At 51.6% G+C, this 134,744-nt stretch overlaps 1 protein-coding gene and 1 long non-coding RNA gene across 12 annotated transcripts; one reads left to right on the top strand and one right to left on the bottom strand.

Moving 5' to 3' along the window:
• Window positions 1-26,525: 26,525 nt before the first annotated feature.
• Window positions 26,526-61,510, bottom strand: FOXP4 (forkhead box P4). 11 transcript variants are annotated; one of them, XM_063666198.1, is made up of 17 exons: window positions 61,307-61,510; window positions 49,089-49,184; window positions 42,291-42,413; window positions 41,665-41,751; window positions 40,013-40,160; window positions 39,657-39,891; window positions 39,258-39,362; window positions 38,425-38,512; window positions 37,303-37,386; window positions 36,987-37,194; window positions 36,810-36,886; window positions 35,840-35,941; window positions 32,148-32,269; window positions 29,915-29,981; window positions 29,204-29,373; window positions 28,700-28,915; window positions 26,526-28,370 (listed from the first exon to the last, which is right to left on the bottom strand). In XM_063666198.1, exons 1-17 carry the CDS (start codon window positions 61,508-61,510, stop codon window positions 28,223-28,225), a joined length of 2,280 nt encoding a protein of 759 aa, XP_063522268.1. In that variant the 3' UTR covers window positions 26,526-28,222. The 11 variants fall into 11 exon arrangements, with proteins under 11 accessions (XP_063522268.1, XP_063522271.1, XP_063522269.1 ...); XM_063666201.1 differs by having other exon boundaries at window positions 36,987-37,158; XM_063666199.1 differs by having other exon boundaries at window positions 39,657-39,870.
• A 19,464-nt stretch (window positions 61,511-80,974) lies between these two features.
• LOC129038644 (uncharacterized) lies at window positions 80,975-103,369 on the top strand. Its single transcript, XR_010126706.1, has 2 exons — window positions 80,975-81,281; window positions 103,039-103,369. It is a non-coding gene; the product is annotated as an uncharacterized LOC129038644 (long non-coding RNA).
• Window positions 103,370-134,744: the final 31,375 nt, after the last annotated feature.

The following is a 134,744-nucleotide window of genomic DNA, read 5'->3' as shown; positions in this document are numbered from 1 at the left end:
GGCATAGTGATAGCATCTTTTTTTATTTTTGAGCCGGAGTGTCTCTCTGTTGCCTGGGCTGGAGTGCAATGGCGTGATCTCGGCTCACTGCAACCTCCGCCTCCTGGGCTCAAGCGATTCTCCTGCCTCAACCTCCTGAGTAGCTGGGATTACAGGCGTGCGCCACCACGCCTGGCTAATTTTTGTATTTTTAGTAGAGATGGGGTTTCACCATGTTGGTCAGGCTGGTCTTGAACTCCTGACCTTGTGATCCGTCCACTTCGGCCTCCCAAAGTGCTGGGATTACAGGCGTGAGCCACCCTGCCCAGCCGATAGCATCTGTTTTTAGAATTTTATTACATTTAAAACTTTTTGTAACAAACTTTATTTTTTAGGACACTTTTAGATTTACAGAAAAATTAAGAAGTACAGAGAGTTCCCATCTATGTCACTGCCAGTTTTCCCAATTATTGACATTTGTTGCAATTAATGAACCAATATTGATACATTATTAGTATTGTTTTAAAGCCCCTAGTTAATTCATATTTCCTTAGTTTTTACTTGATGTTCTTTTTCTGTGTCAGGCTCCCATTCAGGACATCACATCATATTTAGTTGTCATGTCTCCTTACGCTGCTGTTGGCTGTGACAGCTTCTTAGACTTTTCTTACTTTTGATGACCTTGAGAGCTTTGAGGAGCACTGGGCAAGTATACTTCAGGATGTCCTTCTGTTGGAATTTGCCTGATGCGTTTCTCATGATTAGACTGGGCTTATGGGTTTCTGGGAGGAAGACCACAGAGGTAAAGTGCAATAGTCATGGGCCAGGCACGGTGACTCACACCTGTAATCCCAGCACTTTGGGAGGCCGAGGCGGGCGGATCACGAGGTCAGGAGTTCGAGACCGGCCTGAACAACACAGCCGGGTGTGGTGGCATGGACCTGTAGTCCCAGCTACTTAGGAGGCTGAAGCGGGAGAATCGCTTGAACCGGGAGGCAGAGGTTGCAGTGAGCTGAGATTGCGCTACTGCACTCTAGCCTGGGTGACAGAGTGAGACTCTGTCTCAAAAACAGCAACAGAAAAGAATATTCATCAATAGCGCATCCTACGAACATTACTTATAACCACTGATGTTAACCTTGGTCAGTTGGCTGAGATTGTGTTTACCAGGTTTCTCCACAGTCAAGTTACCCCCTCCCCTCCAAACTGTACTCTTTGGAAGGAAGTCACTATGTGTAGCCTATGCTTAAGGAGTGGGGAGCTCAGAGGGTTTTGGGGCATGTTGAATAAGGTTAGAAATGTAAAGTCCTTAGGGCAGTGCCTGGCATGTGGCAAGCCCTATATAATGATTTACTGTTAGTGTGAGGATGCCGAGACAGTCTGGAGGGGAGATCAGTGTCCACATAGAAAACCTGCTTAGGACAACTTGATAGATAGTGGACTGCGTTAGGCCGAACAAGGGTCCCCCCAAAGCTGCCCCAGGAGTTTATGAGTCTGTTACCATATAGGGCAAGAGGGACTTTGTAGATGTGATGAAGGGCGTGGAACCTTGAAACGGGAAGATTAGCCTGGATTATCCAGGTAGGCCAATCTCATCACATAAATCTTTAAAAGTGGAGAGCCTTGCTGGGCATGGTGGCTCACGCCTGTAATCCCAGCACTTTGGGAGGCTGAAGCGGGCGGATCACGAGGTTAGGAGATCGAGACCATCCTGGCTAACATGGTGAAACCCCGTCTCTACCAAAAAATAGAAAAAATTAGCCAGGTGTGGTGGCGGGTGCCTGTAGTCCCAGCTACTCGGGAGGCTGAGGCAGGAGAATGGCGTGAACCCAGGAGGTGGAGCTTGCAGTGAGCCGAGATTGCTCCACTGAACTCCAGCCTGGGAGACAGAGCGAGACTCCATCTCAAAAAAGAAAAAAAAAAGTGGAGAGAGTTTTCTGGCAGAGATCAGAGAGAGTATGACAGCCTAGCAGAGGGCAGAGGCAGGCAGCAAGTGGGGGACTGTACCCCTCTTGGCCACCTTAGAGGGTGGAGAGAGGGAACCAGGCCCCAGAAAGGCAGGCACCCTGCCAACACTTCAGCGTAGCCCCATGAAACGTGTGATGGGCCTCTGACCTGCAGAACTGCGGTAAGACAGGAAACTCACATTGTTTAAAACCGCTGATGGAATGACGGCAGCGATAGGAAACGAATTCTTGTACTGACAAGCACAAGGCTGGAAGTGGAACCATAGTCCTAAAGCAAAAATGACTACTTACCAACTACGAATGAATCAGCCCTCCATCCCTGCAAGCTCAGTTCTTCCTAACAATAACAACCCCCCCAAAAAATCAATGAGTCTACCATCTCTTGAGGGACAACTTCAGGCTAAGTGCTCCGCTAGGCCTTTTAAAATGTTGTGTCATTTGTTCTTCACACCATGTAATACGGTTTCTATATTAATAGTGTAGACAGAGGGAGAGACTTCTTGTCCTTCCTTCTTCTCTCCCAGGTTAGCTCCTTGCTGATAATTAACTCTCAACAAGTCAAAATAAGCTCTTCAGTAAGCCAAAGTCCCTTTAAATCCAAAGAATTAGTTAGAGAGGTGTTTTTACTATCTTAGAGGCGTCAGTTCAAGAGTATCTAAAAGACAGTCTCGTAGGTTTGACAGAAACATCACTAGAATATCTGGAATACCCTGGAACCATTCATTCATTCAATATGCATCTGTTGAGCACCGACTCTTGAGCCCCTGCCCTCAAGAAGCTCAGACTCTGTGGGGACTGTGAGGTGTGGACAGGCATAACCACAGCCTGGAGCAGTGTGGGTTGTAGCCGCCTTCAGGAAGCATACCATGATTGTTTAACTGGGGAGGAGGCATAAGGCTGTGGCAATCTGGGAAGGCTTCAAGGACGTGGTGCATTTAACTTGGGCCTTTAAGAACAGGTAGGCTTCACTAAGCAGAGATAGTGCCAGAGGCATTCCAGGTAGGACAAGCAAAGGCACAGAGGCAGGGGAAGAGAGGCCTATGGATCTTCTGTGTCTCATCCTTATTGAGTAGGTACCAGTATTATCCCCATTTTGCGGAAGAATAAACTGAGGCACAGAGCAGTTGAATGACCTGCCCTAGAGAACATTCAGCTGATAAATGGCGAGCTGGGTTTACAGCTGCAGTCTGACTACAGAACTCCCACTCTTAATCTTTTCTTCACATCTGCTGGGGAAATGCAAGTTTAGCAGGGTGAATTCAGATCATGGGTGCAAATAAGTGAAATGCATTTAACCATTCCCTTCGTCATTCAATAAATATTGATCACATACCCATTGGGTGCTAGCTCTGTGCTAGGGGACTTACCAGTGCCCCTCCACCAGGAGCTCCCATCTGGAGGAGGAAGGAGATGTGTGGATGGAGACCTGCCTCACTATTCAGTGAGTGCCCCAAGAGAGGGGGACAGAGGAAGGAAATTGTGGATATGAAAAGCTGGCTCTGGAGGAATCCTTTTTTAGGAAGATACGCGAGGGAGCCAAGTCAGTGGAGTCAGGGAAAAGCAGTCCAAGAGCCAGAAGGCAAGCCAAGAGGGCAGAACCACGCCCATCTCTAACATCTGCAGGACCCAGGAAACCCCACGAACCACCCCTGGCTCACAGCTAGCCTCTTTCTGTTCACACTCCTGGCTTGTCTTGCAGAGTGAGGAGCATCATGTGAATGAGCATGCGAGTGCCAGCATTGCCTTCAAGCTCTGGCCTATAAACAGCTCCACCTATAAACAGCTGCCCCTGGTTACTCCCCAGGCCAGGGGACATGTACCAGAATCACACTTCAGCCTCATAAGGACAAAGTGAGGAAAAGGAGGAAAATAAAACAAAACCAAAAACAAAGGGGCATGAAGAAGCTTTTGGAGGTAATGGCTGTGTTTATTACCTTGATTGCAGTGATGTTTTCACAGGGTATATGCATATGTCCAAATGCATCAAATTGTATATAGGAGATGGGTGCAGTTTTTTGTATATCAACAACAAAGAAGAAAAAGGAGGAGCAAGAGGAGGAAGAAAAAAAGAAAACAGACATATAAAAAGAAAATAGATGACGGGGCTGGGGGAGGGGAGGAAGGGGAAGTGATGCTAATGGGTGCAGGATTTCTTTTTGGGGAGATGAAAAGGATCTAAACTTGACTGTGGGGATGGTTCACAATGCTGAATAAATGAAAAACCGTTGAGTAGTATTTAAATGGGTGAACTGTATGATACATAAATTACATCTCAATAAAGCTGTTACAAAAAATAGCTATATGCTGGGGCACATGGAAGCTTCAATAAGCTTCAAGGAATTGAGATAATTTTTTAGAAAATAAAAAGAATAATAGGCTAGGCACGGTGGCTCACGCCTGTAATCCCAGTACTTTGGGAGGCCGAAGTGGGTGGATTGCGAGGTCAAGAGATCGAGACCTTCCTGTCCAACATGGTGAAACCCCGACTCTACCAAAAATACAAAAATCAGCTGGGTGTGGTGGCGCCTACCTGTAGTCCCAGCTACTCGGGAGGCTGCGGGGGAATCGCTTGAACCTGGGAGGTGGAGGTTGCAGTGAGCCGAGATCACGCCACTGCACTCCAGCCTGGTGACAGAGCAAGACTCTGTCTCAAAAAAAAAAAAGAATAATAGGGCAGGCCAGGTTCAGTGGCTCACGCCTATAATCCCACACTTTGGGAGGCTGAGGCAGGTGGATCACTTGAGGTCAGGAGTTCGAGACCAGCCTGGCCAACATGGTGAAATCCTGTCTCTACTAAAAATACAAAAAATTAGCTGGGTGTGGTGGCACGTGCCTGTGGTCCCAGCGACTCAGGAGGCTGAGGCAGGAGAATCACTTGAGCCCAGGAGGCGGAGGTTGCAGCAGTGAGCCAAGATCGTACCACTGCACTCCAGCCTGGGTGACAGAGCAAGACTCCATCTCAAAAAAAAAAAAAAAAAAAGAAGAAGAATAGGACAAACTGAGGGAAGAAGCCCTTGCAGGCTCTAGAAGAGAGCCTAGGGCTATTGGGGCAAATAATGTCCAAACATTGGTTACCTGGCCCATGGCCCAGCAACAAGTTACACTTTCCAGGGAGGTGCGTTTCTTTGACCCTGTGAGCTCCCTGCTCTATCAGGGACCCTGGTTGTCCAGGTCTAAAGGCCATTTTGGATAGAATCATGGAAGCCCTAAGAACAGGTTTCAGCCTTTCTCCCTCTTCTCCAGGGAGGCTGAGTGGAGCAAGGATAAATAAGAGGCCACTGACTGGACGCGGTGGCTCACGCCTGTAATCCCATCACTTTGGGAGGCCAAGGCGGGTGGATCACCTGAGGTCAGGAATTCGAAACCAGCCTGACCAACATGGTGAAACACAGTCTCTACTAAAAATAGAAAATTAGCCGGGCGTGGTGGCGCATGCCTGTAATCCCAGCTACTAGGGAGGCTGAGGCAGGAGAATCGTTTGAACCCGGGAGGTGGAGGTTGTGGTTAGCTGAGATCATGCCACTGCACTCCAGCCTAGGCAACAAGACTGAAACTCTGTCTCAAAAAAAAAAAAAAAAAAAGAGAGAGAGAGAGGCCACAAGGTGCCCGGGGCTTGGTGAGAGAGCAGTGTCTGTGTTGCAGGGGCTTGTGGAGACGTCCCAGGGCATTAGGTGGGGAGTGGAAGGTGGAAGGCACAGAGCACTCTTTCAAGAAATTTGGCAGTGAGAGGAAATAAAGCAAGAGGAAAAGAGCTGTAGAGGGAGGGAGGACAGAGGGAATGTTTTTGTTTGTTTGCATTTAGAGGGCAGTAGACAGGAGTATGTTTTCGTCTGAGGGAAAAGGAGTGTGGAGAGAGAGAGGGATTGAAAAATCAGAGGTAGAGGGAAGGGAATGAAAAGGAAATATGACCAAAAAGGATCTTTTTTTTTTTTTTGAGATGGAGTTTCGCTCTTGTTGCCCAGGCTGGAGTGCAATGGTGCGTTCTCGCCTTACCGCAACCTCCGCTTCCCAGGTTCAAGCAATTCTCCTGCCTCAGCTGGGATTACAGGCATGCGCCACCACGCCCGGCTAATTTTGTATTTTTAGTAGAGACTGTGTTTCACCATGTTGGTCAGGCTAGTTTCTAACTCCTGACCTCAGGTGATCTGCCTGCCTTAGCCTCCCAAAGTGCTGGGATTACAGGTGTGAGCCACCCTGCCCGGCCCCCCAAAAGTATCTTTTTACCTCATCAGCCAGGGGATTTGACAGCCTTATGAAAAAAGCAGGACTTCTCTTTCTCTGAGGGAAGGTAGGGGGTAGATTGCGGGAGCCCCAGCCAGGCGGTCTTGATTGTCCCTGAAATAATTACACGTATTGAACATTCACTCACTGTGTGCCAGGCACTGTTTTAGGTGTTAAGCATGTCATATCTTGCTCATTTCTCACAACCACCCTCAAGGTCAATACAATCATTGTTCACTTCATTTGACAGTAGGGAAAACTCCGGCACAGAGAGGACTGGTAACTGGCCCAGAGTAATGCACTGAGTTAGCAATGCTCTTAGACATAGGCAGAGAGGCCTCTGACCTGAGGTCTGAATGTTTGAAGGCTCTGCACGTTATAGTCACCCAGAAAATAAACTTATTAACAAAGCAAGACTTCAGCTACTGGCCATAGTGAAGTTACAGAGACGAGATTTACTGTCCTGCCTTAAAAAACTAGGGCTCCAGATAAAGTAGATGAAACAATGATTTTTCAGACTTTGAACAAAGGCAACTCAGGACTATGATCTCCGAGAAAAGGGAAACAAAAATGGTGAGCCCTGTAATTACCTCCAGCTCACGGCCTGAGGCAGTTTGCAGGCTTCAGTACAGGGACAGGGAATCCAAACAGAGTTGGGAGTCTTGCTGATTGAGAAAACAGAGTTCAAGAGGCCAACGGGCTAGAATTTGCAGGGCAGAACACCAGAGAGGAGGGAGCTGAGCATATATCCAAAGATCTGCAGAGATGTCTTCTTAAATCTTTGGCTGAGTACTGATTTGCACATGCATGAAAGGAAAGGCCTGGGAAAGAACCACAGAAGGCAGAGCAGTGCCTGGAGCTCACACAGGGTTGGGATTAGTTTCTGTTCCCAAAAGGCAGGACGAAAAGACCTTGTAATACATGGGATATCAGATACAATTCTCAAATGGGTATTGCCTTAGTAGAGGTCTAAATTAACCTTAGACTAACAGCTCCTCTGTATCTGTCCTAACAAATCTTAAAAGTAAGCATCAGAAGTAAAAATATGATTCCAAATGTGTTAAGTGTGTGGCCAGAACCAAGTCTGACACTACTTAAAGGAATGCAACAAAATACAGCCCCAAACAATGTAAAGTTCACAATGTTCAGAGTCCTGTCAAACTACAGATCAATTACCTTATAAACATAAATGCAAAAATTCTAAACAAAATTTTAGCAAATCAAGTCCAACAACATACAAAAAGTATAATACATCATGGCTAAGTGGGGTTTATCTCAGGAACACAAAGTTGGTTTAATGTTTGAAAATCAATCAAATTTAATTCACTATATTAACAAACTAAAAATGAAAACCATGTGATCATTACAATATATGCAGAAAAAACATTTAGTAAATCCAATATTTATTCCTGATAAACACTCTCAGAAAACTAGGAATAGAAAGAAATTTCCTCAATCTGATAAAGAGCATCTAAAAACAAACAAAGAAACAAACAAACACAACAAAAGGCATACAAAGAAATAGAAAGTGTGACCCACAACCAATGGAAAAATCAATCAGTAGAAACAGACCCTGAAATGAAGAGATGAAGAAATTAGCAGAAAAGGACATTGAAAGAGATTACATAAATATGACTCATATATTCAAGAAGGTAGAGAAAATCATGAATATAGTAATGAAAATGTGATTTCCAGGAACAAAAATACAGCATCTCAAATAAATAAAAAAATACAGTATATTAAATAAAAAATACACTAGAGTGGATAAAAAGCAGGTTAGATACTATAAAATAAATTATTTTGAAGATATAGCAATAAAAAATCTAAATAAAATGCAGAGAGAAAATGAGAGCGGGGGGAATAAACAGAGCATCAGTAACATTTGAGGTAATATCAGACAATCTAACACATGTGTAACTGGAGACCCAGATAGGGTGAGGAGATAAAAAATTATATTTGAAGAAATAATGGTTAAAATTTTTCTAAATTTGCCGGACACAGTGGCTCATACCCATAATCCCAGCGCTTTGGAAGGCAGAGGTGGGCAGATCTCTTGAGGCCAGGAGTTCGAGGCCAGGCTGGCCAACATGGCAAAACTCTGTCTCCACTAAAAATACAAAAATTAGCTGGGTGTGGTGGCATGCGCCTATATTCCCAGCTACTTGGGAGGCTGAGGCAGGAGGATTGCTTGAACCTGGGAGGCAGAGGTTGCAGTGAGCCAAGATTTTGCCACTGCACTCTAGCCTGGGTGACAGAGTGAAACCCTGTCCTCCCACTGCCACCCCCCAAAAAGTCCAAATTTGACGGAAACTAAAAACAGCAGATTCAAGAGGCTCATGAACCCAGGCAGAAGAAACATGAAGAAAGCCACACAAAGACAAAGATACATCATAATCAAGTTGCTGAAAACCTGGCTGGGCACAGTGGCCTGTAATTCCAGCACTTTGGGAGGCCAAGGTGGGCGGATCGCTTGAGCTCAGGAGTTCTAGAGCAGCCTGGGCTACAAAGAAAAAAAATTCATCTCTGCAAAGAAAAAAAATTCTGAAAACCAGTGTATTTGGTATTGAATTGTATTTGGAAAACCTCTGTATTTCAACTTGCATAAGGAGCCAAAGAGAAAAGAAGCATTTCACACAGAGAAACAAAGAAAAAGAATGACAATATATTTCTCACAAGAAACTATGCAAGACATAGGACGATGGGAAGATATCTTTAAAGTACCAAAAGAAAAAATAAATTCTCAAGCTATACTCAGTGAAAACACCTTTCAAAAATGGGCTGGGCACGGTTGCTGATGCTAATCCCAGCACTTTGGAAGGTGGAGGTGGGAGGATCACTTGAACCCAGGACTTTGAAATAAAGCAACATAGTGAGGCCCTGTTTCTATTAAATATATATATAGGAGGACTAATACTAACTGATTTCAGGACTTACCATAAAATTACAGTGTGGTATTCATGTACAGACAAATAATTAACTGGTATTCACCAATTATAATTTGTATTTTTTCCTTTTTAATTGTAATAGATAATGTTGAATATTTCAAAATAAAAAATTTAAATTTTAAAGTAAATGATTTTAATTTTTGATTTTATTACATTTACTTTAAATGCATTCATAATAATACATTTAAATGTATATTTTGAACACAATTATTTTATTTTTAATCTTTATATTATTACTATTAATAAATTACATGAAAATCTCGATTATAAAAACATACCTGATTTTATTGAAATGAGAGCATGAAAAAGAAATGTTACAGAATACAATATTATACCCCGTGAATTATAGATGTTTTATTGATTTTTCATCCAAACATTGCCAGCCCATCAAGAGGACCCACAGACATGCAGTATTAATTAAATTCAGTGATTTTAGGCTAGGAACAGTGGCTTATACCTGTAATCCCAGCACTTTGGGAGACCAAGGCGGGCAGATCACTTGAGGCCAGGAGTTTGAGACCAGCCTGGCCAACATGATAAAACCCCATCTCTGTTAAAAATACAAAAATTAGCTGGGTGTGGGGGCACATGCCTGTAGTCCCAGCTACTTGGGAGGCTGAGGCACGAGAATTGCTTGAATCAAGGAGGCAGAGGTTGCAGTGAGCTGAGATCACACCACTGTACTCCAGCCTGGCACAACAGAGTGAGACCCTGTCTCAATAAATAAACAAATAAATAAATACATTCAATTACTGTTATATTTTGCTATCTTTTATCATATAAAAACCTAGCTCTGCAGGTGCATGTGAACACACACACGTATTTTTTGGTTACTAGGAAGATATGTTTGCCAGCTAGGAAACTGGGACATAGTTTATGTAATGGGTGGACAGCTTTATTTGTAACCCTTAACTATCAAGACACCTCCTTTGGGAGGCTCCTTTGCACTCTTGCCCTGGGCTGCAAATGTGAGGGGTGGGGTGTGTCTGGCAGGTGATAGACCCAGGACTTTACCCAGGTGATCTGGCCCCAGGACCCACTGCACCATCCTCCATGGGAAGAGAGAGTGGGGAGAGTGTTTGGGAAGAGTACAGCATGGAGAAGTTTCTGGAAGAGGCTTGCAAATATGCCACAAAAGCTCTGTGGGGCTGGAATTTAATATTGAGGAGGAAATGTTTGATGGGTGAGGGTGGTAAAGAGGACAGATTAAGGGTGTGAGGTCTGTGGGTATTGACTATTTCTCTGGGGACAAAGGGGTGTTATCAGAAGACAGCTTGTAGCCTGAAGCTGAGCAGCCCCTGGGCTCTGATGCCTGTGTTGAAATGGCTCTCTTTATTTAGCCAACTCCCTATTGCCTTCAGGAATGGAAAGCCAGTGTCACTTGGCAATCTCAAAAATACATGCTGGGGAAACAAAGCAAGGTGCTACATTTTAATACTGTTGCTGCCAGATGCTGCTAAATTCTGACCCAGCGATTCACTGGTGCTTGAGAGCCGTTGCAGACAGGTTGCACTAAGCTGAGATGATTCTCTTTGATGGTGTCAGAAGAACTGAAAGAGAATTCAAAATGCAAATTTGCTGCTTCCCAAGGTCCACCAAATCATCTTCAGGACCCCAGTGATACAGTCACCGTGGTCTGGGGAAGTCTGGGAGAGGGTGCCAGTCCAGTTGGGCAAGCCAGACTGCCACTTGTCCAAACTTACGTGCCAGGTACACTGTTTTCAAAGACAGCCACAATTTCTCCTATCCCTAGGTCGTGTCACTCCTCCTACCAGGAGGTAGAGGCTGTTTCCCCTCCCCTTGATTCTGGACTGGCCTTGGAATTGGCTTTGACCAACAGAATGCACCAGAAGTGTTGCAGTGTCAGTTCCAGCCTGGGCTTTAAGAGGCCTGGCTGCTTCTGCTGGCATTCTCTTGGAGCCTTGGGCCACCATACAAGAAGTCAGTCCACCCTGCTCAAGAAAGAAGATCAGCCAGCCTCCACCCCTTCCAGCCACCCCAGCTGAACGGCCAGCTGAATGCAAACAAATGAGCAATGCCAGCCAAAACATAATGGGTAGCTGCTGTTTTTTTTGTTTTTGTTTTTGTTTTTAGATGGATCTCCCTCTGTCATCCAGGCTGGAGTGCAGTGGCGCTATCTCAGCTTACTGCAGCCTCCGCCTCCCGGGTTCAAGGGATTCTCCTGCTTCAGCCTACTGAGTAGCTGGGATTACAGGCGCCCGCCACCACGCCCGGCTAATTTTTGTATTTTTAGTAGAGATGGGATTTCACCATGTTGGCCAGGCTGGTCTCAAACTCCTGGCCTCAGGTGATCCTCTCAACTCGTCCTCCCAAAGTGCTGGGATTACAAGCGTGAGCCACCACGCCGAGCCTAGCTGCTGTTTTAAGTCACCACATTTGAAAGTGATTTTTGCACTGTGTAGAGCTTTCCATGTGTCATTTTTTTTACAACACAGTGTTCCCCACAACATTCCTATGAGAGTGTTATCTTTTTTTAATATGAAAATTTTATAATAAAATTATTTTAAGCATCCCCCACCCCAGCAATTTGCTAAATTAAATCCATTGCCTCATTCCGCTCTAAAAATAAGGGAGACTGTTTGATATGATCATATAAAATTGGTCATGTTCTTGTTTGAAGTTTGAGGAGTTTTTGGCATAGAAACTGCACAAATAAACATTTCTTTGTTGTAGTTTTTTAATTTTAGTTTACGTGTAATAATTGTACATATTTACTGGATACAGAGTGATATTTTGATACATGCATATGATGTGTAGTGATCAAATCAGAATAATTAGCATATCCATCATCTCAATCATTTATCATTTCTTTGTGTTATGAGAGTGTTATCTCCAGCTCCACTTTACAGATGAGAAAACCAAGGCTCAGAAGGGTAACCGCTGGATTCCATGAGCTGAGGGATCACGTCAGATTCCCTTTGGGGAGAGCGTCATCTGCTTCCTTTCTCTTGAACTCTCGGCTCTCCTCAGCCTTATCCGTCTCAGACTCAGGCATCCTGCCCAACATTCTTCTCGGGTCACCAAGCTAACCCTGAAATCCCTCCTCCCTCTGGATTAGCTGGACGCTCTCTCTGGTGGGTGAGAGGGGAGGGATAAGTTTGACTGTGCAGCATGCTAATATGTCCCCAGGCAAGTCAAGCAGGGTGTCCTCGCTCAGCCACACTGGGACTCGAGTTGAGCTATATGCAGAACTGGTTGACTAGGGGCCCCTCTGGGCATCTTTTTGCATGAGTTTACCAATGTGCTGGCGGGCATTCTTTGGAGGCCTCAGAAGAAAAGGGAAGTTTCTGGAGCAGTTGCCTGGGACAGAGGTTCAGATGGAAGGGAAGGCATGAATACAACAGAGGGTGCGGTAGAATCTGAAGTGTCATTCAATCTCTGGTCCATACTTCCTTGGAAATGTTGGAACGCTGAAAGCAGCATTGTTCAAAACTTCCTTTCCATAAGGATTTAGGTGGAAACTAGTTTCCACCTAATGTCATACCTTTGGTGGTGTTTTGAAGGCAGAAGCGAGGCGGAGGCCACTTTCCTTGCCCCTTTGGCGGCTTTTTGTTCCCAGGTGAGGTGGTGGAGATGTGAAGTGTTTCTGCAACAACATTCCAGGATCCATTCTGGAGTTTGCTGGGTGCCAACAGGAGGGTTTGGGAGAGCAGTAGCAGCTTCCTGAGCCCTGGATTGCAGCCATGGGGTGTGTTCTTAAACTTTTAGCTCCAGTGGGGCCTCAGAGGGAGGAGTTCCCTGGTGGGCCCCAGGTGGCTACCTCCTCTTCCGTGGAATGCTGTTCTCTTGAGAGGCTTGGGCGATGTTACACAATTCCGCTAGGAGCCACCTGAGCCTCTCTAATACTTCCTCCTTCTGGATGGCTTTGTCTTCCCTCCTCTTGTTCCCTCGTTCTCTCTCTTTAAGTCCTCTCCCCAAGAGAGCTGCTTGCCTAACTCACCACCTGAGCATTGGGGAACATGTCATTTCTACTCTGTGGCCTCAGTTTTCTAACCTGTAAAATGATAGGGTTGCAATGAAAGTTCTCTTCTAGCTTGAACCTGCAATGATTCATTCCACAAATGTGTAATTGCAGTCTGCCAGGTTCTGGGCTAGGTGGTGGGCCACAGGATGAAGGGGTCTGGTCCCTGTCCTAGTGGCTCTCACCTTCTGGAGGACACACAGATGAGTAAGCATGGAGTGACAAGACAGAGGGCTCCGGACCGGGGTTGAGAGTATCAGTTGGTTCCACTGGGCTTGCTAAGAAAGGCAGGAGTCTCCTGACTGCCCCTGCCTCTCCTGCCTGCTCCTTAGACACAGCCACTTTCAGTTCTTCTGGAGGATTCTTTTGATTTTCAGCATCATGTGAGTCGAAAAGAGACTTGCATTGCTACTTTTTGATTTTTCAGTTTCAGGTACTCATTAAGCCCACACTTTATGAGATGTGGATTCAATCCCTTTCACCCGCTCACCCCCTTGTAACCTTCCTCCAGCAATCCCTGCCTGTCTCCCCTTCTCCCAATATGGTTACACCATCCTTTTGGTTAGATTAGGATTCTGCGTTTTCATTATTAAGACTAACTGTCATGTACAGCTAAACCACGTAGTATGTTATTATTACTTTTCTTTCAACATTTTGCTTAGTTCTCTTTATTATCATATTAGGGGTTCAACCCCAAATCGTCCCCCATAGTACACTAGATCTCACCAGTGTGTTCACATGTCAGGCATTCTGTGAGTTTCATCTTCTGCGGGAACTCCCTTCCAGAGCCTTTGCCTTCTTTGATCTGGTCTGGTAGCTCTTTCCTCCCGGGATGTGGTCCTCTAACCTCTTCCTTATGCCTACCCTCTGCTTCTCTTTTCTTGTTTTTGGTGGAACACATCCTTCACCCTCCTATTGTGAGAAGTGGTGAGTGGAGCTGCATTTTGGGAATCTGCATGTCTTGACATGTTTTTATCCTGCACTTAATTAATAGTTTGGCAGAGCATGGCATTTTAGTTTGGAAACAGTTTTCTCTTAGAGCTTCAAAGGCAATGTTCCATTATTTTCTATGACAGTGTTGTACATTCCAATACTGTTTTTAATGTGCTCCAGGTGTTTGTAGGATCTTCTCTTGTCTGCCATGTTCTGAAATTCCGTGATGATGTGCTTTGGTGAAGGCACATTTTTACACACACTTTGACCCATTCAATTAGACATGATAGAAACTCATGTCGATCAATTCTGGGGCATGCTTTTAAGTTACTTACAAGTTTTCTCTTCCCTGATTCTCTCTTTCTAGGCCTCCTGTTATTTAGATGTTGGACCTCCTGAACTGGTCCTCTAATTTTATTTTTTCTCTTCTGTTTCCCTTTGCTGCTGTTTTATTTGCTATACTTTGTGGAAAATCTCTTTGACTTCCAGCCTTCCTGATGTAGTTTTCATTTCTGCTATCATATTTTTAATTTCTAAGACCCATTTTGTTCTTGGAATGTACATTTTTGTAACATCTTAATCTTATTTCATGAATGCAATATCACATCTCCTTGAGAATAAATGATTTTTAAGTTTTCCTCTATCTGCCTAGTAATATCCTCTGTGTTGCTTTTTGTCTGTTTTGATTTCTGTTTTTCATATTAGGTGTTCTACTCATATCTCTGTTGGTCCTTGCATTTTTACTGAAAAATAGGATTCTAAAAGCTCTGTGTCTGTGAGTGGGCCTTGCTGACCTGACCTTTGGGAACCCTTGATGTCTATGGCTCTCAATCCCCCTGGAGTGTCCCTGCTTCAACCACATCAGTGTCTCCCAGCCCAAAGACCCTCTATCCCTCCAGAAAATTCATCTCCCATCATCTGCCATGGTATGGGGAGGAGAAGAGGGCTGCCCATACAGAGTGGCAGAGTGGGGTAGGGGATCTGGAGGACTCACTACTCCCTAAACTGACTTTCAACCAGTTTGCCTGATTTTTCTTTTTTTCTTTAAAAAAATTGGCTTGTCAGGGCACGGTGGCTCATGCTTGTAATCCCAGCACTTTGGGAGGCTGAGGCAGGTGGATCACCTGAGGTCAGGAGTTTGAGACCAGCCTGACCAACATGGTGAAACCCCGTCTCTACTAAAAATACAAAAATCAGCCGGGCGTGGTGGTGCGTGACTGTAATCCCAGCTACTTGGGAGGCTGAGGCAGGAGAATCGCTTGAGCCCAGGAAGCGGAGGTTGCAGTGAGCCGAGATCGCGCCACTGTACTCCAGCCTGGGTGACAGAGTGAGATTCTGTCTCAAAAAAAAAAAAAAAAAAAAAAAAAGACTTTTTTTTTTTTTTTTTTTAAGAGCAGTTTTAGGTTCACAGCAAAATTGAGTGGAAAGTACAGAGAATTCCCATACACTCTCTACCCCACACATGCACAGCCTCTTCCATGATTAATGTCCCCACTGGAGTGGTACGTTTGTTACAATCTATCGGCCTACACTGACCATTGTTGTCACCCAAAGTCCACAGCGGTTCATTCTTGGTGTACATTCGGTGGGTGTGGACAAATGCATAATGGCAGGTACCCACCATTATAGTATCACCCAGGGTAGTTTCCCTGTCCTATAATCCTCTGTGCTCTGCCCATTCATCCCTCCCTCCCCTCCAGTCCCTGGCAACCACTTGTCATTTACTTGGTTACAGATTTGCCATTACTCCCACTTCTTTTCCTTTTTTTTCTTTTTGAGACAGAGTCTTGCTCTGTCACCCAGGCTGGAGTGCAGTGGCACGATTTTGGCTCACTGCAACCTCCACCTCTTGGGTTCAAGCGATTCTCTTGCCTCAGCCTCCCAAGTAGCTGGGACTATAGGCGTGCACCACCACACCCAACTAATGTTTGTAATTTTAGTAGAGATGGGGGTCTCACCATGTTGGACAGGCTGGTCTTGAACTCCTGACCTTAAGTGATCTGCCCGCCTTGGCCTCCCAAAGTGCTGGGATTACAGGTGTGAGCCACTGTGCCTGGCCATTACCTCCACTTCTAGAAGTACCCAGTGCTAGCCAACAGTCCCTGAGCCTTGGTGGGGAGGTCCACATGCAGGGTGGGCTGCCTCTCAGCTCTTCTCATGCTGCCTTAGGACTCAGCTGTCTCTGCCCATCCTCTCCAAGGGCTCTAAAACGTGTTGCTATTGTCTCCTGTCTGGTTCTATTTGTCTCTTTGAGGCTATTCCTTAAAAGAAAAATCCATCTACTGTAGTTCAGCAGGGCTCCAGGAGGGCATGAAGGAAAGTGCATGAGCTCAATCCGCCATGTTTATTAGAGGCTGCTCCCATTGGGTTTTCTGATGTCACCTCAAATTCAACTTGACCCAGACCAATCCTCTCATCATGTACTACAAATCGAGCTCCTGCTCCATATATCCTGACTTCCGCCAGTGGCTTCTGCCACTCTGTTACCTAAGACTGAAAGCCATAGGGTCCCCGTATGTGTTTGCTTTTTTTGCCTCCCACTTGTGGAACCAGTCTCACCTCTTCTCTTCCTTTGTGGGTGGGGCGTCCCTTCCATTTCCCTTCCTCTCTGTTCACAGCCACCACCCCCATCCAGCTTCTCACACCCAGGTCTGAATGAATGGCCTGTTGATTTTCAAGCTTGTCTCCCTCATATCTAATCTACAAGTGCCTGTTATAAAAAAAAAAAATGCCATGATTATATCATTCCTCCACTCAAAAATATAGTTTTTATTTTTATTTATTTATTTATTTATTTTTTGAGACGGAGTCTTGCTCTGTCGCCCAGGCTGGAGTACAGTGGCGTGATCTCAGTTCACTGCAAACTCTGTCTCCTGGGTTCAAGCGATTCTCCTACCTCAGCCTACCGAGTAACTAGGATTACAGGCACCCGCCACCATGCCCGGCTAGTTTTTGCATTTTTAGTAGAGACGGGGCTTTACCACGTTGGCCAGGCCAGTCTCGAACTCCTGACCTCGGGCAATCCACCCACCTTGATCCCTCAAAGTGTTGGGATTACAGGCGTGAGCCACCGTGCCCTGCCAAATATTGTATTTTGTCTAGAGTAAAAAGTCCAAAGTTCTGAGTCAGGCCAGTGATTTTCCATAATCTGACTCCAATCTACGTCTCCGGGCCTAATTCTCCTACCATGACTGCTGGGCACACTCTGAACAGATCAGCTCCTTTCAGACGCTGTGCCCTTCACGTGCTGTCCTCGCTGCTCAGGCACCTCTCAACACCCAGCTCAAGTGCTTCCCTGGTGTGAAGTTTCCCAGGTTACCCCAGGGAAGTTGCACATATCCTTTTCTGGGTTCCCAGCCCCAAACTGAATGTTGTATTGTCATTCTTCTGCTTATATATCTGTCTATATCTATAAGCTTCATATATATACGTCATTCTTCTGCTTATATACGTATCTGTTTGGAATTCTTTGAGGAGACAGACTGTGTCTTATTCATCTTGTACTTTCAGAGCTCAGCTTGATGCCTTGTACGCAGAAAGTTCTCAATAAATTTTGAATGTATGAATGATTAACCTCAGAGTTATACTTCATAATTTGTTGCTTTCTATTCTTTTCTGTGCAGCTGCCTTCTCTGTCACCATATTAATAACAATTTTTATAGGAAGGCCTTTTGTAAAATTAAACTCCTTGGAAGTGCCGTAAGAAGACCCTTTGCTATATGAGGAGTGCTTACAGCAGAAGGGAGTTGAGCATATTCTTTTGCCTGGGGCCTTATCTTGACTTATTTTACTTCTTTGCATATCGGTGTTATTTTCTTTCTTTCTTTCTTTTTTTAGTTTTTTAGACGGAGTCTTGCTCTGTCGGCCAGGCGATTCTCCTGCCTCAGCCTCCCCAGTAGCTGGGATTACAGGTGTATGCCACAACATCTAATTTTTTAAATTTTTTTTTTTTGTAGAGATAGGGTTTGGTCATGTTGGTCAGGCTGGTTTTGAACTCCTGACTTCAAGTGATCCGCCCGCCTCGGCCTCCCAGTGTGCTAGGATTACATGTGTGAGCCACTGCGCCTGGCCAACGTATCAGTGTTCTTTTTCCAGCTGCTCTGGGAGCCCCTCAGGGTAGGGCCTGTGCCTACTCATTGCTTTCCGTATTCCCTGTAATACCCAGCCCCGGGCTGGGTGTAGAATCGATGCTCAGTAAAGGTTTGTGGATTGACTGGGTGCGCTCTGGGATAAGGAAAGATACACACGTCAGTTTGGGGTGATTCTCCAATGCGGAAGCAAAGTCAGGAAGCTGGGGGTGGGTCATGGCAAAGGTGTGACAGCTGAGGACCAGAGCGGGTTGTGGGAGAGGGCACCTGGGAACAGCCAGTGACAGCTGAGCATTCTCTGCAAAGCAGGAGGCAAGAGAAGGATGAGGAAGGAATTCCACGGAAGAAGTAGGAGAGAAACTTGTGTGAATGGTGTAGTGGTTGGGTGGGGGTGGCGACTGCAATAGAGGAGGGGTGCAGGGAGGTGAGAAGGCTCCCGGGGTGAAGGCCTTAGCAGGTCTAACAGGCAGGCCCGCCCTGTCTTCCCTGCCACCTCCCTTGCCTCCTGTTCACACAGGTGCTCCACACTGCAGCCCATCTGCCAGAGCCGCCTTTGTCTTAACTATTGAGGAGCCCCTGAACCGCCCCACACCCTCCTTCAGTGTCATCAGGCCCAGGCCTCTGCTTGGGGATGGGATTCCCACCCGCTCTTGACTTCCCACTGCCAGCTGTGAGTCCCATGACTGTTTCTAGGCTGCCCTTCCCAGAAGGGGTCCCCACCCCTGTTCCTGAGTTCTCGGGGAGATAACAAGGAAGGAGACATGAGAACCAGGGGCACTGCTGAGTCTGCTGGAGAAGGGCCGGCTCATGTATGCACTCATAAAGAGGTATACAATCTGAGCCCATTCTGCCTTTTCCCTTGCTCCGTTTTTTTTTTTTTTTTTTTTTTAATTGAGACAGAGTCTCCCTCTGTCTGCAACCTATGCTGCCTGAGTTCAAGTTATTCTCATGCCTCAGCCTCCCGAGTAGCTGGGACTAGAGGCGCATGCCACCATGCCAGGCTTTTTTTTTTGTATTTTTAGTAGAGACAGGGTTTCGCCATGTTGGCCAGGCTGGTCTTGAACTCCTCAAGTGATCCACCCGCCTCAGCCTCCCAAAGTGCTGGGATTACAGGCATGAGCCATCATACCCGGCCCCATGCTCCTTAAAAATACACTGAGGCACATATAACCATCACTGCTGAGAAAATTAATAATAAAACATTTTCTTGACATTCCTTGGCTATGTCCCACCTCCTCTCAACCTCTGGGGGTCTCCTCTCTCTCTCCCTTTGCTACTTACTAAACTCATTGAAAGAGAGACCTACACCTGTGCCTCTACTTCCTCTCCACATACAGACTCCCTAACCCAGGGGTCCCCAACCCCCAGGCCGTGGACCTGGTCCGTGGCCTGTTAGGAACCGGGCTGCACAGCAGGAGAGGAGCTGCTGACAAGGGAGCATAACCACCCGAGCTCCGCCTCTGTCAGCTCAGCGGTGGCACTAGATTCTCACAGGAGTGTGAAATCTATTGTGACCTGTGCATGCAAGGCATCTAGATTGTGTGCTCCTTATGAGAATCTAATGGCTGATGATCCGAAGTGGAACAGTTTCATCCCGAAACTATCCCTCCACCCCCACCCTGGTCCATGGAAAAATTGTCTTCCACGAAACCAGTCCCTGGTGCCAAAAAGGTTGGGGACCGCCGCCCTAACCCACCATTCTGCCCTCACTTTTCTTAGAAACTATTCTGTTCTAGGGCATCAGAAGCTTCCAGTTGCCAAGTCCATGGAAGCAGCTCCCAGGCCTCCAATTTTGGGAACCCTTTGGCCTCTGTCACAGTGAACTCTCAGGACTGCCCTCTCTTGTGGTTCTCCTTCCTTGCCATCCCCAGACTATCCCCACCTTCCTTTGTGGCCACATCTCCTGCCCCACGACCAGATGTGGGCCCAGATGTGCTTTGCCAATTTCCATCTGTCCAGTCCTGGGCATGGGAACCACTTGATGTCCTGCCACCCCTGCAAACCCCTTTAACATTTTATCTTTTCCCTTGCTTGTGTTGCGCCCACAGGGGCTGAAAAGATAAGAATTCTTCCTGTGGCATGGACCCCAAACCTTGGAGCCATTCTTCTTTTATTTATTGATTTATTTATTAAATCCCCCCTTTATTTATTTATTTATTTATTTATTTATTTATTTAAAGGCAGGGTCTCACTCTGTTGCCCAGGCTGGAGTGCAGTAGTGGCACAATCTCAGCTCACTGGAGCCTCCGCCTCCCAGGTTCAAGCAATTCTCCCACCTCAGCCTCCCGAGTAGCTGGGATTACAGGTGCGCCCGGCTAATTTTTGCATTTTTAGTAGAGATGGGTTTCACCACGTTAGGCTGGGCAGTCTCGAACTCCTGACCTCAGGTGATCTGCCCGCCTCAGCCTCCCAAAGTGCTGGGATTACAGGCATGAGCCACTGCACCTGGCCCATTCTTTTTTTATTTTTAAGTGAAATATTCCAGCCACAAAAAGGTACAGAGAGGAACAGATTTAACCTCTGTGTTCCTACCACCCAGCTCCAATACTAACCATTACCAACAGACTTGAAGCCCCTTGAATACTCCTCCCCATTGTATCCCCCTCCCCAGAGTGACAGCCACCATCTTGAATTTGTTATCATTTCTACAAATTATTTAAATGTTTGCTACATGTATGTGTGCCCATACATGATATATAGAATTATTACACGTTTTCAAACATTATACAAATGAGAACAGTCTCTATGTATCTTTCTTCAACTTACTTTTTTTTTTGCTCAAATTTACCCTGCTGATGGGAGCTCTTTATTTACTCTCTTTGCAGTATAATATTCTATTGTCAAATGTGCCACACTTGATTTCCCTCTCTCCTGTGAATAGAGATTTAGGAAGACCCTGTTGAGCTCATTCCTGACCTCCTTTCTCTCAGGTAGCCAACAGCCCCTCTTTTACTGTTGTTTTGCAAAAAGCCTCCTGACACTATTTTCCAAAGCAACCCCCCACCCTACTTAGGCCTTCGTCATCTGTCACCTGGACAATCCCAAGAGTCACCTAATTGGCTCCTGTCACCCTATATGGTTCCACCTGGCCTACTCCCCAAATCTCAGATCAATCCTGTTACTTCTCTGCTCTAAATGCCCCTGTGGGCACAGCTCCCCCAAGCCCCAGCTTGGTCCCCAGCTTGACCTGCGGGGCCCTCCCCTGTCTGGTGCCTGCCTTTCCACTATCACCTCCCAGTAACCCAGTCTCCCTGTCCGGCCTTCCTGGCTGTCCCCAGGTGTCCCGCCCAGTCCACCTGTGTGTTTTCAGCTATCCCCTGCCTTGCAAAGTTTTCTGCTAAGTCGAATCTGTATGGCTCTGCTCTGCACACCTCTGAAGGTCACAGCACCACTCACTGGTCCCTGCCACGCCTGTGAAGTACCCATTTAAGTCCAACGCAGTCCCTCTGTGGATGGAAACTCCCCAGTGGCATCAACAGCAGCAGCAGCAGCATCGCCACTTACTGGCGTCAGCAGGTGTGGGCATGCTCATGCCACCAAGCCGGGTAATTCTCCCCTTAACCTTCTGAGTAGTCAGGGAGTCTTAGAGCCACTTTATAGGAAACCACACCCCAATTCACCCGCCCAAAGCCCAGGGCCAGTCAGTTGATAATGACAGGGATGGGGCCAGGTTCCTTTTTTTTTTTTTAGATGGAGTCTCTCTCTGTCGCCCAGGCTGGAGTGCAGTGGCACGATCTCGGCTCACTGCAAGCTCTGCCTCCCCGGTTCATGCCATTCGCCTGCCTCAGCCTCTGAGTAGCTGGGACTACAGGTGCCCGCCACCATGCCCGGCTAATTTTTTGTATTTTTAGTAGAGACGGGGGTTTCACCGTATTAGCCAGGATGGTCTCGATCTCCTGACCTCGTGATCCGCCCCCCTCGGCCTCCCAAAGTGCTCGGATTACAGGCGTGAGCCACTGCGCCTGGCCCCGGGGCCAGGTTTCTAAGACCGTGTTGGCCTCCCTGCCTCGGCCTCTGTCTCTGCTGCCTCCATTTAATTTTTTGTTTTCTTCCACATTAACCTTCCCTAAGCTCCATCTCAGTTCCCCTGCAGGCCTAGAATGTTCTCTCTTCTCCCTTCTTTCTACCCAAATTTCCCCTCCTCAGCTCCAGAACTCTTCCAGGGAGTCTTCCAGAATACACTGGTCCCCAGTGAGCACTTGGGTTCCCCTGAGCCCCTATGGTGACTGGCACCCAGGACTCCATTTTATTAACAGCCATTATGTATTGAGGGCATATTATGCACCAGACATCTTTTCATATATCATTAGTCTTCTCAACAAGCCAGTGATGTAGAGATTATTACCCCACTCCATTCTACAAATGAGAACTCTGAGGCCCAGAGAGGTCCAGTGGCTTTCCCAACGCCACAGAGCTGGCAAGCAGCAGAGCCAGGATTCGAACCCTTGTGTTTACTCCCTCACAGCACATGACACTCGGCTGATCTCCATCTGTTTCCCAGCCAGAGAAGCAGCTCTCAGAGAACAGAGACCCACCCTATGTTTCTCTGGTGACCACCCACCCTTACCCCCTGCACCTGGCCCACTGCTGGAGCCCAAGCATGGTGGCCTTGTATAGACAGGCCTGCATTCCAGGTCCCAGAACAGGAGAGGCCCTCGTGGGAGGGCCAGGGCCAGAAGCCCAGAGTGCCGGCTTGGTTACCCAGCCCACCACTGCACTGTCCCTGTTAATTCAGCCAGTCTTCTGAAGGTTGCCAGCCCCCACGCCCTGTCCCTGGCCCCTCCTGGCTAGGACAGAGGGCCTTTCAGCCTGGGCTGCCACCATGACCGCCTTCTCAGGAGGGGCTGTTTTTCTAAACTTTTGATCCTGAGGCGGATGCAGACTGCAGGCCAGTGAGGTGTTGGGGGTTCTGTGTGGTGGGATGTCCCACCCTGGGGGTCCGTGGCTGGTCACCTAGAGATGACTGCAGATGGAAGGGACCTCTGGTGTCAGCATATTGGGTAGTAGCATGTGCATGTTTGTGTGAAGGTGTGTGCTGTGCGTGAGGGGTGTCATTTTAAACTCCCCACCACAGACAAGGGGATCTTTGTCTGCACTGCTCTGCCTCGCCGTCCCATCAGAAGGGCCCCTGTCTGATTATTTTTATAGGGTAATTCAGACTTCTTTCTCTGCTTCACTCTGTCCTTCAGTGACTGCTACAAGATCAATTTACCTTATTCTGCTTAGAGGAGAATGGCAGCTGGGGAACTCAGAAGCCAGGGCCTAATTCCCAGCTTCGAGGTGCTCAGAGCCTCATTTCCCCACTCAGAGCCTCCAGAGAAGCAGGGAAGCAGCAAACACCAAAGTAAATCGTGTCACTAGAAAGCAGGGGCAAACCACAGGGTCTCCCTCTTCTCTTTCCCCACCGTCAGCCACAGGTTCATTTTTTTTTTTTTTAAACCCAGAACCCGGATTGCTCATCTGCAAAGATTCTTTATTCTTAATGCTTTATCTGCTCATCTCTTTGACTCTGCCTCAGTTTCTTCATCTATAAAATGGGGATAATAATACCTAACTCAGAGTTGTTTTGGGGATGAAATGAAATACAAAGCTTCTAGGATAGTGCCTGGCACATAATGAGGGCTCATTAAATGTTAATAATTATTTCTATTAAAAACAGGTACTGAGCCCTCCGCTGTGCGGTGGCTGGCATTCTCAGGGAAGTTGTTCTGTGCCCCCGAGACAGGCAAGTTTGTCCAGAGGAGCCGGTCCGCTTTGTTTAAAGCGCCCTCTGCTGACCATCAGCAAGAAGGCCTTGGGCAAGGTGGTGAGTTCTTGGTGGGGGAGCCAAGTGCTGAGTGCCAAGGGGAAGGGGGACTTCTGTCGGATACAGAGCACAGAGCGCTACTTATCCCACCCCTAAAATGTCCGGCTTGGAGTATTTCTCTCTTTTTTTTTCCCCAGCCTGAAAACAGGTTCCAAAGATAGTTTCCCCAACAGGGCTCAGCAATGCTAAGACCAGGACAGGGTGCCAGCCGCAGCTAACAACAGCCTGCTCCCTGTCTGTGAGTTAACAGTAGGAAGGAGAGAAGCTACATACCCAGCATGCAGGGCTTCCTGACGGCAAAGCGTGATGGGGGTTGCGGGGGTGGACGTGTTAGTTCTTACTTCGAATAAGGTAATAATTGTGGGAGGGCTGCCCCATGTAGGATGTCAGATCAGGAAGAAAATAAATTATTGTCTATAAGCCCAATGCACCCGGAAGGTGGTGGTTCATAACAGCTCTTGTTTCTTATATTGCAAGACCCTCTCCTGTACCAGTGTCCAAAACAGATCATCACCCCACCTGCAAATGCACTGACCATTCGCTATATCCCTGTGAGAGCAATAAAAAGAGGACTCTAGTTGAAGCAGGAGAAACTGAAGTTAGACTGCGGGAAGGATGGTCCTGAGAATAAAGCTAGGTGCAGTCTTGTCCCTCCAGAGTCTGGCATAGGAAGAATGCCCCCGGGGCTGGTCCACAGAACTGACCCTCTTCTTCAAGAGGGCAGAGTAAGGGGGCTGGGAGACTGGCAGCCAACACCTAAGGATTCTCTGGGGCATTCTGGTAGGTCCCGGCTGGGATGGGAAGAAGGGGAAGGGGGAAGCGGCCGCAGCAAAATCATGGGTAATCGTTTTTATTGCATTGTAGAGAATGCCATTGTCCACAGATTACATGCAGCTAGGTTTACCGTACAAGGCCCTGGCAACCTCCACGGAGGGCTGGGAGGGGCAGATTACAATACACATCAGTGCTACTTCTTTAAACAGTGTCCGGTAGGGAGACTCTGAGACCAAGCTGAGCTCCCCAGCCTCTCTCGAGGTACCATGGGGGACAGGGAATTCACCCCAGGCCCTACACAAGCATCCAGAGGATTAGGGCTGTGGTGGAGCAGGCCTGCAGAGTGGATGAAGGTGAGACAGAGAAAGCGGGGTGAGTGAGCGACAGACAGAAATAGATGGAGGAAAAGGACAAAAGACATGCCTGAGAGTAGAGAGAGGTCAGCAAAGACTCACCCTCCAGGTCCTTCTCCCAGCATTTGGCTGGAGAGTTCCAGCAGTTTGGTGATTTGTGGGAAGGGTGATTGACTCCAGTTCAGCTTTCTCAACACCCTCCCCTCCCCTGCTCCCCAAATACACTCTTCCCTTGGCCTTGTCCCTAGGGACAGGCCTGGGACTCCTTTCTGCCCTCAAGGAGGGAGTGTCCAGAAGGTGGCCTAAGACCAATGGGGGCCAGGTGCAGTGGCTCACGCCTGTAGTCCCAGCACTTTGGGAGGCCGAGGCTGGCGGATCACCTGAGGTCGGGAGTTCGAGATCAGCCTGACCAACATGGAGAAACCCCATCACTACTAAAAATACAAAAAAAAAACAGCCCGGCGTGGTGGTGCATGCCTGTAATCCCAGCTACTTGGGAGGCTGAGGCAGGAGAATCGCTTGAATCTGGGAGGCAAAGGTTGCAGTGAGCCGATATAGCATCACTGCATTCCAGTCTGGGCAACAAGAGTGAAACTCCATCTTAAAAAAAAAATAATAATAAAGACGACCAATGAGACGGCTGAGGCCCTGGGGATGTGCACGGGGGTCTGAGGTGGCGGGAGGGGCTCTGTGTTGAGGAGGGGCAGCAGGTGGGGAACCAGGACTTAACACGGGATAAGAGGTGCAGGCTGGTGTGCTGGGGCTGGGGGAGGTGTTAGGGGCCATCTTTGGCTTAGCAGCATGGCCCTTGGCCTCTTTCCTTGCGGTCTATCCAGGGACCCCTTTGTACAGGTTGAATGATCCCGTTTCCGCCATGAGCCCACTATGACTATGATGACTATGGTCACCGCACAGTGTGCCACGTGGGTGTGCATGCACACTAATGGTCCTACTGCTTCAGGATGCCACCACACCTGGGCACGACTACACACACACGCCTATCCAGGCAGCCCCCTCGAAGACGTGGAAAATGGGCCCAGAAGGACACCTGGGCATGGGGGCGGACGTCTCCAGAGCTGGTGGCACAGGTAAAGGAACCCTGAGGCAGTGGTCCTCTCCATCCCTGCAGCAAATCAGCTGCCTTGCTCCAACACTCTGGCAAGAACTTGGATTTCAAACTAGTGAAAGAACTAGGGCAAAGGATTGGGACTCTGGAAGAAAACAGGAAAATGACAGAGAACCCTGTTTAACCGTGGAAGGGACAGGAGGCACAGGGGAACTGGAGGTGGGTGGGCCCTGTCCACAGTGAGGGCACATGCCCAGCGCCCCTGCAGGGCTGCTCATTCCATCCACTCACAGAAACCACCACCACCACAGCGACCCTCACGTTGCTGCTGCTCTGCCCAGGCTCCCTGAGCAGAGCGATCTTTCAGCTTTAATGCTCCTCCCCTCCCAAACCTCGGTGACACACACAGGGCCCGGTGAATAGAGGACGTTTAATATTTCAGCGCTGGTCAAACGGAACACAAGTGGGGAATACATAGGAAGGGGGCGGAGGGCCCCCTGCCTCTCAGGAGGGGTGGCTTGTGAGGGGTGTATGTGGGGGGTTCTTGGGAAATATCCAAGGAGTCTTCTCAGTAAAGGGGCCAGGCCAGGGGTGTTATGAGCATCCGATACGCCCAGTCCTTGGCCTTGAGTTGGGGTCCCCCATAGGGGGTCTGTGGAGAGTCTCACTTTTTTCCAGCTCTTTTGCTAGAATCCACACTCCCAGCATGACGGGTGACTTGGTCCTAGAGAGGGGTCTGGAGAGCCCCCAGGAAGCAGCCCAGGGTCGGGGAGGAGGGCTCCCCTGCCCACTCCTGAGGGGGTGAGAGCCCACTTCCTTCCCTCCTTTCTCCTTCCCCCAGGCTGGGCAGGAGCGGAGGGGAGGGGGGCAGGGCCCTGCCTCCACTGAGCCCCAGGGTCCTCGGGGTGGATGGAGGAGGGGTGGAGAGAGAGGGTCTTGGCCACCAACAGACACTGTAAACTTTGGTTTAAAACAATAACTTAAGTGGAGGGAGGGCTTCCAGCCTGGGGCCGGGGTGGGACACTGGGAGGGCAGGTGCTGGGGAGGCGACAAAGGAAAAAGCCAACAAAAAGTTTTGGTTTTTGCTTCCGGCATAAGAAAGGTCTTTGGTCATCCGTTTAACTGGGGGGGCGGCGGGGGGGAGAGGCGGGCAAGGAAGGGGAGCTGAGGGTGACTGCAGAGGAAGGGGAGCTGAGAGAGGGTGAGGACTGCAGAGAGGCCTGCAGGCTGGATGTGGGTGTGGAGCTGGGGTCCAGCCTGGCCTTCCCCTGGGCTCCCGGCCCAGGCCCCGCCTCTGGCCTCATGGGGAGCTTGGCTCCACCTGCAGAAGTGCACCTGGCACAGACCTCTGTGGGTGAGGCGGTACCAGGCCTCTTCCCATGGGGGCGGCTGGAGGAGCCCCCAGCAAACGGGGGTGGGGGTGGAGGTGGAGGCCTGGCTCAGCCTGGTTCTGTCTCAGGTTGGGGGCGGGGCTGGAGCCAGGTGGGCCTGCTCACATGGACCCCCACAGGGCACACAGACAGTCCCACCCCAGCAGCAGAGGGGGCTGTTTCTTCTGGGGATGGAGGAACAGTTCCTCCACCCAGGCCAGGGCAGGGTGGGAGCTGGGGGTGGAGAGTTCTTTCTTCACAGTACGGAAAAGAAGGCAGAAGGGAGCACGAGTTAGGAAAGTGGGGGCCTCTGGCCAGAAAACATGGCCAGAGCCAGGTGCCAGGGGGCCCTGGGTTTGAGAGGGGTGGCTAAGCCCCGCCTGCGGGTCTCCATGGTGCTGAGGGGCCCTGTGGGGAGAGCTGGTGGGGGAGGAGGGCCCTGCTGCTGCTGGTGGTTGAGGGGAGGCGGTTTCAGATGTGGGGAGGGTCTGAGGAGGGGTCTGAACCCTCCGTGTCCTCTACTGGTCCAAGACCAGGGGTTGTATCCCTGGGGGTGGGGACCGTCCCTGCCCCTACGTGTTTTTGTCAGGTCACACTGGGAGCTGCTGGCCCGGGCCTCCCCCGTCTGAGTCCTGGACTTGCCTTGAGGCTCGGGAGGGGCTGTGGAGTAGGGGAAGATGGGGCCTGGATTCTGGAAGGGAGGGGTCTCACCCCAGCCCTGCCGGTCCCTACAGGCCCTTAGGACAGTTCTTCTCCCGGCAGCTCCTCCTCCAGGTCCCTGTCTTCCGGAGGCCCCGAGGCGCTGGGGTTAGGGGTGCCCAGGGGAGGCCCGGGCTGCCTGTCTTCCTCCGCCTCTGCTGGCTCCTCCTTCACCTGCACCTGGTGGCTGAGGCAAAAGTATGGCATGGGAACCAGGCGGCTGTCGTCCGATGCCCTCTGCCCCTGCCCCACAAACTCACCCAGAACTCTGGGGCACAGTGGGGAGCCCACAGCCCCCTCCCCAGGAACCCCTCAGACCTGAGGGCTGATCTCCCCTAGGGCTCTCTTTTAAGAAAAGCTGGTGCTGGGGCAGAGACTGCTCTGGGTTGGGGAGAAGAGGGGAGCAGAGGGGAGATGAGCTAACGGAGGAAGGAGAAGAAAGAGAGAAGAGAGGCCAGGTGAGGTGGCTCACACATGTAATCCCAGCATTTTGGGAGGGAGAGGCCAGTGGATCACCTGAAATCAGGAGTTCGAGACCAGCCTGGCCAGCATGGTAAAACCCCATTCTCTACTAAATACAAAATAATTAGTCGGGCGTGGTGGCAGGCGCCTGTAATTCCAGCTACTTGGGAGGCTGAGGCAGGAGAATCACGTGAACCCAGGAGGCAGAGGTTGCAGTGAGCCAAGATCTTGCCATTACACTCCAGCCTGGGTAATAGAGCGAGACTCCGTCTTAAGAAAAAAAAAAAAAAAAAAAAGAAGAGAGGAGGAGGAAAAGTAAGAAAGGGGGAAAAGGGGAAAGAGAAGGTAGGGAGGTGGGGAGGGGTTGTAAGAAGAACAGGCAAGTGGGACAAGGGAGGGCTGAGAGGGCTGATGAAGGAAGGAAGAGAGAAGCCACTCGTCCTGGGGAGAGGTGTGGTGGGGGTGGGATGGGGAACCCCACCCAGGGTGGGGGATGACGCCTCCTCCCTGGTGGTTGAGGGGCACTGGGGTGGGTGGGGGTCCGTGTTATGTGCTCACCTGTACTGGGGTGGGGAGAGGCGAGGAGGGCTGCTGCTGCCGTTGCTGGGCAGCGGCTCTACGGGGGCACCCACGTCATCGTGGCTGAGGGGCAGCAGGCTGCTGGCGGAGCCAGGGTTCAGCATGCCAGGGCTGTTGAGGAGGGGGAAGCTGCTCTCGGCCAGGGCGGCCTGGAGGGGCACAGGGTTGGGCCTCGTCAGTGGCTCCACAGGACGGGGCACACTCAGTCAAGTGCTGGGCCTTCCCCACCCACTAGAGAGCCGCCTGTGTGTCTGCCTACTGGCCCCACGGGCGGATCTGTCTGGGCAACCCCCAAGCCCCAACTCAGCCTTTGAATGTATCACCCCTCCCCCATGGCTGGAACTCTGACTCCCTGACCTCCTCCTACCTCCCAGCTTTCCTGGAACCTGGGCCTGGCTTATCCCCTCTCCCAGGGAACAGAGAACCCCCAGACTGACAAACCAGGAAAGGGGATGCTATAGGTATGCCATCCTCCCAGCTGCCTGCCTTGTCTGAACCCAGCCTTGAAAGCAGAGGTGGAGGCTGGCCCCGAGTTGGGGTGGGGCAGAGAGGTGGGGTCTTGGAGAGTTTGGGTCTTCACCCTCCTTCCCTCCTCTGGTGAGTCCTCTGCAGGGGAGGATGGGGGTCTCTTGTATGAGAAAGCAAGGGAGCGGGAGGTAGAGGTGAGTGGGTGGGCTCTGGGCCAGTCACCTGGTAGCTGGCATTAAGTGCTCCATAGCTGAGGCCCGAGATCATGTTCTTCACCAGGGTGGGGCTCCTGGAGGACAGAGAAGGCCATCTTTGGCTCACTCATTCACTTAGCTCTTCATTCGCATCTCTTTACTAAGTAAGGGTCTGTGCTGGGAATGGGGCCCATTCCCTATTCCAGGAGGCCAGGGCGGATCAGCCACTGTCTTGGAGCAGCTGTGTGTGTACTTGGTCTGATTCGGTCTTCACACTCAACTGGCCCTGCAGGAGCAGCCCCTTCACAGGTGGGTGCAAGGGGCTTGGTTCAGGGACCTGTCCAGGTCTCGGAGCTGGGAAGTAGGAACTGGCATCCCCCCAGTGTCTGCCTTCACAGCATGCTGCCCCCCCCCACCCGTTTTCTCTCTCTGGTCTAGATTTTCCAGTGATTGGCAAGGTCCAATCTATAGTCTCAGTAGTTACACACCTGGTCTGCCCACACTGTCTTGCCATCCTAGATTCTGGAACATGTCAGGCATATGCCCAGCCTGTCCCACATGCTCCATACAGAAGGCTTCTCTGCACGGGAAGGTGTTCGGGAGTTGGGACAGGAAAAGCAGTGGCTGGGGGCTGTCCCTCTTCCAGTGATGACACCATCACAGAGCTCTCACAGAGCTTAAGGAAACGGCCAAAGGTCACCAAACTGGTGAGAAGCAGAGGTGCAAGCGCAGCCAGGCCTGGAGACTGGCCCCTGGGCATTCACCGGGGATGGCTTCCTTCCATTCTCCAGGCTCCCACACTGCCTGGGGTGCAAAGGCTCCTGCCTGGACAGCAGGCATCTTTGAGGGGAGCAGACACCCCACACCTCAGAGACATCCATCTAACTTGCTCTCCTCTCCTTACCCAGGGGCTCTGGCCCAAGGGGCACAGCAAGCAGGTGGCTGGGGTGGGGGTGTTTGAGGTGGGGTGAAGGCCACTGCTGCTACGTGGAAGCCAAAGGGAGGTCCTGACCCTGTCCCAGGCTCCTCAGTTTCTGTTTAAACTGCCAGGTGGAGGCCAGGTGCGGTAGCTCACGCCTGTAATCCCAGCATCTTGGGAGGCTGATGCGGGCAGATCACCTGAGGTCAGGAGTTCGAGATCAGCCTGGTCAACAGGGTGAAACCCCGTCTCTACCAAAAGTAAAATAATTAGCTGGGTATGGTGGCGGGTGCCTGTAATTCCAGCTTCTCAGGAGGCTGAGGCGGGAGAATCGCTTGAACCCAGGAGGTGGAGGTTGCAGTAAGCCAAAATCGTGCCACTGCACTCCAGCCTGGGCAACAGAGCAAGACTCCATCTCAAAAAAATAATAGGCCGGCTGCGCTGGTGCACGCCTGTAATCCTAGCACTTTGGGAGGCCAAGGCAGGTGGATAACCTTAAGTTGGGAATTCGAGACCAGCCTGACCAATGTGGTGAAACCACATTTCTACTAAATACAAAAAAAATTAGCGGGGCGTGGTGGTGGGCACCTGTAATTCTAGTTACTCGAAAGGTTAGGGCAGGAGAATTGCTTGAACCCAGGAGGTGGAGGTTCCAGTTAGCTGAGATCGTGCCATTGCACTCTAGCCTGGGCAACAAGAATGAAACTCCTTCTCAAAAAATAAATAAATAAATAAATAAAATAATAAAATTTAAAAAATAATAAATAAATCAGTAAATAAATAAAATGCCAGGTGGTGAAGCTAAGCACAAAAGACCAGGAGGGCAGAGACCTGGTCCTGGAACCAGCTCTGCCACAAATCTGCTCTGGGGCCTCCTGCCAGCCCCTAGCCCTCACTGGCTCTCCTCTGCCGTAAGATGAATTGGTGGGGTCCCGGGACCTCAGAGGTCTAGTCATCCTGATAAGTTGAGAGAGCGGGTGCTCTGGGGGTGGCAGCCCCTCACCCATGGCCCGTTGGCCGGCATCTGCCTGTGTGCCAGCTCTGGCCAGAGCTACTTGGGGCCCCTGTTTCTCTTTGCTACCAGGCCTCCTGCTTGGCCCCTTCCCTCAGTCAGAGTGAGGACAGAAGAGGACATAAATGTCTGCCTTCTGATTATCCATCACTTCCAGATTCCAGCCCCCTGTCCCCAAGCACTATCTCCTCTACTCCTTTCTCCCCACACCCCTTCCCCCAGCCAGGAAGGATCTGGTGCACATGTGTACCCTGGAGAGGTAGGGGGTGGCGGTGCGTTGGCTCCTGCCCCCTGGACAGGTACACCCCATCCAGCTCTGGACCCACATACCCTGTCATCTTTGGCGGTCTCCGCTTCTGATACTCCCGCTCGTCCACAGTCCACACGGCACCCTTGACGTTCTCCACGCGGACGAAGCACTTGTGCAGGCTGAGGTTGTGGCGCACGGCGTTCTGTGGGTGCAGTGAAGAGGAGCTCAGAGGCAGCTTGTTTGGCCAAGCACAAACATGATAGTCGTCATCCCATCCCACGTCCCATGCAGCAGCGGCCCACCTTCCCCAGCTCAGGGATGAGCAGGGGAGGGGGATGGGCTGGGAGGAGACCTAGCCTAAAGGGAAGGCGGGCCCCTACCCTTTCCTTAGAGCCAGGGGCTCCCAGCCTCTTCACCATGGATGACCCATTTTATTAGCTGCCTCCTCTCTCCCTGCCACATCTTGGAAAGTTCCATCTACTAACTAAATGCTAACTAGTTAGTAATAATCTGTTTCATCATCTTTGTTAATCAAAGACACATGTAATTGTTACTCAGGGCTTTGGATCAGCAGCAGATCACATTCCGGCCCCGGCATCTCTGCAAGCCCAGGATGCTTCATCTCAGGTGCATGCAGAATTTCCACTAAGCTTTTACAAGTTTGGGAAAGAGCTCATAAACCCTCACTGCCACCTCCACTGACCCACAGGAGCCTGGGAGCCATGCTTTGGGCTGTGGCTCAGAACAGGCAGCTTATATTTTGAGAGCACAAGGTATACAGTAAAGGCCTCATACATACTTGTTGAAATAAACAGGGAGAGAGGAGAGTGTGGGTTGACAGCTGAGAGGCAGAAAGAGGAGAGAAAGAAGATAAGTCACCTTGTCTGTCCCACCTCCTCTTGGCACGATAACTTCAATAATTGAGGTCATCTGGTTTGTAGGACGCTTGGGTGAGGGCGGGGTGCTTGGCCCAATTCCCCCCCTCACTACCATGGGAGCCCGGACTAGGGCCCTAGTCTGCCCCACCTCATCGTGTCCCTCAGTCCTGTCCCTGCACCCTCCTCTCTCAGCTGTGCTGCCCCCACGGCCAGCTCCCAGGTATCACCATCCCTGCCTGCATCCCTGTCCCTGTTACCTGTCCTCCCTTAGCCTCCCCCGCCTCGTCCCCATCCTTGTCTCCTCTTTACATTTCTAAACGGGGAAGAAAGCGGGTAGGGCAGGCAGCCCGTGCCCCTGGAGATCCCTCTCCCTCTCTCCCTTCCAACTCTTGCCACTTGCAACTGGCCCGATTTCATTACCAATTTTAATTTGCCTCTAATTAAATCCTGTGTATTTTTCCGACTCGCTTGCTAATCCACGAGGGAGGCGGGCGGCTGGAGTGGAATCTCTTGGAGCGATAATTACAAAGGGCCTAATCACGCCGGGGCTCCTGCCTTGGAATAAATTTGCCCGCATTACGGGGCTCCGATCCTCCGCTTTGCAAATGAGAATGACCCCAATTTCCGAGGATGGCCTCACCGGGGCTTTTTTCCCTCATTTCGAAGCCTGATTCGTGATGAGAGACTAATTCGTTACGCTGAAACATTAACGGCAATTTAAGGGGTCTGGCGGGGGCTTCGTAAACAAAAGGACGGGCCCACAACACCGGCATTGGGAGGGGATGGACATGGGGAGGGCCAGCAAGGACCATCAGCTTGGCAGATGGCAGCTCTGTCCCCGGATGAACGGCAGCTGGCTGGGCCCACACCATGCCTGCTCCCAATCCTTCTGCCCTGGTCTGAGGTGGAAAGTATCTCAGGGTGGGAGCCAGCAAAGGTGAAGAAGGCAAAGAAGGAAGCACAAATAATTCGGGAGAGGAGCAGAGATGACCTGAGGGGCTGAGAAATGAGTGGAAAGTAGAGGTGGAAGGGAAGCAGAGTTAGGTGTAGACGGCATATTTCCCAAGTAACATGAATGGACTTGGCTGAAAAAAACCAGAAGGTCAAAGTGGACCTCAAGCTGGATGGATTCTGCTGTGCCACCATGAGGAAGGCTCAGGCAGTGGCCTCAGGCACAGAGGCAGCAGCAGAGCACTGCTAACTGGGAAAGTCACCCACTTAGTCGTTCACCTTCCCCAGCCCAGATGCTTCTTACTGGACCCTAGACTAGGTGAGGGGAGATGGGGGTGAAGAACTAGGAGGAACACACCACAGAGATGTCAAAGGCTGGGCTGGGCTGGGCAAGGGCGGCAGGGTTAGAATATCAGGGGGGTGGCTTCAGGATGGTCACTGAGTAGTTTAAGAAGTCACCTAAACCAGGTCACCTAACCTGACCTCAAGAGAAGAGAGAATTAGAAAACTGCAGCAAGGCATAACAGGTAAGAGAGAAGGAAGGAAGGAAGGTAGGTGGCTTAGCAGTACTTTGCCCCTAAAGAGGAGGCTGTCTTATGGAAAGGAAGCTCTATATTGCTACCCCTAAAGGCAAAGGATTAATATGCATTATTAAACATCAGGTAATAATTATAATCATCCCTTACGTTTGTAGGACTCTATCATTTATAAAAACCTGGTATCTGAACTGACTTGGAAGCTGGAGACTGGACCAGGTGGTCCCAAGCAAGCCCTGCTGGCTCAGAAAGAGGGCAGGAATGTGGTTGGCAGAAAATGACATCACTCACAGCCAATTAGAGCAGCTGTCCCAACAGCCTCCCAGCTTCTCTCCCAAGCTTTGGGAATTGGGTATGGGGATATGAAAGTCATGATGCAGTCCCTTCTGCTGCACTTAGCATAATCCCAGGGCAAAGGGTAGGCAGGCACTGTGCAGACCCCACCAAGTCCTGGGCGCCGGTGGGGAGGAGGGGCTCAGTAACACTTGTTGAAACCTAGTAGGATTGGGGGAGGTAGCCCGTTTAACTGCAGTTTCTTCAGTGGCCAGCAGGGGGACTCAAGAGCCAGGGATCCAATTAAGGTTCTGAGAGGGTGTCCTTCCCTGCGTCTAACCTTCCCTGCAGGGGCCAACACTCTCTCCTTCTTCCCCCCGCCCCGCCCACTCTCCCAATTTAGATATCGCCTTCCCACCTTGAGACAGACAGACAGACAGACACACACACACACACACCCCTTTTGGCTATAGAAAAATAAATGGCCTAGTGCCCCAGCATCTCTGTGTCCCATTTTTCTAGAGTCCCCCCTCTTGCCTGCTTCTGCTCTCCCAGGAAAACTTACGGCTGAAGGTGTTGAAATGACTAATTGGATGGAGACAATTATCTTCCTGCCAGGGATGGCAGAGCTGGGGAGGGCTGTGAGTGCCGTCAGTGCCCCAGTGTGTGGTCCATGGCTCTTGGTCCATCCGTGTGTCTACACCTGCACTTTCCTAGCCTCACCTCAGGCTTCAGAACATGTACCTTAAGCCAAGGTATCCAGACCCTTAGGGTCTCTGTGAAATTCGGCCCAGGCCTCTGTACCAAGCTTGGGCATTAGCAATTCCTAGGGGCCCTACCTCATGGGGCTGATGTCTTTGGGGCCCTTGGGGGTGTACCCTAGAGAAGAGAAGGATTGCTTCCCAGAAAGGAGGCAGCACCAGGCTGGAGGGAAGGGATCATTAAAAGGTTATGGAACAATCCACAGCTCCTGCTGAGGTGGGCGTGGGCACGCAGCCCTGGCTGGGCCCTTGGGTGGCTGTTTCTGCAGGACTAATGGTTTAGGGAACTAATTGTTAGGCAGCCTTGGTCTCCAAGGGATATGGCAGGTCCAAGGGTGACTGGGGCCCAGAAGGTGGAAGGGGCCTGCTTCACCTTCCAGGTGGCAGTGTTTCTGCGGAAATAGGCGAACATCCTGGTGAACCAGTTATAGATCTCATTCAGGGTCAGCTGCCTGTCAGGGGTTTCCAGGATGGCCTGCAGGGAAGGAACAAGCAAAGGGATCGTCAGCCTGGGCCTCGAAGGGTCACAGCCCTGGGTTCCCTCCCCCAGTATCTCTCTCTTCTGCCTAGCCCCGAGCTCACCTTGTGAGAAGACCTGCTCAGAAATGTGTGGATAACAAGATGGGTGGTGGCTGGTGGGTCCCCTCAGAGGGACAGGCTGGTTACAGCCCGGCCAAAGATAAAGAGGGCAGGAGCCTCCAAGGGCTATGTATTTGTACAAGGATTGGAGCTGCTTCTGGAGAGAAAATGCCTTTAGTACCGGCCCTGGACCGAGGGTGAAAGCAGTCAGTCCTGTCTTTCTTGGAAGAGATGTCCACGGGGTGGAGGCTGTTTGGAATTTATCCTGATTTTGGCAAAAGGCACCCTAAGCACAGTGTGTGTGTGACAGAAAACATGTGTGTGAGGGTGTACATGCCTGTGTGGGTATCAGGGAGGACATATGTGTCCATCTAAGTTCATGCTTGAGTGTGAATACTATGTGAACACTGGTGACATGAAGATCATGGGCTCAAGGGAAGAAAGAGGAAGGAGACAGACGAAGAGTGACCCTGAGTCTATTATGGGGGGCTGTGTATGTGGAAATGAGCACATGAATGCCACGCTGGTGTCAGTAGGAAGAGCAGTGTGTGCACCTCCAGAGACACATAACCCTATGCAGCAGGCTGACAGGGCCCAGCCTGCAGGAGAGCCCCGCACAGCAGAGAGGGAAGACTGCCATGTGAGAGGGAGCGGGACAGCTCCACTGCTTGGCCCCAGGACCTTCCTGGAGGCAGGGGTGTGGCGGGGGCTGAGGGAGCAGCCTGTGTGCCATTCCCCACCCTCCTCCTACCTGCCCTGCTCACCTGGCGGATGAGGGAGGCGTAGGTGAAGGGGGGCCGGACGTCGGCGTTCTTGTAGAACTCATGATTCTGGGCCAGCTCTGGGGAGACAGGCAGAGGATGAGGTAGCCAGATATGGGGCTCAGATGGGAAAAACAGCCTCACGCTGCTGTCGCCCTGCAGCCCCCAGCCCACCCTCACCTGAGGAGATGGGGGAGCAGAACTTGTCGCTGCTTCTCCGACGGGCTGGGCCCCCACCATGCAGGGAGGCAGAGCCCAGGCCAGGGGGCCGTAGGGGGGTGACAGGGGCTGCGGCCGAGGTCGGGGGGTGCACGAGACCATCTGGGAACGAGTCTGCTGCAGAGACGGTCACCTTGGAGAATGAGGAGGAGCCGGGGACCGGGTTCAGCTGTGAGCAACGGGGAGGGTACTGAGACCAGTGCCCGAGGGTGGGGGTCCCGAGGCTCCAGGGTCTGTGGAAGGCTCTGGGAGGGGCGGGGAGGGGAGCAGCACTCACTGGCTGGCTGAAGGGCTTGGGTTCCGAGGGCCGCATGTGCAGGTGGGCCATCATGGCCTGCAGCCGCTCGCTCTCCTTGGCGAGCTGTGGAGGGTGGCAAAGCAGGAGGTGAGTGGGAGGCTGAACCCTGGAGGCAGTATTGTCCCACCCCTCCACTGCCAGGCCCTTCAGAAGGCCGCAGATTCCCACCCCCATTCGCCTCCTTGCCTCAGCATCCACGCTCCCTCTGTGACCAGCTCCAGGGAGGCCTCAGCAATGCTCTACCCCTCAGGGGCTGCCAGCTCCACGAAGCCTCTCCCTTTCTCCCCCGGACAGTGACCATTTGAGCCCCCCCAGTCCGTCCTGGCTGGAGCTTCTCTCTGCCTCTACATGTTGGGGGGCTTCTTCCTACCCACCCACGGGGGGCGGCCACTGTGCCTTGCGCAGTGACACTTGTGTGTGAGGGCCTCGCATACTGAATGCAGATGCAGGAACGGATGAATGGCTCAGACACCCCGTTCATAAACTCAATGGGTCTCTCATGACCACCCTCTCACGGCAGGACGCTCTGCTAGGTGCTGGAGGGAGATGGGTAAGCACAGAGGAGCTGCCCTGAGTCACTTCCTGGGAACCCTGTGCTGCCGAGTGTCCCCTCTCAAGTAGCTGGGATACTCCCTTGGGAAAGCCAGGCTGCCTGGGTTCTAATCCCAGCTCTGCTGCTCACAGGTAAGTTACTTTAGCTCTGTGTGCCTGTTTTCTCTATCTGGAAAATGGGGAGAATAATGGTACCCACCACATAAGGTTGTTGAGAGGATTCCTTGAGCTATATAAAGTATTTAGTACAGCACAAAGTAAGTGCTCCATATGTTAGCTGCTAATGATTATTTTTGATGTTTCTATGTAGCATGAGTCTCTTCTGGACCTCCCAGCAGAGACGCCCCCAACCTTGGTTTACCCCTCAGAATCCAGCTGTCCTCACCTCACAACCATGGTCATTAGGACCTAGAAAGCATAAGATGGTGGCTTTGACCATAGGACCCTTCCATGAGACCCTCCCAACAGAGCCCACCTAGCAAGTCCCTGCTGTGGGTAGGCAGGGGCTGGAGCCCGCCATGTCCCTTCCCAGCATCTTCCGGGCCACACCTGGATCTCCAGCTGCTGCACCACCTGCATCTGTACCCGGCACTGGGCTGTACTCCGGTCATCCAGGGCGTGCTCTGTGTTGAGGTGTCTTCAAGGGGAAGAGAGGAGGAGAGAAAGTTGGCTCTGGTTTCCCTGCTGCCACCATCCTCCCATCCTATCCTCTAATCCCACCCATGGCCTGAAAAGCAGACAGACCAAGAGATACAAAGAAGAGAAAGAGGTGGAAAAACGGGGCAATGAAGGAAGGCTTCTCCCTTCTCGTCAGCCTCCTTTGATGTCTTTGCTAAAATCCCAGCTACAGAGAGATCTAATTGCAAATGAACTAATTAAGTAAACCTCTGACGAAGCGTGAAAACAATTTGTTTGACCCTGATGCTGCAAGGGTCTGGGAGACAGCGGAGTTAATCAGTCAGTGACAGAGCCTGGCACGGCTGTGGCAGCTGGCCGCCTGCTGCCAGCCGCCTGTCCACCTCCCGCCCTGCCTGTCTGCGGCCCTCAGCCTGTCACTCGCCATCACTCCCCGGGGCTGAGGCTGGAGGGGAGCTGGGTATGGTGGGGGGAGGAGAATGCTTATGTTTGTCCTCTCCTTCTCCTACTCGCACCCTGTGCTGGGGATGGAGTCGGGGGAATGCAGGCCCAGAAATATAGACAGGGTAGGGAGTGGGTGATCAGGGAGTCCGTGGGGGGCAGAGAAAGAACTAGAACCCTCTGGAGTGAGGACAGTAGTACAGCTAGTGAGGAGGGCTCCCAGAAGGGGCAAGCTAGTGGGCAGGGTTGGGGGAGGGGCCCTGTGGGGAAAGGCTGCTGGGGGAGGGGCTGGGGGTGACACCTACTTGATAAACTGGCCCAGGTCTTCACACAGGGTCTCACAGCCTGGCCACTTGCACTCTCCATGTCCGTACAGGGGGTGGGAGCTGGGGGTCTCCTCGTGGGAAGAGCTGGGAGGACAGCAGGGAGGTGGCCGATCAGGGACCCTGAAGACCCCAGCGGCCCTGTAGTCAGCTGAGCACCAGCTCCCCTGCTGGTGACATTTCTGCCCCAATACAGGTTTCCCAGCGGCCAAGCACCATCTGTACACCCCGGGAGAGGGAGTGGAGAGGGAGTGAACCTCCGGTCCCTGGGCTCCACCCCCTCCCTCACAGTCCCCATCACAGGGCCAGCCCTCGGGGGTGGGGGGCCAGGTCTACCCCCAGGCAGGCCTTTGATGCCCCTCCCAGCCTGGACCCCTGTACCTGTCTCTCCGAGATGTGAGCACAGTGGGCTGTCCGTTGGGCAGGGTATGGTGGGAGAGGGGGGGTGAGACCTTGGGGGGAACGGCGAACGAGGTAGCGGTGGCGGCCGTGCCAGTGAGGTCCAGCCCCTCCTGCTTGACGCTGTCCTCGGCAGGCTGCCCGGGGGCACCCTCGCCCTTCCACAGCTGGGGCAGGTCTGTTGGGCAAACAGCTGCTGTGGGAGAGACAGGGGAGGCTGGCAGGGCCCCACGAACACTCGGCTTTCTACCTGGCCCCAAGAACAGGGGCTGCCAGCTCTTGCGTACAGGCAGGGCTGTGGGGTTGGGGCTGGGAGGGGAGGAGTGGCGAGTGCTCACCTTGCGGAAGGGTCTGGAGGGGCCCCGAGGCTTGGTTGGGCTGCAGGCTGACCAGCCCCTGCCTCTGCAGGTTGAGCAGGTGCTGCTGCTGCAACTGTTGCATTTGCAGGAGCTGCTGCTGGAAGGCCAGCTGCTTGTTCCCCAGTGCCTGGTGAGGGGCCCGAGGGGGCGGGCAGAGAGGGGTGCCATCAGCTTCAGGCATGCCATCTGGCCCCCACCCTGCAGCCACCCCCTCCCAGGGCCTGTCAGCCCCTGGAGCTGTCGTTGTGGCGTCTGCAGCTGCAGTGTCTCTGCTCCCGGCCCAGCTTCCATAAGGCTGCATGCCTCCTCGCAGTAAACACACGCATGCACGCACGCACGCACGCGCGCAAACACACACAGCCAGACCTAGACACGCAGCACGACACCCTCCCTCCTCCCGCCTCCCTCCTTCCGCTGCTTCAGCTCCCTGCACCGCAGCTGTGCACGCCTGGGGGGGCCTCATCACAATGATCGATGAGCCTGTCAGTTTCTGGGGGCCACTCCTGCCTGGAGGGCACCCTTCCCACATGCCCGGGGTGCCCCCCTTCTGCTCTGGGGAGGGAGTTTTCTCTCCCCCAGCTCCTTTCCTCTCTTGCTTTTTAGATACAGAGAATCAAGGAGTCTGACGGGACTCACTGGGACTCAGGCTCGGAAAACAGTCACATCACCACTGCCCAGGCGCCCTGTACTCGCTGTACTCGCCCTGTACTCGCCACTCTACCTACCCCCACCCATTCAGTTCTTCACACAGGCACTGACAAGTCAGGCTGTCAGCAAGTCTCTTTTGAGCCCCAGGAGCCAAGCATGTCCTGGGTGGGTTGAGAGGCAGAGATGTCTCTGCCTGCCTCCTGGGGGTGGGAAGCATGGGGTAGGGTGGGGGCTGGCTATTCAATACAGAGACACAGGATAAACTTAGCCTAGAGATTTACCTGCCGATAACACAGCAATTACAAGACTGCTGAGGGGGAGACTGGGGGTGCTGGAGAATTCCTGGGTGTCAGGGCAGCCTTCTGGGAAGAGGAAACTTAAGAGCTTGGGGCTGCGGTTGGGCAGCAGGAGAGATGCACAGGTCTGGGACTCAGGGGAGAAGGGCCTCCAGGGCCTGGTATAGAAGCTCCGATGGGGTAGGGGATGTAGGCTGGGGAGCTCTGAGAGGAGACCAAGGGGTGGCTGGGCAAGTCATGACAAGAAGGGGAAGAAGCTGGGGGCAGGCTGAGGTAAGGGGAGGTGGTTTGCTGAGGGACTCAGAGGTCTCAGGACAAGGAGGGGAGGGCTGAGGTGCTGGGTCACAAAGAGACAAGGGGGCAGGAAGATGGCACGACCACAAGGCACATGAGCATGGCCTGGCAGACACCACACACGGGGGTGACACGTACACGCCTGTCTACACCCATGTGCACAGAAACAACAACACGAGGCAAGGAGAGAAAGAATGAATGAGGATGAGGGGAGATGGAGACACGTAAGAACCACCATCCCCATTTCCCCCACACTGATCCTTGGTCCCCTTCCTCAACCTTTTCTAGATTTTTCTACTATTCCTACAAGGCAATTCCCTCATGACCAGCTCTGGACACCCAGCCTCTGGGCAGGGGGTGAGGGTGGTGGTGGGCCCTGCTACGGCCCCTTACCTCTTTGGGCTGCGGCTTCCCAGCCTGCTGCTGGGTGAGGAGCTGCAGGTGGAGCTGCTCCTGCTGCTTCTTGTAGTACTCCTGCAGCTGGAGGAGTGGGGGAGGGTTACCACTGACAGGGTATTGCTATCCCCACAACCCCAGCCCTGTCCCATCTGGGCTCCTGGGGGCAGGAGAAGGGAGTTTCCCTAAAACATGGCCTGGCTTTCCCCAGTCAGCCTGGAGGGGCCCTGAGCAGGGTCTGGGTGGGGAGGGAGGGGGCAAGGGATGGAGGAGGTTCATTCCCACAGCTCTGAACCCTCCCTGCTTTTGGTGGATCTCCTGAACAGGTCACAGGGGACAAGGTGCCAGGATGTTCCAGTACTTTGCCCTTCCCTGTTCAGGAGATAGAAGTGGGGCCAGCATGCAGGGAGGGAGGACCGGGGAGTACTGTGGGGGCAGGGCCGCCATGAGAGACGCCTGACCTTTGACCTCTCCCCACTACCCTGGAGGAATGCAGATCAGTCTGGCCTGAGCAGTCTCTCTGGTTTCTGGGACAGCTTGGGCCCTTGGTGAGGTGTAAACAGGGTGGGAGGAGCCAGGCCAGGCAGAGGAGGAGGGACCAGCTGCCCTGGGGCCAGACTCACCTGCTGGAGCATGAGGGCTTGCTGCTGCTGGAGCAAGGCCTGCAGCTGCGGGGGCGACAGGATCTGCTGCATCTGTTGCGGGGTAAGCATCTGCGGCGACATCATGGCCACCGATACAGGCACCTGCAGGATTCGGCCCGTTAGCCCTGTCCCCTGGACCCCACCCCAGGAGGAGGCACCACCCAGGGCCCCACTCAATGTGGCAGAGTGGCTCCCAGGGAGGCTGTCTGGGTTCTAATTCTGGCTCTGCTGCCTGCTGGCTTTTCTCTCTCTTTGGACAGTGACTTACCTCCCTGTTGTCTGTTTTCTTTATCTCTAAAATGAAAACAGTGATAGTACCTACCTATTAAGGTCACCATGAGGACTAATCAGTGAATACTTAAAACAAGGCCTGGCACACAGCAAGTGCACATAAGGGTTGGCTATTATCATAGGACGTGCTGTCCTTAGAGCAGGAAGATTAGGCTCTAGTGACACTGGTCAGTAGAACCCATGCTTTGGCTGGTTCCCCCCAGTAATGGGGAGGGGCAGCACACCAGGCCACCCATAGTCTCACGCAGTCTATTTTGAGACCACTTCCTGCAAGGTGGGCCTGGCTGGGAGGGCAGTCTACAGCATGGGAAGGATTCAAAACGTGGCCCACCTTGCACAAGGACCTGCACTTTGTCTCCTCTCACACACCCCGGCACACCTGCCTGGATGGCACACACAGTGGCTAGAGGTGAAGCCCACGGAGCGCTCTTGGCGCCATCCTGGTCCTAATGTGTGTGCATGTGGTAGCTATGTCTAGGGTGGGGTGGGAAGAATGTCAGGCAGGGAGTTAGCAGGGCAGGCTTCTGCTCCTAGCTCTGCACTGAGCTGGCTGTGTGACTCTAGCAAGTCACTTGCCCTGTCTTATGTTTCGGTTTCCTCAAACACAAAACATAAGAGACTGGGCTGTCAGAGATGATTCCTTCTAGGCTGGAACTTTCAGGATTCTCAAAGTAGAACAGCTTTCTACCCCCTGCCCTGGGTCAGGCCTCTATAGAAGGCCCAAAGCATCCAGCTACAGGGAAAAGATTCAGAGAAAAGCAATGACATCATTCTCTTCCCAGCCTCACCTCCCCTGAACCCCCCAGGCTTGTGCAGTCATGGACAGGCAGGTCTCAGTTGCTATTTTGTCTTGTTCCTGTATTAGCAGGACAGGTGCTCTGATGGGGCTGTCTGCTGCCCCTCCACTCTGTGCCCCATGCATACAGGACTCCTCTCTAATTTCCTCTCTCACTCCCAAGCTGTGGCAGAGTGCCTGGCACACAGTAGGTACTCACTAAGTGTTAGCCCCCCTGAGCTGAAATGCCTTCCCTGGCACCTCAGAGGCCCCTCTGCCAGCCCGGGAGCAGGAAGGGAAGGTTACAGGGCTAGCCCAGTCAGAGAGGAGTGCTGTGCAGGGACTTGTCCTAGGCTGTGACAGGCTAGGTCCTCAGGGGACCCTCCCCCAAGCCTCAGCCTCACCTGTGGGGTAGGGGAGGAGGAGTTGGATCTCTTTTCAATGCCTGGCAGAGGCAGGACTCAGCCTTGAACCACCCCTTAAGCCATGGATTAGGAAATCCCCAGGCAGAGAAGCAACCAGGGAGGTACAGTGAATCCAAGGACATCGGGGAATCCCGTGGCTCCCAACACCTCTCGCTCACCCCATCATTGGCGGCTGTCCCTGCCCCTGGGCTTTACTCCCCTATCCCAGCCCATCTCTATCCACATGGGCCTGGGAGGGGTAACACCTAGCTCTTTAGTCATGGGCATACCATGTGAATGAAGGCTCCAAGGGACCTCCTAAGCCAGTGGGGGATGTGCCCTTAGGAGTGTTTTTTGTTCTTTTTTGTTGTTGTTGTTTTTTAACCTCATTTTTACCAATGAGGAGACCAGGAAAGTCTGGTGGCCTTAAGTGGCAGGGTTGGGATTTAAGCCCAGGTCTGCATACTCCATAGCTCCCAGGGTTTTCACATCCTATGCTGCCTGCCCCACCCCAGGGCAGGTCTTGGGAAGGGCTAGGGAGAGAATGTGGAGGTGGGACGTCCGGAGGCTGAGGGGGCTGATGAGGCTGAGATCCTAAAGGCTAACTTCCTACTCTACGGTTGTATCCCAGAAGGACTCTCTGAAAGCCAGGCTGCAGGGGTGGATGTGGGGGCCTGGGGTTCGAGGCAGACAACGGCATAGACCCAACTCCAGAGCCAGCCCCTAAGTCTGTTGTTGGGTGTTCCATAGGCAGCTGGGGAGGCTGCTCAAAGAAGGTGGGTTTTGCCATCCAAAGACATGGAACAAGTACCACTGTCCTTTCTTTCCTCCTCCCAAGGGGGTGCCCAACAAAGAGAGGCATCTTGGTGCGGGTGAGCTCAGAGCCCTAGATTTCTGGGTCAGGTGACCTTGGTTTTTGTCCCTGATATTTACTAGTCTTGAAATCACCAAGCCTCACTTTCCCTGTCGGCTAACTGGGATTTGGGGCACCTGCCCTCCCTTCATCATTAGCAGATGTTGCTGACTGCTTACTATGTGCCAGGCACGGCACTTGGCTAAGCCCTTTACACGTATATCTCATGGAATCTTCACGGCAACCCTGTGAGGATGGTGCCATCATCATTATCTCACAGATGAGATGGGAAAACTGAGGCCCAGAGAGGTTAAATAACCTGCCCTGAACCTGACCCGCAAGGGACAGTGGCAGCAGGGGTGAAAGTGACTTGTACGCCATTAAATTCTACGTAAATGTGAAGAAAATCACTTTTTAAAACATTCTGGATTTTCCCTTTCCCCTCCTTCTCTGTCTCCTCCCCTGGTGTGCCTTAGGGTGCTGCCTGACAAAGGTCACTGAGGACCAAGGCACTAGGCCACTCATTCTCACTGCTGTAAGAGCTGAACTAGAGACGAACGTGGCCCGCAACAGGAAAGACTGAGACCAGACACTCAGAAGATCTTTCCAGGCACCAGGACTGTGAGTCACTGACAGGAGCACGCGAAAAAAGGATGTGGCCTTTCCTTCCTCGGGCCTTTCTTACTTGGAAGCAGGGGAATGGACGAAATGACCTTGGAAGGCCTCCTTGGCACTTGCTTTTCCTGCCACTTGGCTGAGCAGCTGCCTGTGAAGGCTGCTACAGAGATCTGGATGGATTACATGGTGTGCACTCGTCTCGAGGTGGCCCACTGGGGTCACAAAGGTTCTGGGAAGTGGCTGCCGCATGCTGATCTCCTGAGTTGGTTGACCTCATCCACCTCTCCCTGTGCCCCTTGGGGGTCTGAGAACTGAGCTCCTCTGGTGTCCCGGCTGGCCCCTCGCCAGGCTCAGATGCCTCAGGATGGGCGCTCTGCAGCTAGCAGGCTCAACAGGGCCCATGAGTCACCATCTGGAGAGTAGCTGGGCAGCTAAGTGCTAACTTAAGCCCTGGCAGTGTGAGCCCTGGGCCAAACGCCGGCAGCTGCCTCCAGCCCCTCCCTCAGGGACCCTGCACCCACCCATGAATACAGTGTGCTCGGCTGGACGGTCTGACTGGAAGGAACAGGGACAGTGCGTGACACACAGGAAGCTTATTTGAGGGCTGAGAGTGGGAATGAATGCAATTTGGTGCCAGGGTCAAGGACCCAAATTGTCTCTTAAGTATGGGGTCCCTGTGAGTGGGGGGCAATGTGGGGAGATCAGGCCAGAGTTTGGTTTGGCTTAAACTCTCCTGCAAATGACCAGAAGTCCTCAAACTAATTCTGGGCTGTAGCTGCAGCAAGGAAAGATAGCAGTGAGATATAAAGAGGAACTTCTGGAAATGCCAGATGGGGATGGACAAAGCCAAGGCCCCAGCCACCTTTGCCCCCATCATGTCCTCAACTCTCGGCCACCTGTGCCGCCTTCTATGATAGGCCTCTTCCTGGTGGGGTCCAGGCCTGGAAGGAGGGCCCCTCACTAGGCTAGAGCTGGAGACCTGATAACACTTTTGGAAACTCTTCTGAAGCTGGCTCTGGAGGAGAGGGGTGGTGAACATGGCTGGGAGGTGCGTGGGCAGAAAATCCTGATGGGGAGCAGAGCAGTGTTCTGTGGGGAGCCCTGGGAAAGGAGCTGCCCTTGATCTCCCTTCATTATCCACTGCACTCAGGCTCAAGATGCACTCTTCTGCTCGGATGGGGAGCCCAGTCCTTGCTCTCCCCTATCCCCTCACCAGTCTTGAGCTCACAGAAGAGCATTTCAAGGCCATGGGCCCTACTTCAGGACAAGGATCTGACCTCCTTGGAGATAATAAACTTAGGAATAGGGGCAGAAGGCAAGGAAGGTATTCAGGGTTGGAGAAGAAATAGAGGGATCAATATAGGTGGGGAATCCAGGCTCCTGGGGAAGCATGGCTCCATGGCCCCAAGAACACCCATCTCCCTGAGACTCTGAGAACCATCTGGCCTAGGCTTCTACACCTGGGAAATATTGGCATTATTACCATGCCAAGCACAAGGGATGGTCACAATGCAGAGATTAAAAGTGTGAGTTCTACTGGCCGGGCACGATGGCTCACGCCTGTAATCCCAGCACTTTGGGAGGCAGAGGCACGCAAGACCACCTGAGGTTGGGGGTTTGAGACCAGCCTGACCAACATGGAGAAACCCTAAAAATACAACGCTACTAAAACCCACTAAAAATACAACCCTACTAAAAATACAAAATTAGCTGGCCGTGGTGGCGCATGCCCGTAATCCCAGCTACTCGGGAGACTGAGGCAGGAAAATTGCTTGAACCCGGGAGGCGGAGGTTGTGGTGAGCTGAAATTGCGGCTTTGCACTCCAGCCTGGGCAACAAGAGTGAGACTCCATCTCAAAAAAAAAAAAAAAAAAAAAAGTGTGAGTTCTGGAGCTATTGGGTTCAAATCCTCACTCTGTCTTTTATTTGTTGTATAACTTTGGACAAGTTTCTTAACCTCTCTGGGCCTCAGTTTCCTCATCTGCAAGATGGGGCTAGAATAGCACCTCTCCCATAGGACTGTGAGGATAAATGAGATAGCTGTAAAGTGCTTAGTATTTACCCTTCATGGTAAGCACTCTGTATATGTCAGTTGTTAGTTTGGGATGTACTCAGTAAGTATTTGTTGAATGAATGAATGAATCAATCAATGAATTTTTGGAAGTAATGAGACAAGGAGAGAGAAGGCCTGAGAAAAAGATCATTTTATCTGTCTGACTCTGAAACCTCTAGGTCTCTATTTTGGAGGGAGGGAGTTTCCTAAGGAAGATTCCATAGTCTCCCTTCAGCTCTCAATTATTTCAGATCTGTGACCCTTAATCCCCAGCCGAGCAGTCCTTCTGGATGTCTTACCCCAGTCCCTCCCACTACCATCAAGCTCCTACCCTCCTACTCCTGGGTCAGCAGCCCCTTTCTGGTTTGGGGGAATGTTTGCTGTTGTCCAGCCTACTCCTTCCTGTTCTAAGCTGGGTCCAGGGCGGGCAGGATTCAGAGTGGAAGCCCAAGGACCACTTCAAACCCTGGGATTGTATGTGGGGATCATTAATTTAAAGAGACCCAATCCTGACCAGCATGGGTATGAGAACCTTTTAGATCTCATTCTGATGAGATCTTTCTCTTCCTCTCTTTATTGACTTTCCAGATTGTGTCTTCCCCTCCTCCACCCCAGGCCACGCCCTGATCTTTGCCCAGCTCCTCCCCTTGGAGGGTTGTCTCCTTAGGGTCAAGAATTTTAAAAGAGGGTCACTGTTAAGGCTGCACATCTGTTGGGCACCTTGAACTTTTTCCAAACATAAACTTGTTTTACGTAAAACTCAGACTTTGTCAGAGCACTGGAATCTCCACCCAGGACAAAGCCTGGTCCTGGGTCCTTCTCTGAGCACCCTGCACCCACCCCACCCTCCTCTTCACTTCCCTCAGCACCCAGCCCCAGACTCCAGAGCACCTCCAGCTCAGAACCAACCATACTCACCCTTCTACCCTTAGATAAACTTCCTTTCAAAGCCCGGCTTAATCCCTTCCCCAATTCTGAGCCTCCCTCTGCTAGGGGAGGGGTGGGGGGAGCATGGATCCCCGGCTGCTGGGCAGAGGGGGAGGGGAGCGGCTGCCCGAGTAGTGACCCAACCCGGACTCAGACTGCAATTCTCCCAAATTCTTTGTGACACAAAAGGTAAACAGAAGGCCTGGCTCCCCCACCCCCCGCCCACCCCCCACAGATCTCCCCTCCCCCAGCCAGCCAGATGGGCTGGCAAGCTGGGGGGAAGGGAGAAGGGGAAAAAAGGGCAGATTGTGCAAAGGAAAACAAAAGAGACAGAGAGACATCAAGAGACAGGAAGCATGGAGAGACTGCGAGAGAGCTGGTGGATGAGGGATAAGGGGGGAGGATAAGGGAAGGGGGGGACTTGGTGACGTGACTGCAGCAACAGAGATGGCCTGGGAGGGGCTGAGACCCAGACACAGGAACAGAGAGGGACAGAGGGAGTGACCCACAGGGACGCAGAAACATGAGAAGTGACCGAGAGAGACCCTGAAGGGAAGAGGCAGGGGAGAAGAAACAGTGAGAGAGGTACAAAGAGACAGGGAGAGCTGCAGACAAACTCTGAGTGACAGGGACAAAGAGGCTAAGCTAGCGGAAGGTCTGGCTGATCAGGTGGAGACGAGAGAAAGTGGAAGCCTTTTTGCCCCACCCCTGCAGTGACTGTATTTCCTTTGAAAAGTTGCCCACTTTTTGGTGTTGGAACTGGCAAGAGCAGTTCTCCAACGGGTCTTTGCCCTCCCTCTGTGCCAGGCCCACACTCCAGCCCAACCCAGAGCCAGCGGGGTGCTCTCTTCCTCACCTGCACAGCAGAGGCAGACTGTTTGCTGTCATTGTTCCCTGGGGAGCTCAGGCCTGAGGCCTGCTGCAGCAGGAACTGCCGGGCCACTTGGAGAGCCTGCAAGACAGGGGCTGAGTCAGCAATGGCCTGGGAGGCTGGGTGGGATCCAGGGATTAGGGAGTGTTTGGGGCAGTAAGGAGAAGGAGCTCAGAGTAAGGTGGAAGGTCTTGGGGGTGAGAGGGTCATGGGTCCATAAGGGCTTGGGGTAAGGGCAGTAGGAGTCACTGAGAAGAGCTGTTGGGGTTCAGGAATCAGAGCCTCTACAGACTCAGCCTGGGACCCAGTGAAGTTTTGTTAGGACTCAATGGGGACAGCAAATGGAAGGGCCCATGGTCAAAAAGGGACTCTTAGAGGAAAATAAAGGGAGTTGACTCAGGGCATTAGTAAATCAGTACTATTTGTTGAGCATCTACTATGGGTCAGGCACTGTACAGGCAAGAGCTTATTTAATCTTCCTCCGTAAGGCTGTGAGATAGGGATTATTGCCCCATTTTGCAGATAAGAAAACGGAGTCTCCAAGAGGTTAAGTAACTTACCCAAGATCATACAGGTAGACGGCATCAGAGCCAAGATTTGAGCCCAGGAAGCCTGGCTCCAAGGCCAACTGCCTTACTGGGTGGTCAGTCTAGGGGCTAAAAAGTAGCATTCACTGTGGAGCCAGAACACACAGTTGGGAGGATGAGGGAAGAGCTCTGGGATCAGTGGCACAAGGTCTGAGTACCATGTGACTTTCTGAGTTCAAGGATTATACATGCATGCTGCTGGAGGAATTAGATCAAGTTCTGAAAGGTATACTATCAGCAGAGATGCATGGACCATCGTGCTGTGGGCTTGGTGGCCACAGTGGCTTAGACTGAACTGAGCCAGAGGGGACATAGGAGTGGGAGGCATATGGAGATTGCTGGAGGAATCACTCTAGTGGGTCAGTGTGACAGTCAAGGAGTAGGAGGGGCCCGGAAGGTAAACTGATGGGCAGTGAGACGTCTGGTAGGAGTGAGGGGTCAGGAGGGCCCAGGAAATTATCTATGAGGCCAGTCAAGCCCTCTATGTCCTCACTCTGCTTCAGTGGGAGGTTTGAAGGCAAGTTCTGAATCCACATTTCAGGAGCACAAAACTTATCTGCTTCCAGATTGCCCCAGACCCCCTTGGGAGCCAGCGCAGGTGTGTCTAAGCCCTTGACACATGGCTCCAACCTTAGGCAGTCCTGGGTTTGAATCCCAGCTGTGCGGCCTGCCAGCTACGACCTTGGGCAAGTTATTCCAGTTCTCTGCACTTCAGTCTCCTTATCTGCAAAACTGGGAAACTACCCATCTCCAAATTACTAGGGGGATTAAAGGACCAATGTTTGGCATCCAGTTGGCATTCGGGAAGTAGTCACTCCCTTCAACTCTCATTAATCTCTCAACAATTCTCCACTTCACCACCTCCAGCCTCTCCCCAAGATAGCCTCGTGCCCTGAGCACTTATTAGACGAAACGCGCCCGCTTGTGGCTCACTCTCACATCTGTCCACACACGCACTTGTTTTTTCCGTATGGGCCCCTATTCTCCTACCCCACCATAAGCACCTTCAAGGCAAAACCTTTTAAGGTGGGATATGGCTGCAACACCCATCGCTCAACAAGCAAAGAGAGTGACCACTGTATACCAAACATATACACACAACCACCTTCGTGTCCGTTCATCATCAGTACAAACAGCTGAGCCTCCCGAGGCTTTAAATCTAGTTTGCCCTAGGATGGCAACTAAATATGCACTGGCCTATTGACGGGAAGGTGTCCTGCAGCAAACCTGGAGCTCAGATTGGTGTGCTCCTCACAGGCCACCCCCACCCCACCTCCTTCCCTGGATGTCACACCCAGAGAAGTGCCCTGGGCTTCCAGAGGGGGACAGGATGTTTCTCCTCTTCCAGATTCACTTCAGAAAGCAGAAATCTGACCTTTCTAAGTCAAAAGCTCTGCGGAAAGAGGAGGAAGGGTGGCGGGGTTGTGGGTGAGGAAGGGCAGGGAGTCAGGTGGTCATTAGGAAGGAGCCGCTGCCTCTACTACCTTGCTTTTACAAACTCCTCCAGGTCTACTGACAAGTGCTCTTTGTCCTCCAAAGGTGGAGGTAGAGTAGGGTTGAGGGGGTACAGGGGTCAGAGGCCAGGGGGACAAGGGTAGGGGAAGAAGATGGCTCAGAGAGGCTGGCCAGCTCAGGCGACTCAAAAGGGACACTGGTTGGGGTGGGGAGATGACGCACTCCAGATCCCCGGGAGACAGGAGGGAACAGCAGGGAGGGGCTTCTGGGGGAAGTTGGGGGCAGAGCCCTGCTCAGTCTCCTGGGGTGGGGTGGGGGGTGGCCAGGGGAGTTGAATTCACTCCCCACTGACTCTCTTACTTTGTGGTCCCCTGGAGCATGAAATTACACGATTTACAGGAAAAAAATGGCAAGGCCTTGCAGTCTCATTCCTGAGACCTCCCCCTCCCTGTGACAGGCCCTTCCTCCCCCCACACCCCCTACCCACAACCCCCTTCCTTCTTCCCGCCAAGGCCAGGCCAGATGAGAGCCAGGTAAGACCTTAGGTCTGGCAAAGGCTCCCCTCCCTCAGCTTCCCACCATTCCTTCTCATACATAGGTCCTCACTCACCACTCCTCTCACATCTATGAAGTACCTGCTGCGCGCCAGGGACCAGGCTAGGGGCTGGGGATACAGAGAAACAGAACGTGGCCTCTGCCCTACCAGGGCTCACAGCTCAGGTTCTGTGATGATAGCCTCTAATATAAAGAATGATAGGCCGGGCGCAGTGGCTCATGCCTGTAATCTCAGCACTTTGGGAAGCCAAGGCAGGTGGATCATGAGGTCAGGAGAACAAGACAATCCTGGCTAACACGGTGAAACCCCATCTCTACTAAAAATACAAAAAATTAGCCAGGCGTGGTGGCGGGAGCCCGCAGTCCCAGCTACTCCGGAGGCTGAGGCAGAATGATGGCGTGAACCCGGGAGGCGGAGCTTGCAGTGAGCCGAGGTGGCACCACTGCACTCCAGCCTGGGCAACAGAGCAAGACTCCATCTCAAAAAACAAAACAAAACAAAACAAAACAAAACACGAATGATAAGAAACTAGTCAGCCTGAAGTGGGGGTGAGTGCCAGGGCTCAGAGAAGGCTTTCTACCTGGGGAAGTCTGGGAAGGCTTCCCAGAGGTGGTGGCAGCACTAACTGGAGTCTCGCCATCTGAAGGGCGAGTTAACATGGTGAACGAGGAGGGTCACATCTACCACGCTGCTGCACCAGATGTGTTCACACTGCCTGCCGGCACTGCGGCCTGGAGATCACTAGACTGCCCACCTCAGAGAGACGTGGGAAATAATGGGTCCTAACTCCAGCAGATCCCCAGCCCCACTTTCTTTGCATATGCCAGCCAGATTGGGGCCTCCTTGAAAGCATAGATGTTGTCAACTGTAGCTGTGAACCCCCATCTCCAACCACCAGCACACAGCAGACATGCGATACCCACTCACAAAACTCATTTTAGTCTAGGCTGAATATGGGAGGCTGGCACAGGCTGACACTAAGCTTAACAGCTAACATTTGCCTTGCAGTTTTCAAAGCACTTTTTCAAACATTTAATTGAAGCTTCACAACACTGAGCTAGGTGGAGCAGGTACTGATGTCCCTATTTTACAGACAAGGAAACTGAGGCCTGAGGTTCCACAGCTAGGAAGTGGGAGAGTCCAAACACCTCTGACTGCTCAGGGCTTACCCCACTGAGAGGTCTCCATGATCCCATGCAGTCCAGTGAGGCCTTCAAATCTGCCTTCCCCCAATCTGCATGTGTTCAGCCCTCCAGTGAGAAGGGGAAGTGAAAATGGTGGAGGTGGAGGAAGAAGACCAAGAAAGGAAACTCCAGGGGAAAAGTGGGCTCAGTTTCCCTTCCCTAAGGACAAGAGATACCCAAACACAGCCCTGGGTGAGAAAGGTGTTCAGATACCCACATCAGGAAGAAGCCATTATGGAAAACCTAGGGAAGGAGGAAGAGGGGGCTTAGGCAGAGTGGAAAACTGGAAGCCATTTGGCCTCTCAAACCTCATTTTTTTCCTCCTCCTAACCCTTGGACTGAAAACCAAATGCCCAGCTCTGTGGTTTGGGGATGATGTCCAGTTTTCCTCTAAGGGAGGTGTACTGTCCATTCATGCATGGACTTCAAGAGAGATCTGGATCCAAGTTCTGGCTCCACCATATACTGGGTAACCTTGAGCAAGTCACCATCTTTTTGAGCCTCCGTTTCTTCCTCTGCAAAACTGGAACAACCCCATACTTTCTTCATGGGGTTCCTGGGCACAGCACGTGGGACTGTGCACATGGAGTACTTAGCACACTGCCAGGCACCCAGTAGGTCCTGGATGAACACTATTATGATGATTGATCTTTCACCAGCAGCTCCTGGTCATTTGCCTGGTGCCACCCAGAAGGCCTTGCTAACCAAACCCTCTTCCAGTCCAGCCCCCATTCCCCCTCAAGCTTAAGCACTCAGTCTCGCTAATGAAGCTGAACTCTCCTCCCCCCATCCCCCATTCAGAAGTCATTAGCAGGATCTCCGCAATTAGGAACAAATGGCTTATAACGGATGGCATCCAGGGAGGGCGGTTGGGATGGTGGAGAATGAAGCTGTAGCTTTGAGGACAACAGGGAGCTGCTATGAATAGAAAAACAAGTCTTGGTGCTGTGGGGTCTCTCTCCCCTCCAGGATAGGACCACACTCCCATTTCTGGTTCTGGGAATTCGGGGTTGGTGGAGTGGGGGGTGGGAGAGGGGTCATTCTCTCTCAGGAAGCCAGGTGCGGGGCTATTTACCAGTCCTTTCAGCAGGCTGGAGGATCCCAGATCTGTGTTGGGGTGCCAGCCTTATTCTGTGTGTGTGCAGGAGGGCAGGGACATGATAATCAGGGAGACAAGCTTGAAGGGCTGTTGAAAATGAGAAGTTGAAGAGCTTGGGCCACAGCCCCTGGAGAGCTGCAAGTGTTAGAGGGTATCTAGTCCAGTATTTTTCAAATTGCTGCTCATGGCCCAGTAGTGGGTCATAATATCAATTTAGTGGGTCAAAAAATAGGTATGTTCTAGTTCACTGATAGATGGAGAAACAGAGATCCAGAGATGGGCAATGATTTGCCCAACGGGACACAGTGGCAAAAGCAGAACCTGAATGTACCAGACCTGAAACTGGGCTCTGCACAGGGAAGAGAAACCAAGCGCTGGCTGGGCAGGATGGAGGAGGTACTAGCAAATTCTGGTTTAATTTGGATTGTGGTGAGGGGCAGCCAAAACAAACAAACTCCAAACTTCCTTTGTCTGCCTCTGGCTGGTTTTGGCAACATTGGGATTCAGTCTTATCTAAATTGTCTCCATAATTAATTTTCACTGGGAACTGGCTGGATTTAGGAAAAGAAGGGACTAGAAGGGTATTTGAGGGTGCTGGCCCACCTCGCCCCATTCTGAGCCAGAAAAGCATCCCCAGGAAAGCCTATACCTTTACCTCCAGAACCACAGCATGACTATTAATTTAACAATTTAATGAGTGGTTATTAAGCCCCACAGGGCACTCACAGTATCCTCAGTAGTGGGGACTCAGTGTCTTTAACGGGGCTCACGTTCTAACGGGCCGAGACAGACACTACACAAAGAGACATGCAAACTCTGAGCTGGTGGCGAGTGTCCCACAGAGGCTGGCTGGGTGGCTGGCTGCCTTTAGGGTGTGTGGCCAGGGAAGGCCTCTCTGAGGAGACACAACATCAGGAGGAGGCAACTCTTCCAAGGGAGAGTATCTGAGGTGGAGGGAACAGATGGTGCAAGGCCCTGCCGTGGGAAAAGCTGGGTGCATTATGAATTGAAAAGCCAGTGTGGCCAAGAGAAGAGTGGCCTGAGAAGAAGTCCCAGAGGTGTGCATGGGCCAGATTACACAGGGACAATGATTTTTTATTTCATTATACGCTTGAAAAATCGCTGAAGGATTTTGAGTAGGAAGTGATACAGTCTTTCAGGGTAGATACTTACTGCTGGTAAACAATGGATGCCTAATAAGCACTCACTGGTTCAAAGTAAAGAAGGAATATCGCTTCATCTACCCCTCAAAATGCAACTCCTCAGGGACCAGAGGGTGGAAGAAAGGGGTACAAGAAGGAGGAGTTAGAGATTAGTGGTCCTGACCACTGAGGGAACTGACCTGGGGAGAGGAAAGTTCTCGACCAGCCAGGCTTTGTCCTCCAGCAAAGAGACATAAAAATGAAATTACACAGAGAAGGGGGACAAGGAAGGTGGGGAGAGGAGACCATAAAACCCTTGAAGTTATTCTGCACCTTTTTCCCTTGGAAAAAAAAAGCTTTTTGGAAAAGGCTGTAAATTTTTTTTACACCAACCTCGTAAAAATGACATTGGCGCATTCTCAAATTAGAACCATTAAAATGAAAACCAGCAATGCACAGACAGAGACAGGCCCACGTGGGTGGGAGACTACTCACATCCTGGGTGTACAGCCCCGGTTTCAGGACCCCTTCCCTACCAAGTGCCTTGAAAATGCCTCCTCTCTACAAGGAACTAGTCTCTGGCCTCAGAGATGAGAATTTACAGCTGAACTCAACAGTGTGGATGAGGAACTGCGATCCTTCAAAAGGCTCCTTCATTCTCTTCATTCCCCGCACCACCGCTCTCAAACTCAGGCAGGCTTCGCACCAGCAGTGCTCGGCCTCTGCCTGCTTCTAGCAATGATGCAGCCCCGGGCTCATCCAGCTTCGGCAGCCAAAACCAGCTCTGCAGGGTGTCATGAAGGGGAGAGTCTTCAGTGCCTGGAAGGAACTCTCTGACCTCCAGCAAGGAGGTGAAATCACCAAGGTGGTGGTGGGTGGCCGAGTGGCAGTGATGCAGAAGTTCCCGTGATCATTTTCTTCATTCTTGGTGGCATTTGGAGGTGGCTACCAGACATACATCCCTCCCACCAGTATCTGTGGAGTTCTCTGGAAGTGGGTCTGTGCTGGGGTCTGGGTTCTGAGCTGCTTCACTCTAGCCACCTCTGCAGGGTAGGGTTGGAGTGGGGGCAATGGTGGTGGGGGATACAGTTCTCGTCCTGAAGATTCCTACTGGGCCTTCTCAGAATAAAGGTGCTCCCCCAGGGGAAAGGCCAGCTCTCCCACTGAGGGTTCCAGGCCAAGTTCTGCCCTGATGAGGTGACCCTAGGATGCAGCCTTCCCCACTTCAGTCCTCAAGATAAACCCTTTCTCAGAAGGAACATTCATCTCCCTTCCCCAAATTCTCCTCTGTATCCCCAGTTCTAATCAGCAGGAACAAGAATTCTGCCATGAAGGGGAGGTGAGGGAGGGAAGAAGAGGGATTTCAGAATTCCATATTAGGAGGGAAGCTGGGGGCTCTCCTGCTGGTAGAGTGGGCTGGCTCCTTTTAGTCCCAAGAAAGCAGGGGTCTGCAGATCCCTCCTCCAGGCTCCAGCCCCACCCTCTGCCCTCCTAGCACTACTCCCTCCTAGGGGAATTTTCCAACATAGGAAACAGGGCGGTCTTTGGCTCTCAGGGACCTAGGAGGGGTACAACAAGGGGGATGGTTAAGGCCCTCTCCCAGCCACAGCACTCCCCAGCTCCTCCCACCTCCCACCTGCCCTTCTCTCACTGTGTCCAGGCCAAGGAGGAAAGGGCAGTTTCTGAGCATTCCCCAGCAGCTGGTATGAACTGGTGTGATGTCCCTAAGCCTCCCCTCTGGAAAGTGCAGGCCCCAACTCTCCCTCCATGCCATGGCTCCTCCACAGGAGGGACTCATTCTCCAGAAGAAAAAGGAGAATGCAGAAGGTGTGGGACCAGACAGGAAACAGCAGAATCTGGGGCACACAGCCAGCAGTCCTGAAGAGAAATGGGCCCCGGACCTGCAGACCAAAGACAACCGTTGACTGCGTGTGTGTGTGTGTGTGTGTGTGTGTGTGTGTGTGTGTGTGTGTGTGTGTGTGTGTGTGTGTGTGTGTGTGTGTGTGTGTGTGTGTGTGTGTGTGTGTGTGTGTGTGTGTGTGTGTGTGTGTGTGTGTGTGTGTGTGTGTGTCGGGGGGTGGTGGGGGGCAAATTCACCCTCTGAATCCTCCCCTTCCCCCGCTGTCATCCCTCTAAGTAGTTTGGGCAGAGGAGGGCCAGATGGGGGAGGAAAAGGCAAGGAAAGTCTCTCCCATTCTTCTTCTCCCTTCCCCCAACTGCCTGACATCCCCCCATCTCTTTGAAGGGGGGTGAGTTAAAAGCCCATTAATGTGCAGAGCCCCCCAACCCTTTTGAATCTCCTCACAGGATGTGAACGGGGTGGGATTTGGCCCAGTTGCCACGGCAACTGCAGTGGGAGTTCCCAGACGCTAGGCAACCCTCCCGTGACCCTCGCTGACCTGTCACCCCTGCAACCCATGAACAATGGGAGTGCGCGCTCCAGAGGCCCAGGACGCCTTTCAGCACGGCCTCAGCACTGCCGCCAGTGGCTCTGCCTGCCCCCACCCCACCAGCTTGGCCCTCCTGGCCCCAACTTGGCCAGCGCACCCAGACCAGCCCCCAAGACCTCCCCTCCCAAAATCTGGCACACACTTCTCCTAGGCTCCATGGCCCCTATCAGAGAGAGTCCTAAGGGTATTTGTGGGGTCCCTGAGAAAATCCCCACACTGGGAACATTTTCATACAAGTGAAATCAGATTAGGATAAAACACAAGGGCAACTTTCAAAGAAAAGAGCCATCCCATAGGGTAAAAATGCAGGGAAGGGCAATGGGGTAGAAGCATTTGCCTTGGCGAGGGAGGGGACGGATGGGCCGCGGGTGTGTCTACAGTCTAGGGTATTCTTTAACAGCAGCTGGGGATCACCAATGCCAGCTGGCCGGCACGGTGCCCAGTGCAAAATAAGACTGAAGGTGTGTTTGCAGCTTGACTGACTGCTCCAGAGACTACTGTACTTCCTGCACCTTCTCCTCAGGGTAGACAGGTTCCCCATAGGGCATAAGACTGCAGACTTGGTGAAAGCCCCAAAGACAGCGTGGAGGTGGTATGGCTCTGTCACTCACCAATGACCAGGCTGGGATGAAGGAGGTGGAAGCTGGGGCCTTGAGGGCTGAAATGGGGCAGCCAGCCAAGGACCCTCTCCCTCTAGTCAGACCTGGCCTGGCAGCCAAGCCAGGTCACCCCCCAGCCTCTGTTTAAACAAGCTCCCAGCCTGCTCGTTGCATGGAAACAAGCGCCTGCTCTTGTTCCAAAGTGACGTGGCCAACCTCTTCAGCACTGTTTGTTTCAGCCTAAAGTCCTGTCACAGGTCTGACTTCTGACTCGCCCTGTTTATCTCTCTCCTCTTTGTCAACTCATTACTCCCAAAGGCCAAGATTGCATTTCCAGGGCTTGTTTACTGAGAGCAGAGGGACAAGGACCAACAGACGGACAAAGGCAGAGGAGCCTGGAGGGCCACAGAGGGTACGAGGAGAATGGGACCAGCGTGTGGTCCACAGACCCTCTCCTACCCCACCTCCTATCGAGTTTGGAGATGGCACTAGAGTGGCTACTTAGGGCCAGCAAGCAGCGTTGCTTTTCTATCACAGAACGCTTTCAGGTTGGAAATGAAATGCTCTCATTTACTCATCAACAGACATTTCCTTAGCACCCACTATGCTCGAGGCCTCGCTGCCTCCACTTCCCACAGTGACTGAGTGATGGAGAAGCAGCAAAGGGGCAGGTGTGCTAAGCCCTGAACTAGGAACTGGGAGAATGAGGTCTATGCAGACTTTACTGTGCCATCTTGACAAGTCAGTGCCTACCTCTGGCTGTCTCATCTGTGAAACTGGAATAATAATATCCACCTTGCAGGGATGGTGAGATAACGACATAGCATACGTGACGACCCCAAAGCACCAAAGAGACGAAAGGCATTGGTTTGTCCTCTAAGTCCTTTCAGGTTGGGGTTGAGAAGCAGCAGGAACCCAAATGGCCAGACTCTCTTTCTCATACTTGTTTATCCTACAAGTAGGAACATTTGTTGTTGGGGACGAGAAAATGTTACCCTTGAAGCTCCCCCAAAAGCCTCGTTCACACATTCAGGGTAGAGGAATAGCCCATGGACTATTTCATTTTAACTGGAAATCTTGTAATTTCAATTTTGCAAGGTTCTTTTCATAGTTTGGAGCCAACAAAACCTTTTTTAAGTCTCAAATATGTTCCTTGGCCCTGGGCACTCTGCCCATAGTGAGCCCAAATGGATAAAACAGCCCTCTGCCTGCCTCCAACTCCCCACCCCAGTTTATTTGTGAAACAGATATAGGATTTTCCAGGACTGTGGGATATTCCCCAAAACAAACAGGAATAACTGGAATGTGGAATATAGATGGGAAAACATGGCTCATGTGCAACGCAGAACCAAGAAACCTGATCAGTACAGGCAGTTCTGTCTTTCCCCACCCTAAACATTTCCCCAGTTATCCAGAGAACTGTGTTCGTTCTTCACTTTCAGAAACTTTTTATAAGAAACCTTCCAGTTTCAGTACTCCCCAACCCCTACCACATTTAAAATTCTTCATAACTCTGTCTGCACAGTCACAGAGATGGAAGAGCTGGCCATACAAAATGGGTGGCCTTGGAGATTTCTGCTGTGATGTGTCTTGCTATTACGTTGGTAAAGGGTAGGATACTGCCTTTTAACCTTCTGTCCCCAGCAAACGGCACAGACTCTGTGGGTCTCTTCCCCAGAGAATGTGCTTAGGAAGGCTTGGGAGATGCCAGCAAACTCCTGAAGAATATCTCCCTAGGGAAGGGAGTCAGGCCCTGCTCCAGTCTCCACTGCTGGCAAGAGAAAGTGATTTTTGAAGTCCTCCGTTCCGCTCACATCCACATCGACAAGTGAGCTGCATGTGCTGCACACCAAATTGCACCTGATCCTAACACCGCTGTACTTTAGGTGCCAAGGAGGCCAGGGCTCAGGCAGGCTCATGACTTGGTCAAGGTGATGCCACTGGTTAAGGGGCTGGCTGGGACTTCAACCAGGTTTCTTCAATTCCTGCTTTAGCGCTGGCTGACCAGCTCTGTGCAGGGGAGTCAGGCTTCTGATGGTGTTGCTTCCAGTCTGACTTCTGGCTCCAAGGAATATGATGGGAAAAGGCCCCTTAAGGGTTATGAAGTTGGGCTGTGGGAGAAGGAGTGCAGAGTCCCAGGGTGAACTTGGGAGAGACAGCAGGGCCATGGAGGAGCACATGAGGGCACTGTGGTACATACATGTGTGCACGCATGAGGCAGGAGTGGGGTACTGAGCAGGGAGGTACACGCAGAGCCCTGCTTCTCCATGTTCCTAGCATACCCCCCCGCCCCACCCAAGGGCCGGCATCACCAGGAGTGATTCCAGGAGCAGAGTCAAATCAGAGAAAGAGAATCCCAAGGCCAGGGCTGTTGGCTGGGCAGGTTCTCCTCAACTTGTTGAGCATGACTCTCCCTTTTTCCCCAGGTGGGACCAGGACATGAGGCCCCTGCTGTCATCACCCAACCAGATCTAGACCCATCCTAGTGCCTCTGGATCCTCAGAGAGGCTGGTCTTAAACTCCCGAACTCTGCACTTTAGGGTGGAAGAGGAAATAGAAGACACAGACGGGGGTTCCCAGTTTGAGCCCTAAAAAGGGAGGCCTGTCTTTGCCTACTTCTCTTGGCCTTTACCCAGCTGCCTGGGCCTCTCTTCACTGCTTGAAATGGAGGCCCAGGCTGACTCGGAGGCAGACAATGTTTTGCAACAGAAATAATGTGAAGATCCCCCTGTGTGCACAGCACCCTCTTAACCCTGTTCATTTAGCCAGTTTCCTAGCCAGTGTGCAGGTGAAGAGTGGAGTCCCCACCAATCCAACATGCCAATCTCAAGCCTGCTGCCCAGGTGTGTGTCTGTCTCCTCTTATTGGCATTTCTGGGACAGTTTCAAGCTTCACGATCTCAGACCTCCGAGTCCCACTTCTCTCTCTTGAAAATGCTGTGGTAGCCCAGGCTCAAGGTAGCCACCAGAATAGGTGGGTGGACAGGGAGTCCTTGGAGGCTGGAGTGTCTTAAGAATGGTAAAGTGAGGCTGCCTGGCAAAGAGTGGTGCTCCAGCAGCCAGGATGAAGTAGAATGCGGCCTAGTGTCCCCTCTCCCGCTCCCAGATACTCCGAGGCGCACCAGTTCCTACCTGTTGCTGCTGGAAGTGCAGCAGCTCCGCGGGGCTCATCTCACCATTGCTGTCTGCACCCGTGGTCACTTCCCTGCCCGTGCCACTTGCAGTTGTCCCTGTGGCCCCACCGCTGCTGCCATCGGCTTGCCCAGAGAGGCTGCCCACGCCATTCTGACCAGATGGAGCCGACCTGATTGTCTCCGAGGCAGATTCCACCATCATGTCGCTCTAGCGGTACCTGGAGGAGGAAGAGAGACACGGGGGAGAGGCTGAGGCTGAAGGCTGAAAGGGCAGTGACTGCTGACCCCCAAAAACATAACCATCGCCACAGGAGTAGTTGGGCATCTACTCCTCCTTGACTTCCCAGAGGCTGCTCCTGGGATGCCTGATGGAGTGTGGCTCCTCCCGATGTCCCCCCAGGTGAGGGGTGGCTCCACACCCCCAACCATGTTTTCTTGACTTCTAGGAGACCTCGTGCTGGGGTGGGGAAGGGAGGAGACAAAGCCCTTGCATTGCCCCTCTAGGTGAGGATTTTTTGCCCCAGTTGAGGTTTCGCACTATTTATAATAATGACATGAAGAAGGGCTTTTTTAGGTTTTTTTGTTTGTTTGTTTGTTTTTGAGACAGAGTCTCGCTCTATTGCCCAGGCTGGAGTGCAGTGGTGCGATCTCGGCTCACTGAAGCCTCCGCCTCCCGAGTTTGAGCGATTCTTCTACCTCAGCCTCCTGAGTAGCTAGGATTACAGGCGCCTGCCACCACGACCAGCTAAATTTGTGTGTGTGTATTTTTAGTAGAGAAGGGGTTTCACCATGTCGGCCAGGCTGGTCTCGAACTCCTGACCTCAGGTGATCTACCTGCCTCAGCCTCCCAAAATGCTGCAATTACAGGCATGAGTCACAGTGCCCAGCCCCCGTCTGGGTCTTAAACCTACACCAACAAAGCAAAGACAAAAGTTATTCACTAGGAACTTGCCATATTACTGCCTTCCTACCCCCATCTGAAATGGACTTTGTGTTTGCTCCCATCCCAGGGCAAACGACCTTCCCCAGGCCACAGAAAGTCCAAAGCAACAATTATTCTTCTATAAAAAAGGCTGCCACTTGCCCAGCACCTACTGGGAGCCAGACACTGGGCTTCGGCATGGCGGTGTGCAGTGAAGGAAGCCCTGGTTCCACTTTCCATCTTCCATTTTAAAGCCCTCAGCCTAGCACCTGGTCAAAAGTAGACACTCAGGTTAACTCACTCTCCATAGGAACCATGATTTCTCCTCATGAGAACTGTGGGAGAGAGTTATCATGCCAATTTTACAGATGGAAAAACCGAAGGTCCAGAGAGTTAGGTTACATACCCAAGGCAAAGAGTCAAGGTCTGGATCCCCTGACCCCGGAAATGCCTCTCAAGGAGTGGCTGAAACATACCCCCAGAAAGAGAGGGTATGTGTTTGGGATGGTCAGGGCAGTAAGGAGGAGGTGGAGGCCTGAGCTTCTTCTTATAACTCATAGAGGTTCCAATAGCTTTTAAAATTTAATTAATTAATTTATTCATTTTATTTTATTTTTTTGAGACAAGAGTCTCGCTCTGTCACCCAGGCCGGAGTGCAGTGGCACGATCTCGGCTCCCTGCAACCTCCGTCTCCCGGGTTCAAGCGATTATCCTGCCTCAGCCTCCCAAGTAGCTGGTACTATAGGCACGCAACACCATGCCTGGCTAATTTTAGTAGAGATATTAGCCAGGCTGGTCTCCAACTCCTGGCCTCAACTGATCCACTTGCCTCGGCCTCCGAAAGTGCTGGGATTATAGGCATGAACCACTGCACCTGACAAGGTTCCAACATCTTTAGTATGAAAAGCTGTTCTCAAATTCTGGGGGCTCCCCAACTACCCCCGAGTCACAGTCCCTTGAGAGGAACATGGATTTCAGTCAAACAGGTCAGATCATGGTTGGTATCCACTACTGATTTTTGATCCATCTCAAATTCCCCAACCCTCAGATTCCTTGTCTGTGGTAGGACAATGTTTCTTGGCACCTATGGGGGATTCGTTCCAGGATCCCTGTGGATACCGTAATTTCCAGATGCTCAAGCCTCCCAGTTTGTCCTGCAGGACCTGTGGATACAAAAGTTGGCCCTCCCTATCTGTGGGTCCTGCACACTGCAAATACTGTACGGTATTTTCCATCTGTGGTGGATTGAATCCACGGATGTGGAACCTGCGGATAAAGAGAGCCAAGTATATTTCATCCCAGCCTCCAAGTCTTTTGAGGAGAAAATAAACATGCACATGGCACCTGACAGAGCAAGCCCCCAATATTGATCAGTGCCTTCTCCACCCACTACAATTGTAAGGGTGAGGACATTGAGACCCAAAGAGGTCAAGGACTTGGCCCAGATGGCACAGAGATCATCGAGGGATAGAAGCCACATAAGCATTTAGCAAGGCCCATGGAAGCCAGCCAGTTTCTTTCCTCCCGATTCGATCTCTTTTGGCCTAGGCAGACCCTATAACCACATGGTCTCCCTGACCCAACTGACAGATGAGGGCCTTGTAGGTAACAATGAGAAATTGCAGAAAGAGACTGGACTGTGATTTCTCTAGTTCCTTCCCCAAGGCAGCAGCTCCCCAGAGCATTTCCCTCCCACTCCCAAATTCTCTCCTTTCACTCCAGAAGAACTCTTCTCCCTCACTCTACCAAGCCATTTGCTCAGCTTTCATCCTGGCTGGAAGCAGAGTGGGGAGGACACAGAGAACTGCAAGGGGTCCCCAGAAGCCACATCCCTGTTCCTGTGGCTCTTCATCTGTGACTCTCGGTGTCACTGTCCCAGTAAGTCTGAGTGGCCTCCTGGGTGCCCTGTATTTGTGAATTTCTCTGTATGCTCCCAAGGGCTTGCTCTTCCTCCAACCCAGCTGCTGCTCCACTCCTAAGTTCTGAGAGGAGCTGGGCTGGAATAAGGGCAGGATGGGAGTGATGTTTCAGAAGAGATTGAGCACTCGGTCTCAGGCCTTAATGGCCATGTCAGCCTGAGGGCTAGTGGCGGTGAAATGATGGATGGGGTGGGCACCATCCTCCCCTTGCCACAGCACAGGGCTCCATCACCCTTCCCTGAAACCACCCAGCCAGCAGCACCTTCCCCCACTTGGGCCTGGGCCTCAGTTAAATGAGGGGGATGGGGAGACAGGAGGGAGGGGGGCCTCTCCCCCAACCCTGGCTCTGCTGGTGGTGGAAAGCAGCTGCCTGCTCTGATTCCAAGTCTAGCTTCTCTGAGATCTGAGAACTCCTGGGCCCCAGGGGACAAAGACCAGAGCCTCAGGGGTGTATGCATGCAAAGGAGAAAGGAAAGAGAATCTGGCAGTTACTTCCCTGGGGTTAGGGAGAGTGGCTCCCTTCCAACACTCAAGGAGTATCATAAAGTTGCAGATCAGACAGTAAGTTTGGAAAATGAGAAAAAAGGAAGGAGGAGGATGCAGACAGAGGTGCTCCTTTCTTTTCTTTTTATGGCGGGGGGGGGGGGGGCATACAGAGCAACACCCAGTGAACAACATAATTGCTGCAATGTGGTGTATAATAATAGCTATTCAGGGGCCGATCATTCATATTAAACAGGGTGAAGCAAGCCTCTCATTTGCATGCTTGAGATTATATGCATTTGAAAAGTCATTTCCGCAGGGTGTGTGAATAGCATTAATTCCCATGTGGCATGCTCTGCCCCCTCCAGGGTCTTTACCCCACTGACACACACCCATACACCTCCTTCCATGCTCCTGCCCACCTACCAACATACCCCCCAAACCTGCATGACAGGCACTCCCAAGTGCTTTCCGAATTCTCACCTCTGCCCTGGGATACCTGCCTGCCAAGGATGAGCACACCAGCAGCCTCATGTCTCCTGCCCACCTCTCCACAGGGCACCGAGACAGCACCGGGGTGCTCCTTGCACTGTGGGTGAGCAGGCTCTGGGTACCTGGGACCCAGTCAGCTAGAGACAGGATGGGGAAGGGTGCTGGTGGGAGGCCTTGAATATCAGTCCCCTGTAACTACAAGGGTGTGGAGTATGGAGAAGTCAGTCAGTGTCCACAGGAGCCTGAGCCCTGGCTAGGGGAGTAGGCAGGGGCCTGGGCTCAGCCACACACCATTGTGAATCCTCTGCCTTCCCTTTTCTCTGAGCCTCTATTTCCCCGTCTCTATACGAATAGGTGGTCCTGAAGGTCTCTTCTCACTCTCAGTCTGGTATGTGGACATGAAACCACAGTATTTCAGTGAATACTGGTAGGCGCTGACGGTCGGTCTGCTGGAGTCACAGCCGGGTCCCTTTCACAGTGGACTCCACCCAGTGTAGATCTGAGCTGCTTCCTCTGGTAATGAGGGGCAAGCTCCGAGAGGTCCTCCTTTCTTCTCCACACACCCCTATCTTCCCAATCCATGCTCCTCCCCCAGCCACCAAGGTCCTCAGCAAGCAGCAGCTGAACACCGGCGGAACAGGAAGGCAGAAGCTCTGAGAATTAGACCATCTGGTTTCTAGGCTCAGCTGTGTGACCTTGGGCAAGTCACTGGGGTGCTCTTTCTGCCTCCATACAATAAGGTAGGGGTTAGCCAGGGGTCTAAGGTTCGCTAATACTGGGCTTTTATCCCCCACCCCAGACTTTCCATATCCCTCTCCTACCACATGTTGGGGGCAAATGGAGATAGCACCGGAGGCCGAGTTATTTTGGCAGGTCCAGGATTTGTCTGAGGCTCAGGTCCTGCACTTAGGCAGGACCTAGTGGCCCAACCCTCAGCGTTCCCCGTGGGGGAGCCACGGCACCTCGGAGCCTATGTCAGGCCTAAAGGCTCCTGCAGATGCCGTCGGAAGGAAGCTGGGTCAAAGCCGCGGCTGCCTCTTCCGCTCTGAGGCAGTCTGCGGGCCGCTGGGGGCTCCCACTTCCCCGGAGGCTCCTGGCTCTTCAAAGAACCTGGGCGGGCGAGTGCGCAACGAGGGACGCCCTTGGAACTCGCAGGAGACCGCCCCGTCCCCTCCCTGGCCGGAAGTGACGAGTTCCACCTACCTTGGGGCCAAAGGGGGGGACCCACGGGCTGGGGTGCTTTCGGGGAAGGAGAAAAGAGACGGGGAGCCCCACATGCGGAGAAACCTTTTGTGCCTTTTCGCGGGCCCATATGGCGTAGCGAGTATTAATTACCGTCACTTTTTAATTAACAATCGCTTAATCTGAGCCGTAACATTTGCCATGACACCCTGCGCCTCGCCGCGAACCCGCACCGCCCGCCCTGCCAACTCATCAATTAATTTTTATTGACGTTTTCTTCCCCCAAACAGGCACAATACCAGGGTTTTCCAATTAACACCTCTGCGATCTCTAATTAGTGCAATTAACAGACTGATGGATGCCCGTTTACCCGCGGGGGAGGGAGAGAGGGGCGGGGCAGCCCCCAGCGCGCTCCTGGGCGCGCGTCCTGCCGGGAGCACACGTGCACGCGCAGCTGGAGTGGAGATGAGGCTACAGATCTTAAGGAAGACACAGGTGGGGAATGACCACAGGTAGCCCGTACCCAGAGCAATGGTGGCGGTTGGAATTTAAATAAGATATCGTTTCCAGTTCTCCAGAAACCTATAATATGGTCTGGGAGATAGCAGGACGTGGCCCAGCTGACAGCCTGACCCTGTAAGTTGGTGTCTAGCCCCAGCGCTAACACCAATTTACTACTGAATGACTTGTTTTTTTCAGAGTGGTGGTGGTGGTGTGTGTTTGTGGGGGGTCTCACTTTGTTGCCCAGGCTGGTCTCCAACTCCTGGGCTCAAGTGATCCTCCCTCCTCAGTCTCCCAAAGTGCTGGGATTAATGGCCTGAACCACCGCACCTGGCCTACTAAAGCGACTTGGAGCAAGTTGATTCTCCTCTTTACTTCTCTGTATAATGGGGAGAACTGGACTAGATGTAGCCATCTATTTTATAATTTATAATTCCAACAAAGATTAGGAAGCAGATTGCAATAAGAGGTAAGATTTCTTAAAATACAATAGCATGGAGTAGAAGATGAGAATGATGGACCACAACGTTAAATCGGGGGTTGCAGACCTGAGTGTATCAGAGTCACCTTGGAGAGCTTGTTAAAACACAGATTACTGGGCCCCAACAGAAGCTGCTAACCCAATAGGTCTGGAGTGGGCCTGGGAATCTGTGTTTCTAAGAAGTTCCTAGGTGATGCTGATGGTGGCTGTCCCAGGCAATGGGGCTCCAATGATGAACACTAACTTTAGTTATGAGTTTCCTGCTGGGCAAAACTAGGTGATATATCTGCAAAAGCCATTCAATCATTCAACATGTATTTAGGGCCCCATTAAGCTAAGCACTGGGGATCTACCTGAAGGAAAATGAAATGTGGACCCTACTGAACAAGGCAGTGCAGCAATGTCCTTAGATGCTCTGAGAGCTGCAGGTAAAGGACTCAGCAAGGGCAACTGGTAATAACGGAGGTCCTGGCCCCTTCTCTTTTTTTCTAGATAAACCTGGCACTTGTTTTTCCTCAAAACAAGTTTCCTAAAAACCAGTGGGGCTTTAGCCATGAACAAAGTCATGCTTCTCTCTCCTCCAGTGGTTGGCCAGAAGCATGTTTCACCAGCAATGACCCTTCATCCATTCATTGGTGCGACCAATGTTTAAGTACCTACAGTGTGCCAGGCTCTGTGTATGCAGACTCCAGCAGAGCAGGACACAGGCCTTGCTCTTGCAGAGCTTACGTTCCCATGAAGAGGATACAAATGTTAACTAAAGACACAAGTAAATGGAGAAGCCCAAGTCAGATACATTCTATCAAGTGTCAGCACAGGAAATAAATGGGCAGCTAAGGTAAGTGGAGAGGGGCAGGGAAAGCCTCCCTTTTCCAGGAAAGGGCATTTATGCTTAGATATGAAGGCTGAGTAGGTATTGGCCAGGCAAACTATACAATGAATGCAGGGCAAACAACATATGCAAAGGCCTTTATTTTACAAAAGAAGGGTCGTCAGTTTCAGACTTTTCCAGAATTAAAAATCTTTGAAATACATACATTTCTAGATTATATAAAAAGTTACACATGTGGATACCAGAGCACAAGGATGTCTTCTAGTTCCTTCTTTCTCTGTTTCTTTCTAGCTATCCTGCTATATCTTACTTGTGTCAAGAGATATAAAACAGAGGCCTTTTCAGAGCAATGAGCCCCGGCCCTACAAGTAACTGCAGGACGCTTCCCCAATCCAAAGTCCCAGGGACCAGCCTCCCCCATTCAGCCCTGGCCCCAGAGGCCCACTGGCTTCTGGCTTTAGGCTCCAGGTAAGGGGAGGGCTCCAGAGCAGTGGCCACTTTGGGCCTCTGGCTTACTTAGCCAGCCACTCATTTGCCAGATGACCTGCTAACCCTTCCTGGCCTCTTATTACCTTTGTGACATTGAGGAATGAGGTCACCAATCTGAGCCTTGATTTCCTTATCTGTAATGCAGGGCTAATGCCAATACACCTTCCTTCCAGGGTTGCAGTGGTATCAAATAAGACACACTGCATGAGGAAGACGTTTAGAGAAGGGTAGTTACTATAATTACAGGAGTCCAGAAAGTCCTGCTACAACCCACCTGAGTGGGCTATGGTTTAAAAATTGATCCCACCCCCCTCTCCCAGCCCTTGGTTCAGCACTTGAAGAAAGTAAGTCAAGACCCATGGGTTAGAATGTGGCTATAGCTCCAAAATAGGTCCTGAAGCCAGAGCTGGGTGATGTGAGTCACGCACTGCTTGGCTCCCTGATCATGCCAGCAGTTTCTCTCCCCAAGCACATGGGGCTCTGTGAGTTCCAGAGTAGGCTTAATCCCTCTCCAAGCCCCTGCCCTCCTTGGGCACTCCTCATTGTGTGGGTCAGAGGCTGGCACACTGGACTTCCCTCTGTACCCCCACCTCTGCCTGAGTTCCTGCCCTGGGAGTCTCCTTAAATGACTGTGACATCCTAGAAGCTACCGACCCCAACTCTAGGGACCATTCAAAAGGCCTCTTAGCACAACACTTTGGTGCTCGGAGGAGCTCAGTACAAGTGGCAGGGCAAAGACATTCCTATCTGAAAGGCTCCAACAAAGCCTTCGATTTGTAAGGTGAATCTGCCATCCTGTGCTGTCTGTTCCAGGTCCTCTCCCAAGTTCCAAATAACTTTATTTCTGAATCCTGAAAGTAAGAGACATCCTGGTAGAAAATTTTGAAAAAAGGAAAAAAAAAAAAAAATAGAGTACTCACAATCCTACCCTGCAGAGATCTAGCCCTTTGGGATATATAGCCTTTCTGGTCAATCCATTCTCACTCTCTCTTGGCATATAAACATTTAAAAAGTGAAATTTGGGTCATAATCCATACATGGTTTGAATTTTCCTCTTTTTCCACTCACCACTTACTATCATAAGCATTTCCACATGCTATCAAATATTTTAAGCAACAGTTTCTAATGGTCACACAGTTGCTTGAATGGGCCGCATGTTCCAGAATGCGTTGAGCCAATCCCTTAAAGTTGGACATCTAGGCCGTTAGCTATGTTATACTGTGACTCTGCAGTAAACACCTTTATGGGAACAGGATACTCTACATTTTTGACTAGTTGTATAGGATACATGTTTAGAAGGTGGAACTGCATATTTTTAAGGTTCTTGATATATGCATTCCCAAACTGATGCCCATAAAATTCATACCAATTTTGCCCAGTTCTTCTTTAGCAAGGCAGTCACATCTCATAAGACTCTCGGGCCCTAACCTCTTTAGTGATTTCCCTCAATTCTCCTCAGCTCCTTCTCCAGGAGATTCTCAGAGCCTGAATAAGGCATTTGCAACTCAACACTACAGGCCCTGTCAAATCTGGGTGAGTTCCCTAAGGTCCGAGTGGGGCAGGGAGCCTTCACCTGCAGCTGATACTGAGCACAGTGGGCACTGGGGTTGGGGCAAAGGAAGGTGAGCAAAACGCAATCCTTGCTTTTGCCGTGCTTGAAATGGAGAGAGGAGAAAGACTAATGGGCAGGTAAGTTTTCCTTCTAAACACTGGAATCATCTGGGGAGCTTTAAAAAAACAAACAAACAAACCCATACCTACGGCCCACCCTAAGTCAATTAAATTGCACTCTTCAGGGAATTGGACCCAGGCGTGGATATTTTTAAAAGCTTTCCAAGCATTCTAAATTCCCAGTGTAGCCAGGATTGAGAACTTCTGTCTTACACAACACACACAGCTTTACAAATGTTATGTTAGACACTGGGGACCATGGAGCCTGGAGGGAGTAAGGGGTGCTCTGGAAAGGTTTTCTGTAGGAGGTGGCTTCTGAGCTGAGCCATGATGCAGCAACGCTTCAGCACACAATTTGTGAATAGATTTTATTGTTAAAAACCATTTGCTTGCCGGGCGCGGTGGCTCACACCTGTAATCCCAGCACTTTGGGAGGCCAAGGCGGGCAGATCACAAGGTCAGGAGATCGAGACCATCCTGGCTAACATGGTGAAACCCCATCTCTACTAAAAATACAAAAAATTAGCCGGGCGTGTTGGCGGGTGCCTGTAGTCCCAGCTACTCAGGAGGCTGAGGCAGGAGAATGGTGTGAACCCGGGAGGTGGAGCTTGCAGTGAGCCGAGATCGCGCCACTGCACTCCAGCCTGGGCAACAGAGCGAGACTCCATTTCAAAAAAAAAAAAAAAAAAATTCACAGAGTCCCCAAGAGTGCTTTCCTATAGCCTCTCCCTTCTCTCTCCCCCATGCAATTTTGCGCTCATTTTGACAGAGGATGGAACCACACTTCAAAGATGCCAAAGACTTGACAAGGTTACTTGACTGCTAAATGGCTGAGCCAAACTGAAACCAGGTGGCTCTTCTGACTCCTAAACCAGTGCTCCTCCCCACGTCCTAACTCCCCAAGTCACTCCGGAATCCAAGCCTTCCCTTACCCCTACCACCACCCTCCACCTTACCTTTTACTGGCTCCATCCCTGAAACGCTCCCACAGGCCCTGGCAAGGTGGCCTCCCTCAATACCCTTTCCTACTACACAGACCAAAAAAAAGAATTAACAATACAGGGGGAAAAAAAAGAAAGAGAACCAAAGATCCCACTCCATCTCATTAAGAAAGTAAACATAAGAGCCATCTAAGTGTCTAATTAAGCTTCTAATTAGTCCCTGCTTGTTACTAATGCAAATTAGATTACTCCGCTTAACTACAGCATGTCCACAACACCCTTGTTAATTGCGGCCTTTTGAAATTAAATTACTCCCTAATTAGCATATCAAAGCCATTGATTCGGAGCTGGGAAAGATGAGGGCAAGAGGAGCCGAATGCCAAGTTTGGTTAATCAGAGACGGCTAATTAAATAGTGACGTCTTATGTGGGGGGCCTGCTGGTTAAGGGGTAGGGGCAACTCGCCCAGGGCCTGAATGGCCATCTGGAGCCTGGTTCTGGTAGTGCCTTTGGCACCAGGGTTTCCTTTGGGCACAGGAGGGGCTCTAGCGGGCCTGGGACAAACCACTGAGTATGGCCATTTCTGGGCCCCTGGCTGTTCTGCCCAGCCTGCCCCTGACTTGCCTTGGCCCCTCCCTTCATTTCCCCAGATGTAGGGGGCAAGTGATGACTTTATCATAGAGGGGCTCACCCTGGCAGGGATGGGCTGATTTCATCTTGAAACAGGCCCCCGGAGACACAAGGCCTTATGGTACAAAGACCTAACCTCTATGGTAGAAAGAAGGGAAAAAGAATCACCCACCACCATCAGTTCTTTTTTTTTGAGACAGGGTCTCACTCTGTGTCACTCAGACTGGAGTGCAGTGGCGCGATCTCGGCTCACTCACTGCAACCTTGCCTCCTTGGCTTAAGTGATCCTCTGGTCTCAGCCTCCCGAGTAGCTGGGACTACAGTCACATGCCACCACACCCTAATTTTTGTATTTTTTGTAGAGAGGGGGTTTCACCATATTGCCCACGCTGGTCTCAAACTCCTGAGCTCAACTGATCCTCCCACTTTGGCCTCCCAAGTGCTGGGATTACAGGCATGAGCCACTGTGCCCATCCCACCATCAGTTATTAAGTAGCTGTGCAGGAATTAGATTTGGGTCAGGGTGTCCTTATAGGTCCTCTCTCTGAGATCTTCTTGTACAGACCCTGCAGTCTTTTTTTTTTTTTTTTTTTTGGAGACAGTCTCATTCTGTCGCCCAGGCTAGAGTGCAGTGGCACAATCTCGGCTCACTGCAACCTCCGCCTCCCGGGTTCAAGCAATTCTCCTGCCTCAGCCTCCTGAGTAGCTGGGACTACAGGTGCCTGCCACCATGCCCGGCTAACTTTTGTATTTTTAGTAGAGATGGGGTTTCGCCATGTTGGCCAGGATGGTCTTGAACCACTGACCTCAGGTGATTCACCTGCCTTGGCCTCCCAAAGTGCTGGGATTACAGGCGTGAGCCACCGTGCCTGGCCAGACCCTTCAGAGTCTTTCAGGCACTGTCCCACACTAGATTTTCTTTGAGGAATACTGGGGACAGGTGAATCTCCATGTCAAAGCTGCTAACCAAAATGCCCTCAGGGGCTAGGCCGGTCACTTAGGAGGCCAGGTGAGGAGGGCACAAGGAGGCAGCTGCCACTCAATCCCAGTCCATCCTTTCCACACAGAAATGCAGGCTCAGTGTTGACAGGGCTTGGGTTTTTCAAAAGGAGCAGAAATGGGGATATTTATGTGAAATTTACCATTGTAATGAACTGTGTGTGGGTCAACAAAACTCAGCAGGGATGAAGTTAGTCCACTTGTGACCTCAGCCCTTATGGCCAGCATTTCAGAAAAGCAAGTTCCAGTTAACTGTGACTCGGGGCAAGTCAGGTAACCTCTCTGGGACTGGGTACTTCACCTATCAAATGAGAGTGATAATTACCACTGCCTGGAGAATCTTTCAGGGTTGTTGTGGGGATAAGAACAAGGAGGTATGTGAAACTGCAAAGCACAGTTCCTCAGTCAGGGCCTGGTGACTACCTAGCTCTACCTGCCACAACAACCTCCCAGGTTTCCTAACAGGATGTCCTATTAGAACTTTCTTCCCCCACCTTCCATGCAGGGGGCAGAGCAAGGGCTTCCAAGTGTCCTTGAAAATGCTGAGGGCTTGTTCCTGCAGATATCTGACCTGACTGTTGGGAGGCTTGGAGGTACCACACACCTATGCCCTCTGCCCTGCATTTAATGGATCAGCTCTGGCAGGGGCAGCAGCTTCCGAATGACAAAATCCTGAGGGTTAAAAGGTCCCTAGCTTGGTCCTTCTATACCTCCCCTGTCCCCAACTAGGGTGGAGTCTGTTCCCAGCTCTTCCTCCCTCCCCTAGTCCTCTTAAGTTTCTCACCAGTAGCCCCTGGAGCACACAGGATCACGGCCAAATTCCCAAAGGGCGAGATTCTGTTTACTTAAGGAGAGATCAGACAGGGTCCAGGGGAGGGGAAGTCCTCCGGCCCCCACCTCAGAAAGGGCAAATCCCAGCCAGTACCCAGTCCATGGGTATCCATCCAAGCCAAACTGGGCAAAGGGGCACAGAGCAGTGGTTTTATTTCAGAAAATAAGTGCAATTAAAAGAAAGGCAGAAAAAAAGGAATGGAGGAGGGGAAGGCTGCCCTGGTGTGAGGGGGAGGGGGGACGGCAGCGCACAAGGGCCAAGCTGAAGCTCGCCTCGCCTCGCGGAGCTCTCTCCCAACGAGATTCAATTAATTGATAACATGAGGCATCAAATTAATTTCTGGAGAATGTGAGATTCTGATGAAGGGAAATCTCGTCGATGGGGATCGGGTGGGAGGGGGCAGGCAGCACCCCTTTTAATCAGGCTCCACTGCCTAATTGGGAAGGAGGAGACTTGCATGGGTCGTAGTGTCCCCTGCCCCGAGCTCCACAGCACCCCTTTCAAGAAGGACCCATGGAAGCAGTAGGCTCCCGATGCCCTTGGAACAAAGAGGGTGTGCGTTGAGACCTTCAGGTCTCTTCTTGCCTGGCTCCCAACCCGCAGCTTCAGGATGGTGAGCCCAAGGACGTGGGGCTGCAGGTGCCCTCTTCACCCACTGTACAGTTAGGAAAACTGAGGCCCAGAGAGAAGACGGGTCATGCCTAAGGCCGAAGAGTGAGTTAGGAAGTTGGCAGCAGTGGGCTTACTGGGGCCCCTCATCATGTACCTGTGTGGGTCCAGACCGTTGAGGCCTAGACCCACAAAATCAGCTCTGAGCACAATGGGTGGGCAGCCTTCTCTGTGGCTAAAAACTGCCATGCTGCCTGAGCTGTCCCCTCTTCCAGTGTTTCCGGATCCCCAGCTGCCGGCCCGAGCTGGCCCAGCTGCAGTTATTTTCTCTGCGTCTGGTGAGTGCCGAAAACCCCTTGTGTTATCCCTGGGCTCAGGTCTCAGACATGCAGGAGCTTCCAGCAACTGGAACTGATGTGCTCAGTTAAAAAGGTAAAAGCTCACTGGGGGAACAATCCAAAGCGAGTGCTCAGCTGGGGAGGGGAAACAGGTAGCCCTGGCTCTCTGGGAAAGAAAGCTCAGAGGCTTCCTGAAGGAGGGACTCTCTCAGTGGACCAACTCTACACCCTCAGCATGGCCTGACCATCCAGCTTCTCCAGCTCCCATCCAGAGACGCAGCCTCAAAAAGCCTGGCGCTTTGCTTCCTGAGTGTTTACAGCCGCAGCCTCTCGCTGGGTCTCCCACAAATCCTGATGTTTCATATCTCCCCAAAACTCTCCCCAGTGCACCCCTTCCTTCCAGGATGCGGATGTGCATCTGCGGGGGAACCCTGAAGGAAAGGAGGAAGTACACCACCTCTTTTGGAGCAACTTCTTCAGGCCTGGGTCTCCACAGAAATGTTCTCCTAGAAATGTAAAGCCAGCCGGGAATGGAATCCAAGGAAGCCCCCCTGAGGAGATGAGAAGGGAAGCCACACCAACCTCCCACCCCCTGATTTCATTTCACACAGGGAGGCCCTCCTAAGGGCTCTCTGGGTGGCACACATGTCCTGTCTCAGCTGGGGGTTTCAGGACCCACGCTGGCTCAGGTGGCCAGTGCCCACAGATCTGTGCTCCGGCCCTTGTTCTATTTCTGATTTTCCAAGTTGCACGTGAGCCACCCCTTCTCCGGATCCCTCCTGCTGCCCTTCACCAGCCTGGCCTCCAGCACACAGTAGGCGCTCCACAGTGTTTGCAGAATGGATACAACTACTGAGTCCCTGGCTCCATTCCCTAAGCCACCCTACCTTCAAGTCGCCATCATTTTGCCACCCCTTTCCTGCTATTTGAGTAACTTCTGCTCCCACCAGTCCTGCCTACCTTGAACAAATGCCGGATGGTCTCTATTCTACATACTGTTAGTCTGAGGAAAACCCACCATGTCACCCCACTTTCCATTTACATGGTAGCCTGGGTCACAGACCATCAGAACTGCAGCAGGAAAGGAAACACCATTTACCTCTATCTTGCACTATCAACTGGCTCCACCCACCATCAGGCCTGGCTGTGGAGGCTCCAGTTGGCAAGAGGATGGGGCCCAGGGAGGTGGGCAGAGCAGCTGGGATTCAGGGAACAGGCGGCTGTATGGCTACCATCCAGACGGGAGAGAAGGAAGGTGCAGGGCTGTGCCAGAGGGACAGCCGGGAAAATACCTTGGTCTCAGGAGGGATCCTGGGACCAGGATCAAGGCAACGAGGGCATTCGCCAGGCCCAGGCCTGCCCAGCCCGGGCGACACACCACAGCAACAGTGACTCCACGGTCCAACACCTGCGGCCCTGTCCAGATGTGTACCTTTTGTGCCAGGAGCTCTTGTTTTCTAGCTCAGGCAGGTGTGCCCTGCGTCCAGGCTCTGCAAGGGCCCAGGAGCAACATCTCACAAGACCACAGCATCCGAAGTGGCAGAATTCGGAGGAAAGAGGGTTCCCGCTGTGATCCTGGCTTGGTGGAACTGGCAGCGGACTGAAGGTGTGTATTTCCACAGAGAATCCTGGGAGGCAACGCTGAAGGGAGCCAATAACTTCAGGCTCAAGGGGAGTTTCCTTTTGCTTCTTTGAGATGATCCATTCAGTGATAGGTCCCAAACTGGTCTGAGACTTGCTGCCAAAATCTTCCATAAGGACGTGCAGGCTAGGGTTTCCAAACCCTAGAAGTCTCCCTTTCTGGAGAGAGGGGTTATCAGTCATTCTTCCTCCCCTGCATTCTGGGGAATTCTCTCTCCCATGTATGTGTGTCTCACAAGAAACTTAGGAGTGCCTGGGGAATGCTCCAGGGTTGTGTGCAGATGGAAACACCAGATTCTGCACCTACAGTCCCCCTCCCCACTTAAAGGGAAAAGAGAAAGAATTCACACTAGAAGGCAGGCGGCCTAGTCCAAGCTTATGGAGGAGGGAGGGAGGAGTGGCAGCTCCTCTCATCCCTTCCTTTCTCCCTTCACCACAGCACAAGCTCAAGCCCTACTGGTTATACTGGGAGTCGAGGGCCCCATATTTTTTAGTTCCAGCTCTGCTAGCATGTAGCTGTGTAACCTTGGACAAGTTGCCTCTTCTCTCTGGACTTCATTTTCCCAACCCATACAATGAAGATTAATACTTCAGTATTTCCATATTCAACCAACATGTGGCCTGGCAGTGCTAGTAAATTAATAATAAAAGCCATCCCTTGATCAGTACTGCCATGCACCCGGCACCGTGCTAGGTACTTGACATCTGCTCTCTCATCCAACTCCCAAACGGAATCTCTAAGGTGGGTATTATGACCTACTTTACAATGTAAGAAAATTGAGGTTCGAAGAGCTTAATTAAGTTCTCCAGAGTCTCATCTCTAATGCTGAGTTCCAAAGCCTTTTCCACTCTGACACATGTTCTGCCCTGGGGAGGCCTCAGTTCCTTGCTCTGGGTTCCAGAGTTCTGGAACCAAATCTGAGGAGGTCATTCCAGCCAAAGGAGCCTCAGAGTCCCGTCAAAAATAGTACCTGCCCTGCCTTGGTCTGGGGAAGCTGGAGCGTGGTAAGATCTGCGAGAAGGGAAACTGTGAGGAGTTTCTTGGATGGAAGAAATTATTATTTCACACAGTTTAGGCTATTCAAAAAGTGAAGACATTGTGCCTGCTTAGGATGGGACTGGGGGGCTTGCACTGTGGCTGGAGAGACAGGAAACCGCCAAGGCAGTGGGGTAGGAAGGGTTAAGATGCAGGGAAGGCTTCTTGGGGAGACGACCCTTCCCTCCCCTTGCACCTCACACCTCTCCTCTGAAACAGACACCCTGTTCCCATTCTTCTCCCCCCCCCCCCACCATGTGATATCTTATCTGTCTCTCCTACCCCAACAATCTGAGGTCCAGAGAGCAGGCCCCAGCCTTCATTGCTTGGGTACCCCAGTACTCAGCCTGGGACCTGCCCAGGCAGAGTAGGGGCTCAGCAAACATTTGGGGGAATTACTGGATCAAAAGCAAGCCTTCCTCTTCCAGTCCCTCTGCTTCCCTCCCACCAAGGAAGAGGTATGTTTGGGGTAGGGGCCCAGCAGGATATGCACATTCCTGGCAAGAAGGGACCTACCTGCCTACAGCCAGAAAGGAAGTTTTCAGCTCTAAAGGGAGAGGAAGGGCGCTGGGGGCGTCTAGGTGTGAGGAAGATCCCTACACAGAAAGGGACAGGAGCAAGTCCCTTTGCAAGTGGGACCCTTTGCAAGTGCTCTGGCCCTGGCATTCTCCAGCACTGGGGTCAGGTCTTTCTCTCCCCAGGGCTCAGGGGTTCCCCAACTCTGTAACCCCTGGGAAACCTGTCCAGGACAGGGAGAAAGACAGAAAACCCCACCCAGGCGCCCAGCCTTTGGTGCCAGGAGAGAAGGCTCCCATGGTCTCCCAAACTTAGTAGCAAGGCTGGAGCCAGGATAAAGTGGGTCCTGAGGGTCCCGCAGGAGACATTGAGTGCTCACCCTGGCCCTGGGTGTGGAGGCTGAGAGGGGGCAACCACAAAACCACCTCTTCCCCGTGCCACCTTGCCCCACTGACTAGAGTGTGAGTGACTCCCCCAACTCACAGTTTTCTGAGGGTTTCAGATCGAAAGGGCACCATGGGAGCCAACAAGCTGTCTAGGTACCAAGAGCAGAGCCCCAGTATCCTCCCTCCAGCCACCAGGTAACAGAGCCCCAAAACCCCGAGGCAAAAGTTTCTCAAGTTTAAAAAAAAAAAAAAAAAAAGGCCTTCAGACTTCCCCACAGCGGTTTTCCGCGGGGGCGGGCAGAGGTTTTCTGAGGCCGTGGCTCCCCTTCAGGCGGCTGGGTCCACTGGGCCCGGCCTTCGGCCCCTGCAACCTACCAGCTGGTTCGCAGCAGGGCGGGGGGTGGGTAGGGGGAGAGCTCAAAATGCCCGGTGCCCGCAGGGCATGGCGGTCAGGGGGCCGTTCAGCCCTGGTTCTCTGTGGAAAGTGAGCTTCTGGGTTCGACGGTGGGACCGGCACAGACCTTCCCGCAGCTACAGGCCATACGACAACCCCGCTGCTCTTTCTTTCTGCGGGCACTCGGGCCAGTCCTAACAATTGCCCTTCAAGCTGTGTGTGCTGCCCTAACCCTCAATCCCAGACCCGAAACAGTGCGTGCTGGGACGAATCTAGGCGGGTCTCCGAAACCGGGGTGAAGATGCTGAAGTTCAGGTAAAAACCCGCATTGGCCAAAATGCTCCCGGGCTTTCTCGGGAGTCACCCGAATGGCAACTTCAGACTCGGGTTTGCTTCTCCGGACTCCCCACCCCTATTCCCGGCTCCAGGCGCCGCGGTCAACCTGCGGGGAGACTAGGCGTTGGGGTGCCAGACACGCGGTGATCTCCAGACGCCCGAAACGCCAGGCGCCGAGTGAGCGAGGAAACCAGCCGGGAGGGGGCTGGCCAGGGAAGCCGGGGAGCAAAGGAAAGAGCGGGGCGCGCTCTGGGCTCAGGGTTCCCATACCCTTTCCCCCTAACCTAGGATCGGGGTGGGACGCAGGTGTGTTCACGAGATCGCCCCAGTTGGGGGGGCGCAGGGAATCCGCCGCCGTCTGGGCCTGTCTCAAAATCCGCATTCCGCGAAATTACCCGGTCCTTTACGGGGGCGGCCGGGACCCCAGGTCGCATTCTAGCGCCACTGACTCTGCTCTGACGCAGCCCAAGAAGTTTGTTTGGCGTGGATGAGGAGCCCGAGGCTGAAGCGCCGCCGGTCAGAGAGGTGCTGGGGTTGTCCAGGGCAGATACCAGACTCCTCAGTTGGGGCGAGGGGGTCCTGCTCGGTCACTCCGGGCTCCTTTCCTGGTGGCCTCCGGGCCCCCGTGGCCGCCCTCTCTTCTCCCCTTACGTGGTGAAGCGGGAGCTCTCTCCACAGCGGGTGAGTAGAGGTGTCAGCCCGATCGTTTCCCCACCCTCCACCTCCGGCGCACAAATCACAGGGGCCATTTCCAGACGCTCTCAAGTCCCCAAGAAGTTTTCCGCTCTATCCCCGAGCTGACTGAGCGATGGGAAAGGGGCTGACTGGCCCTGGCAATTCCGAGGTGCGACCTCAGCAAGACAAGTCCCCTCTTCACCAGAGACGACACGGCGGGTAGGACCGCGATCCCCCGCTCTCTTGCCCCCACTTTCATCTGCCTCCGGCGCGTCCTGGGGAGTCCAGTACCGACTAGAGTTGGGGGGAGCTACTTCCCTTCCCAGCTCTGGAAAGTCTGGGCCGGGAAGTATTCTTTGTCTGACTCGGGGCGGGGAGGGGGTCGCGCCCCCGTACACCCCATTCCCAGCGGCCCGGCAGGGAGGGGGCGGGGCCCAGATTCTTGGGGAAGGGCGGGCCTCGGTGGCCTCTCCGGCCGCCCCCCTCCCCGCCTCGGCCTCCGGCTGCCCCCACTCCCGCCGCGCCACAGCCCCCACCTGTTCCCGAGGCAGCTCCGGCCCGCGGGGGCCCGGGCCAGGGGCGGAATGTCGCGGCTGCGCGGGGTCAGTGCGCCACGGCCGGCCCTGGCTGGAACAAAGTGCGCCGGCCCGGGCCCGGCTCCTCCCGGCGCCCGGCGCCCAGCGCGTCTCGGGCGGGCAGTTTGCAAACACAAAGTGAGCCAGCGAGCGGGCGAGAGAGTGCGCGAGCGAGGGAGTTGGTCTGGTCGCCCGCCCAGCCCCCACCCGCGTCCCTGGGCCCGGCCCGCCACCTACCTGTCCCGCCCGGCCGCTCCGTGCGGGCTCCGGCCCGTCAGCCCGCGCGGGGCATGGGGCTCGCTCCGGTCGCAGCCCGGGCCCGCCGCCGCCCGCCGGGGCTGCCCTTCCGCGCCGCCCCGCGCCGCGCAGCTCCCGGGCGTCCTCCCAGCGCGCCGCGCCGACCGCCGCGCGCCTCAACCCCGCCGGGGCATCGCACTTTGTGGGCTGCTTGGCTCGCTCCGGCTCCGCTCCTCCTTCCCGGTCCTTCCGCGACGCTCGTCAGCTCGCTCCGGCTCCCGGGCTCCCGGACCCCGGCGTCCCCGCCCCCGGCCCAGCCCTGGTTCCGGCCCGGGCTCCTCCCCGCCGCGCCGCCGCCGCCTGCGCCGCGCCCTCCTCGCGGGCTGGGGGCTCCGTCCCGGCCGCCGGCCGCACTGTCCGGTCCGCAGGGGCGGCGGGCTCCGGACTCCGAGGGGCTGCGACTGAGCCTGGGCTGCGAGTGGCTGCGAGCGGGCGGCGCGCGGGCGGGGCGGGAGGGGGCGGGGGAGGAGGAGAGTGGAGAGGGAAGGAGGGAGCGCGCGGAGAGCGAGGGAGGAGGGAGCGAGAGAGCAAGCGGCGGAGGGAGGGGAGACCAACTTCTAGTGCTACCATAATTCGCCTAAAGCAGGTGCAGCAACTTTCACCCCGCCTGGCAGCCCGCTGAGAGCGAGAGAAGACCACGTGCACCAAACTTTAGGGGAGGAAAAATGGGAACGTGGGAAGACGTGGGGCGGCAGATCTGAAAAAGATGGTAGGTGGAGGGACCCCAGGGATTCACCCTGGCCTCGGACTAATCCTATGGCGCGCTTGCAAACCCGGCCATCCCCTGGAGTCTGGAGGTACGGCCAAGTCCTGCTCCCACACGGTTCACTGGTTCCCGGCGGGCTGCGCTCGGCGCGGGGAGTGGCCGGGGGCCCAGAGACGGAGCCAGTGTCAGGCCCCGGCCCTGCCTGGCCTCCCTCCTGCTCCCCACTGCGTGGGGGCTGAGGGTGGGCTTTATGAGCCGAGGGTAGAGGGTGGGGAGGCCCCTTCAGGGCTTTGTGAACGGTCACCCCCGGGCGCGCACTGCCTCCCTCTGCGGAAAGGGAATTTCCCGTAAAGTGCTCTGCGAACCAGTGAAGAAGAGGCCCAAGGCCAGAGCCATGCGGGCAAAGTGAAGTGCAAAGTTGAGGCAATTATCCGGACAAATTAGATTGTAAACAAAACCCCGCGTCTCTGAACATCGCTTTTGCCCAGGGGAACTGGAGGGATTGTGGTGGTGGCGGCGATGGTGTGTTTGGGTTGGGAGGGGGAGGTCTGGGTGAGGAAATGCCCACGGCCCAAGGGGGAGGGCTGTGTTGGTAGCAGACGCACCACTCAGAGTCCCGTGGAAATCTGAATACCCGTCCCCCTCCCCGCCCCACACACGCCGGAAACATCTCCCATCTGTCTGCGTGTGTTGGGGGTGGGGAGAAGTGAAGGAGGCCTCAGGGGTCCTCATGAAGTACCCCAACCCAGCTCAGTGATGCCGGGTCCCCATGACCAAGGGAGGATCCTGTTGTGGGATCAGGACAGGAAGACAATGGCTCTTGAAGCCTCTCCTGGCCCTAAATCCTCAGGCAGGTGGACAAGGGGCCGGCATAGTATGTGAGCCCCTGTGGAGTGGGAGCTGGAAGCCTGAGGGGTGGGGGCGGAGCTGCAAGGATTGATGCTTAGTTGCCTGGGGGGAGGGGATTTCTTGGCCCTTCCAGTGGTCCTTGAAAGGGGACCTCAGAGAGGAGGCACCCTCTTGGGTTGTTTTTCATCACTTCTGTCCCTTTTCTGCAATGTTAGTGACACCTGCACAGGTCCACATTTTATGTATTTGCCCTGTTGGGCAAGTGTGACAGGCATACTTAGGTCCTGCTGGAGCGTTTTAGATTTCTAGGTGTGAAATTGTGCAGGGAAGACTCTAAGTGCCATTTATGTGGCTATCTCGGTGTCCTTTCCAGTGTGGCAACTGAGATAACCATAGCCGTAAGAATAAAATAACAGCTAACATCTGAGTCGTACCACCCACCAGCCATTTAATCTTCACAGTAACCCCAGGAGGGAGATATTTCTATTATCTCCATTTTATAGAAGAGGAAACTGAGGCACAAAGAGATCAAGTCACTTGCCCGGGCTTACACAGCTGCTGGTCAGTGATGAGCCAGATTCCAACTAGAGCCACTTCAGTGAGGACAAAAAAGAAGCTCATGGTAGTCTCTGAAACGACACTGCCTGCTTGTGGGTTAGCTGAGGGGAAGGATATTCTGGGAGAAAGAAAGCCCTTGGTAGTACTGTCTGATTTACCTTCTGTCGAGGGCCAGCTCTGGTGGAAATCATGGTGTGTGGACAGCCCTAGGCCAAGCCTAGAGTGGCAAGTCCTTGTGTCAGACCAGCTGGGCCGGTGACTATGTCCTCAGTTCTCCTTCCTATCCTTCTTGCAGCAAAGGCTGAGGGTGGGGTGAGAACTAGGGGCTTTGGAGACAAAAGAGAGAATTTCTGTAGTTGTTTATTGAATGAGGTGACCTCCGAGGGGCTTCTCCAGCCCTTTTCTGGCTGGTTTACTGAATGTTTTTCCCATCCCCTTCCTGCAGCAGCCCTTGTACCTCACACATGGGCTCACTTGCCCAGAGGGATTGCCCTGGGAAATGCTTCGCTTTCGGTTCAATTTACCCCTCATCTCCAGGGCAGTTCAGTTCCCAGCTCCCTGTGAGCTACAGTGGGGGCTCAAGGCATCAAAAGACCCTGTCTTGTCTTCACCTAAAGGGCATTTTAGTGAGGAAGACAAAGCCTCCCCAAAGAAAGATACAGAACAAATGCCCCCCAATCAAAGAAGCCAGTCCAAAGCCCTTCTTCCTGGTGCAAGAGCTTCGTTAAGAAGGTTAGAAAGAGTAGCCGTTGGCTCCAAAGTGGGAGTGACTGGGAGCAGGCAGGAGGGTCCTCTTTCTGTCCTTGTTCCTTCACAGGACTCAGGGCAGGTGCAGGTGCTTTGGCGGTGGCCGGAACCAAGGCTCATGGCTTGGCCCCTCCAGGGGGGCCATAGTTAAGAGCACAGGGGCTAGAGTCAGGCAGCCTTGGGTTGAACTTCAGCCTCTGTCACTTAACCGGTGTGTGACCGAGGCAAGTTACATGATGTTTGAGTCTCAGTTAACTCACTCATCACCTCACTCATCAATTGGGAGGTTGGGAGGCCTCCTTGGGTGGTTGGGAGGGAGGATGGGCAAAACTTGTAGCCTGGTAATGTGTTCCTCACATGCTTTCCATAATTACTTATTTTCCTTTTGATGAGCTCCAGGGTCCTCACTTACAATGACGAATGCTGACCTCACAAAACTGCAAATCATGAGTTGCCACTTATTAAATGCTTGCCAGGCAGTCGAATAACGTGCTGTTCAGCTGATCACTCCAGCAATGGTGACTCTTCTCCAGGTGAAGCTAAGCGAGGTCAGATGACTTGCGCGGTTCACATAGCTAGGAAGTAGTGTGGTGAGGTCTTGCTCCCAGGTCTCCTGCTCTGAAGCAGATGCCCTTTCCCAAGGTCAGCCGCCACCCTATCGTGGAGGTGAAGTGGGCTGATGGATGAGCTTGTTCCTAGCAGCAGGCTTGATAGGAGTAGGTTGGGGTGGTAGTGGTGTGTACATCTAGAAACATTTGCTTCATTCCCATGGTCCCAACAAACCTAAGCCCAGATATTTTATGTTTCTTTTATTATTATTATTATTATTGAGACAGAGTCTCACTCTGTTGCCCAGGCTGGAGTGCAATCTCGGCTCACTGCAACCTCTGCCTTCTGAGTTGAAGCAATTCTCCTGCCTCAGCCTCCCGAGTAGCTGGGACTACAGGCTCATGCCACCATGCCCTGCTAATTTTTGTATTTTTAGTAGAGATGGGGTTTTGCCATATTGGCCAGGCTGGTCTCGAACTCCTGACCTTAAGTGATCTGCCCGCCTTGGCCTCCCAAAGTACTGGGATTACAGGCATGAGCCACTACACCTGGCCAAAAACTATTTTTTAGTTATTGAGGAATAAAACTTTATCAGCATAGGCCGGGTGTGGTGGCTTATGCCTGTAATCCCAGCACTTTGGGAGGCCGAGGCAGGTGGGTGGATTACCTGAGGTTGGGAGTTTGAGACCAGCCTGACCAACATGGAGAAACCCCATCTCTACTAAAAATACAAAATTAGCCAGGTGTGGTAGCACATGCCTGTAATCCCAGCTGCTCAGGGGGCTGAGGCAGGAGAATTGCTTGAACCTGGGAGGCGGAGGTTGCAGTGAGCTGAGATCGTGCCATTGCACTCTAGCCTGGGCAACAAGAGCGAAACTCTGTCTCAAAAAACAAAACAAAAAACAAAAATAAAACCCACTTTATCAGCATAATACAGTAACTCCACTCCACTCCACTCCTAAGTATATGCCGATAAAAATGCATATGTACATATGTTCACCAAAAGGCATACCAGAATGCTATGCCATCTATTTGCATGTGCTCACTATTCACAACAGCCGTCAACAATAGAATAGGTGACTAAACCACGGTCTTCTCATCCGTGGGCTAGTCCTTGGCAATGAGAATGAGCAAACCATTGCCACGTGCAACAACATGGAGGAATCTCACAAATATAACGTTAAGCATAAAAGCCAGACACAAAAGAAAACACAGTTTGATTCCATTGATAGGAAATTCAAAACCCAATCCAATGAATTGATGGCATTAGGAGCATGGCTGTTTTAGGTGGAGGTGTGATGGAGGGGCATGAGGGGATTTCTGGGGGTCTTTTTGAATTTGGGAGTTGGTTACATGCATGTGTTCACTTTGTAAACATTAATTGAGCTATAAATTTTATGCTTAAAAGTGAAACATGTAAAAATCATTGCGAATATAGGCCTTTCCGTGACTCTCCTTCTTTCCCATTCTCCATCCTTCCCTTGTGGTTTCCTGAAGTTGGCCTTCCCAAGTAAGTTTTCTACGCTTACTCCTTTGGTATTGCTTGGGTATCTCAAAATTTTCTTTTGTTTTAGTTATTTATTTTTATTCACTTTTGGGGCATAGTAAAGTATCAAGCAATTAAAATTTTAAATGAAAGGTAGCCTGTTCCTTGTTTTTACTTGTGTTTTGCTGAACTTCATGCTGCCGAGATGAATGTCTACATGTTTGTTGCATGTGTTGTGTTTGTCTCTAGGTCACTTACTTAAGAGGCCGCTGGAGAGGATTCTACCATATCGGTGTGTGCCATCTTGTTTTGTTACCCAGCCTCCCACTGATGGGACAGTTCGATTGTAGTGGATGTTTGGGTATTATGGTCTCCTTGCTGTGGTAGGCTTCCTTCTGTGTGCCTCTCCTTCCCCCCTGTGCTTCTTCTACTCCGGAATATTTTCCCTTTCCCATCTCCCCACTGTTCCTCCATTCCCTGCTTCCCAATCTTTCTGACTGGGAAAGACCTAGGATCTGTGCCAATTGGAGGTGAGGGAGGGATAGGAGAGGGACAGCCTTTTCCTTTTCCACAAAGGCTTCTCTTCCCCAAGATCAATGATGATTTAAAGAAAGAAATATTTCATTAGGGGTTGACATCTTAATGAACCGTGCCAGGAACCTTCAAGGCACTCTCTCTAGGCTTCCTCGGTTTTAAGCGGGGCTCCTACCTCTGGGGGAGGCTTATCAGTTTACCATATTGCCCCAAGTAGATGACCATCGTAGTGTGGGTAGCTGTGCCAAGGGCTGTGGAGGAGAGGGCCCCCAGGACTGGGGTGAGGCTGGCTTGTCCCTCTAGGTGCCAGGCTGACCGGGTGCCTGGGCCCTTGGAGATATTTGCAGTTCTTTTTGGGACTTTTAGGGAGTCAGAGGCTCAGGCCTTGTCCAAAAGGTGGTGGGCATGGGACTTTGGGCCGATTGGTGGAAAATCAGTCATTAAAGATCAGGAAATAAACGATAGCTTGACAAGCAGTGAGCAATTTTCCACTAATTGGAACACAGCATTTTTAGGTCAAATGAGATCCCTACATGGAGGGATTTCTGTACAGGAAGAGAGCAGGACACACAGGGAGGGGCCAAGAGAGCAGACTCAGTGCCTTATCCCTCCCCCATGTACCCCACCCACGGGGGTGGGAATGGGGTGGAGGATGCATGAGGGTAGCAGAAGCCCCAGGAGTGGGCACAGAGAAAAGAATTCCTTTTTCCTTCATTTAGTTCTTCCTCATTTTTTTTTTTTTTTTTTTGGACACGGAGCTTCCACTCTGTTGCCCAGGCTGGAGTGCAGTGGTGCAATCACAGCTCACTGTGATCAACCTCCTGGGCTCAAGTGATCCTCCCACCTCAGCCTTCCGATTAACTGTGACCACAACAGGTGTGAGCTACCACGCCCGGGTAGAGAAGGGGTCTCTGTCGCGCAAGTTCGTCTCAAACTCCTGGACTCATAATTCTCCTGCCTCAGCCTCCCAAAGTGCTGGGATTGCAGGTGCAAGCCACCTCGTCCGGCCCTTCCTTATTTTTTAAGAGCTATCCCACATTTTCCATCCACTTGAAGACTTTTGGATTTAAGTCTCAATTCTGTCACTTTTCTAGCCCCAAATCCTGAAACAAGGGGCTTAACCTCGGTTTATGCAACCGCAAGATGGGAAGAAAGATGAGAGTCTGGCAGAGCGGTTGTGAGGACAAGTATGGCTCATGTAGGATTCTTCTCAGTTTAGGCATTGGATAGACTATTGCTACTGTTATTCTTTCTTGATTAATCCAGCCCACTTCTGCCTCTTTCCAGGTGCTCTTTAGCACTCCCATGTCATTAATGTTAGGATGTGTTGTTAGCTAACTTATTTAATAAGCTCCCAGTAACTTTTAACAAACCCTATTGTTTGTTAACTGTTTAGCCATTTTATGCCTCATTTCTCCAACTAGATAATAAACTCCTTAGTTTAGGGACCCACAATTTCAGTCATTTGGGGATTTCTCATTGCATCCAGCTTAATTTCTTTTGCAAGGTAGCTGCACAGTACATGCATATTGATTTGATTATGATTTGATACTTTAGAGCAAAGTTTAAGAAACAAAAAATAGCCTAACATTTTAGGGCAAGTTGGTGTCCTGCAGGTATCAGCTGCATGTTGTAGGACATATGTAATAACTGTGTCTTCAGTGATTGCAAGGAAAGAGCTAGTTAGGGTCAAGGGGGAAACTTGGGTAGAAAATGGGACAAGGAAGACTCTCATTCCCTCACAGCCACCCCCTTCTCTCAGAGGGCTGTGCTCCCCATTCTTCTCATCTCTCCTTTGGCTCCCTTTCTGCTTGTTGACTTAGGATGTCTTCAGAACTCTGTTCTTAGCAGAGGATGCATTCCTTCCCCATGTAACCTGGAAGACCTGGGGCTTAGAGTCTCAGCTGCTGGCACTGGAGGGTGAGGTGGGATATGAAGGAGGAAAGTTAAAGCCCAGGTAGACTTACATTGAAAATAGCTGCTACCTGTTGAGCATCGACTGTTCACCAGGCACTTTTAATATATATCTCTGATTCCCACAACAGTCCTATTTTTTTTAAGAGAAAGCAGTGCTCCAAATGTCAGAGGCAATGAATGTAGAGTAGAAATAAGGCAAGATAAGAGTCTTTATACATCCCTTATTGTGTGTGGCATCTGGCTGGGTCCATGGAGTGGGGCTCACACACTTCCTCATCCTTGTAATTCTATGCCAGGCCTGGGCCCCCGGCCCCACCTCCTTCCTGGTTCTCCTGCACCCCCTCTTCTTTCTGGTCTTCACCATGTCCCCCAGGGTCTTCTCTCCTCCAGTCCCCTCTGCTCTTGACCCATGGCTCTCCAGCCCCCAGGACCCTTCTCAAGGTTGTTAGGAAGGAAGTCCAGGGACTTCCAGCAGGAAGTCCCTGGAGCCAGGCAGCTGAAGGCAAACTGAAGCTGGGTCTTGCTTAAAGAAGAACCACCCATGCATCAGACACTGTGCTAAGCACGCTCCACACATGACCTCATTTCACCTCCCAACAGTCCTCTAAGATGATGCAACAGATACTTGTTGGTGCCCTGTCTGGTGTACTGTGACTTTTCACCCCTAAGGCTTCCAATCACTAGTGCCTGCCTTTCCTAGCCTAAGGGTTTCCTTTGGGCATTAGAGCCCACTTTTCCACTGTGTGGGAGACCAGAAGTGCCAGGGAACTAACACTTCCTGGGGGAGCCCTCCACCCATAACTGATGGGAATTGGTATATAAATACCCCTACTCCCTCACTCCCCTTGTGGGATAACTCCGAGTCATGTGTGCCATGCATACTCCCAGGGTTTCCTCTGTGGGACTGAGCCCATCCTGTAGCTGACTTGGTAACATATACTTTGTTGCCTCCTTTCCTTGTCTTACTTCCCCACTTTTCTACTGGTATTTCCTTCACCTCCTAAATCAACCATTTGCAATGGAATAGTGTCTCAGGGGCTGCTTCTGTGGGAACCCAGCCTAAATCAGGTTGATACTATTATTATCTTCATTCTATAAATGACAAGACTAAAGCTCAGAAAGGTTGAAATTCATACACGGTTCCACAATTATGTAAGTACAGCACCTGCCTTCATACCCTGGCTTGTTACACACCAGAGTGATCACCTCATTGCTCTAGTATACGGCTTCTTGAGGGCCCTTTCTCTCTCAAGAAGACTGGTTCAAGGCAATTCCCCTTGGCCTCCTGCCTTGAGAGGTAGGAGGTGGGGAGCAGGGTGGGTCAGGGGTACACTGGGAGTATTTCCAGCCCACCTAGCCCCCATCTCCCTGTGGGACACTGGCCAGCAGTCATAGCCAGTCTCTGGATTGCAGGCAGAAAGAGAAGCAGAGAACACCTACAGGGCTGGAGATATGATGAATCCAAAGAAGTGAAAGCCACCTGGAGTGCTGGAAAAGAAGAGGACTGAATCAGGGGGGTACAAGGAGAGGGCAGGCTCTGGGCTGAGGAATCTTTCTGAGCACTTGCAGTACACAGCAGCTCCTGCAAAAACAGAAGGAATGAGATGAGAGACAGGAAAGGATTTATTTTTTTCTGTTTTATTTTAGAGTCAGGATCTCACTTTGACACCCAGGCTAGAGTGCAGTGACATGACCATAGCTCGCTGCAGCCTCGAATTCCTGGGCTCAAGAGATCCTCCTGCCTTAGCCTCTGAGTAGCTGGGACTACAGAAGGATTTCTTGATGTTAGAGTTTGCTCAGCCAGGGAATGTGGAAAGTCCCCTGCTGAGAACCTTTGGACCAGACAAGAAATTGGCCTGCCTCTTTTATGAGAGTGGAGGTGGGCCCCTTGGGACAGGAAAGACCTGATCCCTCCAGAGACAAAAGTTACCTGGTGAGAACACCTTCATGTTTTCTATTTGTTTGGTTTTCATGACACCTTTGTCTTAGTTTAGGTTCTCCCTGAAGCAGACTCTGACAGTGATTCAAGCATAAGTGGTTTATTTGGGAGGTGGTCCCAGAAATACCAGTGGGGGAGCAGGGCAGGGAGAATGAAGGGAAGGCAGCCAATAAAGGGAGTGTTATCCCACTGTCAGCAAGAGGAGTGCAGTCCCACTGGGGACTTGAGCATGCGTAACACACACCGCACACAAGCCAGCCCACGGACGCAGGCCTTAGGATACTCATCCACCAACTTCCCCTTCATCATGGGCTGTGTCCTCCTTCTAGGCGCATTCACTCTCCAGCACTTCCAGCTTGCTCTGGGCTGGAGCCAAGGGTGTTTCCACTGCCAGGAAAAAACCCTCAGGCAAAGAGCAGGTGTTGGCAGTAAGCAGGCTTCTACCTTTAGAGGCGAACACTGAGAGAGATGGGCAGGGCGCCAGTGCCTGCCACACTCTGCCCTTCTGTTCTCCTGCTTAACTTTTCCTTCTCATGAGTCTTTGTGGGCTCATCTCATCTCCCACTGTCCTGTCTGGAGCACTGGGCGTTGCCCCACTCTCCTCGTCGTCTGTGCTCTCGGACAAGCCCATCTACTCTCATGGTTTTACCTACCACTTTTGAGATGGTGGTTCTCACTACTATCCTGTGTGGGATCTGGATCCCATGCGCATGTTTGTGGGCCTCCAGGGATGGCACACTCAACATGTCCCCAGCCCAAGCCATCTTCTATATCCATAACATGCTCCACCTCTGCATTTTCTCCCCGTTGGTGGCACCATAATCTACCCAGTCACTCTAGAAACTAGAATCATCCCTTGGTTCTCTTTATCCCTTCCTCTTCACATCCAGTCACCAAGTCCTGTGGCTTCCAAGGCATTTCTCAGAGTCATTCCCTCCTCTTTACCTCCACTTCCCCTACTATTGGTCAGGGCAGGACCCTCATCATCTCCCATCTGGAGTATTCCAATAGCCTCCTAGCTGGCCTCCCCACTTCCAGCCTTATCCTCTTCTGGAGCCTCCCTTCAGTGCATCCTCCACAGTGGTGAAAAAGTTCTATCTAACATGCCAGCCCAGGCCGGGTGTGGTAGCTCATGCCTGTAATCTCAGCACTTTGGGAGGCTGAGGCAGACGGATTGCTTGAGGCCAGGAGTTCAAGACCAGCCTGGACGACATGGCAAAACCCTATCTTTAATAAAAATTAAATAAATAAAATTCCAGCCTGAACTTGTCATGCCCTGCTTAAGATGCATTCAAAATTCAAGCACCTTGGCTGGGTGCACAGGGTACAATGTATCCTTTCTTGAACTTCTGGTTCTATCCCTGGCCACTCCCAGCTCTGCCACCTGGGACTTGTGTCATGTACTATGCTCTTCCATGTAGCTAGGCTTTCTCTCAGACTGTGTCCTCTGTTTGGGATATCTTTTCTCCCATATGCTTTCACTGCTAAGACCCAGCTCAGATGGCACCTCTTCTTGGAAGTCTTCCCTGAATGCCCCAGGCTGGATTAGACAGTCTTCTTTTGTGCTCTTGTATCAGTGCAAACATCAGAAAATCCACTTCAGATGGGCTTAAATAACAATGAAAATTGACTGACTCTTGTACCTGAAAGTCAAGGGAGCAGAACTCGCTGCAGATGATGTGTGATCCAGGGGCTTAAAACAATGCCCTTGGGTGCTCCCATTGCTTAACTCTGCCTTTTCCTGGGTGGGCTTTATTCTTGGAGTCCTTGGAGGGAGTCCCATCAGCTTCAGACTCACATCCAGCCCACTTCAGTCCAGTGAATTGTTCAAGCCAACACTTAGCTTATTTGGACTTGACTAGGGATTGACTTGCCCTTCTCCAAACCCATCAAAATGGCCAAGGGCTTACAGTGTTCTACTTCAGGGGTTGGTGGATGATGGCCAAATCCTGCTTACCACTTGTTTCTGGAAATAAAGTTGTATTGGAGCACAGTCATACTCATTTGCTTATGTATCATCTGTGGCTGTTTTTGTGTGACAGGGGCAGAGTTGGGCAGTGGAGGCAAAGACCAGCAAACTTTTGTTGTATTTTAACCTCTGCAGGCTATGAGGCAAAATCGAGAATATGATGCAGGGATTTACATAACAAGAGAGAAAACAAATTTCCACAAAACTTTTATTGATGAAATTAGAATGACAATAATAATTGAGTCCTTTTTTTGTACTACAGGTCTACTAATAAAAATAATGAAATTTGGGGAAAGGGGATAACATTTTGCTTGGTTGGGGTTCAAAGTTAATGCTCCCTATTATCAAATCGACCACCAATGTTCATCTGTGAAAACCACTTAGCTAACAGACCATACAAAACCAGGCAGGATTTTGTCTGTGAGCCACAGTTTGCAGACTCCTGAATTAAATCAAAGCATTACAGAGCTAAGGGAAGGGACAGTGGGAAGCTGATGCTGGAGATGATACTGACCCCATAGGTCTGTGGGAGGCATCTTATAAGGTATTTCTTTATAAGGCAAGTTCATGTCCATTGAGCTCCTTAATCCTGACAACAATTCCATGAGGGTAGGCAGGGCAAGGATGGTTGTACACTCTTCAGAGAGGAGACTGAGGCTCAGAGAGAAGTGGCTTGTCTGAAGTTTCATAGCAAAGCCTCTCTGGGACACCTTTGAGGACGTTAAGACATGGGCCTTGGAACATGTGCTTTGTTGAGTAATTGAACAATTATGGTGTCTCCTGGTTGGAAGACAGGCTGAGCCTGCAGAGGGACAGGCTGATCTGAACATGGCCTGGAAGGCTAAGTTTCCAGCTGGCTCTGTGACATCCAGTGGTCTCCAGGAATGGGGCTGGTTAGCATGGTGCCTAGGAACCCAGTGTGGCTTCAAGACTCTCTGAACATAGGCCTGTCTCCCTATGCAGGACTGGGGATAGCAGCGTAGCAGCTAGAAAGAAATCGGGGCTGGGCATGGTGGCTCACACCTGTAATCCCAGCACTTTGGGAGGCCAAGGCAGGATGATTGGTTGAGACCAGCCTGGGCAACATAACGAGACCCCTTCTCTCTCTTTTGTTTTTTTTTGAGATGGAGTCTCTCTATGTCGCCCAGGCTGGAGTTCAATGGCGCGATCATGGCTCACTGCAACCTCCACCTCCCAGGCTCAAGCGATTCTCCTACTTCAGCCTTCCCAGTAGCTAGGATTACAGGCACCCACCATCATGCCCGGCTAATTTTTGTATTTTTGTAGAGACAGGTGTTTTGTAGAGATAGGTGTTTCATGTTCGTCAGGCTGGTCTTGAACTCCTTACCTCGGGTGATCCACCTGCTTCGGCTTCCCAAAGTGCTGGGATTACGGGTGTGAGCCACCATGCCTGGCCATGAGACCCCTTCTCTACAAAAAATACAGTAATTAGCCAGGCATGATGGCGTGTGCTTATAGTCCCAGATACTCAGGTGGCTGAGGTAGGAAAATCATTTGAGCTCAGGAGGCGGAGATTGTTGTGAACCAAGATCTCACTACTGCATTTCAGCCTGGGCAACAGAGCAAGACTCTGTCTCAAAAAATAAACAAAAAAATAGAAATCAGACTTCAGGCAATAATGGCCAGCCCCAAAAACAAAGATTTTGACCCTCTATCTCACTGCCTGCAGCCTTCAATGCCTGGCCTCATCTGGGTCCCTGAGGAGCAAGCCTGCATCTTGTGTCCTGTGGGCAGGCTGTGGGCAGCCCTCCTCCAGGCTTACCTCGCCTCAGGTAGGGCTGCCCAAGGTCAGGGAGGGTGGGTGGAGGCAATCAGATGTGAAGGACAGATGCTGAGTTCCTTTCCAGGATGATGATTTGTAGATACTGAGCATGTGTGTTCTGGTATATACAAACACACACACAGACGCTTCACACATTCCCTGTCTCACACACATTTTCACACTCCCATAGTCACCTCCATCTTCACTACCACCATCTCATACTCACATACATGCACAGTCTCGTGGTTTCTCACTTTTTTTTTTTTTTTTTTTTGAGATGGAGTCTGGCTCTGTCGCCCAGGCTGGAGTGCAGTGGTACGATCTCAGCTCACTGCAACCTCTCCCTCCCTGGTTCCGGCAATTCTCCTGCCTCAGCCTCCCAAGTAGCTGGGATTACAACCATGCACCACCATGACCAGCTAATTTTTGTACTTTTTTAGTAGAGACGGGGTTTCACCATGTTGGCCAGGCTGGTCTTGAACTCCTGACCTCAGGTGATCTGCCCGCCTTGGCCTCCCAAAGTGCTAGGATTACAGGTGTGAGCCACTGCGTCAGCTGGCTTCTCACATTTTTTCATGCACTCTCAAGCTCGCACAACATATTCATATGCACAACATGTTCATACATACCTCTGTTAGTTTCCTGGGACTGCCACAACAAAGTATCACACACTGGGTACCTTAAAACCACAGGAATTTATTGTATCACAGTTTTGGAGGCCAGAAGTCCAAAAGCAAGGTTCCTTCTGAGACTTGTGGGGAAGGGCCTTTCCTTGCCTTTGCTGGCTTCTGGTAGCCCCAGGTATTCTTTGGTTTGGAGGTGCATCACTCCAGCCTCTGCCTCCATCTGTCTCTGTGTCTTCACATGGACATCTTATAAGGACACTAGTCATAATGCATGAGGGCCACTCTATTCCAGCAGGGACTCATCCTAACTGATTACATCTGCAATGATACTGGTTCCAAATAAAATCATATTCGGAGGTTCTGGGGTTAGGACTTCAATATATCTTTTTTGGGGAGGAGCACAATTCAACCCAAAATACCACCTACAGCCATAAAATCTCACATACATAGGCCATACTGCCATAGTGACACAGATATAAACACACATTCCCGTAGTCACAAAAATCACACACTCCCACATACACTTTCAGGATCAGACACTCCCATGGTCCCCCCACATGCACGCATACACACACATGGCGAGGTCATCACATACGGCACTTCTTTAGTTTCCCAGTCTTACATACAGCCCTACACACCCCCTACAGTCACACCCCTTCGCATACCCTCCTGCCCCCGCCTCACTCCCAGAGGCCACCCTGCGGAGGTCACGCTCAGAGACCCGGCACATTTGCAGCCTCGCACTTGGCTCATACATCTCACATCCTCTCCCACCCACACAGTCTCTCCCCTCTGACTCCTCCGCCCAGCTCACCAGTTCCCCCACCAACCCTCATGGCGAGGAGGAAACAGACTGGCTCTGTCCCACTCCAGCGGGGGCACCAGGTGGCTCCCTCCTTGTCCTCTGGAATCTGGTGCCCCCACAAGCCTGCTTTTCAGGCTCCCATGCTTCCCTCTCAGGGGCAGACAGACAGACAGACACATCCACACACTGTCATGCTCACACACGCACCCCTCCGGCAGCCCCACGGCAGCAGTCTGTTCCTCATTATGGGCCAATGCGCCTGTTTACTCACCCAGCTGGAGATGGTTAGAGAGTGATAAATAATGAAAGAGAAAACAGGCTTTTCCCCTCTGTGGCTTCTATTTATGTAACATGTGTCACTGTGCATTCACAGACTTTGTTTCGGAGCTGGTTGCAGGAAATAGTTTATTTTTTCCGGACGGTGGCTTAAGGGGTGGGGAGGTGGGGAGCAGGGTTTGGGTTTCTGATCTCACACCCATAGGAGTTTCGGAATCTGGCTCCCAGAGTTCTCTTCCCCTGGTGCCTCCTCTCCTCGCCTCCCCTGACATCCCCGGGGTGGGCATCATGGCTAGAGGCTGCCTCAGAACCAGATTCTCCCACTCCACCTATTTGGAATGGGCTGGGGTGGTTGGGAGCCCCTCCCAGCTGCCTCTGAAACCTCCCAGACAGATGGGCTTGTTTTAAGAGCCAGACAACTTGAGGCTGGGACTCCCAGAGAGGAGGCAGTTGGACAGGGTCTTCCTAGGTAGCCTGCACCTGTTGTTGGGGGAGGATGCAAAAGGATTAATTCTATAAAATAAGAAAAAAAAAGATCCATACCTCATGTTCACTTAGCACTTTCATCCCCGTGGTCTCTCTGAGGCCTCACAACTTTTAATGGCTGCTTCCCAGGTGAGAGAACTGGAGGAGGGCTTGCCGTGGTCTGTGCAACTGGCTGATGAGGAGCCAGAACTTCACACTCAGGCCTCTGAGTCCAGAAGAGCCTCACACACGCTGCCTCCTCCTCCCAAGGGTGCCTCCCTTGGTAAAGTTCTGGTCGCCTTCACTCATTCTAAGGTGGATGGGAGTAGTTACAAGGGTGTGGGGGTTGGAATTTGGGGAATAGTGAGTCATCAGAGGTCTGAGAAGTGTCCCCTTCTCCACCCTTTCCTAAACACTAAGGTGAGCCTCCTTTGGGTGACAAGCCAGGGAAGGAAGAAGCAACAGAAGGCTGCCCTGCTCCCCAACCCCCAGTGTGGGGAGGCTTTTGGGAAGCTGGAAGGGCACCTGCCCCCACCTGAGCCTGTCTTTTTGAATGCCAGGGTAGGGAGACAATGTCTTTGTTTGACATGGAGCCCCGGTTGTATCCCAGGCCACCTGCTGGGGGGACCCAGAGGTTCCGACCTTGGAGGAATATAGCATCCACTATGGAAAATGGGCCCAGAAGCCCCCAACTCCTGCAGACTGTGGGGGATGAATATATACAGGTGCCATGGGATTAAGGTGCAGGGCAGAATCCTGCCCAGTGACCTCGGGGTTCTTGCAGGGAACATCCCACAGGAATCTCCTGGCTGGGGGGGTGAAGCAGCCACCTTCCCAAGACAACGACTTTAAACACGGTCTGAAAAACAAGAGCACATATGGGCCAAGGGCAAAAGAGAAAAAGTGCTAAGGGGTGGTTTTCAAATTTAGTGGGTATCAGATTCACAGGGGAGCTTATTAAATGCGGATCCCTGGGATCGTTTCCCGGCGTTGATTCAGCAGGTCGGGGGGAGGCCAGGAATCAGCATGGTTAGCAAGTTCCTGAGAGTTCTCGGACTGGTGGTTTCCCAAAGACTGGGAGACAACAGTGCCCTATGTGGGCCCTGGAGGCAACCCCCATACCCAACGCACGAAGATGAGATGCAAGCATCATGGTTAGGTCGGGAGGGAATTTGACTTCCCCCAAAGAGTGAGAATGATTTGGTTAGAGAATGATAAGATTTATTTGGTCCGAAGGAAGGGAGGGAGGAAGAGAGGAAGGAAAATAGAATTTACCAATACCTATATGTGCCAAGCTGTTACATGACGCTTTTCGTTTTGCTTTGTGCTTTTGTTTTTCAGAGACAGGGTCTTGCTATGTGGCCCAGGCTGGAGTGCAGTGGCACAATCAAATCATAGCGCACTGCAGCCTCGAATTCCTGGGCTCAAGCGATTCTCCTGCCTCAGCCTTCCGAGTAGCTGGGACTACAGGTGCATGCCACCATGCCTGGCTGTTACACGACATTTTTACCTGGCTGCTTTGACTTTTTGACATTCATATCCATTTTTGGAACCTAAAACGCTGTCAACATTCTATTTCTTATTACCAAGTAATGCTCATACAGACATACCCGCCACAGCCCGAGTCAAAACTTTGTGTCAGCTGGGATGTTGTGCACACCTTGGAGCATCTACCACATGCCAGGCATTGTGCTTTGCACGTACCGCTTTGTTTTTTATTGCACCGCAACACTGACAGGCAATACTATTCCCATTTTACTGATGCAGACAGCAAGGGTCAGAGAGGTTTAGTGACTTGCCTAAGGCCACCCGGCTACGTCAACCCTGGCAACAGGAAGAGCTGGTGCTTTTGTTTTTTTACTGATCCAGGGAGAGGCCCTATTGGGGAGGTAGACCGACTGAATCCAGATCCTGCTTTATAGCCCCCTCTCCAGGACTCCCTCCCTCCCACTCTGGAATGGAGAGGTGGATGGAGAGGCACCCTCTCTGCCACTCACTCAACCCCTCTGCCTTTGGGACCCTATGGACTCTCACACAGCCCACCCAGCTTGCATCCTGAACTCTCTCCCAAGAAGCTGAGCACCTGGGGTCTCAGGCACTCCCTTCCAATTCAGTCCCTGGAGCGCTTATGGCTCTGAGGGAGTCCCCGGAGAGGGGGCCGAAAGAGGTGGGGGAGCTTAAGGAGCACCTTTCCTGGGCTTCCAGGAGCCTCTTACATCCCTATCCCCTTGGCAGAATGGGTGTGTCACAACTGGAGGGTGGGTAGGTGTATGGGGACGGCAGAACTGGCCAGACCTATGGTCCCAGATGTTTGTTCAGGCTGCGGGCTGAGCCTGATTTCAGATGTAGGGACTCACAGCAGCTTCATGGGGGTCCTGCCCAGATCCCCACATGGACACTCACTTGCTAACTTGCACACACGCGTGCCCTCCTGCGACTCCCCTCCACACAGAGTTCCACTTGTGAAAACCCAGACAAAGCTCCAGACTAATGTCCCTGTGGACAGTGACATGAATGGTTAAAATCATCCTCAACCCCAGGTGCTCTGCACACGCTGACTCTAAACTTCACATTGATCCTGCAAGGATGCTTTTCCTGATTACCTCCCCCTACCCACCACACATCTTATAGATGAGAAAAATGGGCTTCAGAAAAGCCAAGTGACCGGTCTGAGGCCACACAGCGACTCCATGGCAGAGCGGGGACAGGGGTCCGTCTGTTGCGGAGCTCACCCGCGTCCCTCTCACCACGCTGCTTTTCCCGTCTGGCTCTCAGGACCCAGCAGGTGTTCAGCACGTCCACTGATGAATGTGTATGTCTGTGTTTTCTTTCACACACAGTGCAGGCTCCAGCTGCCCCTCTCTCCAAACCCACTCTGAGCTGTGATCTCCCTGCAGTCTCAGAAACTTGCAGACCGCTTGGCTTCCTCTACAGCCAGAACTAGCGCCAGCCTGAATTCCCTGGGCTCCAGCCTCAGTTTCCCCTGAGTTTCTGAGGCCTGCACACCTGAGCAAGTTCCTCCCTGCTTTGAGCAGACCCACAGCACTGGTTGGGCTCCTGCTCCAGGCCTGACCCCCACTGTGGAAGCCTCTGGGGTCCAGCCACCTCCATTCTCCTCTCTTCTTCCGAAACGTCAGGCCTGGCACTGCCCCCGCTCAGCCCCCTCTCCCTACAGCCCCCTGGGAGCCCAGGCTTTGCTTGAGGGCAGCGAGTGAAGCCGGCTGTAACAGAGAAACCTCAGGCTCCTCTTTAGAAGTCCCCGGAGGAGGCAGATCTGAGGAAAGGCTGCCGAGAAGGCGCCTGCAGCAATGTCAGCTTGAGAACAACCCAGCTGACAGGATGCTGAGCGGGGATTAAGGTCGGGATCAGGGAAGCCGGGGAAATGAAGGCAAGTTCCCTGCTCCCCTTGCTGCCACCGCTGCCGCTGCGGCTGGGTTTGTCTTCTTGTTTGTTCTGGCTCTGGGAAAGTGGGCGGGGAGGGAAATGGGCAGGGGTGAGGTGGGGAGGTGGAGGGAAGGACAGTGGGGAGGTGGAGAAGGGCTGGTATGGGGGTGGAGGGAGGTGGAGGGAAGAGAAAGTCAGGCCTCCTCTGGGTCTTGGGGCTCAGCCAGGGATGGGGCAGAGGCACAGATGGCCCTTACCTGGGACCCTTCCCCTATACCTGTCCCTATAGCCGGTCCGCCAGCCAGTGGAGCAGCCAGTCGCCCCCCGACCCCCACCCCGGAACCCTCCCTCATGTCCTGAGTGGGGTGGCAGAACCAGTGAGAACAGAATTGACCTTGCCCTGAGAGGCTCCCAGATCAATGAAGCAGATGCAGTCTAACTCCAGAGAGGAGGTGAGCCTGTTTCCACCTGTCTACACATGCAAGATCCCCTGTTCTGGGGAAAGACCATTACCCCAACCTTCCTCATCATTGGCATGTCACAAGAGTCCAACCAAATGGGCTACTGATTTCCAGGTCATCCAGTGCACCACAATTCCAGTGAAACCGCATATCCTTGCATTGCCATTGGTGTGGTAGTGAAGAACGTGGCTTCTGGTTTCAGACTGCACAGGGTCACCTTTTGGCTCTGCCACTGATTTGCTATGTCACATTGGGCAAGCTGGCTAACTTTCTATGCCTCAGTGGGATAAAATCATAGCACCTCCTTATAAACTTGTCAGGAAGATGGAGTGGACACGTGCGAAGTGCTTGGCATAGGGCCTGCCATGGAGGACAGAGGACATACGCCATAGGGTAGCTTTATTTATTATTGGGGCAGAGTACAGGAATAAGTGTGGCAATTTGAAGTGACTTGGCTGAAAGCTTCCTGGGGGAAGGGGTGTGGAAATCTGATTTTGGAGGCAGAGACTGGGCAGGGGTAGAGAAGTGAATTGGGGGTATGGAACAGAGCTCCCATTTGCCACGTGAGTGAGTTAAGGATGTATCTGGTGAGAGGCAGAGAGGATGCATTTTCTAGGAGTCCCCATCCCAGCCAGGCTTTCTCCAAAGTTCCCACTTTAACTAGGGGTAACTCTTCCAGCCCTGCCAAGGGCAGGCCAGTGGTGCCAAGACCATGAAAAGATGCAGTTTTTCATGGTGACCTTCCCAGAATGGAGTCTATTCCAGAAACCCTAGCCATTCAGGGAGACTCCACTCGTACCTGGGTTTTCTGGACCTGGCAAGGGAAGAAACAGGCACAGAGAGTACAAACCTGAAGGCAGATCGTCCCTGGGGTTGGGTTCCAGCTCTGCGACTGATCATCTATGTGCCTTGGAGCCAGTCAATTAGCCTCTCTGGACCTTAGCTGCCAGGTCTGTGAAATGAGATAGTAATATGTACCTTAGAGTTGTAATGATGAGTAGTTACTCCATAACTATCCACTGTTGATATTCAGCTTAGCAAAGAGTTGCTGAGGTCCAGCCAGCTACTGGGGCCCTAATGAATGAGAGACCCTTTCCTAGCCCTCGAGTAGCTGGTGGCCTGTATATGAGTCCAAATATGATGCTGAAGGCAGTGATGCTACCTTAAAGGTCCACCTGGGAACCAAAGAGAAGGAGTTCCTGGCATCCACGTCCCAGGCTTCAGGGCCTGCTCCCCTGGCCCACCCTGCAGCCCTGCTTGGGTGTCCCTATCTCTGGACACCCTGGCCAGCAGGCTGGGGGTGGGGAGAGTGTTGTGGGGGGAGGGGAATGACAGCCTAGGATGGGGTTCTGGGGTTCTGGTAATTGGGGAAAAGCTCTGCTGGGTCTGATTTCTGGGGGAAAGCCTGGGGCAAGGAGGCCCAGTCCCTGCAGAAGTGTGTGAGGAACACCTTATTGGGGATTTTATCTCTAGGGGCCTGGTTCTAGAATTTTAAAAACACCTTTTCTTTTCTTTTTGTTCTGTTAATAAAAGTTATGTATATTTATTGTTTAAAAAAATGGAAAATACAGGCCAGGCATGGTGGCTCATGCCTGTAATCCCAGCACTTTGGGAGGCTGAGGTGCGTGGATCACGAGGTCAGGAGTTCAAAACTAGCCTGGCCAAGATGGTGAAACCCCATCTCTGCTAAAGCTACAAAAATTAGCCAGGCACTGTGGCAGGTGCTTGTAATTCCAGCTACTTGGAAGGCTGAGCATGAGAATCGCTTGAACCTGGGCGGCAGAGGTTGCAGTGAGCCAAGATCCAGCCACTGCACTCCAGCCTAGGTGACAGAGTGAGAATCCATCTCAAAAAAAAAAAGGAACATACAGAAAAGCATAAAAAAGGAAATAAAGATCAGCCATAATCTTCCCACCCAGAGATAACGATGGTACGACTTTAGTGTATCTCCTAGTTTTCTTTAAGCTGACTCTCATACACACATTTACACACACTCACATGGACACACACATTCACACACACACATATTCACAAATATACACTCACACGCACTCACACATTTACATGCACATATATGTAACTTTTTGTTACATATTTGATGTACACATGTCTTTAAAAGTTTAGAAACAAGATCATGGAATCATGAATACATCACCATTTTGTCAACTAATATTTTTATTAAATAAAATATTGATAACTTTTCCCCCAGGTCATTACATATTCTTCTCCAACATAATTTAAAATGACTGTATAGTGCTCTGTCTTTGGGCATAAGGCATATAATTTTATCAGTCATCACCTGTTGGTCATCCATCCATTTCTAGATTTTTGCTATTATAAATAACACTGAGGTGAACATCCTTGCAGAGAAATCTTCGAGGGGGTCGCTAACTTTCCAATTGTCTATTCATGTCCGTCTACTCCCAGCTTCGATTTTGAGCCTTTCTAGGCAGGATCTGTGTCTGGTTTGTTGTGACCCCAAAGTCTAGCTTGGCTGCTGGTTCACTGTAGGCATCCAATAATGGTTGAATTGAGTTGCTTTTCTAGAGCATGTGCCTTGGGCTGAGGAATTGGGAAGGTGGGCTGATGAGGAAAGAGCCTACCTTTCCTGCTAGAACACTCAGGGGTCCCCAGTGCCTCTATGCTGGACCTGCTAACTTCTCCTAGGAAAACACCTTCCCAAGCACAGAGCCACTGGCCATTCCCAGAGGCTCACTGAATGGCCCTCCTGTATCTCTTGTCTTCCCAGGCAAACTGAACCTTGCCTGGACCCTCCCTCTTCATCCCCTACCCCCCCATCTCTGACTCTTTTGAGTTCTTTTGTTGTGTTTTCAAGCTGAAGGCCCAGCAGACAGAGCCCTCTCACCTGCCCATGTCTGCTGGAGCAATGTTGCGGCAGCTCCCAGCTCCCCATGCAGTGGCCTCCTCCATGGCCCCCACTTTTGACAGCACAGCCCGCTTGGCTCCTGAGAAGTGCCCACGTGGCACACCTCACCCCTGCCCCTGCTCTGCCTGCCACCCCTCATGGCACCGAAGGAGCCTTTGTCTCTTCCTCATGGGGGCTCTCAGCAGATGCTGACGTTCTGACTGAAGCAGATTTGTAGAATCATGGATTTTGAAGTGGGGACCCAGGTCCCAGTGTTTCAGTGGGTCTTTAAAAAAGAGAGAAAGAGAGAGAGAGATGGAGAGAGAGAGAGGGAAAGTGAGCAAGAGCACGAGAAGTAAGAGAGGCAAAAGCTGAGAGGTAAAACTTACTAACTTAATTTCCCTTCACCAGTATCCACACTTCCAACCTCCTGGAATTTCTTCTCTTCTTTTCAATTTTTAATCTCTTCTTTTTCTCTCTTTTCTCTCCCTCTTCCCCCTTTTCACTCCTTTCCTTCTCCTCTTTCTCTGTCTCTCTCTCAGTTCTGACACGAACACCCCCCCACCCTCCTGTCCTCCTCTCCCCTCCTCTCCCCTTCTTTTTTAAGTTTTTTTTTTTTCTTTTAACTTTCAAGGTCATTCCGGACTCCTGATGCCGCCAGTCCCGCGGTGAGACGTGAGCGCCATTGGCGTCCGTAGCCTCTGTTTCCGTGGCAACCTAGTAACCATTAATTTTCAATTAAAGGAGACAAAAAGCTCGATGACAGCTCCAGGTCTGCTGAAGATGTCAAGAATCTGTATTAATATACAGCAAGAGAGCATAATTGTGTGTCCATCTTCCAGAGCAGCGAAAAATGGAGGGATAATTACCAGCTCGAAAGCCACTCTGTAATTTAGTTCTTACTGTCACCACAGCCCTACACATTAGCATAAATTAAAAGCAGAGTTTATTGTTATCAAAGTGCATTGATATCGCCAGACCTGCTTTCTTCCTTTTAACTGTTTGTTGTGGGTGAGTGACTCCCCAACTCTTGCCAGGGTCTCCCCAGGGTGGGGAGAGTGGAAGTGTGGCTGCTAGACCTGAAAGGTCTAGCTGCCAGCCTCCTTCAGGGCAGGTGGGGACAAGGGTCAGCGTGTTGCCCCTCTGATAGGGTCTGGGGATGATGCGGGGGATGGAGGAGGCTTAGATATTTATTCACCTTTCACATGTAAGTGCTTTGTTTTGCCAACGAGTGCTCCAGCTCTTTGCAGAGGGGGCTGCTGCCCCATCGCAGGTCCCCCTTTAGTGCCTAGTACAGTGCAGGGCAGGTGATGAGTGCTCTAAGGCAACGTGTTAAACAAAGGAATGAGTGCATGTGTAGGGGTATTCTCCTGGGGTGAATGTCAGTGGAGAGACATTGCATTCCCTGTTCAGGGCGTGGCCAGCTCAGGTGGAGATGCTCCTTTCTGTGGCCCAGTTCCTGCTTGGCTACCCAGGACCCCAGCTCCCCAGAGGGGTCCCTCTGGACCCCACACCCCTAATCTTGCCACTTGGCCACCCACCTCCATGGCCTGGGTCCTACCACAGCCACCGCCTTCATACTCACCTCCGAGTGGTTGGAGAACCTCGAAGTGTCTCGCTGCCAGAGTGCCAGTGACAGCCACAGAAATCATGAATTTCCGTGAATGGGGGATGCGGAGTTTTCTTGTATTCTATCCAGAGAGAGCTGTCCTTCAGAGGGGAATTTAGTGTAATTACCCTTAAGGGAGCGATCCTTACACAGTCAGTCACAACACTGACCTCCTGGCTGAGATTTGACAGCAAAATTGCAGGCTGTGTACTCAACAGAAGGGGCATCCTCCTTTTTTGGGTGTTGAGGGGGGAGGCGGGAAGGAAGGAGGAGGAGGGAAAGGAGACTCAGAGGCTTTGAAAAGAAAAGTGCTGGCTTACAGCTGCCAGGCGAGTGGGTTCTCCTTGGCAAGGCATCTACGGGGCAAGGAGAAGGTGTCCAGAGATCCCCTGGAACTTCACCTGGCTCATGAAGAGGGGCCAAGGTAGGCACTCCAGCCCTTCAGATCTTTGAGCTCTGGTTTGTGATCTTAGCTAAAGTTAATCTTATTGTAAGAAGGATTTGGAGGGTACTAGGCACTATTTGATAAACTTCTCAGGCATGTTTTCCCAAACATATCTGTCCCTCGGTCCCTCCCCGGTGCTAGAAGTTCCACCGTTCCTTTTACCTTTAAGTTGACAGATCCAAGACCCTGTAAACCTGCATCTGGGTTACCTGGAAGGACTAATGTGTTAATCTGTGACCACTTGAAATTTAGCATGGATGATGCATCTCTCAGATGTGCTGGCCCATCACATGACTGAATCCAAAGAACACAGGGGTCAGGCAAGTTTCCGTGAAGGATTGGAAAAAAACTGTTGTATGGGTAGATCTTGATGGACTGTGAAGCCTGGCAAGGAATGGAGGTAAATCTCCAAATCTCAAAGCTGGAAGGGACTCCAGAAGCCAACAGGTCCAAACTTCGCAGAGAAGGAGTCCCCACCTCTCTGTTCTACCTCTATCCAAAACTCAGGGCTGGGCGCGGTGACTCACGCCTGTAATCCCAGCACTTTGGGAGGCCAAGGCGGGCAGATCACCTGAGGTTAGGAGTTCGAGACCAGCCTGGCCAACATGGCAAAACCCCGTCTCTACTAAAAATACAAAAATTAGCCAGGCATGGTGGCACGCGCCTGTAATCCCAGCTACTCGAGAGGCTGAGGCAGAAGAATCACGTGAACCTGGGAGGCGGAGGTTGCAGTGAGCCGAGATAGTGCCATTGTGCTCCAGCCTGGGTGACAAGAGTGAAATTCTGTCTCAAAACAAAACACAAACAAAAAACAAAACAAAACAAACAAACAAAAAACAACTCAGCCACCTCTGCCCGCACAATTCCTAATAGCAGGAGCTAGCTGTCTCTATAGAGGTCCATCCTCTGTTAAATAGCCTGGACCATTGCCAAATTCCTCCTGAGTGCAAATGAAAATCTATGTCCGTGAAATTTCTTCCTTCCTTTTGGAGCCCCTTTGGAACAAATCTAGGCTTTCTCTGGAGGGACAGCCCTTCAGCTACGTGGGGAGCATGCTCAGCTATTCATCATCTTCTCTTCCAAGTCTGGGACCCAGTAGATTCATCACCATCTGGCTCATCCTTTCAGGAAAGTGCCCAAAAGGAGTCTGAAAGGGCACAGGACAGCCCAAAATGCAAACCCAATGTTTATTGAGAATCTGCTATGTTCCAGGCAGAAACACCCACCATATCTCTTTTCTTTTTTTTCTTTTTTGGAGACGAAGTCTCACTCTGTCACCCAGGCTGGAGTGCAGTGGCACGATCTCAGCTCACTGCAGCCTCCACCTCCCGGGTTCAAACAATTCTCCTGCCTCAGCCTCCTGAATAGCTGGGACTACAGGCTCATGCCGCCACGCTCGGCTAATTTTTTGTATTTTAGTAGAGATGGGATTTCACTGTGTTGCCCAGGCTGGTCTCAAACTCCTGAGCTTAGGCAATCCGCCCGCCTTGGCCTCCCAAAGTGCTGGGATTACAGGTGTGCACCACTGCGCCTGGCCCCATATCTCTTTTCATCCTCTCAATCAGTTCAATGAAGGGAGGATATATTATTCCCATTTTACCGTAGAGAAAAGAAGGACCCAAGAAGCTTCAAATCACTTGCCCCAAATCACTTGCCAGCAAGGGGCAGAGCCAGAACTGGGAGCCCAGACTCCTGACCCAGGCCAAGGACTTTCCTTGAGAATCCAGCTGCATTGGTCCCTACACCCCCTGGGGACCACTGGGTTTGGGGAATGAGCTCTGCCATCATTCTTCTGTCTCTCTACCTCCATGATGCTTTTCTGCAGAGCCTTTCTCTCCACTTGGCAGGGAGAAGGAATTCCAGGGGAAACCCAGCTTAAGTCCTGCATTCTCTCTGAAGGCTTCCCTGCCCATCCCAGGCCTCAGTAACTGCTTCAGTGTAATGACAACATTGGACGTTATTTACTGACCACAGGACTATGCTTCAGCACCTACCCTAATGTATTTGATTCAATCCTCCAGGCATTTGCCCTGGCTGAGGGTTCTGCCTGAGCTTCTCTCCCCTCAGATACCTGCATCTCCTTCAAGGACCACCTTCTTTGGGAGGTCCAACCTAACCATCCTTTCCCAGGTCTTTGTACCCGCTTTATTTCTTTCTATAGCTCATGTCACCTTCCGAAGAGTATTTAATTTACTGATTATTGTGCTCATTGCCTATCTTCCTCCTCTTTAAGTTCCAAAAGGACAGAGGCTGTATTTTGTTTACTGTTGCATCCCAAGCACCTAGAATAGTGCCTGACATATGGTAGGTATACAAGCCATATTTGTCAAATGACAGGAGGAAGACTCAAAACCCTTTGAGGCAGGTGTGTTGTTTTCACAGCAGAGAGGAACTAGGGCTCTAGTTCTGGGTTAGGTGGCTTGTCCAAGGTCACAGAGCTGGCCATACCCAGCTGTGTTTTGGGCTGCTGAGTATGAGGCCGTTTGGGGTGGGCCTTGAGCCTGAGCGTGTTCTGAACTTTGAGTGTGTGTGTGTGTGTGTGTGTGTGTGTGTGTTTGGTGGCTTCCTAGGGGATTTCTGCCTGCATTCCAACCAGCAGGTCCTTCCGGGCACCCCTCCCCTCCTTTACAGGGCTTCTTCCCTTCCTGTAGCTCCTTTCAGCCCCTGCTTTCTTGCCCCAAGCCTGGAGAGGCCTGTGAGTGCAGTCCAGCTCACCTCCCTCCCCTGAGCTCATGGGTCCCTGCCTGGGCTGGAGTCCACACCAGGAGCCCAAGGTGCCCCTGGAAGGCCCCCACCCTGGCCTCCGAGTGGCTCCTCTCCCCAGAGATGTAAATCCGGGCCCCAGAGTGGCCACACAGAACATACATCTTAAACAAACACTTCTCCTTGCTGTTTATCTCCCTGGCCTTTAAACAAACTCTTTCAAAGGTTTCTGCTGATAGGAGAGATTTACTGAAAACCATTCCTTGCTTAAAAGCCCTGGGTTTATGCTGCTGGGGTGGGGGCAGTGGGGCCTTCAGGCCTGGGGTTTCTCTGCCTCCGGACCACATGTTTATCCTCCAGGCCTTGATAGAGGAGCAACACAGACTAATCTTTGTGGAAAAGAAAATAATAAAAGCAGGAAAGGGGAGGAGTGGAGGCTGGGGTACGTTTGGTTCTTGTCACTGACTCCAAGAGGTTGTGGCAGGTCCGGGTGTGGCAGTGCCCACCACACTGTAGCCCTGCCTGTGGGGGGTGGGGTGAGCTGAGCATCCGGGAGGGGTGGGGCTCCCTTGAACTTTGGACGGAAGGCCTTTGGGCAGGTGAGCCTCTTCTCGGGCTTCCAGAGGCCAGAGTAGGCCTCTCCCTGCTGGATGGGGGTTGGAGGGAGGGCAGCAGTCACATGATCATGTCTATTCCTGCATCAACCAACACTCAGAAGGCACCTAGCCTGTGCCAGGACCTGGGGTTGGAGAGAGGAATAGTTGTTAACATTTACTTTAGCATTTCTGTGGGCCTGGTACTGTTCTAAATCACTTACATGAATCAACTCATTTAATGGCCCCAGAAGTAGATTCTATAATTATCTCAGTTTTGCATATGGGGAAACCAAGTCACAGAAAGATTACTGGCTGTACTCCAGAGGTTTTGGTTTAACTGGGATGCAGGCTGGGCTTTGGATTCCAGGATGCATCTCAAGTGGAAAAAGATTGACATTCCCATTTCCCACCCACTCCCCACTTGTCCTCCCAATAATACAGTATCTCATCCATTTCGAGGTGTCTCACAATTCATTGACAGTGGTATTTCTTTCTTAGTGGATTGTAAAATAATGGTGCATCTTACAGTCTTAGGCTCAACAAAATATAGTAATAGAAAACTAACCTCTACCAACTGTGGGGACTGAGCTGGATGATTTGCATCCATTATCTCGTTTAATACACCTCCCAAAGCTGTAAGATAGGTTACAGGAGCACCTCTGATGAGAAAACTGAGGCACCAAGAATTCAATAACCTGCCCAAGATCACCCAGCTGTTGGGAGGTGGAGGCAGCATTTGAACCCACAGTTAAACGGCCTAATATTTATCCCTGACCCTTAGAGAGCACCTTATATGTTTCAAACTGTCTTCCCACCTGTTTTGTCCATTGAGGAAGACGCTGAAATCCAGAAAAGTTAAGTGACCTGCTCTAAGTTACACATCTGACTCCTCAACCTATAACTGTGGGAGAACCATGGGAAGTGGGTTTTGTTGTTACTGTTGTTGTTTGCTTGTCTTAAGCCTACCTGGGCTTTTGTAGCTAGAAGCCACTTCTAAGAGAACACGACCAGGAAAGTGGGCCAGGGCAGGGGCCCCTGAGAGTATGGGCCATCCTGGGGTCTTGGGTGCTGAAGGTTGGAGCCAAGGCCAGTCGTGGGACCTCCCAAGGGCGGAGGACTTGGGCAGGGGCAGATGTCATTGCAAAGACTCCACTGGCTTCCGTCTTGTTTTGTTTGTGAAGCGAAGTTGCTGCAGTGGCAGGTGGGGAGGCAGCAGAAGGCCGGGTAGGAATTTCCAGTCCTTCCCTGGGCCCATAGCTCAGGCCGGAAGCCACTCCCTTCCTCCATGTTTACATGCAGCGGGCCACACCCCTTGAGATGGCACAGACTGACACCCCCTTCCGGTCCCCCTGCTCCAGGCCAAATACTTTTTCACTCATGTTAAAGCACCTTTCAGCACCTGGGCCCTGAGCTGGGGAGCATTTCCAGGGAGGAAAGAAGGGAGAGGGTATGAGGAGGAGGCTGGGGATGGGTTGAGGGAAGATGAGGAGCTGGGGGTAGTTGAGACTAGGACAAAGTTATGTGGGTGATTGTCTTGCACCCATAATCTTTCTTTTTGTATTATTCTTTCCTTATATAGTGACATCCAGTTTCCAAAACCTTTCCTTCCTCCTAGCAACTCTTACCCTAAGATATTTAATTCACACCAAGGTAAACATGACTGATAACAGCTTCCAAAGTGATCCTTTCAAGGGCATTTTGGCAGTGGCCTCTTTATTTGTTCATTCATTCTTTGATTTACTCAACAATTTCCTTTGGCATTCCTGGAGACCCTCCATCCTATCTCGAAGGCTTAGCTGGGACACCTCTAAGCTGTTTGGTGGGCTGCTGTCCAAACTCTGAGCTTTGTGGGTAATGGCATCCACACCCTCTGACAGCATGTAGGTATATTGGCAGCAACCCAAGCTGTCTTTTTTGCACCTTCAATGGAAGGAAAGGTAATTTCTCCTCATGTAAAAAGTTTGGGAGACTTTGCCTAAATGAAAAGGGAGGTGCTTTAATGATAGATCTCCAGGCATCAAACCCATCAGTCCATCTGAGTTTGGTCATGGGCTGAGCTCCCCAGGGCAGCTGGGCAGGAGCCCATCCAGGACATTAGACCTTGGGGTAGAATTTCCACCCTGCTGGCCCTCAGGGCTCTGCATAGATTTCTCTCTCTGTCCTTCTTGGTAGGGAAGTGGCTGATGATGAGGAAGACCCTGAGCTCAGAGCTGGAAGATATCCAGGGAATCATCCACCCAGTAGTTTGCAGAGGACAAAATGACTCAAAAGTATACCAAAATCCAAAATATAAAACAGCTAAGAGTTGAAGCTCCAGTTGAAGGCAAAGGTCTAGACCCTGCCACCTCTGCTCTCCCACTTGGCCCATAAGTGGTCCAAAGCTTCTCTGTGGACCTCCAAAGCTCAGGAGAACACGAATAGAATCCACTGAGCCAGTCTAGTGATCCATTTTATAGACAAAGAAACTGAGTCAGAGCATGATGGGATGGATAAAAGTCCTTAGGGACCTCCACCCTCCCATGATCGCTTCTGGTTCATGTTCATTCCCTGGACTCATAATGTACCCTTCTTTCTAACTTGACCTGCACAATTCTACAGACTCTTCAGGCTCAGCTCAAATGTCACCCTCCACCATGGAGTGTTCCTCAATTCTCTCCTCCAGTTCTGGCCCTACTCCCACCCAGTTCGGTGTTCCTGGAGCTCACTGCTTTTGCATCTCTCTTAAGTTCAACCTCTCATTTCTGCTTGTTTGAAGCAGCTCTTTTCTCCCTTGTCAGGCTGTTGGTCTCCTTGAGGTCAGGAGCTTTTTAAAAAAATCCCAAGCCTCCAGCCCATGAGTAGGTGTGCAATCACAGTGAGGCTGCTGACATGTTTTCTTGGGTGATGGTGAGATGCTTTGCCCACTGGGGTCAGGGTCTCCCTACTGGACGGCCCTAGTTCTCATCAATTTGGTGGGGAGGGCATTGAGTTTGATTAAACAGTTACTTGGATACCTGAAGTAGGACAAGGAAGGGGATACAGAACCTTCAGAGCCTGGGGAGGAGGGACTCTTCTGCTCTGAATGGTCCACTCGCTTCATCCTCAAGAAGATGGAGAGCAGAAACAGGGGTAGGGGAAGAGAGCTGGGCCCCCACACACTTCCCACCATCACTGATTTCCCTCTTCTCTGGCATTTTAAAAGCTCAGACTCAAACCCTTCAAGGGCTTTTGAAACAATTAGATTTGAAAGTGCCCAGTGCTTGGTCTAATTGCTTAAAAGCCACTTCAGGCTCCAACTGACCCAGAGTAAACCGTGGGGGGTGGGTAGGGGGGAGGGGAGACCTGAGACACTCTGTCGCCCTATTTCCCAGGCCTTCCTGGACAACCAAGGCCTAGGTGAGTGGTGATGCCAAATAAGGGCCTTCAACTGTTCCCAGGGAGGGGCAGAGCCACCATACTCTTCCTGCCCCTTTCCCAGCCCTTGCCCCAGGGCTAAGAGCCTCCAGGGCTCACATCTAACCTTTCTCTAAGATACCTTCTCATGCAAATTCCAGCATTCCTAGGGGTGATTGGAGCACTTATGTCCAGAACCAATTTTCAGTGTCAGAAAGTGGACTGAGCCAGTGTAAAAAGGCCCAGAAGTATCAGGAGACAAGCCTTGGTGTGTCCAACTCAAGATGATGCTTTGCTTCTGGGATATTCTGAGATTGAGGATTTTGCAATCTCTAAGTCAGTTCCATCTCTAAATGCTTTCCTGATTACTCTTCTCCAAACTTCTTTTTTTTTTTGAGACAGAGTCTTGCTCTGTCACCCAGGCTGGAGTGCAGTGGCGCGATCTCGGCTCACTGCAAGCTCCGCCTCCCAGGTTCACACCATTCTCCTGCCTCAGCCTCCCGAATAGAGTAGCTGGGACTACAGGCACCCGCCACCACGTCCAGCTAATTTTTTTGTATTTTTAGTAGAGACAGGGTTTCACCGTGTTAGCCAGGATGGTCTCGATCTCCTGACCTCGTGATCCGTCCGTCTTGGCCTCCCAAAGTGCTGGGATTACAGGCATAATCCCACCACGCCTGGCTCCCAAGTTTTTTTTTTAAAAGAAAAAAAAATATATATATATATATATATATATATATATATTTTGTTGTTGTTGTTGTTGGAGACAGGGTCTTGCTCTGTCATCCAGGCTGGGGAGCAGTGGCAATGATTATGGCACACTGCAAGCTTGACGTCTCAGGTTCAATTGATCCTCCTGCCTGAGCCTCCCCATAGCTGGGACTACAGGAATGTGCCATCACATCCAGCTAATTTTTAAATTTTTCATAGAGATGGGGTCTCACTATATTGCTTAGGCTGGTCTCAAACTCCTAGCCTCAAGTGATTCTCGTGTGTTGGCTTCCCAAAGTGCTGGGATTATAGGCATGAGCCACTGTGCCCAGCTTTAAATATAGTTGCTCTGTAAAATTCTTCTCTCTGGCTTAAGATCTTGCAATGGCTCCATGTTAGGAGCCATTGCAATGTTAAGTTACAGAGAAGCCCCCCCAGCCTTCCAGCCCCTCTGTAATTTGCTCCCACCTCACCTTTCCAGCTCCATCTGCGCTGTGTGCTCTCGGCTCCAGCCCACTGTGGTGCCTTTTCATAGGCCATGCTCTTGGCCTCCATTCCTTCACCATCTGAATGAAGTCATCTGTTTATGTGCCCAGCAACAGGCCAAGCAGAGGGGACACTGAGATAAATGAGCCACGGGCCCTGCTCTCAGGGGGACACATTCTAGCTGGGACATGAAAACATAAACAGATGATTCCTTTGCCAAATTCTTCTTGAGCACCTCTATGTGCCAGACCTGAGGACACTGAGGTGGACAAAACAGATAAAGTCCCCGCTCTTGTGGAGCTTAGATGGTTGAAGCAGAAACAGAAACACGTAAGCAAAGAGATATACAGTCTGCCATAGGGAGATGAATGTGTGAAGTAAAACAAAGTAGGGGGGAAGAGAAGGACCTTGGAGGTGAGGATATTTGAGCAGAAACCTGAGTAAACGGAAGGAATTTCTTGTGCAATGGTCCTGAGGCAGCAGTGCCTTTGGGTTTAACGAGGAGCAAGGAAAGACACCAGTGTGATTGGGGGAAGAGTGAGTGAGGGAAGAAAGAAGGGAGAAGAGTAGAGGGAGCAGGGGGCAAATCATGAACGATACTATAGCCCCAGCAGGCCTTCAGATCCTATAGTGAGATGAGAGCCACTGGGGATATTCAGCAGGGGGTGAGGTCAGTAAACACACACTTTTTTTGTTTTGTTTTGTTTTTTGTTTTTTTGAGACGGAATTTTGCTGTTGTTGCCCAGGCTGGAGTGCAATGGCACAATCTTGGCTCACTGCAACCTCCGCCTCCTGGGTTCAAGCGATTCTCCTTCCTCAGCCTCCCGAGTAGCTGGGATTACAGGCACGTGCCACCACACCCGGCTAACTTTGTATCTTTAGTAGAGACGGGGTTTCGCCATGTTGGTCAGACTCATCTCAAACTCCTGACCTCAGGTGATCTGCCCGCCTCGGCCTCCCAAAGTGCTGGGATTACAAGCGTGAGCCACTGCGCCCAGCCCAAACACATGTCTTAAAAGGCTCACTTTGGCTGCTGGTGGAGGACAGCCTGGAGGAAGGGGCAAGAGTGGAAGCAGGGAGAATAGTTAGGGAGTCACTGCAATAGTCCAAGCAAGAGATGGCAATGGTCAGGGTATTGGGAAGTGGTTAAATTAGTGATAGTTATAATAGAGTGTAGATACTAGTATGAGAGCACAAGCCGGGGACTCCCTGCCAGACCTGGAGGTGGGAGTGGGCTGTTGACAAGAAAGGATTGCTGCAGGTTTGACCATGAAGCCAAATCTTCAAGAAGAAGGAATTCGTAGAGACAGGAGGTGAGAAAGTGGGGCAGAGGAGCAGCACACACTGCAGTGTGTACTTTATGTCTCGCAGGGACCTGGGGCCAGTGTAAACAGGCCAGAGCATCATTTAGAGGCAGGGAGTAGGGCAGGCTGAGGCTGGAGGGCTTGAGAGGGGCTGGACACCAAGGTCAATGGCCAAGTTGAATTTGGGTCTTCTGTGCGAAGCAGGGAACCACGGAAGAGTGTTAAGCGTGGCTGCATCACGATCCAGTTTGTGTTCAAAAAAGATCACTGGCTGTGGAGGGGTAGGCAAAAGACTGGGGCCTGGAGGACCAGTTAGGAAGCTGTTGTGGTGACCCGGTGATAGATGAGAGTGGCCTGGACTAGAGGGGCTGTGATGGGGCTTGGCGAACTGTTTAGAAAGGAAAGTTGCTAGGATGTTCAGATGTTGGCTGATCAGTCAAAGGGATTAGCAGAAGGAATAAAGAGTGACCCACCTTCAGCTCCAGTGCCTGTAGACAAGGGGCCCTCCTCCTTTGGCCCTCCTCACGGGGTAGGAGTCTGTTCAGAAGGAGGGAGCCACCCCCGCTCCTGAACCATGCTCCAGATGCCCAGGGCCCTAGAAATCCCTGCCCTAAGGGCCCGTACCCTGCATCCAGGACCTCTGCAGGCCACCTCCCCAGGTTCAACCTCCAGAGGGTAGCCTGTGTCTTGGCTGTGAGTTGAGTGTGGGGCATGCAGTCAGCAGTTGTGTGTGCGGATTGGAGTATCTACACACGTGCTCAAAGCCCTAGTTTAAGGTGAAGGTGGGGATGGGAAGGGAAGAGGCGGGCTGAGGGCAGGGCTGGGGGAGAGCAGAGGGAGTTTCTCCCTGCGCCGTGTCCCTGTGCAGAACTCCAAGAAACCTGAGAACTCTAAATTCAAATCTGGCCTTCCAGATCTTTAGAAGGTGTACGTGTCAGCCTAGGAGAATAGAACATATTTTATTAAACAGTTTGTTAACTTGATTTTTAACTTTTAAATATTTAGACATATGGAATGTGGGTCTCCATTTGTACTTTCGCTTGGTCTAAGAGGGGTGAGTGGAAAACTCCCAAGGGCCAGGATTATGTCTTATTTGTCTTGTTCACCCTCTCCCTTCCCCCCAACCTTGGACCCCTGGACCTTGGTAATTTCCATCGAACTGGAAAGAGAATCAGATCCCAGCCTGATAGTGAGAAATGCAGACTTGATGAGACCCCAGGAGGGAAAAGAAAGGTTGGTCAGGCAACTGACTGTAGAGGGCTTTGGAGGTGTGGCCAGTGGCTGGTGAGGAAGCTGACACAGTGTCCAGGGTGTTAAGAGCAGGCAGACCACCTGGGTTCAAAGCCCAGTTCTGCTCTTTAGGACTGTGTGGCCCCAGCAGGTTGCTAGCTCTTGGTGCATCGGCCGCCTTCTTGTAAGACAGGGTAACGATAATAATCCCTAATGGCCCCAACCGCCTAGTTTACTGGGGGAAGATGTAGTGTTTGGCATGTAGTGAGTTCTATGAAAGTTTGTTATCACGTGAAATGACCCCTTGGAAGGAACTCTTAAACTCAGCTAAGGGGCAGCTCCTGGCAAATCAGAGAAGGAGATGTTGGTTTTGGTGGCAGACTTTTCTCCTCCCACTTTCAAGATTCCCCATAGCAGATGGGGGCTCAGTGACTAGGCTGTTCCCCCTCCTCTACCAGGGCTGTCTGTGGCCTGGGGTAACTCCCTCTGTTCTCTGTGTCTTCAAGCTCCACCAGCTCCATCCTCTCGTTCCCTGGGGACTTTGTCAAGCAATGCACTTGCTAATCCTGGAGGACCTCATTCACAGGAAGATAGTGGGCCCAGCGCTGTGTTGAGTGTCCCAACAGGTTAATCTCATTCAATCCTTTTTTTTTCCATCAGGGAAGTTGAGACAAATTGTTCACTTCTTTTAATAATCCTCTGAGCACTGTTCCAGATATTCTTATCCCTATTTCCCAGAGGAGACCAGAGCAGAGAGAGGTTAAGTATTTCAGTATTTCTCAGCCGCAGAGCTTGGACTAGAATCCAAGACTGTGTGGCTCCAGAGCCCACTCTTGACTTCGATAAGTCCTGCCTTAGTCAGAACTAGTGGGACACTCCTGCTTAGGAAAGAGGTGGGACTTTCTAGAGCCAAGGCCGTGTCCCACAGGAGACACTCTGATGGGACGGCAGACACTGAGGCAGGCTGATGGTGGGTTGATGTTCTGGTTCGTTGGGGAGAGGAAGTTCTTTTGGTTTCCTTCAGATTATTGCTAAGGGCCTTCCAGGCAACCAACCAACCAACCAACCAACCCATCAACCATTTCTTTTCGAGGGACATGACTATGGGTGGGTCTGGAAAGACAGGTGCTTCGTGCATTGAAAATCCTGAGGCAGAGAGCTCTGTTTGGCAGTGAGTGTTCCAGACAGAGGCGATTCTATAGGGACAAGGAACTCCCCCTTCCACACTCCAGCCCTGCCTCAACCCTACAGTCTGTCACTACCTGGGGGCTGTGGAGGCAAGTTGATAACATGGACCCTCTGACAGCTGCCAGTCTTGGGGATCAAATGCCTGTGAAATAACACTCAGGCATCACATGTTTGTTGAGTGGAGACAGAGATGCCGCGTCCTGGTCCTTGCTCTCTAGAGCTTCCAGTCTCCTAGCAGGATGGGCATACACACTGGGGAAACTATCCCATGGAAAGAGCATCGGGGAGCCTGGCCCTGTGACCCTGATGAGAACTCTGTGTGACTTGGACAAGTCACTCACCCTCTCTGATCTTGGTTTCTCAACTGTGAAATGAGAAAGTTAGAATTGATCACTGGGTTAAACCTTGTTTTTCCTCTTAAAATTAGCTCTAATGAAATCCAACACAGAACTCTGCTATAAAAAGTAGAGCCGCTCTGCTTGTGAGAGGGGGGAGCCAACCTTCTCTGGTTTCCTCCTCTTCTTTCAGGATGATCCCCAAGGGCGGCTTTTAGTGTCTTTCACTGAAGGCATGAACCTCATGGAACAGCTCAGGAATGGCCTCACGGAGGCAGTCCCCGAGGGCTTGAAGGCTAGAAGGATTTTGATGAGTGAAGGTGTGGGGAGGGCACACCGGGCAGGAGGCACTGTGTGAGAAAAGATGCAGACAGGGAAGAGCCAGCTTGGCTGGGGGTGGGAAGTGCTGGAGGAGAGGGAGTGCAAAGAACCCAAGAAGGAGTCCTCAGGGGATGCCCATGGGAACTTCACAGGAGCACCAAGGGAGAAAATGATATCTACAACTTGGAACTCAAGTCCAGGCCCCTTCTTACAGAGATGGGTGGGGTGTATACCCTGCTGTGAGGGGAGGGAAAGAACCAGCACCAAGGAAATGATACAGTGTCCACTTTGGAAGGTTGCTTTAATGGTGAAATTAGTGAAGCTAACTAAAGCCTCAGGACAGAAGGAATGCTACACAGGCATTTGTTAAATATGGTCAGACCATAGTGGACCCTGAGCTTGCCAAAGGTCTGCATCCCTCCTGGCCTTGGGCCCAGTGCTGGTGGTGATAGCTTAGAATTTCAGCAGCTTCTATGCTCAACAGTTACAGTGATGATGAGATGTATGTATATGTGTGTGTTGCGGGGATGTGGCTACAGGTGTCTTTCAGCCACCTTCTAACATGCATGCTAGTGTGCACACACACACACACCTTCTCTTAGTCTTTTCTCTGGAGCTGGTGCACTCCTCACCACCCCCACCCCTTCATCCTCCAAATCCCCACCCCATCCCCTTTGCTTCAAGTCCATACCTTGCTCGGCCTTCTTCCTTCCCTCTCTCTGAGTCCCTGGTCCTCCCACCCACCATCAATCTGTAACTCGGGAGTGTGTGTGTAGGGGGGAGGGGGTGGAAAAGCAGCAAACCAAACCAACCCCAGCTAATGAAAACGGCGATAAATCTCTGTCTATCAGGTTTGTTGTGAGCACAAACATTGCCAAACAAGGGCCCAGATGGCCTGCAGGCCCTCCTCCCTACGGTCTGCAGAGCTTTAAATGGAAACGGTTGCTTTATACATCTATTTACTACTTGGAAATGGAGGATGACTGAGACCAGGGGTGCCTGGCCAGGAAATGGGGTGCAGACCAGGTGTGAGTTCTCTGCCCTCCATGCCTGAGCAGGACTGCTGTCTAGTCCCCAGCCTTCACCATTCCTGTTCCTGGTGAGCTCTCTCTGACATAGGTCACTGGGCTGGAGTGGGGAAGAGGCTACCTTGCTGGCCGACATTCTGGTCTCTACAGCCTGGCCTCAACCTGCTCCAACACACACTCCTGGCTAGCTGGACCTAACTCCTCACTGTTGTTTTTAAAGTTCTTCATGTTTTGCCTAGAAGCTTTCCCTGTTTTCCATATGGCCTGCCCTGGATGCGTAGAAGTGGAAGCCTACCTTGTCTTTCAAGGCCAAGCCAAACCCCACCTCCTCCAGGAAGTCTCCCCATCCCTAGTCCTCTCTGGGCTCCATTCCTGTAGCATCAGCCACAAACAGCCTAGGCAGTCTTTACAAGACAACTGCTTGGGAGGTGGACAGGTCTGGGCACACAGCCAGGCTTTACCACTTAGCTAAGGGACCTTGACAGGTTATTCTCTCAGCCTCAGTTTCTTACTCTATATAATAGGTATAATTATGATGCCTACTTCTCACCTGCCAAATAAAAAAAAAATAAATAAAAATAAATAAATGAAGCAAGTGTAGAATGTACTTAGCAAAGTGAGGAGCACAGTCTTAGAGCTTTGGACGTGTCAGCCTTTATTATTGGTGCCACCCAGTCATGACTGGGAATGATTCTTCTCCGTGCCTTGTCTTTTCACAGAGATGTGTGTGTGTGTGTCTGTGTGTGTGCACATGTGTCTCTGCATGTCCTAGTTTGGTTTCCCCTGAAATCAGACCCTGAGACAAGAACTTGGGTGCAGGTAGTTTACTGAGGAGATGATCCCTGGAGGCTGGAGGGAGGGAAAGGGGAAGTGAGATAGGGATGGGATAGGAGAAAAACCAGTGAAGAGTGGTTAATGATCGAGTTTCATTGTGGGCAATGGGGGCCCACTGAGGAACTGTGAGAACACACCATGGAATTGTCCCACGGAGTCCCAAGGCAGCCAGGTTTCTTATCTACCCATTCTTATCTCTTATTAATAACTGGAGGGTTGCCCCTGCAGTGTTAAATCCCAGCTGTATTGTGGGCTGAGTAAAGCTCTCTTGGCCCCTGCACTGGAGAAACTCTGCAGGTGAGAAGCAGAAAGGCTGCTTAGGGTGCACAATTCCTGGGCTTGCTGACACCTTCCCATCACAGTGGCAGATGAGTGGAGAAGTGGGCTGGAAGACACGAGGTAAGGCACGAACAGCATCCTCTGCTGAATCATCACCTTTCAAGCCCTGACAGCCTCCAGCATGGCATTTTGCACACAGTAGGCATGCTGTAAGTATCTGTGGACCAAAACGAGGTTTGACATTAGAGCTGGGAAAACCTGGACTCTCCCCATTTCTCAGTTTTTAATTGATTGTGTGATGCTAAGAAAGATATAGGACGACTCTGGGCCACATCGTCTATAAAATTAAGACCTTTCTACCTTCTCTGCTTATGCCATACACGGGTTGGAACAAGCTAGAATGATGTTTGGGGAGTGCTCAGAACAGGTAAGAAGTGGCTGTGATGATGATGATGATGATGATGATGATGATGATGATGTGTGTAGGGGATGATCCAAGCGGGATCTAGGCATGATCCAAGCTTGAGGTACCTAGTTATGTTATTCACTCTGTGGTCAAAACACAAAGGTGTGTTCCCCCGGCCCTGGTGGGATGACTCCTGCCTCTTCCTATTCCAAGACAACCCCAAAGGTAAAAGATGGAAAAAGAAAAGGCCATGGGGTTAAGATCTGCTGACTCCTCAGTGAAAAGGATCCCACATTTCCCTGCCTACTAGGGATAGCCTGTGGTTCCTTTTACCTAGGTCAGTAGTGGGTTTTACGGACGTCTGATGAGTGTAGAAACCATTTTGTACAGCAATCCCAAACTTGGCAGTGGGAGGAGTGGGGGTCAGGGGGGAGGATCTTGGAATCCCTAGGGAGCCCATGGATAACCCTTAAGAGTCCCTAAGTCCCTAAAAAATATAAGTAAAAAATGGCCAGGCATGGTGGCTCACACCTGTAATCCCAGACTTTGGGAGGCCGAGGTGGGCCGATCACCTGAGGTCAGGAGTTTGAGACCAGCCTGGCCAACATGGTGAAACTCTGTTTCTACTAAAAATACAAAAATTAGCCTGGTGTGGTGGTGGGCACCTGTAATCCCAGCTACTCAGGAGGCTAAGGCACGAGAATGGCTTGAACCTGGGAGGCGGAGGTTGCAGTGAGCCAAGATGGCGCCACTGCACTCCAGTCTGGGAGACAGAGCAAGACACCATCTCAAAAAAAAAAAAAAAAAGTGTATATATATATACATATATATGTGTATATATATGTATATATATATGTAAAAATGGAGTGCTTGAGTATACGTGTACACATAAGCCACTCTAAATTGGTGACCTGAAGCTTCCAGCAAATTCTCAAAGGAGTTTGTGACCCAAGAAAAGTAGATTTGCTCTATCCCAAATCTCCCATCTCAAAGAGGAGGACACTGAAGTCCAGAGAGGGTAAGCAACCTGCTGGGTCACACAGTAGAGGCCGGATAGAACCAGAAAAGCAGGCTGGTTCACCAGGACGCTGTGCTGAGAGTCCATGGCACATTACAAAGTCTCTACTTGCTCCCCGGAGGGAAACATCTCACAGGCATGATATAGTCACTGTTTTCTGGGGATGAGGTTGAGCACTGAGCTCTATTTCCATGGAAAACAGAACAAGGAAAAACTAGACCAAATGTGGAAAGAAATGGAGCCCTCTGTTACTGAGAAAGAGCGCTTGGGGCAGGGAGTGCTCTTAAAACTCAAGTGAAGCTTGGGCACACTGGCAGGCCTTAGTTTCCAGAGGCAGAGATGGAAATGATAATCATACTTACCCCTCTAAGTTGTGAAGCTTAAAGAAGATGATGCAAGTCAAAATGGCTTATAAATAGGAAAGCAGTACACAAATACTAGTAATGATCTTTACAGCAGCGGCCTGGTAAATACTTGTTTTGCTGCTGGGAATAAATTGTATACCACCTAGACGTCATTACCCAATTCCGGACAATTATACCATTGTCCTTCAAGCCCTTGCAGCCTACTGTTGGAGCGAGAGCCCTGGTTTTGAAGTCAAACCTGAATCTGCACCTCAGCTCCACCACCTGTGCACGTGTGTGACTTTGGATAAATCATGTAACTCTCTCAGCCTCGAATTGTCCATCTGCAAAACAGGGACACATGCCTACCTCATGAGGACATAATGAAGATTTGATGAGTTGGTAAAAATGAAAGTATCTATCATGGTGACTGGCACACAATAGTTACTCAATAAACATTAGTAATTTTGTTCCTGTTCCTCAACAGTTTCTAACTGTGGATAGTTTGTTTGCTGCGTAGTTTCTGTCTCTCTTCTCCACTAAAATGTAAGCTCTGCAGCACAAGGACGTGCCTGTCTTGTTTACCGCTGTGTTCCCCAGGCCGGGCACACAGTGTGCTACAGATATTTGTGAAATGAATGAGTGGAAGTGCAAAAGCACGTTTTTAAAGGATGGGAGGGAACTCTGACAATGTGAGAATGCTCACATTGGATCAGCCCCAAGGGGGACCCGGAGCTGTGCCAAAAACCCTATTAGGGGTCAAGAGAGTTGGCCTCTGGTCCTAGCTCTGCCGCTTAACTGCTGAGCCACCTCCGGGCAATTTGTTGGCCTTCTCTGGCCCTCTTTGTGTTTCCTCCAGAGCGTGGGAGCCCTAAGACTCCAGGGCTTCCCTCTTAGAGGCTGACCTCCAAGGAGCTCTGGCCAGCTGGGAAGTGTGGGATTTCGGGATAATTCAGGGACTAAATAAAGAGAAAGGAGAAGTGGGAGAGGATAAAGACCGGGAAGGAAGAAAAGTCAACGCGTGGCTGCGGCGCTGGGCAGCTACGGGTGGGGGTAGATTGGGGGAAGGCGGGCTGGGCCAAAGCACGGAGCTGCTGTGCGCGCCCCCGAGCATGTCTCCGCCGCGGCTGATGCCCCGGAGCCTCCGCCTGGCCCTCCCTTCCTTGAGCGCCTCGCCAGTTCCCGCCGCCACTGACTTTCTGACTTCTTAACTTGTCAGCAAATCCCAGAGTTAAAAATGCACACGCACCCCGGCCAGCCGCCAGCAGGGCCGTCTGGCCGAGGCTCCAGATGTGGGGCCACCGCGCGGGCCGCCCGCCCCGCCGCGCAGACTAAACAATCGGCCTTGGCCGTGAGCGCAGCGCAATTCCAGATGCCGCGTCCCTCGCGCCGCGCGCTAATTGGGCCGCGGGCGCGAGGCTCTGTCAGCGCCAGCAAGGCCCTGCCCAGGGCGGCCTTGGCCCGGCGCCCGCCCGCTGGGCTACCTAAGGCGGGGGCAGGGTGGAGAGATGGAGGGGAATGGTGGGGGGGACGAAGGGGGGAGAGAGAGGAGAGAGGAGAGGAAGAGGAAGAGGAGGAGGAGGAGAGAAGAAGACACAGTGAGACAGGCCACGAGACAGCGTCAGCTTGAGACAGAGAAACACGAAGAGGGGCAGACAGAAAGGGACAGAGACATTCTCAGAGAGATAGCTTCAGAGACAAAGAGAAAGCCAGAAGCACTGAGCCATATTCAGATTCAGAAGGAGACAGAGAAGGTAGAGAGGGAGAGAGACCACAGAGAGTTGGAGAAACAGAGGCAGGGCAGACTGACACGAGAACAGAATCAGGAGAGACCAAGACAACGAGAAGGAAACCAACGTGGACTCGGCCGGGAAGAACGCAGGCGGTGGGAGCACAGGAGACCCGCATGTTTACCACCGGGTCGCTGCTGCCTGATGGGTGTCTAACCCCTTTTGTTTTATAGTACCTCCTCCCTTTACATTCTCACTTTTTATCATTCTTCCTAGACCTGGGCGAAGCCGGGAACTGAGCCCACCCGCGCGGTGATCCATTCCTAGTCTGGCTGGGGGACTGCGTAGAGAAGGAACCTGAGCCGTCGAGATTTCACTCCTAAGCCTGGGCTTGGAGACAGGGGTTCGCCCTGGACGCTGCGGGAGGGCGCGGGATGGGGCTCCGTGGGGATTTGCCTAGAGGCAGGGGATGCCCCGAATGACCCCTGTAGGGCCCGCCCCCAGGCAGCCACCTCGGCAGCACCCTCCTTTCCCATGCGCCCTGGGGCCTCTTCAGCTCTAGAGACAGGAGGATGACTCAACACAGGTTAGTCAAGACCCAGGGCAGGGAAGCCCACCGGGGACCACCCGGGGGAGCCCCCCAGCCTCGCGTTCCGCCCCCGCCGGGAGGCCCGGGCGCCCCGGGGGTGAGGGCGGAGGGCAGTGCGGCGGCCCGGCGGCTCTTGGCGGCCCCTCTCTGACAATCTTTCCTTTGTTTGTTTTCTTAAATCTGGGAGGCCCGAATTCCTGCCGGATTCCGTAGGTTTCACTCAGGAAGGAGGCGCCCCCACCCCCACCCCCTCTCACGTCGGGCTCGGCTGCAGGGGGAATGGCAGGTTCTTCCCGGAGGCCAGCGGCGCGCAGCCCCACGGCCCGGGCAGGGCGAGCGGGCGCCCGGCGCGGCGGAGAGTCCCGGGCGCCCTGCCCGCGCGCGCCACCGCGCAGCCCCGCCGGAGGGCCGCGGGCAGCCTCGGCAGAGAAAATTAAAAGAAAAAAAAAATCAAACCAGGAGCGCTTTAAAAGACGCAAAGAGTAGCCCTCTCTCCACCCAGCTTCATTCCACATCCCATCCACCTCTCACACTCCCCCACCCCTTTTTTATTTTGGTCTCCAAACTTGAGCCTCATTAATTTCCAAAAAAAATTTCCCCCAATAAAAGGCAAACATGGAAAGAAAAACAAACTATTAGAAAATAGAGGAGGGAGGAAATGTTATTTAAAAGGTTAGCAGACCGCATCATTTTCCAATGATATTATATACTCCCAGCAGTATCCAAAATATATATGGGCCCTGGGCCAAGAATGTAAAAAAACTTTTTTTTGAAAAAACCCTTACTTAGACACAACATCTGGACCGGAGAGCGAACAAACCCCCCATTTATCACACTTAATCCTCCAATGAAGCAATCGACAGTTGACTTCTGTTTTGCTAATTTAGTTGCTTTCAAGCGCCGGCCCAGTCCAGACCGGGAATTAAGTGTCACTTGCGGAGGGCCTGCCCTTCCCCCGCCCGTCTTCGCTCCCTCCGGCGCCCAGGCTCTCGGATTGGGAAAAAAGGCCATTAATGAAGAAAGAAACTTTTTACGAATTCCCTTTACCCCCGCCCACTCGGGTCAGTGAAAACCTCGACTGTGACCTAGCTCTGTCCCCTCGCCCAGTACCCGACACCCACTTCCTTGGCAGCCACGCCCCCACCCGCCAGCTGCCTCCCGCCAAGACTCGGTGGAGCAACGCATCAGCCGGCACAAACTCTTGCAGCTCCAGGAGGTCACCCAGCTCACCGCCTTCTCCGCGGGTTGGCTAGGTGTTGTCATCCTCGTACCTGGCACTGCCTGGTGGCCTGGCAGCTTGACCCTTGGGCCTGGAGAGGGCAGGGGAGGGTCGTGGTGCTTGGCGGTAGGGAGCTTCCATTCCCCCCCCCCGGAAGTGGATGAGAGGCAGCAGCTCCCGAGGTGGAGGCCCTTGGCCAGCAGTGTCCAGAGACAATGGGATCTTGTGAGATTGCAAGCGGGAGAGAGAATAAATCAGGGAAAGTGTATCATTTGAGGATTAGTCAATAAATCCCTGGGACCCTGGCCCAGTGGGGCTGGTGCCAGAGGCAGGGCTGGCCCCAAGTGCAGACTTCCTTCCTCAGCAACCTTCCCTTCCCTTCCCAGAGGCCTCCTGGGTCTCTCTCTCCTCACCTCTCTCTGTCCATCTCCATGGCTCCTCTCCTAAACTTTGGAGTCCAAGGCATAGCCTTTTGTCCTTCCTCACCCCCTTGCTGGAAAAAGTTCTACAATGGAGCAGAGAAGGTTTGAAGGTGTCCTCAGGCACCTGCAAACAGAAGAGGCTAGAGAATATGTCCCAACTCCAGCCTGCCCGCTCCTGTTCACTCTGATCCAGCCCACCCCCCAGTCCGCAGCTTTGAGCCCTGGCAGAGTCCACAGGAACAGCCTGCCCTCCTAAAAGAGGCCCCCAGTACCCTGAACCCCAGTCCTCTGCAGGCTCTCATGGTGGTCTGGCTGGGCCTCAAACTTCTTGGGGAGGGGCCCTGAGTTCTGGCCGCAATCCAAATGCAGTCTCAAACCTCCTGAGTCCATCCCCTAGGCCCATGGAAGCCTCGTATCTGTAGCACCCTCCATACTCACTCCAAAGGGCACTTATGAGTGCACTTAGTATATTCCAGGCAGTGTGCTAGACTCAGGACATTTGGAGACTAATGAAACTCTCTTCCTGCCCCTCCCTTGGACCTAAGCCTCTACTGGGCTTTATTTTCTGTTCATATGAGGATACCATATTACCCAGCTATACTCCTTCCATAACCAGTCATTGAGCACCTGCCATATGCCAGACACTGTTCTAGGCACTGGGGGTTCAGAGCTGAGCAAAGGCCATTTCTGCCCTCCAACTTGCCAGGGAGACAGACATGCTGACAATTAATTCCAAGACAAGGCCAAAAATAAGGGGCCAAGGGAGGCATTTATAAAAGCCTCAGAGGAGGGACTGACTCACCTTGGCTGGGATAGAAGGAGGGGTGTTGGCTGGGTGCAGTGGCTCATACCTGTAATCCCAACACTCTGGGAGGCCGAGGTGGGCAGATCACGAGGTCAGGAGTTCAAGACCAGCCTGGCCAAGATGGTGAAACCCCACCTCTACTAAAAATACAAAAATTAGCCGGGTGTGGTGGCGGGTGCCTGTAATCCCAGCTACTCAGGAGGCTGAGGCAGAGAATTGCTTGAACCCAGGAGGAGGAGGTTGCAGTGAGCCGAGATTGCGCCACTGCACTCCAGCCTGGGTGACAGAGTGAGACTCTGTCTCAAAAAAAAAAAAAAAAGGAGGTGTGATGGATCACAGGGTGGTGGGGGTAACCTCATCACTCTAGCTCTTAAAGCCCATCCCGGGGGACCATACAGCCTAATGGTTAAGAGCAAATGGTGTGGTTTAACTTCCTGCTCTGCCACATCAGTTGTAGGACCTAGGGCCTCTTAGTCTCTCTGAGCCTCAGTGTCATCATCTGAAAAAGTGGGACTAACAATAGGAACTGCCTTGTGAGTCTCTGACACAGTAACGTGGGGCAAGCAGCTGGCATACAGCAACCTCTGAATGAATGTCCACTTAATTAGCTTTCTTTCAAAGTATTCGAATAGACTAGCTTGTAGCCTCCTTGCCACCCTCTTCTTGTCCTCCTCCTCAACTTGAGGGCCTGGCACAGTGCTGGGCACATAGAGTAAGTGGTGGAATAAATCAATGGGTACAATAGAAAGCCCATCAAACCTTGGCTCAAGTGCCGCTGGGTAGACAAGGCTGTGGGCAGTGGGCCTGAATGTTCCATTTCTTTGTTCTGATACCTGGCCTGGCCATAGGCTGGATGGGCCATGATGGCTGTTCTTCTTGCTCCCACATTTCCAAAAGTCAAGCAGAGTATGACCCTCTGAAGCCCCCTTTTCTCTGCTCAGTAGAAAGTCAAGAAATGTCTTCTAGCCTGGAGCCATCATTCTGTGACTCTGGTTTGGGCTGAGTCTTGACTTGCTGTGTGACCTCGGGCAAGACATGTCCCTTTCTGGGCCTTGGACTCCTTATAGGTAAAATGAGTAGGTTGGACTGGATGCTCTCCAAGCTCCTCTGCAGCCTTTGTGGTTGATGTCTGCTTCTTCTTTCAGCTGGGGGAACCTCATCTTCCTTGCCAGAGCCTGCTTACCTGGAGGTGTGGTTTTCTGCTCTCCCATTTCCCATCTGCTTCTTGGCTTTTCTTTTCTTTCTTTCTTTTTTTTTTCGAGATGGAGTCTCATTCTTGCCCAGGCTGGAGTGCAGCTGAGTGATCTCAGCTCACTGCAACGTCTGCTTCCTGAGTTCAAGTGATTCTCCTGCCTCAGCCTCCCGAGTAGCTGGGATTACAGGCACATGCCACCACGCCCAGCTAATTTTTTGTATTTTTAGTAGAAATGAGTTTTCACCATGTTGGCCAGGCTGGTCTTGAACTGCTGACCTCCAGTGATCCGCCCACCTTGGCCTCCCAAAGTGCTGGGATTACAGGCTTGAGCCACCACGCATGGCCTCGCCTCTTGGCTTTTCTCTGTGGTGTCCCTGTCTTTCTCCCTTCTTGCTCCCCTCAGCTATCTTCCTCTCTTTCTCTCTCCTCTTCTTCTGTCCCAGGGTGTGAATAGTATGTGGATGAACTGCTGATGCTTAACTTTCTCCCGGGCAGCTTTCCCCTCCCACCTCTACCCAGCTTCTTGACCCCCAAACACAATCTGGGCCTGAGGAGCAGACCTCTCCATCTGTCCTCTTGCCTGGGCTTCTGTCCCTGAAGACCTTGGTGGTGCCCTGACCCTTGACTTCTGACTTCTGAGAGAATGGGAGAATGGCATCCCAGCTGGACCAAGACAGTGCCTAATATGGGTCTTCTGTCCCTAGAGATGGACAGGCTTTATATTCCCTCGCTGCCCTCCCCCCAAAGTCAGGGAAGGGGACAGAAAACTTTTTCTAAGTCTAGCTGACACTCAGCCCTGGAACCCACCTCCTTCACAATGCCATCACCCACCTCGGAAGCTGGGAGAACCCCTTGACGGATGGGCCTGAGGTTATGATCATCACTAAGGAACCACTTACTGTCAGGAACCATTTCCAGAGAACTACTGTGTGCCAGGTACTGTGCTATGAGCCAAGAGGAGGGGTCTGTGTTGGGGTAGAAGGGACTGGGGGTGGGACAAAAGCTGGGGGAAATCCCCAAGAAGGGCATCACTGCCAATCCTAGGGCTCGTGGGCAGAGGGTTTGGCAATGCCTGCGCGTGGGCCCAGTTGGAGTGGCACCTGAGATGGAGCCAGGCCTTGGAGGCAGGTAAACAGGACACTGTGTGCTGGGTGTGGTGAAGGGAAGGGGGATACAGGGGCACAATGGACCATTGTGTGCTCTGGAGTTGCCTTCACTTCTGGACTCTCTACAACCCTCCCACTAGGCTGTACAAATATTGAGACATGTGGAAGATGTGGTCATAGATACCAAGACAAATGGAAGATGATAGTCATCTGCTTTTGGACTCTTCTGCTCTTGCCTAGACCACAGTGGACCAAGGGGTTGTGGTGTGTGCTGCATGGCCCCGCAGGAGGGCAAAAGGAGGGAGCATTTGGCTGCTGGGATGTGGCTGACAGAGATCTAATCAAGTCTGGTGACGGGACTGTGGCCTCAGCTGGGCCACTAGCTAGCTGTGTCTGTCTTTAGGAAAGTCACCTTACTGCTCTAACCCTCAGTTTACTCATTTGTAAGATGGGATAAGGATTACCCTTGCTCTGTCTACCTCACAGTGATGTGTGGCATTGTGACAGAGCCTTGGATGTTGTTAAGGGGTGTACACAGGGCAGAGCTGGTTGTTCTTGCTTCTGTTGTTACTCTGCTGCAAGATCCTTTTTGCCTGACAAACCTCCCCTCTGGGCTCAGATGTAGGCAGAATTGATGTGTACCCATGTGGGACTATTGAGAGACCTAAGGACAGGAATCAGGACTTAAATTCTCTAAGTGTTCAGCCAACCAATCTTCATTCATTCACCATTCATTCAGTCAACATACATTTTTTTTTGAGTTTCCTCTCTTATGTCAAGCACTTTGATGCCCTGGGCCTTTGAAGATGAATAAAGTATGTTTCTTGTCCTCAGGGAACTCCCAATCAGCTGGGAAAGGGGCTGAACACACACACACAGCATTAACATATAATAATAACGAATATTTATTGAGCACTTACTATGTGCCAGGAATGGTTCTAAGTACTCTATATACATTAACTCATATAATCATTTTCATTTTGAAGATGAGGAAACCAAAGCACAGAGAAGGTAAGCAACTTGCCAAAAGTCTCACAGCTAGGAAGGAACAGAACCAGGATTGACCCCAGGCAGTCTGTCTAGAGCCTGTGTTCTTAGCCAGTACCTAGTACGCACAACATGCATGAACCTACACTAACTAACAAGGGCAAAAGAATAGCAAAGAGAAGAGTGGGCCGAGCCTCCGAAGAAATGGAAAAGGAGAGGAGGGTTTGGCTATAGTCCAGCTTCCACTAGGGCAGGAGAAGGTGAAACAGGCTTGACTAAGCTGGACAGATTTGCCATGTCTCAGACAGCAGGTCCTGGGATGGGTTTCCAAGGCAGGAGGCTGAGTCAGGCTTCTTTGAAGGCGGCAGAGAGCTAGTTGGGATAGATTCCCTGCCAGCCCTCTGCTTGAGGTCCTTTCCAGCCCAAAGCTCTGTGAGGGAGAACTTTGGAAGGTTCCTGGTAGGAGAATGTGACACCTACTTCACATATAACTTGAGTTTCCCAATTCCAAACCCCATTGGGCCCTTGCTCCTTCTCTGGGCTGTAGTGTGCTGGGAGCTGGGAGATATTAAGTAGGACTGAGTGTGCCAGGAGATATTGCTCAGGGAGCAAGTGATGGAAATTCACCTCCAACTAGTTTAAGCAAAAAGAAGGGACTTATTGGCTCAAATAACCAGGAAGGATAGGAGTGTGTGTGTGTGTGTGTGTGTGTGTGTGTGTGCGCACATGCATGCACATGCATTGGGGCAGCGGGCAAAGTTTAGGGACTGCCATGCCTCAAAAGATATGTTCAGCTTTCTCTCTTGCATTCTTTCTTGATCTCATTCATGTGGTGGCTATGCTTTTTGGTGTGTGATAGCCTCATCTTTTTTTTCGTTTTGTTTTTCCTGTCGCAATTGATCTTCCTCTCTAACTGCAGTGGGGGCGTGGAGAGGGAGAGGGATGTCAAGACTTCTCTCATCCGCTGGAAGGCAGAGAGAGGTGGGTAGAGGAGCCTGGCAGCAATTTCATGCTCACATCTCAGAAGAAAGAGAGGATTTGCTATTCCCAGCACCCTCCATCTATAACATTTTAGTGAAGAGCTCCTTTTGGCCTAGCTTGGGTCACGTGCCCACCTTTTGGACAAATCAGGTGTCTAAGAAAGTTATGTTTGACAATTGGCTAGACCTGGCTGGCTCATGGGCCCACCCTGAGGCCAGAGGAGCTGGGGAGTTGTAATTGGCAGCCCCACAGAACTGCATGGAAGAGAGAAGCAGGGGTTCAGTGAAGAAAGGGTTGTAGTTACCAAAAGTAGACAAGGCTGTCCACAACAACACCCTCTCTCTCCCTCCCTGGCCCCTACCGCAGAGGACAGAGGAAGCAGTAGAATAAACTTAGCACACCTTCTTGGAGCTTCCATTTTATCTCAAGATTTTGGGGGAACATTTTAAAATGACATTTAAAACATTATTTTAATTTATAATACACATAGTTATACTATGGAGTAAAATTCAAAGCTCATAGGCTTTTAAGATAAGACGCAAGGTGTCAAAAAAGTTTTGGACTTGTAGGAGGCTGTTTTTCTTATAGAATCTCCCCCTCCTCCTCCGTCTATATTTGTTCAAGCTCCCCTGATGTTAAGGATACTTGGGCAGTGATGGATTTGGGGCTGGAAAGTTGGAGATGCACTAGAAATGGAAATAACATGGATTTTGGTGCCAGAGAGATGAAACTTAGAATCTTGCTCTACCATTTTCTAGCAGTGTGATCTTAGGAGAGTCACATCCTCTCTCTGAGCCTATTTGCTCCCCTGTAAAATGGGTACAATGATGCTTGGTTGGTAGAGAAGTGGTGAGAAGGAGTATGTGACCTAATGCTGAAACACACAGCCTGGTGCCTGGCTTGAAGGAGACACTTTGTAAATGTGAGCCCTCATTTCCCTCCTTCCTGTGTCTGCAGGTTCTGCAGGCCAGCCCTGGCAGTCCAGAGCCCTAGGAGCTGAGGAAGGGGGCCCCTCACATGGCCCCAGCTAAACCTCTACCAGTCTTGGAAGAAGACTTATGAGTTGTTCCTCTTGCGAGCTATAACTGTAGATATGGACATGGTGATAGCTGGCCTTGCCACCTTGTAGATACTGAATAGGCAATTAGTGCTTTACCGGTGTAACATTAGCCACTGAGGAGCAGTTCATTGTCCCATTTCCCCAGAGCTCCTGTAATAACTTCTTTTGTGGTATATATTACCCAGCACCACAGTGGTGCGTTTACCTGTTTATAAGTCTCTTGCTGCCACCAGTTTGTGAATTCTTGGAGGCAAGAATTGTTTTCTCTACCTCTGTTTCTCTGGCGCTCAACACAGTAGTTGGCACGGAGTAGGGGCCCAGTGATGGACTGAAGAAGGAATGAGTGGACACACCTGCTGTACTGAGGTGCTTTTTGTCCAGGTAACAACAGTTACTACCACTGTTTATTGAGCCATTACAATATATCAGGTATGTCCTGGGAACTCTTTCATTTTTGAACAATAATCCTTAAAACAACCCTATGTCTTAGGAACTATAATTTGCCTCCATTTGATTTATTTATTTATTTATTTATTTCTGTATTTATTTAAGACAGAGTCTCTCTCTGTCACCCAGGCTGGAGTGCAGTGGTGCGGATCTCGGCTCACTGCAACCTCTGCTTCCCAGGTTCAAGCGATGCTCCTACTTCCGCCTCCCGAGTAGCTGGGATTACATGCATGCACCACTACGCCCGGCTAATTTTTGTATTGTTAGTAGAGACGAGGTTTCACCATGTTGGCCAGGCTGGTCTTGAACTCCTGACCTCAGATGATCTACTCTCCTAGGCCTCCCAAAGTGCTGGGATTACAGGCGTGAGCTACTGCACCGGGCCCTGCCCTGCCCCCATTTTAGAGGTGAGAACCTGAGGCCCAAAAAGGGTTAAGGAAATTGACCATGGTCACCCGGCCTGAATGTGGCAGCATCAGAATGCAAGTCCACTTCTGTTAGATGTCAAAGCCAGGGAACCAAACATCTATGTGCTTCTGCCTTCCATTTCAGGTTATACGGAGGGGCGGAGAGAAGAGAGCTAGGGTAAAGAGAAATTCTTAGGAATAAAGCTGAAATGGGGGGTCCACTAGAGACAGAAAGACTTGGTGATCAGAGAGGATTCAGGGTGGGGCTTGGGGGGAAAGTGGAGGGGGACTCTCGGGGCTGAAGGTCATGGGGAAGTTCAAGGGGACTTTGGGTTTGGGGAAACTGGGTTGGTGGTCAAGTACTGTGGGGGGAGGTGTCAGGGCAGTGGCTTCCCCTTGGAACTGGCTGGAGACAGAAGCAGCCCCTTCAGGTTGTTTTCAAACGGGATTGGGGGTGTTTAATATTAATAGTAATGACTGTGGCGGGAAGATAATAGGCCTCAGTCAGATGAGAAGGGGGTAAGCGCTTATCTATGGCTGCTGAAGACACATGTCTTTCACCTGCTCCTTTAATATCCCCCTTCTTTCATTCCACCGCCCACCCCCTCCCACCAGCCTAGAACAAAAGGGGTATTATGGGCCGGGGTGTTTTCAGGCTGCAGCCAAGGAGACCTCCCCTTCCCCCTCTGCCTCCCCCCCGCCCAGTTTGAATGAGGCTTTTTCCTCCCGCAGGAGATTAGCTCCGTTTGACAAGGCAGTGAACTTTGGGAGGGGTGAGTGGGGGTCTCCTCCGGGAGCCTCCGGAGTGCAGCCCTGATGAACGAATGCTGCCGGAGAGAGACCCCGAGAGACAGCCATGAAGACAGATGCACGGAATCAGCAGCAGACAGACAGACACACACAGAGCAGGGAGGCATCGAGGTAGAGTTAGATTCTTAGATACAGGGACACACACACACACGCACACACACACATGCACACATTCTTCAGGATGTTGGAATAAGCAGGGAGAGACAGGGAGAGAGACACACATGGAGAGACAGACAGACACACAGACATCCACAAAGAACAAAGGGACAGAGAAACACACATACATGCACTCTTGCCACCAAATAGACTGACCCAGAGAGAAAGAGACAAAGGCAGAGAGACAGTTGAGGGGATAGAAGACATAAAGAAGGAGACACCAAAGAGACAAATAGGATGAGAAGAAAGGAAATGCAAGGAGAAGAAGGAAGTGAGAAAGTGAAATTGGCAAGAGGCAGGGAAAAAAAAGGAGACCCAGAAGGAAAGTTGTAAGAAGGCTGCTGAGCCCTTGACCTTCCCGTCTGCCCCTACTGACCCTGGCCTTGGACCCTGAGGAGTCAGGCCGCCCTAGAGTGGGCATTTGCATAGCTTTGGAGGACTAGGGGTGGATATGGAGCTTGGTGTGAGAGAAGGAAAGAGACTGGGAGTCTCCCAGTCTCCAGACTGAGAGACTGACCCGGAGACAAAGGTAGTGTGTTAGACAAGAGGTGAGTAGAAAATGCCCACAGGAAATGTGGATTTCCTTGATAAGATAGCCCCAGCCTCTGAAGGGACTGTCTGATGGGCATGAGCAGGTATGGAGGGGATGTGTTGGGGAACAGGGTTCTTTTGGGAGCCATATAGAAAGAAGGCTCATCACTTCTGCTGGTGGCCAGATGGAGAGAAGAGGAAAACCAAAGGCCACTTCTGCTATCATTACGACTTCCAACACTATCCTCCTGGTGGAGAGATACAATGGCATGGACCATTGGCATGAGGGAGCTGGGCTGTTAGACCCAGACACTCCTGGGTTCAAATCCCAGCTCTGCCACTATGTGACTTCAGGTAAGGGACCTAACACATGTTAATCCCACTTTCCCTATCTATACAATGGGAATAACATAAGTGTTTTCCATATGGGTGGCTGTAAGACTCAAATTACAATAAAGTATTTAGCGCTATCAGAGACTCAGAGTAAGGATGAACATCTATTGGCTACTTATGTTTGCAGACCCTGTTCCAAAGCATCTTTCAGGTATTATTTCTTTTAAATTTTAGAACAATCCCTCCAATCATAGACTAAAGAACAATGTAAATCACAAACTGTTAAATGGTGGAGATATGATTTGAATGTGGACAGTTGAAGCTTAATCACCACTGCCTCTCACACTGGATACTACCCTTATTAATAAGAGACAGACAGTCCCAGTCTTCACCATTCAGAAGGAGCTCCCCAGCCTTTTTGGGCGGAAAAGTGGAGTTTTATGTACCTGAAGGGGCTTGCAGTTCTTACGGGTGGAAGAGCAGGTGAGGCAGTGGTGTGCTGGTAAATGTTCAATAGCTAGCTCTTCAGGAGGAAAAAAAAGCATTTGCCAATTTCTGTGCTGTAAATACTCCACCATGGCCAACTTCAAGCTACTAACGTGGCATTCGCTGGGCCAGGAGTTGGGAAAAGATGCCTGCAGTCTGCCCTGGCGAGCCCATGTGAACTGGCTCCCGCACGGCCCTGAGTAAGGGGGGCCCAACTTGCCTGTGTGGAGAGATGACTTCAGTGTGCCCATCTTTCCTGGCTGCCGGGAGCTTCAAACCTCATTCAAGAGAGAAGGGGCACCTGGTACCTGCATTTTTGTGCCAATGCCTGGGGCTGCACAGAAGGTTACAGACCAATGACATGTGCTATGGAGTCCGTAGAAATTCAGAGGTGGCAGAGAGTGCTGGGGGCTGGCTGGTGGGATTGGTGTCTGTTTTGTGTAACCCTGTGTCCTCTGCAGTTGGGAACTCCTAGACACAGGAGTGGCCTCTTCTCCCCCGACCCCATCGTTTCTCCCCAGCCTTGGCCAGTCCTTGTACTCCCTTGTCCTCCGCAATGCCCAGAACACCCCTCTAGGTGCTGTGAACTCCCAGTGTGTGGTAACAACAGTGCTGGGGGAGGCGTGGCACCAAAGACCTGTACCCCCTTCTTCTTTGGGGCCCCAAGTGCCTTCTGTGAAACTAAATACTCCCCGTAGTTGCCCACCCGGACACCTGACTCCCTCCTGAGGCCCACTCAGGGTGAAAGCCGTTTCCTGTCTGGGTCTTGGTAACCCCCTGAAATCCCGGCCTCCCTCCCCCGATCCCTTCCAAATGCTTATTAAGCCGTTTGCAAATCCAGGGCTGAGCCGCGGCGTGAGTTTAATA

The sequence above is a fragment of the Pongo pygmaeus genome, chromosome 5, assembly GCF_028885625.2.
Source record: "Pongo pygmaeus isolate AG05252 chromosome 5, NHGRI_mPonPyg2-v2.0_pri, whole genome shotgun sequence".
Classification (NCBI taxonomy): domain Eukaryota; kingdom Metazoa; phylum Chordata; class Mammalia; order Primates; family Hominidae; genus Pongo; species Pongo pygmaeus.
Note: the sequence above shows the minus strand (reverse complement) of the source record. Positions and strands in the feature narration are given on the sequence as shown.

What these genes read in the sequence shown, in the direction of transcription:
- FOXP4 (XM_063666198.1), bottom strand. Translation starts at nt 61,510, where the DNA reads ATGATGGTGGAATCTGCCTCGGAGACAATCAGGTCGGCTCCATCTGGT. An exon ending in CTCACATCTCGGAGAGACAG is followed by an intron (nt 39,363 to 39,656) that starts GTACAGGGGTCC and finishes CTGTCCTCCCAG; the next exon opens with CTCTTCCCACGAGGAGACCC. An exon ending in GACCTGGGCCAGTTTATCAA is followed by an intron (nt 38,513 to 39,257) that starts GTAGGTGTCACC and finishes TTCCCCTTGAAG; the next exon opens with ACACCTCAACACAGAGCACG.